General features: G+C 36.6%; 6 protein-coding genes across 11 annotated transcripts; 3 read left to right on the top strand and 3 right to left on the bottom strand.

Moving 5' to 3' along the window:
* Nucleotides 1–1,549: 1,549 nt before the first annotated feature.
* LOC127811681 (UPF0613 protein PB24D3.06c-like) lies at nt 1,550–26,223 on the bottom strand. 4 transcript variants are annotated; one of them, XR_008025775.1, is made up of 11 exons: nt 25,756–26,213; nt 20,782–20,858; nt 16,067–16,172; nt 13,537–13,629; nt 13,340–13,405; nt 11,476–11,621; nt 6,894–7,002; nt 6,283–6,347; nt 6,003–6,154; nt 3,528–3,608; nt 1,550–1,877 (listed from the first exon to the last, which is right to left on the bottom strand). XR_008025775.1 is itself a non-coding variant. In XM_052351773.1 (10 exons), exons 1-9 carry the CDS (start codon nt 25,984–25,986, stop codon nt 6,007–6,009), a joined length of 1,041 nt encoding a protein of 346 aa, XP_052207733.1. In that variant the 5' UTR covers nt 25,987–26,212; the 3' UTR covers nt 1,550–1,877; nt 6,003–6,006. The 4 variants fall into 4 exon arrangements, 2 of the variants coding, with proteins under 2 accessions (XP_052207733.1, XP_052207732.1); XM_052351773.1 differs by lacking the exon at nt 3,528–3,608 and having other exon boundaries at nt 25,756–26,212; XR_008025776.1 differs by lacking the exons at nt 1,550–1,877; nt 3,528–3,608 and adding an exon at nt 6,597–6,773 and having other exon boundaries at nt 6,015–6,154; nt 25,756–26,223.
* An 11,118-nt stretch (nt 26,224–37,341) lies between these two features.
* LOC127810858 (DUF21 domain-containing protein At4g14240-like) lies at nt 37,342–47,100 on the top strand. 2 transcript variants are annotated; one of them, XM_052350430.1, is made up of 13 exons: nt 37,342–37,659; nt 38,851–38,927; nt 39,158–39,241; nt 39,397–39,510; nt 40,639–40,722; nt 40,920–40,991; nt 41,638–41,705; nt 41,853–41,940; nt 42,033–42,106; nt 42,196–42,571; nt 42,662–42,708; nt 42,798–42,882; nt 46,629–47,095. In XM_052350430.1, exons 1-13 carry the CDS (start codon nt 37,428–37,430, stop codon nt 46,743–46,745), a joined length of 1,518 nt encoding a protein of 505 aa, XP_052206390.1. In that variant the 5' UTR covers nt 37,342–37,427; the 3' UTR covers nt 46,746–47,095. The 2 variants fall into 2 exon arrangements, 1 of the variants encoding a protein (XP_052206390.1); XR_008025599.1 differs by lacking the exons at nt 37,342–37,659; nt 38,851–38,927; nt 39,158–39,241; ... (7 more) ...; nt 42,662–42,708; nt 42,798–42,882 and adding an exon at nt 44,892–45,720 and having other exon boundaries at nt 46,629–47,100.
* A 1,502-nt stretch (nt 47,101–48,602) lies between these two features.
* On the bottom strand, nt 48,603–49,399 carry LOC127810859 (small polypeptide DEVIL 10-like). The gene has a single exon (XM_052350431.1). It carries the CDS (start codon nt 49,105–49,107, stop codon nt 48,988–48,990), a length of 120 nt encoding a protein of 39 aa, XP_052206391.1. The 5' UTR covers nt 49,108–49,399; the 3' UTR covers nt 48,603–48,987.
* A 19,124-nt stretch (nt 49,400–68,523) lies between these two features.
* Nucleotides 68,524–77,798, top strand: LOC127812054 (uncharacterized). Of its 2 annotated transcripts, XM_052352339.1 has the most exons (6): nt 68,525–68,800; nt 73,228–73,464; nt 74,643–74,754; nt 74,836–75,010; nt 76,690–76,927; nt 77,246–77,798. In XM_052352339.1, exons 1-6 carry the CDS (start codon nt 68,626–68,628, stop codon nt 77,533–77,535), a joined length of 1,227 nt encoding a protein of 408 aa, XP_052208299.1. In that variant the 5' UTR covers nt 68,525–68,625; the 3' UTR covers nt 77,536–77,798. The 2 variants fall into 2 exon arrangements, with proteins under 2 accessions (XP_052208300.1, XP_052208299.1); XM_052352340.1 differs by lacking the exon at nt 73,228–73,464 and having other exon boundaries at nt 68,524–68,800.
* A 971-nt stretch (nt 77,799–78,769) lies between these two features.
* Nucleotides 78,770–88,774, top strand: LOC127811647 (uncharacterized protein At5g19025). Its single transcript, XM_052351680.1, has 2 exons — nt 78,770–79,680; nt 88,450–88,774. Exons 1-2 carry the CDS (start codon nt 78,989–78,991, stop codon nt 88,484–88,486), a joined length of 729 nt encoding a protein of 242 aa, XP_052207640.1. The 5' UTR covers nt 78,770–78,988; the 3' UTR covers nt 88,487–88,774.
* Nucleotides 88,775–88,908: 134 nt separating this feature from the next.
* LOC127811645 (mediator of RNA polymerase II transcription subunit 33A-like) lies at nt 88,909–95,772 on the bottom strand. The gene is made up of 12 exons (XM_052351679.1): nt 94,857–95,772; nt 94,138–94,248; nt 93,636–93,980; nt 93,267–93,547; nt 93,095–93,186; nt 92,631–92,988; nt 92,304–92,514; nt 91,627–91,741; nt 91,355–91,516; nt 90,537–91,173; nt 90,250–90,456; nt 88,909–90,157 (listed from the first exon to the last, which is right to left on the bottom strand). The coding sequence occupies exons 1-12, from the start codon at nt 95,147–95,149 to the stop codon at nt 89,049–89,051; spliced, it is 3,921 nt and encodes a 1,306-aa protein (XP_052207639.1). The 5' UTR covers nt 95,150–95,772; the 3' UTR covers nt 88,909–89,048.
* Between the last annotated feature and the right edge of the window lie 11,595 nt (nt 95,773–107,367).

Here is a 107,367-nt window from a genome sequence, read left to right as displayed (position 1 = left end):
TTTTGATCATGGCCAAATATAGTTACATTATATAAACTCAATCAAACTTTGTAATGTGTTTGTTAAATTTATTTATATCTTAAAAAAATTACATAATTTTTTATATAATATTTTTTAGATATATTTATCTCTTTCTCTAATAATTATATATTAGAACTGACAGATAAGAAAAAAGGATAAATATGTTTTTTAATATATTTAAAAATTTTAATAAAATTCTTAAAATATTTTTTTACTTTATCTTAATTATCTTATATTTTAATTTAAAAAAAATATTTTAATCTATACAATCTTTATATTCATAACTTTAACAAAAGCTACCTCTATATAATAGGAACTGTTGTAAGACAGACTGACTCTATCCTACCAATGCACAGTGAGATACCGTGGGGGGAAGGATTCCTAGAAAGATTAGAAGGACATAAAAGTCAAACTAAAACAAAAGTGTTCCGAGTTTTTTTTTTCAGAAAAAATTATCAAATGTTATGAAATTGATATTATTGTCATTATGTTTTGATGATTTTTATTTGTAAAAAATAAAGGCATAAAGGTTACATTGTTTTGTTAAAAAATATAATATAAATTATATATTCATCTGCTATTCTAATTATTTACTCACAAACTTTTATTGTTTAAAAATAATTTTAAAAACTTTGGTTAACGTTGTTATTTAAACATTACTTAAATTAAATTATGTTAATTAAAATGTCAAATTTAAATTAAATAAAAATAAAAAATAATCACCACACTCACCTCTAATATGATACGATTGTTGTCGACACTATTAATCGCCACCTCCATTCTTCACCTAACATTAATTGTATAATATTTTATTTAATCTTCATCCCAATATATCTTTTCTCTTCTTTGATTTGCTCTCTTGCTCTTCATTTTTCTTTTTAACCGACGAAAATCTTTCTTGTTAATGCTTACTAGACCATTGTTGATCGTTATTATTGTCATCGTTACTATATATTATTTCTCTCTCTTATCATAATTTTAGAACATGAAATCACGATTCCTAAATAAAAAATTCTAAAATTAATACTTTAAAACCTTCTCATCATAACTGACAAGATCTGCTGTCCCAGTTGACTATCCCATTCTCTGTCCACCTAATGAAAATTAGTTATATTACCCATTATTCAACAGTAATTTTTTTATTTAATTTTATAATTTTTTTAAAATAATTACTATTAAATAATAGATGATGTAGTTAATTTTCATTGAATAAACAGGAAAGGAGACAGTCAACTGGAACAACAAATCTCAACTTCAATGATTCTGATGATTGGACCCTTTGCTAACCGTCGCTCCATTTGTGAGTCGATGACCAATCTTTTATTTTGATTTTTTATTTTCTAATTAGCTAATTTTAATTTAATCATTTTATATTTAATGTAATTAATTTAACTTAATTACGATTTAAATGATAATGTTAGTAATATAAAACGGATGTCTATGTAAAAAAACTAAACCACACTAATATTCAAAATCATTTCTAAATGATAAAGAGTTTCACACAAATGACCCAAAAATACAAACAGTGTTGACCAAAAGATCTGTGCATATTATGCTTGAAAGAAAAGTAGAGATGCATACAAAATTCAGAGGGAAATGAAAATAATTTTTGAAAGTAATAGAATGTGCTACTAATGATAGTAATATATTAGTAAAATAAGAAAAAAAGTGCCCCAAAAGCAACTGAATTGCCGAAACATATTGATAGTAATTTCCTGCAAATTGTACCCTTCTTCACAACCTAATAATTGTTGTTTTTCTTAAAAGGCCAACCCATCATCAAACCTTGTGAGCTGTTCCTTCCATCTCTCTCTCTTCTCTGTCACATTTCCTCAACTTTACCAATGCCCTTTTACCTGTAAAGGAAATTTTGAAGGGTGATTAGCCATCATTATTAAGTGAATTTAAATTTACGCCCTAAAGGTCCCCTCCCTTCCTCAACTTTAGTGAGAATTCCTGTGCATATACAGCCCCTAATAAAGTTCACATTTATGCAGACAAAGAATATGTTCCCAGATTGCAACACTAATGAGCCAACTGCACTCAATGTCTAACCTCTTCCCCTATATTTAAATATCATCTAAAATAATGGTATTACTATTACTAAGCTTTTGTGGCAAATATCCATGTGAAAGACTAATTTCACTAAAAAATGGGTTCATCAAAGTGATAAATGATGTTTCTAAAGAGACTTTCAGGAGGTCACAAGTTCAACTCATTTAATAACACTGTTGCCCTTTGAAGTGCCTAAAGACATCAAGGGAAAATATCTGCTTCATTGTTTCACAGATTTGAGAATGATGATGGGCTGTCTTCCAATTTCCCAGATTTAAAAACATGGGGATCGAAGATTCAATTGTTTATGGCATCACTTTTCAATATCTTACATGGAGTTTAAAGGGAAATGCATCGGGCAATTATTTATCTTCACAAGAACAGCAATGGAGCTCTGTGAGTGTGTGATGGTGATTGACAATGAGATCAAAGAAAGATACTTATGTGGGGAAGCCATTAATAATGCTCTAGGGTCCAACCAATACATGTTGCATTTTTACTGTGCTCACATGACCTCCACAGGCCTCTTTATTACAAGCCGTATATTTTAATGAGTTCATGAAATCCACAAGAAGAACTGCAAATAATGCAGTAACGTTTGACTCTATGGGAAACCTAGTATGGCCCTCTCTCTCTCTCTCTCTCTCTCTCTCTCTCTCTCTCTCTCTGATGTTTTGTGTTGATTCCTTCTGAATTTTGTGGGGCATGTGCACTCACAGAACATATTTGCAATTCAAATCATTTCACTAAAATGTCCAAATTGTACCATAAAGTTACTTGGCACTTTTTGAGGTTATTGGTTGCCCTTCTAGTTTGATCCTACAAATGGTCCTAGAAAGAAAGGTGCAACGCTGTGTGTCTTGAATTTTGTCAGAAGAAAATAAATCAAAAACAAACTAGCTTAAGCATATTATATTTTACATTAGTAACTAAATACCCCCAAAAAATGGCCAATACTAATAATATTCTTCTTATTTTCCCAACTCAAAGATATAAAAGTAAAAAAGGATAAATTACAGTTGGCACCCTTGAAATATAGTATAATTACATGAAAAAATTATCCCTTCTTAGAAACTATACCATCTCTATTATTCAAAAGTTACATCAAATTACCTTTTAAAGTATGAAATATGTTACATGGGGGTACCTATGAAGTTTCATAAAAGTATATGTATTTCTTAACAAATATTTGACTCAGAGATTAACAAAACCTCTTTGGATGTCAAGTATGATTTACTCACATAAAAAAAAAAAAAAAAAAACAAGTATTACTCCTATGTGTAACTAGTTTCAAGCTCAGCTAAATAATGGCGCTAGCTAGGTGACTAACAAGCAGTATAAAAATCGTCAAAAACTTTTCTCATGAATTCTAGATAAATAAAAATAATTAGTGAACTACAACTCAAAGTAACTGCTCAAATAAGATTAAAACTTGCAATGATGATGATGACCTATTGAGCTTTGTCCACTAATTGTTCTTTTCCTATCATTTCTTTCCTTTCTGCTTTTGTCTTTGTGGTCCATGAACAAGTCTGCAAAACCAGAATGTTAAGAGAGAAATGAGGGCTACATATGAAACGCATGCAAGGCTGGATGTTGCTAAAATTGGAAGACTACGAAGCTGGCACTATGAGAAATTGGGAATGACATGCTTTTGTTTTGCATCCCTCCATCCATCAAATATCAACCACTTGCCAAGCTCATCATTCACACTTATATATTGAGAAAACAAAAACTATAATTTCAGAAATGTTAGTTTCGTGTCATTTTACACGATCTTTTTTCAACAGAGATTCGTACGCATCTCATTTTCCCTTCTCATATTTCATCAGTATGAAATGGTTTTGCACAATAAGTGTTCCTTGACATAATTGGTGTAGGGGTTTAAAGGTAGGAAAGTGTTTTGTGGAGACTGAGACAGAGTTTGAAAACGCTGCCATTTTTGAATAGTTTCAGTTTCACACGAGAATGGTTTTCAAAGTTGATGCAAGGAATTAAGACCAATTTCTCTAATTTTTGGAATAAAATGAATTCTTAAACCCATAACCAAAATAACGTGGTCCCGGCCTGACCCTAAAACCCGATGAGCCACCTTTGTAGACCAAACCCTGGCCCTTCCTTTCCCAATCTCCATTATAATTACCATTTTGCTTTACTTCTCTCTCAGTCTCTCTCCACATTAGGGAAAGTTCAAACTTTCCAGTATGGATTGAAGGATCGTTGATGATATGAGCAGTAACAGAGCAAAAAGATCAGACGTTATCTGGACTTAGATACAAGGAATAGAGCATATCAACGACTGGATTCACCACCAAGAAAGGGATCTTATATACTACTAAAAAGAAAATTCAATGATGTTAAATTTCAATGGCACGCCCCAGGAGTAAGATGTTAATTCCTATAATCACCCAAGTAAAACTGCTCAATCACTCAATTGCGCAGATAAAGAGATGATGAAAATTTAAAAGCAAATGATGACTTTATGTCTAAAATCATGGGCATGCATGCATTCAAGTCCTTTCTAATAATTCTAAAACCACCACCACAAACCTTAATCCTACCATGTGGAGTCTCAGTTACATGAGTTGTAGACCTCCATGCATCTCTGTCCTCGGCCATATTCTATGTAAGATCATTATATCCAATATCATACCTAAGGATTTCTAGTAATTCTAGACAATCATTAAAATTCACAGAGCAATCGAATAATCACATCTTCAATACAGTGTATCATGTCTAAACAAATGATAATGCTCAACATTTAGATCAAGTGGATTCGTAAATGAATAGATGATGTGTAATACTCCACACAAAAGAAGAACGTGACAGGAGTCCGAACAAATAAATGTGGTTATTGCAAAATTAAGGTTGTGATTATTTTAATTGTTGGTATCACACCATTCTGAATCAGTTTTCAACTTACAAACGTATTCTTTTAGCATTTTCCTCTGTATATGCTTACATAAGCCTGTTCACGTCCTCCCATGGACAAAGCAATAATGCGCACAGTGGGGACACGTATGATTTATGAACATGTGCAAGCTACATTAACTGCCTTCAATACTTATTGTAGGTAGGTTGGACAGACTTTGATGAAGGTTAGGTCCATATTTAAATGCATCCAAGCAAAGGGGTACTCAAACGGATGACATTTCTGAACCTTGTTATTGAAGTAGTATACGGACAAAATAAAGGGAAACATCACGCAAACCAACTTCTTGCAAATATATTGACAATTTAATCTGGACATTTAGTATAAATTATATAAGTGTAAAAATTAAAAGGAAAAAAAAAAAGAGAAAGGATTTGTTTCAATCTCATGATGGTAGTAACTGATTAAACCAAAGAAAAATCCCATCTGATCAGTTATTAACACCCATTATGTCAGAGATAGAGCTTTGCTAGTCTAGAAAATACAAGTTTGTGCTTCTAAACACACTATAAAGAGATTCCGAAAAATTACTGATGAAGCATATTATATAGCTTTAGCCTAAGGCGTTGTATAGGTTTCTTAAGGACACTGATAGGAATATGATTACTAATACATCAACTTTCACAACTCAATAAACCCCATTCAAAACCAATCAAATTATAACAAGAACGAAAAAAATCAAGGGCAAGTTGCGTCTTACTCCTTTCCCCTGCCCCAAAAATAAATATACAAATAAAATAACATTAGAAGAGCTTTGAAACATTTCTTCAAATTTCTGGTCTGTCAAACAAAACTAAGCAGTAGAAACCAAAACCATCAACCCATTACATATATGTAAGTCAAAACTCATTCAACCCTTTGAATTATCTGAAGTCTAACTTACGAGCAAACGATGGGTAAAATAATATACTGGGAAAGGAAATCTAAAATCAAGAACGAAGGCTGAATCAGAACTAAACAAACAATGAAAGCAAATAATGTCACGAGGAATCACCATGTTAGTTCCAGGGATCATCCCATCCACTTGGTCCCTCTCTTTTAACAAAGTTTATTACGGCCTGGACAGCTTCTTCAGCTCTATTAGACAAGGAATGGTTTCCCCATTGGATTTCAACTTTCTCTGCACCACCCATTGCTCTGCACAATCTGCACCAATTGAGAACGGATAAGACACAATAATTGGTTCAATCACAAGTTCAGTCATATTGGTGAATGAACAAATACTATGCTTTTCCTAAACTAGCAAATATTTATTGAAAAGTTGTAGCCCTTGCCTGTCAACTAGTGCTTTCTTGTCAACATAATCTGGCACATATTCATCAGACATTGAAAAGATAACCTGCATAAAACACACTATTATTAGCATCCCATCACGCGCCATCTACCGCCAACGGAGATGGCATTGTTGTTATGAAATACAATTGAGCACATCAAGTGTGCTAAACTGCAGGTTGGCTAGCTTAGTAGTCTCTCTCCTTCCCTCCCTGTCAACTAGTGCTTTCTTGTCAACATAATCTGGCACATATTCATCAGACATAAAAAAGATAGCCTACATAAAATACACTATTATTAGCATCCTATCACTCACCATCTACCGCCAATGGAGATGGCACTGTTCTTATGAAGTACAATTGAGCATATCAAGTGTGCTAAACTGCAGGTTGGCTAGCTTAGTAGTCTCCCTCTCTCTCTCTCCCACCCACACCCCCACACACCCTTTTCTGACTTTCTCCTCCTGTATTAGACTGATTGAAAATGTAGAGTCCTGTTGTCATAGAAAAAGTTGTCCAACATGTTTAAAAAATTTTCGGCTATTATGTCCCTCGTTTGCATTGATAACACAAACTTCCTTTTACAAAGCCAAGTATGAAAAATATAAGCCCACCTGGCAAGGAGTATTAGACATGTGCCCAAGTCTCATTCTCAGCTGATCATCACTAAGATCGGAACTAAACATGTCGTCATCCCCATTGTATGCACAAAGGGAGTGATATCTGCAAGGAATCAACACAAAAAATAATTGCAATCTTCAGTGTTGTATTCTAGATAAAACTAAAACAAATGAACATTTCCATTTTCTCTTTTCTTTTCCTGGTACAGTATTCCCTAGCACTTCAAGAGCAAAAAGAGTTCCCAGAATAAATGTGGCAAAAAAAAATAAATAAATAAAATCATCTTGCTAGTATGGACCAAGTCTTATGATATACAGAATGCTTGTAAAGAGATGCACCTAAAGCTGAATCTATAACAGTTAAAATTTCTTGATACGTTGTCTAGAACAGATGCTGACTTTATCACATCATACTTTTCATTGTTTGCATCAAGAAACATATCTCAAATAACTGGAGCCAATCATGAAAATGCTTATGTTCCTTTAGTGGTGGTAGAGGTTCGGCACCAGCTAAGTTACAATTACAATACGATTAATGTAGGCAAGTTCAAAATCCTTAATCATTGTACTAATTTTTGTATATAGGAGCCACTACAGTTGTAATACCCGAGAAATTTGGACTAATTAAGAATAAGCAATTTATTAGAAAAATGGGATTTCAGAGAAGATTAGTATCTGAATAACCCGAAAAAATGACCGAATCGACTGCAGGGAGTGCCCTGAAGCCAAGATGTCAAAGAAAAATTACGTGGCATTAACAAGCACCCCGAGATAGGATTTATAGTGCTGAAAGAAATCGGATCAGGAACGATTTTCGGTACAGCTAAAATGCAGCTATTAATTAGGCTGCAATACCGAATTGTTATAAACGACTTTCGAGAAGTCAACGGAAGCTTAAAGAGACTTCGGTTTTTCATAAGGAACAACCCTTTAGTGGTTTCAGGAAGAAATGAAGAGGTTTAAGGCTGAAATAAAGATTCGGGCCAAAGTGCAGTTTTTTGAAATTACCAGAGGGAGGTCAAAACAATAATTTCTTGGAATTTTCAGGGGTCAAATGAATGTTTTAAGACTTGAGGGTCTTAATGGAAATTATGAAAAGTTGAGGGACTTTGTAAAAATTGGTTAAAGTGAGAAAGCCAAGATGCAAGGGGCTAAAATGCAATTTTAAGAAAATCCCAAGCAACCATGGCCGACCAGCCATCCCGTCGCCGAATTCGGCTATGGGAGACACGAGGAAAGGGCTGAGGGACCTCGGGGGCAAGGCCAAGACGAGATTTTTGGCCAACAAGTGGCCAAAATCGCGTCGGAATCGAGTTAACTTTTGGCCGAAAGTTTGCCCACTTTGATCGCGAAAAATAGAGCATTTCGATGGGTTTCTGGATCGACATGGGGGAGGTAGAGGCTCTAGGAGACTGGGGTTGGTCAAAATCGAGCTTTTGAAGGATCGAAATGGCCTATAAATAGGCATTCAAAGTGGCCGAAAGTTGGGAAGATTAAGGCTTCAAATCGGCCACGAAATTAAATGAATTGGCCGTTCAAAATAAGGGACTTTTGAAGCCCATAAGATGTAGTTTCATTCTGGAAACTCTGAGGCATTTTGGAGCAAGTTTCATGGGGTTTCGAAGCTCGCCGGAGTTTAGAGGCGAGCGGTCTGGCCGAGCTTTCGGCCGACAAATCGGAGGCCTTCCGAACCTCCTTTCAAGCTCAAACCCATGCCATGAGGATCGACTAAAGATGGGCTTTCGAGGGGTGGAGAAATCCCAGATCACCGGCACGGCCGTCGCCGGAGAAGACGACTGGCGCGTGCCGATCACACGCTGCACCTCACACGCACCTAGTCGCCCTAGCGCGTGCAGACGCGTGCGGGCGCGTGGAGCATGGAAAAAAATTGGGAAAAATCCCAAAAATTCTAGAAAAATATTTTATGGAGGTTTGTGCAAAAAGTTTTGAAGTTTGGGTTCCCAGTGTCTCGGTTTTAGCATAAAAAAATCTCGTTTTGCGTGAAAACGCAATATCCGGGTAAGTTCAGTATTTTTCCCTTAAATTTTATAGTCTATTATGAATTGTTGTGAAGATAGATTTGAGAAAATAGTCTCGATGTATTTATTGGGATTTTCAGAAGGAAAAATGAAAGAAAATGAAGGAAAATAGGAAATAAATGGAATATTGAGGATATTTAATAATAAATGTCATTTTTATGTTGAGGTAATCGAGATGATGTGATTGGTGCAACTTTTGAGAGTTGGCACGAAAATCGAGGCGATGCATGTTTTTCGAGAAAGTTCGAACTTGTGCTAAAGGTGAGTTTTTCCTATCTTATACGAAATGATTGTTTATTATACATGATGTTTATGAAAGATATGATTGCTTATATATGCATGATATTTACGAAAGATATGATTCATTTTTGTCATATTGCATGGAAAATTATGATATTTGCATGGCATGATATTATTGTCACGTTGATATTTGTGCATGGGAATGGGATGTCGCCCCAGAGTGTAGCCGTAATTCCCCTAGGGCAATGATGGAATACCGTTAGGCTTATCCTGTAGAGGTTCGGGATTTGCCTAGGATTCCGTGCCAAGTTGGGCCTGGGAAGTTACACTAGGGCAATGTATGTTCATGTATTTGCATCTTGCATTCACGTATCATGTTTTTAGACCTTCACTAGAAGTTTCATCTTCTAATGGATTATGCTCCTGGAACATTCCACGTTCCAGTTAGGACTTGCAGATATGGCAAAGAGATGATTGAGACGTAACGGCACGTGATGACGTGGCTGATGAGTTTGACGAGTTGTCCCTGTATTTACTTCTTCATGAGGAGTCATGATATATTATTGTATTGATGATCATGTATAATTGTTATGGTTTAATGTATTTTTGAGGTATCTTTAGATTGTATCAATCGAGGTATTTAGTTGTTATCTCTTGATGATGAATCTCCATGTAATTAAGTATGTAAAGATGTAATGGTACGAATTCTTATTTTATGATTAAAGTGGATTACGATTCTATACCATATCAGGTTTCAATTTTAAGCTTTCGCAATTATGATGTTTACTTGTATTAACTTATTGATTCTTATTTAGTGTGTTGAGAAGGTAAAACGGGATTGTCGAGAAATAGTTTAAAAAAAAAAAAATTATTCCCGAAATTCCTAAGTTATTTAACGCTCGGAAAAGCGGGGCGTTACAACAGTTCCTTTAACAAGTTGAACAGATAAATTATATTCAGCTTGAATCATCTATCGGTTATCATATCAGGCAAAAACAGGTCAAGTCAACAACTTTGGGAAAAATAAATCTGTCAAATTGAAAAATCACGAAGTTCAAGCATCTGATAACAAATGTATGGAACCAAACTAGATACGTCACTTGCTCTCTAAGGAATGAACAACTTGTCCAGGGGATTTTTATACCATACATCGCTAGGAAAAAAAGACTTCACAACTTCTGTTAATTAATCTTCTTCTCCAATCAACAAGTTTTAAGTATAAGAATTCCATCCGTCTATCAACAGTCCTTAGCTTGAGATCTCTCAGGAATTTCTCCCTTTATGTTTTTACCAATCAATTGTATATTGCCATGGATTGAGATGGCTGAAGGTCTAGAAATGTAGACAACCCCACCTAATCAAATTAAAGCTTGTGATTATTGTTGTTATTGTGTGTTTTTGCCAACCAATCATAAACAGAAGGGTGTGTTGTTTGGAAGTCTTCCAAATATGTACAATATCTCAGACCTCTATGTTAAAAGATCTTTTTCCAAATTCCACTTTTTCCTGATAACCTTTTTTTTGCTAATCCTATGGCATTGTAATGAGCAAAATTTAAAGCAAAGTTTTGATATAAGCCTGGACTGCTAAAGAATTTCTTCTAATATATGATAGAAATAACACAATTATTTTTTTTTATGAGATAAAAAGAGAATAGGTCCTAAAAAACAGGAGATGAAGAGAACTTAGTTAGAAAATATAAAGAGATATAAAGAAACAGATAACCAAGAACAACAACACTAATTCTAGTGTTGAAGGTGTTCCTTCTATTAACCGTCCATCCCAAGCTTGGAGAAAGGAGAAAGACTGCATTAGGTAGCCCACAACCAGTATAAAACTCATTAGATCAGACATCATGAATTCTAGACAAATGAGAAATAGAGAAGCCAAGAAATGAAGATAATAAGTGCCTTTTAATGATCTTCAGCTCTCGTTCTACAAAATCTAATTCACTTTTTCTCCTAAGAGGCCATTCTACAAGTAATTACCATATAAAAATATCCCTGCTCTTTAAGCCCCAAGGTTCATCTACGAAACCAAAAAAAAAAACTAAAATATAAAAAATAATATGGTAACAGTTTGATGAAACAATTCTAACATAATTCTTGCAATTCAATGACAATTTTCATTCCAACCTTGCATCCAGTTCCATATGCATGAAACATGAAGATTGATGGAGCAGAGAGGGGCAGGAAAGTTAACTAGGAAAATGTAAGAAGGCAATGGTAGTTCTTGAAAATAGAACAGATCCTTAAGCTCTCAATAATCAATTGTCACATAATAGGGGGAGAGCCTACCTATAAGCAGTGATTGGAGCATCTGGATTTGCTTCCCTTGGCATCAATTCTGACCCCTGGCCTTCACTGATCATTTTTGAAGCCAAGTCAATCATAGCAGCTGTCTCAGGAAGAGTTGCTCTATATTCACGATCACTAACAGGAGCCTACACAATCCAATCAACATTATGAAAAAAGCCATAAATTAGTGCTTAATTAAAATTGAAGAGCCTTTTATAGCTTTCAAAGTTGCTGTTATCTGCATATTTCAATATGCTAGAAATGTGTGTATGAGTGCGTTTCTTAATGCCTAGTAGTTGGGACAGTGGTATGTCAAGTATGTATGTCTTATTGCACGTGTGATCTTTCTAGTGGTCACTGTGTAGTTTATGCTCACATAAAAATTAAACCTATTTCCTTGAAACATGACAAATCATCCCACTGTGCATGTTAATTGACCTTGCGTACTATGTCAAGTTTTTTCTTTTAATGATGAGACACATCTACAGGCTTGTAGACAATCTTAACCTTTATATTTCACAGAAGTAAATCAACTAGACGCAGAAACTTTTCTTTCTGTAGTGGAAATGAAGCAAAGTCGAGCCATATTTCTTCCTATACAAACAACAGCTTTTGTTTGAAAAATAAAAACTGTAATACTATGTAAAAGCTATAATACAATTTATTTTTGTCAAAAGAATCAACTAACTAAAAGAGTATATAGTTAACGTATTGTATTTCAGAAATGTTTTACTTCACCAGCATTCATCTCTTTCAATACTTAACAGTAAAATCAAATAAGAAGCAATGCCAAATTAATGGCCTTCCATACTTTTTTTCTAAAATGAGAAATAACCTTCCTCACTTATTTCTCACTAGCTCACATTTTTTTATATGCCTAATGCTTTAACATCTATCTAGTATCTAGTAATACTATTTAGAAAAATAGCATTACTAAATAAAATATACTTAGAAAAATAAAATATAAAAATTAGCTGGTATACAATTCCTAGGCAATCTGAATCACAACTTTTCTCATGAACAAATTTGATCATAAATTTTATGTCTTAGAATTAACATTAACTAGTGAACATAACAAAATGAATGATACCCATTTTAAGTATTGCTTGAAAATATATAGTTTTTAATGTAAGACAAATTTTTACTAGCTGACAAGCAAGATGTAGATTTTTGTTTTTATTTTTGGTCCAGGGGAGAGGGAGGGGGAATGAATTCGTAGAATATGCAGAGTACAGAAGAAAAGAGAAAGCACATGCTGCAATGGGTTCATGCAAGAATCTGAGTGGCAGAAACACCTTTCAATGAGTTGGAAATTATTCAAGTCAGGCCAACACAGGACTACAAAACATTGGGATTTCCTTGAGCCCAGTGCCCCCCACCTCTCTCTTCCTCCTTTTTCTATCATTAAAGACAGTTGGGAATTTATGACTGCCCCTTCCACTCAAAATGTTAAACACAAGAGGCTGCTAATATCACCCAGCAACCCCCAAGTTCAGAAACCTGGAGATCCTACTCCGCTGAGTGCTTCTTAACCAAAAAATTATCAAGTAATCAACCACTTTTTAACCAAAAAAGACTATCAAGAATAAACCTGATATGATAAGTGGCAGTTACTGAAGGTTCACCATATTCTCAAACTGAGTTGAATTGATTCATACTCCAATAAACTACTACAAAATTTGAAGAAAGATAAATTTAAAAAATATATATATATGGAAGACATTCACTGCATTAGAGTTGCAACAATTAGCTCACTGCATTAGAGTTGCAACAATTAGCCTTTACACTTGACCATACCGCAATGACCAGAACTTTCACATAAATGGGAATACAGTGAAGACCTGGGTTCACATTGGCACAATACCTGCAAGATAGCAGCACGCACTGCTCTGGAGCATGCAGCACTTGTCCGCATGTAATATGCAATATCCTACAAAGAGTATTCAGCTGAGAGCTAGCTAATTATATTTTTCTCACAAAGTGTGAGATCAATCTAACAGTGAGATTTACATGATTGTAAATTCTGAAGCAAAGAGGGGGAAAAGCAACAGAAATACTCACCTGACAGCCAGTACTGTGCCCAAGCAGCACCACACCCTCTGAATCTTCCTTGTTAATCAAATAACTGATCAGCTGGTCAAGCTCCATGGCATCCTGCAACATATATTAAACAGAAAAGTTAAGAAGGAAAGAGAGCAGAGAAAAAGAAAAGAAAAAGAAAGCCAGGAAAACTTGTAGAACACATCTCATGAGTACTAAAATACAAGGATGCAAATGAGCAGCTATAACAGATCTGGTAAAATTGTCCAAAGATAGTATCATTTAAGTAACAGTTTTATGAAACAAACCAGAATCGAGCACAAAATTTTCACTATATGAAACAAGTCCCTCCACAGTTGTTCTTTTTTCTCTGTCAATTCTCTCAGGAATAACCTGGTGACCTTATTATCCAAGCAAAATTGCAAGTAAAGAAGTGACTTGCACAAACTTATCAGGAAATCACCCTAGAAAACAACTGGATCCACCATTTATAAAAGGTAGTCCAAAAACAATCCAAATTTGGCCACATCTTCAATCCAACCATCCTGATAAATGTTTCTCTGTCCGCCCGCTTCTAGACATCATTGAAAACATGCATTTAGTTTGAATATCCAAAGTGACCATTTGGCATACCAAAAAAAGTCCTATTGATCCAATACACTTTTCCAAAGAATCAAAATCTATTTCTCCCTACTAAACATTAACTTTCTTTGATTCCTTTTCTCCATCTCATTAAGGTTAGACATGCAGTTCTGAGTCGAGATTCCACTGTGAATACCATGTGTGCTGATCCAGAGAAGAAAAGAAAACCTATCCTTATGAAATTAAGATTTGCAGAAGGCAAATCTACAGGGATAAATGCAGGTCTTGGGTCCTTGGAAAGGGGAAATAACCAAGGGCTTCCAACATCAAATTGGAAAGTGACACAATATTTTCCCACACAAAATCAATATCTATGGGGAGTGAGCCATTTGATTACATTTATTGAATCCTTTGCAACTAAAGAAATGGAACACAGTTGGTCAATAATAGCATCTCTCTTCTCCAATTTGCATAGGCCACAGACAATTAAGCAAAAGAACAAGATATTCTGAGATGCTTTTTTTATTTTTCCTGGTCTGACACAGATCCAAGTCAAGCCTCATATTTTACCTTAATATGTTATTCATTCACCATTGGGTTCATAACACAATCCAGTGCTATAATGAAGAACCTCCAAGACCATTAATTTGGTCAGAATTCAGAAAGTGTGTTGTTGATCAACAGGATGAAGGTTAGGTTTACCACATATTGCATGATACAACTTTGAACGTACTTGATACCATTAAGAGATGTTACTTGTAGAATTAAAGCACAATGGTTAAAATAGAGATGCTTCCAATGTTTTATGTGAAAGTAACATCACTTTAAAGCTAAAAGAAAAGTACTATCAGATGGCTGTTGTATGGCACAGAGTGCTGGGCGACAAGGAACCTACTTGCACAAAATATGTTATAACTGAGATGATGATGTGATGATGGGTAGCAACCATATAAGAAAGGACAAGATTAAAAATGAGATTATTCATAATAAGATCAAAGTGGCTCTTTACTAAGACAAGGGGTGTAATATGCAATTAAAGTGGCTTGATCATGTGAGAAGGGGACCAACAGATGCTCTTGTGAGGAGAGTAGATGAAATGGAAGAAATTTGTAACAAAAAGGATAGGGGATGCTCTTAAACATGATATAGGTCATAATAACCTTATAGAAGATATGGTCATAGATCACAGAGATGATTGACAAGTTAGAACCCATATATAGCCAACTTGTCTAGTGGGATTTAAGCTTGGTATCTTGTTGTTCCTGCTGTTGGGATGGTGTAATGTATTTGCATTGCAGCTGACCCTTTGGTCAAAGCCAATCAAAAGTGAGATACAGACATTATAGACATATATGCACCCACATAGAGAAGGAGCAGAAGATGCCAAAGAAGCTTGGAATTGGTTGCAAGTTACATAGAAAAAGAGAACACGGTACATAAATTTTTAAAAGTGATGGGATGGCGTGATTCACCCAACTTTGAGGCTGATCTTTTGTTCAAATTAAACCAAATAATACAAGGAACGCCATCTGCTATACAGAAAGAGTAGATCTGATGATGGAATAATGAATTTATGATGATAATGACATATTTACTTTTGGATCCTACTGCCAGAAAGTAATATTCATTAAAGACGGATAAGGAAACTATAAGAATATGAGTTTCCAATTGTCAATAATCTTTTGATTTACAGGTTTGAGTATGAGTAACACATTTGATTACGGTAAGGCGTTAAGTTCTTTTATGAATAGCCACTTAAGTACTATCACAAGCAAAGCTCAGTAAAACCCAACAAAAGAAGAGCTTTGAGATCAATAAAACAACCTAATCACATTGTCTAGAGAGTGTACATAATTATTTTTTCAAGCTAAGAAGTATGCCATAAAGTTGGAAAGAGTGTAACATCCACCCAAAGAACCAAATAGAGTTCACTTGCCATAGAGAAGTTAGACAAGGAAGGAAAAGTTACCTGCTTCAAGCTTGAGATGCCATATCCACTATAAGAAGATGAGAGCAAAAACTGAACCAGAGACCATTTCTCTTTGTCCAAAGCAATTGCCAGAGGTTCTAAGTATCTGCAGAGGGAAATAAGTGTCATTTATAAAATGCAACTACTACTTACAAGTGAATTCCTTCATTATATACCCCAAAGTTTTAGAACCTGTTTGATTAAATTGCAGTTTCCTGTTCTCAAGGTTCAGTTTTCAGTTTTAATTTTTTGCAAATATAAATAAAAAAACTTTTTCATGTTTTCACAAAAACAAAAACTAGGAAAACACTAACACAAGAAAGAGGTGTTTCCACTCCTTCTAAAAACAATGTTACCATTTAAAAAAAAAATGTGTCTTCCCTTAGTAATATTGTTATTAATTTTATAAAATTATTATTATCACATTATTATTATAATACTATGATATAAAGAATTCCAAGTCATTAATAAGATTATGATTATGTTAAAATATTTATAGTTATATTGTCAATCTTATAAGACTAATATTATCAAAATAATATTTGTAATAAAGCTAATATTACGATATTCATCGTAATAATTGATCATTGTTATCATTATTATCATACTAAAAATATTAAGAATTAGTTTGATAACGCTAAAAGATTGATACCACCAGTACAATATACATGATATTACAAATATTATAATACTAATGGTAGTCATCAATGATAATGAATAATAAATTTTAGTTCTTTTTTACAATTTTAGTAAATTTATGGTACAAAAGAAATTTTCATTAATATGATAATGCTAATGACTAGAATATTATTCTTAGTTTTGTAATGTTCATCAAAATAATATTATAATTCATTATTTATATTAGTAGCTTAATAATAATAATTTACTAAAATCCTGATATTAAAATATTAATAATACTACAATAATATCAATATTAAGCATAATATATTAAATTTAGTTATTAACATATTAATCGTGATCTTGCTTAATAGTAATATTTGTAGTTTATTGATATTGATGGTGGAAATTAATATTTAATGCTTTAATGTTCATTAAAAGAATACAATTTTAGCATAAATTATATTAAGATATTATCATTTACATTCTATAATGGCATGAAAAAAACAAGAATTAAAAATAACAAAGTAATATTTTACTAATATGATAGCTATGTCATTTATATTGCTAATATATTATTAGTCAATTTTACGAATCATATTTTACTATTTATATTGATATTAATATGAATACACTCCATAAGAATTTTGGTAATAACAACTTTTATAATGGCAGTATAAATATTATTCATTTACTATTCTAACAGTTTACTTAGTACTATTAATTATGATATAATATTATAATAATTCATTGATTGTGATAAAATAACAGCATTAACACCAATAATACTAATAAAAATTAATATTGGCCAACTATTTCTTTAAACTGTTATTAATAATATATTTATATCATATTAAAGGGGTAGAGGAAGAGTAGAGAAAGCTTGATAAGAAACCCTTAAACATGGCATTAAATATAATAGCCTTATAACTCCTATAATATCTTCTATAAGGCCCTTATAACTCATATCTTACCTAAGAGCCTCCCATCAAAATTTTCTTGAACTTCTTCTACCTCTTTTGCTCAAGATTTGTTCCATTCCATTCACTCTCCTTGGATGAACTTCTATTAGTGTTCTTCTCAAATGAACAAAACATCCTAATCATGTCTCACGCATCTTATTCTCAATAGAACACTTTGACCGAATTGCAAATAAGCTCATTTCTAAGTTTATTTTTCTTGTATGGTTGCACATCCATCGTAACATCCTTATCTTTGTTACACTCGTATTTTGCACACATTGTTTACTACCCAACAGTTTGTGCCATACAACACTAATCTTATAGAAATCTTATAAAATTTCCCTTTTGGCTTTAAGAAAATATGATTTTTAGAGTTTTGTCTAGAGTATTAATGGCAGCGATAGCAGTGTTTTTATATAGGTTATTATGCGATTTTAGAGGGTAGAGATAGGCGGAGGCCCCACATGTAATTAGCTATTAAGTTGGGGGTAAACTGGTAATATTCATACCAGTCTTGTAATAGCCTGAGAATTATCACCCTAATATTCTATAAATAGGGAAGGGGGGTTAGGCATCAGATACACATAATGCTGTTGTTTCTCGAGAAAACTTTGAGAGAGAAAAGGCTGTGATTTTAGAATAGCTTTTGTAATATTGAGAGAAGACTTGTAATCGGGGTGCAATTGGTTTACTGTGATCATTCTTTCTGAATCAAATAAGGCTGCTCTTGGAGGGTTCTTAGGCTGGATATAGGGTTGTCCTAATGAGCAATCTAAACCAGGATAATCTTGGTGTTCTTGTGGATGTTTGGTTTGCGCATTCTTATTATTTCAATTATGTTTCTGTTCTGTTTATTATTTTCTATTTGATTCTTTTAACTTGTTCTATTAATTTGTCCATGAGTGTGTGCAGTTAAAGAGTGGTTGAATTCTTGTCTAAGAAATTTGATTCAGTGACCCTACGAATAACAATTATTACCACATAAAATGACAAAACACACTTTCCATTTTTACCATCCTACCTCAACTTTATGGGTAATATCCTCGTTAACCTCTCCATCTTTTAAATAGTGGATTTGAGATAAACAACAACATATCTAGCCTTCATCCCACTATGCGGGGAAATAGTGGATCTAAGATATCTAAACTAATTTTTCCTTAGGAAGATTTGATCTTCAATTTTTTTGCATCATAAAATTATCCACACTTATGTGTTTACTAAATTTACCTTCCATATATTTTGTTTCCAATCTGCCCAACTTAAAACTTCTAGATTGTGAAGTGTTTCTCCATATCTTGAGCTTAATATTCACTCGTTCTTTTGTCTCATACACCAAAACAATGTCATATGCAAATAACATGCACCAAGGCACCTCTGCTTGGATATGTTTAGGGAGTTCATCCACTACTAAGGCAAAGAGATAAAGCTTGAATGTGGATCCTTGAAGTAATCCAATTGTAATTGCAAAAACTTGAGTATCTTCTCCACATGTTCTCACTTTTTGTTTTGCTCCGTGGTACGTCTTTAATAATTTGTATACAAGCAATTCAAACTCCTTTCTTCTCTAGGCCCTCCATAAAACTTCTCTAGAGACTTTGTCACAACTTTTTTCTAAATCTATAACATGTATAAATTCTTTTATTTATCTCTATATCTTTCCATTAGGCAACTCATAAAGTATATAGCTTTCATTGTTGGCCTATTAGGTATGAAACCAAATTGATTTTCAAGCACCTTGGCTTCTCTTCTTAACATTTGCTCAATCACTCTCTCCCAAAGTTTCATAATGTGGCTCATTAGCTTGACTCCTCTATAATTTACACAACTTTGAAAATCTCCTTTATTCTTATAAATAGGCACTAAAGTGTTGTCCCTCCACTCACCTAGCCTTCTTTTTTTTTTGTTTAATGATCACGTTAAATAATTTCATTAACCAAAAAATGTCCTCTTCTCCAATGCATTTCCTTGCTTCTAATTCTATTGGGACATTATCTGGTCCAACTACTTAGCTATTCATCATCCTTTTCAATGATTGTTTTATTATGTTTGTACATATACATCTATAGAATATGTAATTTCTTTCTTCAAAGTTACATTTATTATGTAAGATTCCCCAACATAACATTTGTTTCTCCACCTTCATTAAATAACTTTGAGGAACACTATTTCCATATCTCCTTAAGAAAAAATGAAAAATGAGCATAGAAAACTAAAACAACCCTTCCCTAATCCTCGCAAAAAGCAAGAGCCTCGTGCACTAGGGACTCCTTGACAAAAAATGAAGGCATGAAAACCTACAACATTGTCAAACTGTAGCAATTTACTAACATTTCCTTGGTTGCTGCTTTGTGTAAATGCACAATACATGTGATAATAGAATGCAAAAGGAATCCACATATGCATTTGTGTTCCAGTAAGTTTCAAAAATATCTTTTAAACACTTTTGTTGGAGACTTGAAGTGTACAGTACAAAGATTTACGACTTCTATAAATGAACAGATACTGGAAGCATACAGCTGCAGAACAAGCTGACAACTTTACAAGTCCATAAAGTATGTAGACAGTAACAGGAAAAAAACCACAGGTCAACTCCCACATTAAAAAGAAAATCCTTCTAAGTTTCAATGTGAATATGGTAGATCAACATTGAAACCTATATATTGCAAAATTCACTTCACTAATCATGATAAAGAAAATCTAATATGTTGTCCATTTTTTTCTCTACAGCATTTTTGAAAGAGATTGGCTCTTAAATCATTTCTGGGATCTCATGCTGTCCCCAAACCACACCAAGAATGGGCCCATATGCATGTTGAAATTAATACTGTTCAATTGCATTAGGTTAAAGGCTGCTCTGACATTAACTTTTCATAGGAAGAAAAATGGGTAGGAAAATAATCTAAAAGAAGTGTAAAGGTATAACAATTAAAAATGATTGATAAAGATTAAACAATTATCCTTTTAATTTCAAGAAATGAATGAATTGTGTTCATTCAAAATTACAGGATATCACTGATTTTTCTTTTTGCACAGTTAACAACAAAGCAGTAGAAGGCAAGAAGAGTCACAATACATTGAACGTCAAATGTAGTTACAGATGATGATGATAATTTGAAACCAAAACAGTGGACATACTCAGTAGCCAAAAATCCATCTGTTAATCCACCAATAAAAATAACTTGCTGTTTATAATCACCTGTTTTAAAAGCAACCTGCACAAAGAACAGACATCAAAATTTGCAAACAAGAGATGGTAGGTAACTCACAAAAAGCTAGAGAAAATTTTGCAAGACAATGTAGCCATGGCCTATGGTAGAGCAAATTTATGCCCGACAAAGTCCAATTTATTTTCCTATGAAAAAAAATCCATTTTATTTCCTTAAAACATTATATAGAAAAACGGTAGGTGATTTCTTGGGGAAGTCTCCATTCAAGCCCTAAATGAGATATTTTCATTTTTAGTTCAAGTATGTGAGCCAAAAAAAAAAAAAAATTAAGGCCTAAATGGAAAGAGAATTTTCACCTGTCTGTCATGACCCTAAGGTTTAGCTAGGGTCTAGGAAGGAATTGGGAAGAATTTGGGAGAGAAACGGATAAGAATTGGGGGGAGATATACAGCAGAAATTAAGAGAAAGGGAGGGAAATAAGGAAGAACTAGAGAGAGAAAGTAAGGAGGGAAATATGAATTCACTAAATCATTCCAACCTCCATTTATCTACATGCTATGGCCTATTTATAGGCTGTTCAAATAATAGAATATTGTAGAACAGCACCCATGTGCACTTTAACAGAATGAATAGCATCTCCTAACCAACAATTGTAACTAATGGCAGAATTGCCCCTCTAATTCCTCTTGGGTCATGACAATTTTCCCTCCTTGAAAGGTTTCTTGTCCCTAAGAAACTTATTACCATTGAACCGTTGTTATTCATCCGATGCCCATCTTCACCAACTAGTTTCTTCTTCGCCTTTTCTTGTTCTCCTCTCGTATTACTTTTTTCTTTTGCTTTCTCTTTCCTTCTTCCTTAACAGAACTACGACTAGCGGCGAACCCAAGTCTAGCCATCCACCTCTTCCTTATTGCCATTGAAAATGGTTCCAATGGAGCTGTCAATCCTGTAACCATCTCATTTCCAGGCATAAGAAGAAATTTAAACTTCTCTTTAAGCAAATAACCTTTTTTGCAGCTGTTGTCCTGTTTTGTGTGCCCGTGCCAAAGACATACGTATGAGATGTTCCAAACAAGGTGCCCGGTGCAATCCTTTCCACCTTCTCCTCAAGTACTTGGTAAAGAGACTTTTCAAGCTCCTTCCTCTGCTGCTTTTGGAGATCAATAAGATCAGCAGGGCTGTCCTCCTTCCTTGCAGCTACCATTCTCGTTCTTAGTACTTCATCAGCCTCATACTCCTCCTTAGTTGTATGAACACCACCTTCCTCTTCCATGGCTACTATATCAGCTCCCTGCACTTCTTGATGAGCATCCTTAGGAACTCCTATGACAATATTAGTTTTGGGCCTTTCTCCAAACCAGGTACACAAGGCATTTACAAACTGTGGCCAGTTCCATTCTACCCTTCCCCAGGTCCAATTCTGAAACCAAACGCTTGGAATTCCACTCAAATTAGCTGCAACCATTTTTACCTTCTCCTTTTCAGCTACTCAGTGTTGGTAGAACACCCGTTCACATTGTCAGATCCACCATTTTGGCCTATCCCTGTCAAACACCGGAATAGCCAATGGAGCAAAAGTGGGCAAATCGGCACTTGGAATTGAGGTCGACAAAGTCCGATTAGCAATCTGAAATTTATGTGAACACAGGATCAAAATATTGTCCAACTGCCTACGGAGGTCCTTGATTTCCTTCATTGCAGCAATTAATCCTTCGGCCATCTCCTCAGTTCAATTCCTTGAAATTGCACCCTGTAACAGCCTTTAAGGATCAGCCTCTAAGGATCCCTTCGGTATCTCCTCCTTGTATTAAAATTCAGCAATCCTTAATCCCCGATGAAGGAGCAACCTCCAAAATTCAGCTATTGCTGAACAACCTCCAGTAATCGCCTGATCCGAATTGCAGCCGTGACAATCACTCGACTCCCTGAGTCTCCTTCAAAATCAGATTGGAATCGCTGTAGATTAGCAATCGCCCGCCTCTGTAATAGCTTCCAAAGACCACAAGCTGCTTCGGGAAAATATCAATTCCCTTCTTACCACTTCCGACCGCAACTTCCTACTTGCCTCAACCTCAATTCAGCTATGTTTGATCTCCAGGTTGCCCAATCGAATTTGCCTAACCGTTTGGTGTTATGACGAATCAATGCGGCAGCCACAGCATGCATCTAAAGCTGGATTTCTCTTTCTGGATCCCGCGTTGCTTGGCCTTGCTGCCTTTTGATCACAAACGGCAACACAACACGCGCACCGGTCTGTTACTTAACCTGACAGAATCAAATCACCTTCAGATCAAGTGAGCAGCAGCCAAAAGTTGATCACAATAGCTAATAGTGACTTCCCCTCTAGCTGGAATCGGTGTCTTTGTCTCTCAATTCAATTAATCCAACCGATCTCAGGCAATAAATTGGAGTAGCTCACTAAGTGATGACTCCGGATTGACAAAGAGGCTTCCGAATCGATTGCTAGCTTTCTTCGGTCAATCAGATTCAATAATCGCCCCAACCCATGCCCAATCACCGTCCAATTTGCTCCAGAATTTCCCAGAGTTTGCTGCTTCTTGAATCTCCTTCCGTAACTTGTTCGATTCCACACCCAATCACCAACCAAGCTCCGTAACCACCGAAATTCCTTGTCACTGTCTTGGCTCAAATCGCAGAACTCCGCTTCCAGATTACAGCTAAGATCAAGGTCGGTTGCGTTAGATTCCTCTCTGAGGAACGTCGCCTCCAATTTCAAGTCAGATTAGATTACGGAACCAGCTCCGCCTACGCAATTCAAATCTAAGACGAAATTTACAACCCAAGACTACCTTACCTCTCGACTAAATCAAGTCAAAGATCACCTGGCCACAATTCACCCTTCCACCTTGAGCAAGCCTTACCGAAATTCGCGGCCGAACGTCCTCCTCTTGCTTCGCCTTCCAAGATTGATCGATAGTTGCTTGCTCGCCTGGTTACAATCGGCCCTTGGTTCCTTCGGAATCAGATCGAAAATGTTGGCTGATTTGATCCGTTGAAGCTCTTCGAGAGTTCGACTGTATTGCTGGAAATTCACGGCTAAGGATTGATCAGCCATCTTCGCCTTCAATTTCGAGCCAACACTCACCTCCTCGTGTGTCGGAATTGCCTAGCCAAGTCGCCTTCAAATCCCGAACTAGAATTACGGCCAATAGTCGATCGGAATTCACCAGCGGATCTTGGGTCAATCCTTGTTTCCTTCCTACTCAGATCTGAAATGCAGACAAAATCGCTACTCGAACTCGCCTGAACTATCTGTTTTCGTAATTGCCTCTGCCTCGTCTTCGAGTCTAGATTGATTGAAATCACAACCGAGAAACGACAGCTCTGATACCAAATGTCATGATCCTAAGGTTTAGCTAGGGTCTAGGAAGGAATTGGGAAAAATTTGGGAGAGAAACGGATAAGAATTGGGGGGAGATATACAGCAGAAATTAAGAGAAAGGGAGGGAAATAAGGAAGAACTAGAGAGAGAAAGTAAGGAGGGAAATATGAATTCATTAAATCATTCCAACCTCCATTTCTCTACATGCTATGGCCTATTTATAGGCTGTTCAAATAATAGAATATTGTAGAACAGGGAAATGAAAGAGATATTTGAGAAATGACACAAAAACAATAGTAGTGTGAAAATAAGGCATGTGTACGAGTGTTTTATACATGGAAATAATATATGTAAGTTTTATACACTCAACTGTATGTATGTTTATAGATTAAAATATGTTATGATTTTTCTGTTTCCCTCTCTCTACCAGTCCTCAAACATGTAGTCCTCAACCATGTGACTTCAGGTTCCAAAGTGAAATCAAAGCCAACAAGCCAAGAGGGGGACTGGTAAATATGTTATGTGTACATAAATAGTAGCAGTTTGGCATGACTTGCTTTGCTTTCAAGTATGGTTGTGATGCTTGTTTATCATCCACAACAAAGGTGGTAAGTTTGGTGGATTTTAGCGCAATGGCCATTGCAATCATTGGGGATATGCTGCTATGGGCGGAGTGGAGCAGCATAGTATGGTATTGATCAGTGAAAATGGATTCATTAGGGAGGTGGCATTTGGTGGTGCAAAGGGTCTTAATAGAACTGGCTGCAACAGGATTCTATTGCTTGCATGTGCAAATACAATGGGGGAAGGTTCACCCCTTTGGTGCTCCTAGCAAGATACTTATTCTTATCCAAAAAAAGATCGATGATATACAAAAATTATTTTGGAGTTGTAATATTTTTAACTACAAACTAGTAATTGCATATATTTTTTTAAACACAAGTTAACTGCCTATCAACTGATATAGAGAGGGAGGTCCCTTTATTACATATTCCTCAAGCAAGGTCAATAAAGTTAAAACTTAACTTTGTGTCTAAACAGCAGTAAAGTATGTACGTGCCATTTGATGACAACAAATATCTTCTTCCAAAAAAATCAACATCTTTTGCAAATACAAATTTGACATTTGCAACATCTTTGGTGGGTTGATATCAAAGCATTCACATATACGTGCAACAAAAAGAATGGTGAATAGGATTTCTCACTGACTTGATGAATTCAACCATTTATGTTCCAATTGTCCAGTCCAGTGCTACAAGCAAAAACGTTAATGCAATTTCAATAATTAAAAAGATTTAATGAGTATAATGTTGTACTCTTGCTCATAGAAAAGCATATTCATTTACTGGAATCACTATTTTATTTTCAAACCTCATTAGCAGCCATGTAGTATTCCAGAATCTCATTTTCTTGGACATGAATAGTCCCCGAATCAACTTGATTCAATCAAACCAACTAACATGCCAGTGCAATTTCATAACTACCTCCTAAAAACATGAAACAGTCATTGAAATTGAATCAACTCAATTCAAATTAATTCTAAAGAAACCACCATACACGCTATGCCTAACAGATCAGAGAGAGAACTGTTGAGACCTGAATGGGCTTGGGGCCGTACTTGAACATCACGCCACGGAACTGCTTCTTCCGATTGATTGGGCAGAGGCCGTCGCCGCCGCCGCCGCCGCCAGCGGAGCTGCTCGCCATTTTCACGCTTCCGGAACGGTCTCCGCGGCCGCGAACGATGCCGGAAAACCACGAGGTCGAGGAAGCCGAGGGTGAAGAGGCCGATGTGAGAGAAGACGAAGTTGCTGCTGAGAGATCCATAGCGAACTTCTCTTTCAAATTCCAATATCGTCCATATGTTCACCGCTGTATGTATTCGAGACAACTCCTCTATGGATTATGCTTACATATATATATATATATAGAGAGAGAGAGAGAGAGAGAGAGAGTAGTGAAGATTGGACTGGTGAATTGAGAGGCAGATCCCTCTGCTGGTGTCTGGTGAGGTTTGCAAAGATGATTAAATTAAAGAAAAAATGGGTTTGATGAACTGCCACACCTCAATCATCTTCCATCTTTCCCATTTTCAAACCTCTACTTGTTCGGAAATTACAACTTTGGGTGTCCTAAAAATACTGTATTTTTCTGTTTAATTCAGACCACATTTTTTATTTTGTTAATAATTCTTCAAACTTTATTATTTAAGCTAAATTTGCCAAATATGCTGGACATTAGTCATTTAATTCTAGTAGTCTATATTTTAAGATTTAACTATATTTTAAAATTAATTATAACACCAAACACATCTTATAAACTTTAATCGAATAATTGTATTGGTTAATAAATCTATTTTAAAAAAAATAAATCCGATAAAGTATCAATTTATGGCTAAAACATATTTATGTCTCTAAATTTTTGTATTTTTTCTTGTACAACCCTAAACTTTTTACAGTTTCAAATATGTCCCTAAATTTTTCATCGTTCTAAATAGATTACTGAATTGTGTAAAATTACTCATTTAACTACCTTACCAACAAATGATATGCATGTGCACTGACATGATAGTTTTCTATTATCTCCTCAATTCTCTTTTTATTTTCTACTGCATCTCCTCTCTTTCCGGCACCATCTCCATCTTATCTGTCTTTTCCAATTGAGTTACATAGGCCGATTAAATTAGACAAGTCATTAATGTACTCAAAGTCAATAATCACCCTCATGTCTTAAGGGGATCGAAGATGATGCTATCCTAAGGGTAGCATGTATTATAAAAGACACATTCAAAGAAGACGCAGTTGGAGAGAGAGATAGAATTGAGGAGATGCTGTAACACCCCGCCCTTTTCAAGGGTGTTAAATAATTTATAAATTTTAATTTATTTTTTTTTTACATAAACTCAATATAAATCATTTTCCGACAATCTCACTTTATCTTCTCAAGATACCAAAATAAGAATCAATAAGCTAAAATAAGTAATCATCATAAATGCGTAAGCTAAAATTGAAACCTGATATGGTACATAACCGAATTCATTTAATCACAACATAACAATTTGTACATCATATCATTAAATACTTGAGCATATGGAGACTTATCATAAAGAGATAACAACTAAGCACTTCAGATACAATCTAATGATACCTTAAAAATATATTAAATCGTAACAATTATACATATTAATTGATATAATATAAACTTCTAAACATGACTAAAAAACATATCCTGAATCCTCATGAAGAAATGAATACCAAGACAACTTGTTAAACCCATCGGCCATGTCATCACGCGCCCTTACATCTTAATCATCTTCTCGCCACAACTATAAATATTATCTGGAATGTTTGAATGTTTCAGGGGTATAACCCAATTAAAAGATGAATCTTCTAGTGATGGTTTAAAAAACATGATACATGAATACATGATGCAATAACATGAACAAATCATATGCCCAGTGTAACTTATTGGCTTACCAGCCCGGCACGAAACTCTAGGTAGAATCCCGACCTGCTTTTAGGATAATCCTAACATTGTTCCATCATATGCCCTTAAGGAATTACGGCTACACTATCAAGGCGACATCCCATCCCATCACAAGTATCAATATGCCAATAACATCATGCCATATGAAAATCATGACTTTTCATGCTTGTATATGAGCAAATGTATTTTCATGAGTATCATGCATAACATAAGCAATCATATCATATACAAGTTTTTGGGGAGAACCACTCACATTTAGTATGAAATCTGGAATACCTCAAAAAATATGCCTCATCTCGATTTGCGTGTTCGATCTCGATTTTCGTTCCAAACCTCAAAAGTTGCACAAATCACTTAATCTTGAGCACAATAATCCTATAAAATCATATTCATTCACATAAAATATCAATACTTCAATTTCTTCATATTTTCTTTCATTTTCTCCCATTTTCCTCTCTAAAATTTTGAATAAATACCTTCTTAACTATTTTTCTCAATCTTTTTCTACAACAATTCATGATATTATAAGAAATTCAAAATAAAACTCCATAACATACCTCAAAACTTCATTTGCACACAAAACAAGGCTGATCGTTGTAGAAATCGATAAACCAAAAAGGCCAACACCAAAACTTTGTGCACAAGCCTCGATATCACATTTTTCTAGGATTTTTGAGATTTTTTTCATAATTTTTCCAAGCTGGGACGCACCCTCATGCGCTGGCGCATGGTCTGTGCGTGTAGGCCATACGCTGGTCATCTTCTCTGATGTAGGTACACTGGCGATGGGAGATTTCAATGCCATCTTCTTCCCCTCCTCTAGTCGATCCAGATGGCCTATCTTAAGGCCTGAAAGAAGCACCAGAAGGCCTCTGTTTTTATCGGCCAAAGCCTCGGCCAGACCGCCTGCCTTGCTTTTCTGGCGACCTTCGAAACTCCATCAAACTTCTTCCAAAATGCCTCAAAATCTCCAGATTTGATCATTACCTCATGAGAAACAAAAACCCCTTAATTTGGTCTCTCAATTCGTTCAAAAACGGTGTCAATTTGAAGTTCCAACTTCTTTAAACTTTCGGCTACTCGAGCTCCATTTTATACTCAAAATCAAACCCCTAAACAACGGATCTCGAGCAACCCAAGGCCGATGATGTCTCTTTTTGCCCTAAATAAGTCCAAAACCCATCGAAAGCAACCCAAAAACTCGATTTAAACGGCCAACTTTTTGGCCACTTTTGGCCGAAAAGTTTGGTCGTTTTCAACCATGTCAAGGCCGATTGTCGACCAAGATCGATCCTAGGGCATTTCCCCAAGGTCCTTTGCCACTTTCTCAGGCCTCCCATAGCCGAATTCGGTGCTGGAATGAAGCTTGGTCGGCCATGACTTCCAAGCTCTTTTAAAAATTACACTATCACCCCATCTCATTTTTGAATTGCATTTTGGCCATTTACACAAGGCCCCTGGGTTTTCCAACATTTCTATTGAGACTCTTACGTTCAAAATTTCTTGTTTGACCCCCGAGGTTCCAGGAAATGTGTCATTTCAACTTCCCTCAGGAAATTTAAAAAATTACACTTTGGCTTGGATTTATACTTGATGTTCTACTCTTGTGTTTAGTTTTGATGATAAAAAACAATATCGTGTTTTATCCCCAAGTCATGAGTCAAGTTTATGGTTTTCAACAAAAATCAATTTCAAATACTTTGTTAAAATGAAAACCAAATTATTTATATTCTTATACATGGAGATGTGAATAAACATGTATTATGATAAAATCTCCTAAAATATTTTTCGAATTAGCTTTGAAGTCGTTGGTCAACATAGAGTTAAAATTGTTCTAAGGCAAAAGACCAACTAGAAATTCAAATGAAAGGTTTTCAATATAAGTTTTTCATATTTTGAAACATACATTAAAGGTTTTGGCTTGAAACTTAATCGTATGAAAAATCCTTTAGTTCATGCATCATGTCTTGAAACTCATTTTGATATCGTTTCAATATTTTTCTAAGTCTGGAAAACTAGCACTTTATAAGGAGACATATATGAAAATGTTTTCTCTTTAGAAAACTAACTCCCGGTAATTCAATAACTAACATTCATTAGTGATAAAATGATTTTTAACGAATTTTTCAAGTAATGAAAAGTGTATATCTTGGAGGTGATAAAATCGCAAAATCCTAAGTTCCTATTAAAATCCAAATTCTACTTTTTTATTCTTATGGATTTTGATTTTTTAGATATTTTTATTGAATCCAAATAGGGGGTACTTTCTTATTTACATTTATGTATTAAAATAAATATAAGGTAAAATATAAATTAAACAAAATAAGGACATGTGGTGATGTTTTATGTGGTGATGTTTTGTATTAATCAAGTGTGCTTCTACATGTTATCTATTAAGTTTCCAGATTTTTCAAGAAGATAGTCGACTATGCTGTTTAGTGCTGTCGACTATGCATAAGGATAGTCGACTATGCTTGTTCAGTCTGTCGACTATATCTTGCATCTATCGACTATTTTTGCATCTGTCGACTATGTTTGTTCATGAATTTCAAAATTTTCTTTGTAAATTTTGATCCGTCGACTATGTAAAAGGATCTGTCGACTATGGGATTTTTTATGTTATAAGATAGTCGACTATGCTTTTCTGTCTGTTGACTATGGCTAGTTTTATTTGATAAAATAGTCGACTAACCTATTTTCTCTGTCGACTATGTGTTTCGCAGAAAGCTTCCAACGACTATTTTTTCAAATCCCAACGGCTCCAAACGGCTATATTTCTCTTCAACTTTGTGGGACACTTATATATACATGTCATGGATGATCAAGAGAAGGCTAATGGATGAGAACGAATTGAATTGAGCTTACATTTTATATTCATTTGTATTTACAGTGTTCTGTACTTTCATTGTTATACTTTTCTCTCCAAGGCTTCGTTCTATTATTGTTAATACATTCATTTAAGCCTTGTTTAATCTTGAGAGACATTGTAACTGAGAGATTCATCTCTTAGATTCTCTCATATTCTATATTTCTAAATTTTTCCTAACTTTGTGCTAGAAGACTTGCTCGTTGAAGCAAGTGGCTGTTTTTCCTAGCTAGGTGCTAGAGGCCTTGCTTGTATGAGCAAGAGGTTGTATTTCCTAGTCTTGGACTAGAGGACCTACTTGGTTTAAGTAGGGGATTTTAGTGGATGGTTTGAAAAATCCTTAGTGAGGAGCTAAGGTAGTGAATTAGGCTTGGTTAAGCCGAACCACTATAAATCCTTGTGTTTTCTTATACTTGTGTTCTTTGATATATTTATCTTTCCAAGCATTCCATTATTCCTCATCGGTTCTCATATTTATCTTTGTTCACTTGTCATTTTTATGGTTTACGCTTTAAAACTCTAAAACCTTAATCTGTATCAAAAAAAATTTTTTATTTTAAGTTCTATCATTTAAGTTTTTAAAATAACCAATTCACCCCCCCTCTTGGTGGGTGCCATAGAACCTACATGTTCTATCAATACTTTGCTTGCAAAAACCCTCTTGTTTCACCCCGAAACTACTTAATGGTTGTTTATCAGGCCCAATTTGACTCTTTTAAGGGTTTCGTTGACTTTTCAAAAGTCTCTTACAACAATTTGGTTTTTTCAGCTTAAATCATAACTGTATTTTAGCTATACCAAAAATCGTTTCTGATCCAATTTTTTTCAATGCCATAAATTATACCTCGAAATGCTCGTTAACACCATCTCATTTTCCTTGGACATCACGGCTCCAGAGCATTCCCTGTAGTCGTTTCGGTCATTCATAATGGTAAGAAATTACCCTTTAATCTCAATTTATCTATAAATTTTATTTTTGCCCCAAGATAATTTACTCTTGAATCATTTAGAAATTCTTGAGTATTACAGATGCCAGATAAATAGATATAGTTGATGAGGTGCTGTCGAAAAGAGAGATAAAGCTAAGGATATGCTAGCAAATTACCACGTTAGTGCGTTTATATATCACTTGCTAATTAGATGTTTAAATAAGTGATTTTGTAAAGTTCACTAGTATATTTAGAACCAAAAAAAGTTCCAGAGTTCCATAAAAAAAATAAAAGATAAAAGTTCAATGTAATAAATATGCTTTTAATCTGAGTTCAGAAACATATTTAGAATCATGACAAATTTAAAATTTCACAAAAAAAAAAAAAACACAAATATTAAGGCTCATAAAATATGTTTTGGCTATCAATCTGTCTTGTTAACTATTTCAGATGTAGAATGCATTAATCCCTTTTAGAAACATGCATTTTTTGATAAAATAGTAATAAATGATTGTATCAAAATAATATTGAAATGCTTTCTAAACTAAGATTCAGAATTATAAAGATAAGATTACAAAATATTTTAAGATTTTTATCAAATTATTTGTTAAATTTTTTGAAATGCATTAGATGACATATGTGTTATTTTTTCTTATGTGTAAGGTTCAAAATATACTTATCTTGAAAAAGTAAGAGATAAGCATATCTGAAAAATATTAAATAAAAAATTATGTGATTTTTTTTTTAAAACGCAAGATAAATTTAACAAATATATTAGAAATGACAAAAGTATGGAATGCTTTTCATATTTTAATTTTTTTGCTCCATATAAAGTGACATGATAATATTAAATTTAAAAAATATTTTTTTATCTAAAATATGTAGTTTATACTTTATATAATACATTTACGGGTTTTTATGTACACATTTATTTAAGCTTCCTTTGTCTAGGTATAAAATATTTTATATCTCCCTCTGTGTGTACATATATAAGTGTGTATACAAAAGTGTATGTATATGTGTGTGCATGTGACTGTATATATGTATATGTATATATTTATGAATAACTTAATATATATGATGATCTCTTAATAATTAAAAAATATAATATTCGATTCTTTAAGTGTAAAATATTAAAATTTGATATCTCAATTATTAAAAATTGTTGTTTTAACTTCTTAACGTAATCGAAAGTAAATAAAACTGTTATTTACATTACATATGATGCGTCACATAAAAAAAAAAATCATGACAGCAAAACACATTAGAGTAAACTTAATACATAAATATAATATTTGATTTCTTAATAATTAAAAATTTTGATATTTCATCCCTAATATGAAAAAAAAAGACTAAATTTGATTTAATAAATACCTACAAATTTCATAAAAAAGACATAATAAAAAAACCTAAAAAAATCTAAATTTCATAAAAAACCTAAAGATATTAAAAAAGCATAAATTTCATAAAAAGATCTAAAAAATTCATAAAAGGCCTACAAATATTTTTTTTAAAAAAAAACCTAAATTTCACAAATAAAAATCTTATAAAAAACCTTAAAATATTCAAAAAAATACATTTTTATAAAAAAATTAGGTCTTTTTTTGAATATTTTTATGTATTTTTTATGAAATTTAGATTTTTTTAAATATTTTTACATATTTTTTGTAAAATTTGTAGGTCTTTTATGAACTTTTGGTCTTTTTTATTATTTGTATGTCTCTTTTATGAAATTTAGATCTTTTTTAATATTTTTAATTTTTTAAATAAAATTTAGATATTTTTATCAATTTTTTTTTTTTCATTTCAAAGACTAAATGTCAAATTTTTAATTGTTAGAGAATCAAATGTCATGTTTATGTATTAAGCCTAATTTAATATGTCTAGCCAATATGACTTTTTTTATTATGACATGGCATCATACATGACGTAGATAGCCGTTATGTTTATTCTCAATCATGGTAAGGTAATAATTTTTAATAGTTAAAATATCAAATATTGATATTTTATATTTTAGGGATCAAATGTCATATTTTTTAATAATTGAAAGGCGGTCGTATCTATTAAGTCATTTATTTATATATATAGATATTTTGATGAAAGAAAAAATAATTTAGTTATTTTGGTATATATAGGAAAATGATTTTTGAATTTTGAATTGATAAATTATTTTATATTATTTAACATAAAATATATTTTTGTCAACAAAATAAAAAAATATATTTTATTAAAAAATATTTAATACCAAAACAAACGAAACCTTCATTTCTCTTTTATTTTGAAATGACTAAATTTTTTACAAACAAGTTTTGTTATTATGCACAGTATAGAAATGTTTTTACAAAACAAAATTATACAAATTAATTTTTGTGTAGCTAAATTTTTTGAATATTAGTTTATATATAAATTTTTATATGAACCGATGATTGAATCTTGAATCCAAGGCAATCTAGATTCAATCCAAGACGAACAAAATGAGGTTTGAAGGGTTAAATTTATCCAAAAACCCAACCCGATGTTATCTAAACAATGAATACCAAAGCCGGCCCTAACCTAGCCTACGCACACACCCATAGTTGGCTCATTTATTGTATAGTTTCTAGGCATGGTGACTAATTTGAGTATTAAATAATTAACCGAGAATTATATCACGTCCTTATTTTACATGAAAAATCAATTTAGATAAATTTTGACTCAAGAATTATTAAGCTTACCTTAAAATTAAGAAGAATTTAAAGAGAATATAACTGTAACACAAATCGGATAGCAATTGACTAAAATATTAGCTAGTTTGATTTTTTATTTTTTTCAATGCTATTCATATACCTAACTCTTAAGCATGTGACATTTTATTAATTGTTGGATTATATAATTTTTGTTTGAACATCTATTACCAAACTATCATTGCTAAATTGAGTTTTATACATTTTTCAACCAGTATTATTTTTTAGTATATCTTAATCCCTTTTTAAGACATTGTCACAAATCATCATTTGCAATATCATCATTAGTAATAGAATGATTGTCACAAATCATCATTAGTAATAGAATGACACCTACCTGTTAATTGGGATATGATGGGCCAATTCAATTTGTTGATTGTTTCACCCTAATTGTCATGAAAATACACACTGGTCCAATTGAATTTGTCCACTCTTGATTAAAAGATTCTTGTTCTTGGGACAAAGGGCAATGATATTTAATTATACTTTGGAACTTAAATTGAGGCCAACTTTAAGGCATAAGCCATGATCTATGCCTAGGCCCCCAAGAAGGAGGCCTAAAAAAAATTTCAAAAGCAAGTCCGCTCAAAAAGGAGGCCTGTTGTCCCAATTTTTATTTTTAAGTGACAATTGAAAAGAGAGAGGGAGAGAAATAATTATAAAAAATAAAAAATAAAATAAAAAAGTGAAGATGACGAAGGCCGTTGAGTGCTAAAAGCTAAACTTATTATAGTTTTCAAAATTCTCGAGTAATGGAAAAAATTAGTGACCGTTGGAGTGAAATTGCGAGTATAAAAAGTTTTTAGCAGTTTGAGTTTTAACCCTTTGTCCACTTCTCTCTTTTTATGATTTTTCTTTACAAATTATATTTTTTTACGAAATATTAGTGATGCTATAATCAATTTTTTTTTATATTTATCTTTCTGTTATTTTGATCTCAATATTAGAATTACTTGATAATGATAATTTGAAGAAAAAATGTTTAAATCTTGAAATTTTTCTTAAACATGGTATACTCTCATATATGGATAGTTTAGATTTATTTTTAGAATTAAAAGTTTTAAAAAAAATTATAACCATAGAAATAAAATCACCACTTGCGATATTAAATTTTATTATTTTTTAAATATATGTATAACTTATAGAATATTATTAACTATTCATGTTACTATAGATTTAGCAAAAAAAAGTTTTTCAAAATTAAAATTAATCAAATCTTATTTAAGTTCAACTATATCATTAGAAAAATTAAGTAATTTTGTTATATTATCAATTGAAAAATATTTACTTTTTAAATTATATTACAAAATTTTAATTAATGATTTTATATATCAAAAAGTAAGAAATTTTTTTTTTATTATTTTTTAAATGACCCTAAATTAGTAATGGCTCGGGCCCTGAACCCCTTGAGCTGGCCTGTCTAAATTGGTAGTCGTACAAGAAAATGTTTAATATGTTATTGCGTTGATTTTAGGACATGTTATTCATGAGATTTATTATAATTATAATAATTATTTTTTATGTTTAAAAAAATATAGTGAGTATTCTTAAATTTTAATATTATGTTATAATTTTTGTCATTAATTAATCCTCAGTTAAATATTTATAAATGACCAAACTAACCTTATATTTAAATATTTTATCCTCATTATTATATTCTTTTCTTCCTCTCATCTTTGAGTTTCTCGTTTGTTTCCTTTTTCTTTTAGTTGACAACGATGGTGTTATCTTTTTATTCTCTACAATATTCAAAAGTATGAGTTTATTGCAGATGAACCCAAATCATACTAATAATTGTTTTCTTTAATTGTATTTTTTAAATTAGATAGGAGATGAGTGAGAAAGAAAAGAAATATGAGAGAGATTGAATGGTAAAATGGTTATTTAATTCTTTTATTTATGTTGTAGCTTAACCTTTGGTGGTGAAAGAAATTCTTTCAAAAAAATACTACTTATTCATCTCGGATAAAAATAATGCTCTTTCTCCCAAACAAAGAAAGTTCTTTGGGAGAAAGTAGTCATTTTTGACAAAAGATGAAGTTCAGGAGAATAATGTTATTCTAAAGGAAATAAGTTCTCTTGCACAATTATTCTTCACAGAATAAACATCACACAATAATTCATTTGTTGAGTAATTTTCCTAGGAAAATAACAAATGAGACTCTTTTCTGGACAAGTCATACCATGTCATTTCCTCGTACAATGATAGCTCGCTTCACAAAGTGCTCATTCTCTTATAAGACTACTCCTATGAGGGATTTTTCACCAAGTGTAATTCGTGCTTAACCTAAGTTAACACTTTGCACCCCCTCAAGCATGCATACCACGTGTCCCATTGATCGATATTTAGAGGAGTATAGATACCCTCAACTGATCATTTTATAGATATTTTTTACAACCTTTCAACTTATCGCACATAATTACCCTACACCTACTTGTTCATCAAAAGGAATAACTTATACTCATTCTGAACAACTTGGCATGCTTGTTTATAGCATTCCTATGATTTTTTTTTACTTAAGCTCAAATGTATTGTGTGGGAGGAATCTTTGCTTGCCTTCTGATTGTGTACTACTTGCAACATCACTTTCTTAGATAATGAAACCACTTTTCCAGACAGTCACCATCATTATCCCGCTTCAATCTTATGCTATTTATTCAAATTCAACAACTGATCTCTTCTCTTAAATAGAGGCACAAATCCTCTCGAATAGTGGCCGAACTCTCCCCAAGCAGCAACCTTGTTGCTACTTTCTCCAAACTTCCAAACCAAGTTCCTTCTCTAACTCTACCTTAGTTTGGATTTCTCACTTTATAAATTTTAATTATTATATTTTAACTAACAATAATTTAACAACAATATTGGTTATTGTTACTTTTTTAAATATTAAGGATAATTTTTATAATTTACCCTTGATTTTAATAATACTACCAATTAAAACTATAAATGTAAAAGCATATTAGACATTTTGCACTAAAATATTTAAAGTGACATTTCTCATTGTAGTTTATATCAAGACATTCTCTAAAGATAAAAAAAATTATTTTAATTTTGTCCATACGCTGAAAAACAAATCTTTATTGCGAGACAAATCTCCCAAAATTATATTATAAAAGCAAGGCTACCCGAAAGTCGTTCACAATCACGTGTGCGCTCTACGTTGTTATGCGCATGCGTTCCAAAGCAAATCCGCCGTAGCCGCCTGATTCCGGGAAAATGCGTGTCTGGGAATAGCAAAACGAAATTGTCGGAGTGAGAGATTCATGGCGGGGATGCATGCGGTGGCGGTGGTGCGAATGATGGCGATGGAGGCGTCGGCTGGGGAAGAGATCGAGTTCGGAACGGCCTGGTGGTTTATGTACGCAGGGATCTCCTGCTTCCTGATCGTCTTCGCCGGAGTCATGTCCGGCCTTACCCTCGGTCTCATGTCCCTCGGCCGCGTCGAGCTCGAGATCCTCCAGCGCAGCGGCACCTCCGCCGAAATGCGCCAAGCAGGTGATACATATTATCACGAGGAATGATTTGCGCAACGGCAAACGATTTTTGATTTTTGGCTAATTAAGTTGCATGTGGATACGTCATTAGGTATAAATGAAAGCAGGGAAAATGAAAATGATGATTGAACCATGTTGTGGCTTAACTAATTGGAATGTAGTAACTATGAAGTATGAGCCGATTTTTGGAACAGAATTGCTTGGCTTGCGGTTAACATTGTTAGGTTAGGCTACGTTGTTGGAGTGATATATTTCCTAACAGAACAACATTACGGTTTGCGGAATGGTTGATAATCTTCTTTGAATTTCTGCAAAGTGTTAAACGCTTGTTCATTAACTGCAGAGTTCATCATTTTTCTTTCTTTTTTTTGGGGCGGGGGAGGGGGGTGGGGGTGTGAAAGAGTGCTAGAACTTAAATTCTTCATTGGATACTTAAATAAACAGTAATTTTGACAATAAACAGTGTCAATATGGTGCTATGATTTTCAATCCTTTGGTAATGTAGTCCAATCTGAGGAAACTTCAATGATCCGAGGCAGCTTACAGTACAAGAAAGCATGTTTTTATGTTTTACATCTATTGTAACGGATCAATCAGACAATTGAAGTGTAATTTTGTTTGAGTATGGGGCTGATACAACGGTAGGGTGAGGGAGTTCCTGTGCTTATACAGAAAAGAGGCAGTGTGAAGGAGGTTTGTGCTTATCTGAATAAAAATAGGCAGTGCGGAGGTGTGTGAAATGGTCCATGATGTCCTGTGCAATGGTTCTCATTTTAAAGTGTCAGTGGAGTGCTTGAATAAATATGGAAACTTCCATACTTAAATTGTTTTCTTTAATGCTGTTTAACTAGGATAACAATATGCTTATTTTGTAATAATGCTCAATCTTTTCTAAAACAACCACTCAAATTTCAGTGTGACATCGTGGAGCACAAATTCTCAAACTATGTGGCAATGTTCATAGTCAAGTATTAGATTTGTACATATATTAAAAAAGACTAGTTAGACACATGAGGTGCAATTTTGCGTGGTAAGAAGTTATAGTGTGAGGAAGGTTAAAAAGGAGATTACCAGAATGTTCTGTAGCATCAGGGTGTGATGTCACTTGAGGTATTGTGAGGGCTATCACTATTAGAATATTTCTTCAGGAATATTTAAGCCTGATGTTTTTATACAATCTTTCTGTATGCAGCTGCTATCCTGCCTGTGGTTCAGAAGCAACACCAGCTTCTAGTGACCTTGCTCCTCTGTAATGCAGGTTCCATGGAGGTAAGTGAATAGATATGTTTCTAGTGTGATAGGAGCACTCAATAGTCTGCAACTAAATGATAATGTGTTATGCCTCTTAGGGTTTCTGAATGAATTAACCTCGATAACATTATCCAGTTTGTTTCTACTGAAATTTCAGTTGATACCAACTTCACTGTTCTTTATATTTCTAATCCTACATTTGGAAGAATATTAATTTCCTTATTTTCCTTTCCCCTTGCAATTTGCAGGCACTTCCTATATATCTGGATAAGCTTTGCAATCAGTATGTTGCTATTCTGTTGTCTGTGACGTTTGTTTTAGCTTTTGGAGAGGTACACATCACAGCTTTTGTGTGCTTGTTTTTTTTCCCCCTTTCAGATATGAGGTACATTGAACTTTAAAAAGATTATTAAGATTATTAAGAGTCATAAATGTGAACTGAAATAGTGGAGAGATTTCAATTGCCCAGTTACCCTTCTGTTGTCAGGTTATTCCACAAGCAATATGCACAAGACATGGACTTGCTGTAGGTGCAAATTTTGTTTGGCTTGTGAAAATTTTGATGACAATTTGCTATCCAATTGCATATCCTATTGGAAAGGTATTTTCTACGATCTATAGACTACTGATCTGTAAGTCTATATTTGCATGTAAATGAGATTTTCCAGAAATTATTGACAAGAAAAAAGTGACAAACCTATTGATGAACTTATTCATAATTTGCCTCGTCAATAAGTTTTACTCTTTTTAGCTGTATATGATTTTTTCACACTTGCACTTCTTAATTGTAATTCATTTTATGGGTTTGAAATGATAGGAATTTGAGAAATTAATTAAATAGTACATCCTATGGCTGAGTCCCCAATGATTATAGAGAAAATAATTCTAGATTTTTCTCTTCATAGTACATTTCTGTTAGACACAAGTAAAATGAAATAAAGAAGGAATAAAATGGAAGCAGAAGAACCAATGGTTTTACCACCTGCTTTCACAGCCTAACTACATCTTCACATGTGTATATGACTATCTTAAGTGAAGTTGTGTCCTCTAGAAGCGACCAAGTACTCTAGTAATACATTTTGTAGAAGTAAAGATTGCCATAATTAAGAAGACCTGTTTACCTGGCTCCACATGGCACAAAGTGCTCAAACAATTTTAAGGGAATGCACGTGACAAGTTCACAGGGAACTGTAAGGTCCTGCCCACATTTTCAGTATTCCCCTCCGACTACCAGTGAGCATTGGTTAAATTCATCTTGAATTTTCCATTTCATTGGATTTTAATGGCATTGGTGAACTGGTGGTATGTAGGTGCCACATGAGGATCTTGACAGTCCCTTAATCAAGTGATGGCACGTGGGCTTTACATAAGAATGTATGGGGAACCACATATACCAACATCAGTGGCAAGGCAAATGGTAGTTGGAGATTTGATTGATTGAAAATGGGAACCACAGTTTGATTGGTGATTTTATGCCTTTTTTTAATGATATCTTTTGGTCCTAAAACCCAAATTTTTCTCCTTGTCTGCTTTTTTTAGTCATTGTTTGATTGTCTAAACCTTTATTTTACATAGTTTTGACTTCCTCATCTGTATGTGTAGTTTTCACTTCTCACGGGGGTCTCTTTATCTTAGTTTCTTACTGTGATAAATCACATGACTTGATCTTCTCCTTTTAAACTATTTAGTGATATTCTCTGGCATATCTGAGCTCTTTACGTCATTCCAGATTCTAGATTGTGTGTTGGGTCATGATGAGGCATTATTTAGACGGGCTCAGTTGAAAGCTCTTGTCTCCATCCACGGCCAGGAGGTAAACTGTATGCAACTATGCATATAAATTTTATACTTAAATGCTTCAATTTTAACATGGTCACTACTATGCAAAGCAGAAAAAAAAAAAAAAAAATACTAAACCTGTCAAATAATGCCACAATTTATCCTTGCTTTTGTTTATTTAATCGCCTTCCTTTCTCTTCTAGCTGAATATCATCCTGTTGTCATTTCTAGGCTGGTAAAGGTGGTGAACTCACGCATGATGAGACAACTATCATTAGTGGTGCACTAGACTTAACTGAAAAGGTATGAAGGACTGTGGAACTTTCATTATGATTTATGAAGTTTATCAATCAATTGGCTATCTATTTTTCTTCTTGCAATAGGAACTAGAGATTGCAGAGTTGAAACTATGACAAATAAGTTGTATTCTTGTTTTTATGTCTTATGCTGCTGTATTTTGCAACTAGAAAAGAATGAAAATAAGAGAGTTTTTTCTATAAAGCATTTGATCCCGACTTCATCTTGGTTCATTTTCTGTCAAATGTAAAGTTGAAAACTTTTGTGCCTTCTGAATAATTCTTCTTGCCTGTCCTTGGTGCTTTCTGAACTGAGTCTGTAGCTAGATTCTCAAAGCTTTACATTGCTACATGTTTCACCACTTGCCCCTTTATTTGCTTTTTTTTTTTTTTTTTCAAGCAATGCATTCAGAAAGTTCTCAAGTCAACCTTTGCTCTTCATTTGTAATTGCATCAACTGACCTTGTATTATTGTAAAATTTAAGAACTGATGATTTTCAAATTTCTTTAATGACTCTGAGTTGATTATGGAGCACATCAAAAGCCAAATTTCCATAATTTTGGCTCTGAAAAATTTGCAGTCCCAGATCTTAAAATGCAAGAAATTATTGAACTGTTATTAACCTCAAATTCTACCTTTTCTTTTTGAACAGACTGCTGAGGCAGCTATGACACCTATTGAGTCAACATTTTCTTTAGATGTGAACTCAAAATTGGACTGGTTAGTATTGCTCCTTCATATTTGTATTCATTTTGTTACTCTGACTTGTCTGTATGCATGTCTTCATTTTTAACAAGTTCCTAAGTTATTAGTGGAAGTAAATCCAGTAGCAGATGCATATTTGATTTTTAATTTTTCTTTTATCAGGGAAGTTATGGAAAATATTCTTGCTCGAGGTCATAGTCGAGTTCCTGTTTATTCTGGCAACCCAAAAAATATCATTGGACTTTTGCTGGTGGGGTTATAAGCTGAAACGATCATAAGCTTTGGATGTCATGCATTCTTTTAAATACTTTTCTCTAATTGTTATGCCTTGGTTGACATTAGGTAAAAAGTCTTCTCACGGTCCTACCAGAAAAAGAGACCCCTGTGAGTGCTGTTTCCATTCGAAGAATTCCGCGGTGTGCTTATTCATCCTTACATGTGCTTATATAAGCTTTTCCTGAAAACAATGAAACTGATGTGTTCATATGTGGAACACTTTCCTCAGAGTTCCTGCTGATATGCCTCTATATGACATATTGAATGAGTTTCAAAAGGGTAGCAGTCATATGGCAGCTGTAGCGAAGGCTAAAAGGAGAAAGAAAAATCCCCTATCACTTACTGAAGGATATACTGAAGAGGTGAGAATTTACAGTGCGGACACGGAGGTTAATATTCCTTTGCTATCAGAGAGAGATGAGAAATCAGAACGCTTTGTTGTTGACATTGATAAAGCTTCTAAGGCATCCACCATTAGTAAGAAAACCTTGTCTCAATATAATGATGCTGCAAGGAATGGCTTGCTTCATATGTCAGAGGATATTGAAGACAGTGAAATAATTGGAATCATCACCTTGGAAGATGTATTTGAAGAACTTCTCCAGGTGATCATCACTGTCAATTGATAATTCACTTACTCTCATGTATAGCTTCTTGAGTAAGTAAATGTATGGCGTTGGTTTTCTCACTGACAGGAGGAGATTCTAGATGAGACAGATGAATTTGTTGATGTACATAAAAGGTACTTGAACCCTTGAAAACTTGATGAGAATCTAGACAGTTGTTAAAAATGAAAGTACAGATATCCAGTTATGTTCTTTAATTTTGCAGGATAAGTGTGGCTGCAGCTGCAGCTGCTTCTTTAGCAGTGGGACGCAGCCCACCAGTCCGGCGGCTAAGTTGCTATAAGGGCACGGTAAGTGGATTTTGTTATGGATTCTTTTGTTTAGTCTCCCCCTGAGCACTTCTTCTTTGTCATAAGAATAGTTATGAAACATTTTGAGCATTGAAAATTAGAACAAGTAAATTTTTTCTTCATATTATAGTATATACCTGGATTTTCAGAATTTTTATCGTGTTAGGTTACTACTAGCTCCAAAATTTAGACTATAGAAAAAGGGGCTTCTCCCTTTATATCAAGTTTTACAACACTCCAGCTCACTGCAACCCAATTCTTTTGCACGTGGACTGGATAATAATCAAATCGAAATAATATGCACTAAGACAAAAAAAAGAGGGCACAACATGCATGAATTAGGGAAATAAACATATATAATGAGACTTGAACCCAACTCCTCTTTGAGTCAAAGTTCTGATATCATAAATCCCCACTAGTCCAAAAGCTTAAGCTGTTTGGAAAGGATCAATTATGTATATCAAAATCTCCAATACTGATGTAATGGAATGAGACTGTGGCACCATTTGGTACAAACAGTAAATAGGACCATGAGAACATTTTCCCTGTTTGCAGACACATAAAACTGTGAAAAATCTATTCACAGCTTTCATGCGCAGCAATTATGTATAACACTATTACAGAGATGCCTACATTATTTAGTTGCCGTAGTCACCTCATGGGCTTTTATCATTGAAAAGGTCTGGCATTTAATTCGGGTGCATTTAGCTCTGTGGAAGCATTCCTCATTGACATTTGAATCTTCAATTCCAGTTTCACTGTGTGCTTCATGGAATAGTTTTGTATTTGGAATTCAATTAAGGCATGAAATAGTTTTGTTTGGAGGGGAAGCGGAACTCAGATATGTCCATCAAATGTTGGATGGAAGTGTTTAATGCCTTTAACCTTGCCCATTTTACAGATTCTATCTCCAATACAAGTTATAATCATGAATATCTTAAAGTTTTTTGTCTTTAGTTAGCACGGACATATATGTATGTAGAAGTACAAACTGTACAAGCATAAATACCTCTCTGTTGAGTACATTAAGACAAGTTTGCTCATATGCTCTGTGGGTAAAAAAGAGAGATGTTATAGCTATGTGGGCAATACCGGGGGCATAAATGATGATAAATGAATTAAATTCTAGGAAAACATTATCATTCCTGTGTCATTATAAGATGCTTGGAAGTAAAATGTTTGATTAAATATATAAGCGTAAAAAAAAGAGTATGAAGTAATTCTGAAAATTCTGATATGCTTTGCTACTAATTTAAATTGTTTAAAATCACTTGCTTATTGACAAGAACATGGAAATTGGGTTTGTTCGGTTTATATCCACAATCAATCACATGTAATAAATCAACCACATTATGTTCGTAGTGTCGGCAAATTCCATTTTTGACAAAACCTACAGATATAATTTATTAAAAAAATTGCATTCATTTTCATTGAGCTGTATTTTTGTTAAATTTTGATCACAAGAAGGAAACCGATGAGGGGTATGATATTTGGAATTCAAGACCCATTGTTCACATAATACTAAGAAATGTTAGGATGAATATTATATTGTCTTTTCAGCTCAACATAGAACTTCAAAAGTTTTTGGTTAAAAATATCTTTTTGTCCTTTAACTCTCTCCGTTCAGTAACTTATGCCCCTTAAGTTGAGGAGAATTTATTGTGCCTCAAGTTATAAAAAAAAGACTTATTACATCTTTTAAATCGCAAAATTTTACGTGTGACGTAGATATATTTGGATAAAATTTTATATTAATATAATATATATTAATAAATTATATATAATTATTTTATTATTAAATATTAATTAATTATATATAATTATTTATCAAAATTTTATATTAATACATACACATACTATATATCTATGTTGGACGGAAATATAGAAGCGGACATTATTCTAAAAAAAAAAAAGATATAAAATAAATAAAATCTAAAATGAGAATAAAAAATATTTTAGAAACGGGAAAGGATGCTATGAGTTGTTTCTATGCAGAATAAATATATATATATAGTGCACAGTGATGGGGGCCGATACTGACGATGGAGGAGGCGGCGAAGAAGAGGATCGGGTTTTAGATAGGGGTTAAACCCGACTGATGAAATTGGGTTTCGTTGGCCAAGGCGAGACCCGTCAATCGGCGGCCGCGAGGAAGGTGAGCGGTCGTCGGCGGCGAGGAAGAAGGAAGGCGAGAGGTCGCCCACGCTGGGAATGAGGAAGGAGAAGAAGATGGGTGCTGTTGGTTCTGCCCGGTCGCCGGCGGTGAGGAAGGAGGAAGGCGGTCAGTGAGGAAGCAATCTGGAAGAAGAAGAAGAAGAAAAAGAAGAAGGCGGCGGCGGCCGCGGCAGTGTAAGGTGGGAAGGTAGAAACCCTAAGTGATGAAGGGGAAAGAAGATGATGGTGCTGCATTAATGCACCGCAACCACGCGTGAATCTCACTCGCGGGACAATAAGGTGCATGATGGGTTCAAAATTTACACTTGAGGGAGTGTAATAGGTCCCAACTTGGAATTTGAGGGGGCAATGCACAATTGCCCCCTCAAATTAAGGGGCATAAGTGGTTAAATAGGGTAAGTTCAGGAACTTATACCTGTTTTTAGCCAAAGCTTTTTGGCTGTGCCTCCCTGAGACAGGTCCCATCTTTCTGGCAGTATATGTTGTTGGTGCTTAATTGGTGTCTTGCAGAAACACACTTGGGTGCTGGCTTTTTGGTTGCTTCTGATAGGAGTGAAATTATGAATCACTGTTCTTTTAGTGAATTTTTTTTGGAAATTTGGGGAGAAGGTAAATACCTGTGCATCTAAGGTTGTCGCAACAATTTGGAGAGAAGATATGATGGTAAAATTTTCATCTAGATCCTCTTGAATGCTCTTAGAAAATGAAAAAGTTAGCTCTCTGAATTTCATTCCATTCAAATGGATTGTCAAAATGGACGTTTCAAACTAGTTTGACATAGCAACAGTGACTGCACTTCCAATTTTACCTGTATAATGTTATAATTTGGAAAACAACATGGATTTGCAACCCTTCAAATACTCTTGTTTCTAGTGAGATGAGAATCAGCTCAGTAAGATATCAACTAAAAGTTATGCCAAAGTGCTGAGAAGTGTATCAAGTTGAATGTTTCTATATTCTTCAATTTCACTCCAATTCCATATGTTTTACTTCGTTTCATGATTTGATCCACTCCTGAATGCTCTAAAAAGATCATTGGATAGCATACTCAATGCCTATGAAGTTGATGAAGCACAATTTAATTTCCTCCTGAGATTGCAACATAGGACAAAATACCAAGAGACTTCAATGCAATTCCAAAATTATGCCAAGCTCCAATAAATCAATTCCGTGGAATTGCAAGGATTAATAAATAAAAGGGGCTTGTTAAGAAAAAATAAAACAAATAAATGAGAGTTTCATGGTTTTGAGTTTATTATACCTTTAAAGAGTGAATGAATAGTAAAACTTATTCAACAGTGTGAGATTCAGATGAATCTGCCGTTGAGTGTCTAACGACTCTAATCTCATCCCCTGTTCAATTTTTCTCTATTTGAGATCCACGATGGCCAAAGTAGTGAAGGCAATGAGATGAGTATAAATGAATATCATAGGAAAGAATTAGTCTGTAAAAGTTTCCTGATAGGTTTTACGTCCATATCTTATTTCTGTACAGACTAAATCTCTCTCTCTCTCTCTCTTTTCTTGGTAACTAATTTCTTTCAAACAAACTAAAACTGTTAATTTCTCAGGGAGGACAAAGTAAGCAAGGACAGGCACAGGCAGTGAAGAAGTCTGCAGAGGAGGATCCATTTGCACCCAAGTTAACAGGAGAAGTTGGTGAGCCACTTCTTGAGAACAAGAGATGAATACAATTTCAGCCTAGACATTTAACTTTTTGGTTCCAATGAACCTGTTAAGACAGAAATCTGTTTATATTGCCAAAGAAAGTAAATTTATAGGTAGAGAAAAATAAAGCTTGCGCTGGGTAAAAATTTGGAATTTTGTTGCGCAAATTATGTATCTGCAGGTGTATTTTGCAATTGGTTGTAAATTTTTTGGAATTTCATTAGCAGATTATCTAAATCCACCACCATTTACACCTGGCCTTGTATATCAGGTGGTAACTCCAGTGCCTCTCAACATTAATCTCAGGTACTCAAAATCTTCTCCCTGCCTAACCAAGAGGTACTAGCTCATGCAGACATATATTGATAAACAACAACACATAATAAATAGAATCTTATATCACTTAGCAGCTTGCCTAATAGACCTCCGGATAATAGAGATTGAAGAGTTGCTAAGATATAAAAACTTCGATGAGTAGAAACAGATTTAGTATTTGACACGATACATAACCAATTTTTGTGCACCTAAACTAGGTTGTGTGGGTGGTAGTATCATATTTACAGTCTTTTTGTGTAACTTGCATCCATTTTACACATTATCTGGCTAATGCTTAATATTTCATTTAGTCTAATAACCATATTTCATGTAAAATGGCTTATCTCAGTTGCCAAGATATGTAAAACCCAGCTATATAAGATCAAATTCAGTTGCTGCATCACTGGCCTTATGCTGAGCAATTCCCCAATACAAAGAACTGAAACTCACCCCATCCCACTCTTAAAAGAAGAGCCATACTCATTCATCCCAAAGTAGTAGAGTCACCACGCACCTCCACATTATATAGAGCCGTGCTCTCTGCTCCTGTAGCAGCCTCGAACACCTCCGCCACCACCGGAACTTTATGATTCGTGTTGACGGCCAGTTTTCCACCATAAGGGTAGAGGGAGGTACTTGAATTCTGGTACTTAAAGATACAGAATCACAGGTCTTATAGAGGAAGAGGGAGGGTTTGTGTACAGACATGTGGGTGGGTGACAGGTGTTGCCCCATGATTGGGAATCCTGGAACAGCACGGCTGGGGCCAAGTGTTTTGGGAAGGTGACTCGGCAGACACGTCGGCTTGTCTGCCTGCTAAAATTCCATTGGAGAGGGACTTCCCGAATCTTGTTTAATATCACAGTATATAAGGCTGCCCTTTGTCTCTTAGAGGGCTCCATTTATTTGTCCCACTGCGTGGGAGATGCTAAACCAGGACATTAATCTCAGGGTGTGCGCATGGATTGTATGGCTAATTTTTCTTGCAAGTGTTAATCAGCTTGGAAAAAAATCAAGCTTGTTTGCCACCACGGCTCACACGCGTTTACACTTTCATTGCCACAAACATGGTGGGTTTGTTTGGAGGATGAGAAAATATGGTGTTGATTTTCTATCCCTTCATACATGTAGTGAAACCATAATTCTTGTTCTCAAAAGGCCACGATTGTTTCCTCCTATCTACACCATGCCTCCACAAAGTATCGATTTTCTTAATTCTTCACTTGTCAATCCCATAATCTCCACAAATTCTATTCATAGGCAAAGAGATCAAAAACCGCAGCTCTCGTGCATTAGGAAAATCCTAATATGTGCAATTGTTATGTGGTTTTTCAAACTCTTCATTTAACGGTTAACCTAAGCACATAATCATAATTCACAGGTGATTACATGACATATGCCCAACCAGATTCAATACATTTCACTTTGCAATTGTGGTTGCTTCTTCTCTTAAATTATTTGTGGTGTAATAGTAAATAATTTCAGCATAGAAGCAAAATTAGAACCCATTAGAAGAATATGATGGAAAAAAATATAATCCCTTACCTTTTTCTGAAGTTTTCTTCGGGGTATATAAAAAGAGTTAAAAAAAGAAAAAAGAAATGAGCAGAGCATATAAACATGCACGCATGAACAGAAGCATTATAAATGCAATCACTTGAAGGATAATTTGGGTATCCTAAGGACAACTTGTGACTGTTGCATCTATATTTATATAGAACCATGGAGAGAGAGAGAGAGAGAGAGAGGCGCAGAGTCAATATTCTTTCATTACAAGTGTTTGATTTAAGATCCCAATAACCTATCTAAAAGCCCAGTAATTTACGAACATGGGAAAACAGCAACCTGCTAAAATAGAACAAGAAAACAACTATGAAAATGAAATACAAAGCAGAATCGCTCGAAGAGCCTTGAGACTACTTAAAACTACAAAAAACGTCATCTTTCTTAGGAGTACTTATGCCAACACAGAAGCATAGAGATGCAGACCCTCATGATATAGAGTCTTGCTCTCTGTTGTTTCACCATTCTCTTCCACTTGCCATACCTCTTCCCCATCCTTGCCATTGGAGTCTCTAATTGCACTCACACTTTCTTGAACCAAGTCCTAAATTTATTGACATGCCTTATGATTCACATCAAGAACTTTTCTTGTGACACTTGGACACCTCAGGTGGCTCCACTTGTACTTCAAAACATGTAGGTTTCGTCTTTAGCGTGCCACTGATCTTTGTGCTGTAAAAAATAATATCCTTGCAATTTTTGTTTTTACAAAAATACCACCAAAATGATGCAATATTGATATTCTTGTGATTATAGATCATTTGATAGGAGACACTTAGACATGATATAAAGTATAAGATATAAAGTATAAGAGGTGTACAAAAGATAATGTGATAGATGAAAATAACTGACAAGATATAATTCTTGTAGTCGACTCCTCGTAATAAGATAAAGGCAAGACATATTGCTCTTGAATAAGTCATTTGATTGGTGTTTTTCTTTTGTTGTATAACTTCTCTTCTCCCATCATTGTCCCTGTGAACTCTCAATATCATGAACCTTATCCTTCTTGTTGCTAACCCCACGCCATCTCCTCCCTTTTCTTTGCATTTTTTTCCTCTCTAGCTGAAATGTTAACTATACACTCAATTAGAACCTCATGATGGTGAGCAATCCTTGCTTTGAGGGCCCAAGAATATGAAATGTGTCTGCTCAAGTCAATCAAAGGCCCATTTCTTTGTGTTCAACCTTGTCCATTTGCCAAGCTAAAGAATGGCAGGAAAAGTGTTCACACATGTATATGCCTTATCTTAAAATCAGATGAATCAAGATAAGATCTTTTATGGCATCTGTGAATCCCTGTGGACCTGTAGAATGAACTACTGATATCCAGCTAACATGGGTTCTAATTGGGTGGTTATGATAAGCTTTGGCCCTTTATCTTGTTGCTGTTCAATAAGATGGGAAATTTGTGGTAGAAAGTTGTAGGAGTGCAAGCGGCATGGAGACAACTTATAAATCAAAGGGTTGGAATGTTGTGATGTATTGAACTTAAAAGATGGAGAAAAGATGGAGAAGGAAACAATCAAGCTGTTGGGGAGTCTTCTTTGTTGCATTATTGCAGCTTCCGGGAGTACAATAATGTGTGCAGTAGTTGATCTGTACTGCTGGATGTGACTAACTGAGACAACACAATCTCTACATTCCTTTCCAAGGAACAACATTTAAAGTGTTTTTTTCTCTCTTTTTTTTTCTTTTTTTGCGTGTGAAGAAAAAGTATTTGAATTTAAATGCAATACTTTTGTACTTGAAGGTGAGTTTTCACTGATGTTATATATATTTCCCGCATCACTCCTTATGAGCTAGACTCAGTCCAGTGGGCTGGCCCAATCACCTGGAGCTCAGAAGGTCCAAGCGACATCATCAAAGAAAGCTCATACACCGCTAATATTCAAGCTCATATCGTAGATCCGTGCGAGCTCCTAACGCCCCCCAAGCAAGACCTCTGACGAGCTCCCTGAGATCTGTTTAACAAGCTTCTGATAAAGCTCCTAGTCCGCTTGCCCGACCAATTAGCTCGTTGGCCTAAATCCTTCAGCTCGCATAAGCAACAAAACTGCTGAACGGCCTGAGGCGGGGACTCACTCGCTTTATCCAAAAGCAAATCATACTCCTCGTAATGAGGAATCCACTCCCAGTTTTATGCAGAAGATAAGGACTGTTTGTCCTCAATTATATCATCTTTTTATTTTATGCAAATTGTAAATGCCCCTCATTATAAATAGGGGTCAGAAATATCATCAAGGGAACAAGAAGAATAATCAGATACCGCCACTTTGGAAGAATAATTAGGGTACGATCGTAGAGTAGACATTGTTTTGGTCGAACCACGTGAAAACCTTTGGTGTTCTTCCTACCTTGTTCTTCCTCCTTGCATCTTGGACTCACTCACTGTGGCCCAAACGAATCATGGTTAGCTAAAATTCAACGTCGACATTTTGACGCTAGAGGAAGGGGTCGCTCTGATCAATAGCCATGGCAAGAGCAAGGAATACTCGAAGTTCCGACGTGGCGGTCGACCCACCAGAAAATCACCGCGATCAACCGCGAGATTTTCCACCAAATGGAAGGCCCATTATTTCGGCAGCAGATATCCCTTTGTCACCACCAACTGGAAACATCACCGACATGCCGCCGCAGGCTACTATCCAACCCACTACTCAACCCGCCGGGATATGGGCGATCTAGGATTGGCAGCAACGGCAGGAGGCGCTAGAGAATACCGTGATGCAGCTCGCTGACGCGGTCAGAATTCTGGCCTAAACTTAATTGCGGGCTGTCCATGATCCACCAGCCTCGCCTCGGAGGGTTCACTAACCGCAGGAAGAGAGACCCCCACTGGCAGAAGAGAATATTGGAGACAATTACCCTTTTTTGGATCACCATTCTCCAAAACGAGAAAAAAGTAGGCGATCGCAAGCCCAACGATCTGTGGACCCGGACTCAACCGTGGAAAAGTTGTACCAAAGAGTCCGGCATTTGGAGGCATAATAAGAGGTCCGCAGCCAGAATAATGACCGTGGGGATAGGACGCCATTCACAAGAGAAGTTGAGCTCGAGCCCCTCCCCCAAGGATTCAAAGTCCCGAGTATGCCTTAGTACAACGGGAGCGATGATCCCTACGATTACCTGGATGCGTATAATGTTTGGATGGATTTGTAGACAACTAGCTCGCTGGTCAAATGTCGCTCTTTCTCAGCGACCTTGGGCGATATCCCCCGAGCTTGGTTTATGAGCCTTCCATCTCGTAGCATCGACAGCTATGAGAAATGCTAGCGGAGATTTCTCAATCAATACAGGGCACTGAGAAGGCAGCTCGCCCCTCCATATCACCTCACTACAGTGTTCCAGAGAGCAAACGAATCTTTGAAGGACTATATCGCCAGGTTCAAGCGCGAGGTGAGCAATGTTGAGGATCCCTCCGATGAGAGCGTATTAACTGCGATCTCCGCAGGCCTCCACAAAGATGGGAAGCTCTATAAGAGCATCTACATGACTCCAATTAGAGACTTGGGGGAATTCTAAGAACGAGCTGCCAAGGAGGATCGATGGGAAGAGACTTTTGGCTCGAAGAAGCCCACCGGACCAAAATAAGAGGCTGGGGGCTCCAACCAGAATAAGAAAAGAAATAATGAAGACACCGGAAGGGAACCTCGGGGAGAACGTTTGAACAATGAGGTCTTCAAGCGAGCTCATAAGGCAGAAAAAGAAGAACGGCATACGTAGTCACGGCGTTTCGACAGCTACTATGTCTTGTCTGATCCCCAAGAGAGGATCTTCGCCATGGAGAAAAATAGAGAAGAGTTTGGGAACCCCAACCCACTGACAACTCCCAACAAATTCAGAAACAACGAAAGGTTCTGTGCATACCATAACGAGGCGAGCTATAACACCTCTGAATGCTAGGCCCTGAGGGACGCCATTGAGGACCTGATTAGAAGAGGTCGACTGAAGGATTATGTGGTGCGACTAACCAATCAGCCCAACCCACAACCAGCACATCAACTGCCTTCCTCCGACTATGAGCACTCGCCAGTAGTACGAATGATCTACACGATTCGCAGCGGACCTTACTGACTGCACTCTCACCCTGCAATTAAAACACAATAAAAACAAATCATAATAAAACTTTTATATTTTTTTTTATTTTAGTGAGAGGTTTATACTCGCCAGTGTACGAGTGCAGTTGTAGTCCAAATTTAAATTTATATTTTCTGGATGAATCCAGGTCGTCCACTGAGAGATTTATTTATGGCAAAAGAAAAAGAATGTCACACACACGCACACGCATTTGGACAAATTGACAACAAGATTTTTTATGGTTTTGTTTTTAAACAACATATACTAGAAAATAAAGTAAGGCAAAAATTGAAATAAACATTAAAAGTAAAAATATGAATTTGGATAGTACTTGAGTTAAGACAATTTCAGTACCAACCCGTTGATTCCCAAATTTTAGCATAAAAGATTAGCAACATTAATTTAATTTCAGATATGAGGGTTTGTTATTAAATGCAATTAGAGATGATGATAGTTCTAGGTTAAGCAATCCCCATACATGATATGCGGGATTCTAATTTAAGCAACCACCATAAATCCAATTGCAATTAATACACAAAACAACTAAATTAATCATCCGGGTTTGAGTATGATAGCGTTTCCAGTTCTAGTAACTCTCATACATGGCATGAAAGCTCTAAGTTAGGCTTACGCTCCAATCCAAACCTAGTGATTTTTCAATAATTAATACACACTCATACTGAAATTTAAATTAATGTTACTTATTTAAAACGCAGTTTTCTTTGGGAATCATTGGCGTTGGACACTGTCCTTGCCTTAACCCAAGATTAGATTTAGCTACTCATCTCCATTAAATTAATTGACAGGAATTTAAATGACATAATTTAAATAACAGAATTTAAATGACAGGAATTAAAATAGAAGAAACTAACCGGCCATTTAGGTGGTAGATAATTAAAATACAAGAATTAAAATTGCAAGAATTTAAAGGCATAAACTAACCGTCCATTTAGGCGGTGAACAATTAAATGATAAGAATTAAAATTACAGAAATTTAAAGGCATAAATTAACCGGCCATTTAGGCGGTGAATAATAAAGTAATAATAAATGACATAAGAATTTAAAAGAAGAAAGGAAGTAAGTAAGATCACAAGAGAGAATACTAAAGAAAAAGGGAAAGAACAAGAACAATTCTCAAAAAGAGAATTATAAGGAAACAACTAAACTTTTATTCAAGAATAATAATCACACTTACAAATGCAATCAAGTGAGCTATTTATAGGCCACAAGATGCAATACAAACCACACAATTTCAATTATTCAATTAGACATAATTATATCTAATGGGCACTCACACACTTAAAGTTAAATGGATTTTAGCTATAATACACACCTAATATTAAATGGATTTTAGCTAAAATACATACCTAATAAAGCACTCATAAAGTTAAATGGATTTTAGCTATAATATCCACCTAATAGTTAAATGGATTTTAGCTAAAAAACACACCTAATAAAGCTCTCACATAAAAAATAAAAATAGATTTCTATAAATTGGTTTTTAATCTTCATTAGGATTAAAAATAATCCTTGGGCCTTCTCCAAATAATATCTTCCATGGGTTGCTCAAATTGGGCCTTAATTCTTCATGGGCTTGAATTCTTCATGGACTTTAATTTTTCATGGGCTTGATTTCTTCATGGACTTGAATTCTTCATGGACTTTATTTTTCCATGGGTTTGATTTCTTCATGGACTTGAATTCTTCATGGACTTTAAGTCTTCATGGGCTTGAATTCTTCATGCCTAAAAAAAATAAAAATAATTTAATGTTATTAATAAATTATATATTATATATATGTATTACACATGGCACATATATATATTAGATTATATTATATTATATATATATTACATGCATGCATATAATGATGTATATGTATTATATATAATTTTATATATTATTATTATTATTATTAAATTTTACTTTAAAATGTCATTTCATTCATTTTTCAATTTAAACTTGCATATAACCATAAAATATATATTAATATCTAATTTAAACTATTTTTAAGATCAAAAGAAGGGTATAATTATAACAAAATTTTTATAAAATTAACCACTAATCACTTACCTCGCTGGAACTTCCCATAAGTCTCACGACAGGTACGTGCGTGTAATACCTAGTATTACATGGAATTGAAAATAAATAATTTTTGACTATTTTGTCAGGATCTCGGGTGGTTCGAGAAGCCCAAGAGTCGGTCTCAGGAAATTAATGAATAAAATTGTCGAATTGGCGGTTGAGAGTACCTCGGGACTTGGATGTCCAAGGAAGAGGGCAAGGGATTGGTGAGCATCTCGAGATGAGGATAATGGCACTAAAAGCAGTCTGATCGGGAATAATTTATGGAATAAATTCTGTATAAGCCTGAGTGGGTGCCAATACTAAATAGTCGGAGGGGACCTCCTGGAAGCTGAGGGGACCCTAGGGGTGGTTCGGTTTTCTGTGTAAGTCAACCCTGAAGCGTTTTTGGGTCGAATAGAGGTCCCGTGCAGGCGTAGGGACAAAGTTGACATTTTCGTGAAATAGTTGATTATTAATTTTTAGAAAATCAAGAAATTGTGAGGCTTGATGGTAATTAATTTAAACCTTGGAGGGCTTAAGTGTAATTAATAGGTGTCCAAGTGAAATTATTAAACCCCTCAAGTGATATAATTGAGAAATTGGGGGATTAAAAGTATGTAATTTATAAGTGTGTATGTATATATATATATGTACGTGTGCACTGGAGGCAATTGTTGTAAGTTTGAAATTAAATTTCAAAATGTGAGGGAGAGGCCGAGAGCGTCTGAGAGGGAGAAGAGAGATTGCAAGAGAGTGAGAGATAGAGAAAGAGAGAGCAGATGAGAGTGAGACATTGTGGAAGAGAGCTAACGGGAGAGGGGGAGCCGGGCCAAGAGATCGCGAGAGAAGGCCAATCGGCCATGGCAGTAGCTGGCATGGTTGCTGTGGCCGAAGGTAGTGCAGGGCGGAGCAACTCGCTGCAATGGCGGCTGACGGTGGTGATGCGGGCAGCAGCGATGGCCGACGAAGGCTGAACCAGCGGCAGCAATGGCGGTTGGCGTGCTGGAGTTGCAGCGCGCAGAGGTGCGAGCGAGGAAGCCAGTTGCAGTGGTCTGGTGGTGCACGGAAGGCTGAGCCAGCGTGGCTCACGGCGGTCGGGGGTGCACGGCCAATGGCCGGAGGCGCACGGAAGAAGCGGCGACCAGGTGGTGGGCGGCACTGGTGCGTGGGTGAGGCAGTGGAAGAGCCAATGAAGAATTTTAATCCGGGCCAAGGGCTAATTTTAGCCCTGGCCAAATTATAAAAATTATAATTATCTATATTAATATACATAAAAAATTCAAAAAATAAAAAAAACCAGCTGGGGCCAAGGCCCCAGCTGGCCAACATGTGGCTCCGCCACTGGGGTGAGGGCTGGTGCGCGGGAAAAGGAAGAAGAAGCCGTGAAGAAGAAGGAGAAAGGAAGGGAAGAATAAAAGAAAAATAGAAAAGAAAAGAAAAAGGGAAATAAGGAAAAATCTGGAAAATAGGAGAAAAATTCCAGAAAATTCCAGAAAAGTTTAAAAATTATTTCGAGACTTGGAGCATACTAGAAGCTCGAGAATGAGATTCCGGACATGAGATAGTAGTCAAGGAGGCAACGCCGGTGTGGGCAATTGGCTGAGTTTCTTTTCCAGATTGACCGAGGTAAATTAATATTTTCTTCCCAAGTTATTTGCATTAAACGAGTTAATGTAAAATAGTTATTTGTTGGATTAAACCTTATGTCAGGGTTGGTTGGAAAATTATTGATGGCTGGTTTATGCCGTGGTTGGTATTATTTTGTTGAGTTGTTAATGGATGGTTCTGATTGTGTGTGTGGTGAAGTTGAGGGCATTGATTTAATGCTAGATGTTAATGGAGTTGGGTTTGTGTGTAATTGTATTTAGATTCAACCGGGGAGGCGGTAACCCTAGAAGAGCTCGGAGCTCGAGCAGGTGTTCTCGTCGAGGCAGAGTTGAAGCTTCGAACCAGGTAAGGGACGACCCCATGTGGAGGTGGCCTTGCAAGTTGGTAAATATGTTTGATAATGTTTTTATGTTGCATTTGCATGTAGTGGTTAGCACTTGCGTGATGCGAGATCTAGTGGACCTATGGCCATATGAAGGACTAGTGTTGTGAGGGATGATAGGTTAATGCCTCAAACCTTGGAGGGTTGTGAGGATAAGTGGGCCTAGCCTCATTTGCATGCATTGGCATACATAAACATGGTTATATTCATATTTACATGCATTGCACCCTTACTGAGTCTTATGACTCATGAGGTTTTACCTTGTGTTGTAGATGATGCAAGACCATATGCAAGCAGTGATGGTGCCAGGAGGCTGTTGTGGCAACTAGTGGTGTTGTCCGAGTTGTGTATTTTATTATCTCTTGTATGTAGCCATGTGGTGTTATATATGTATACCCTTGTGAGTAAATGTATGTGTTGTTGAACGTTAGATGTATCTAATTGTTGTAATCATCATAGTGTGATAGATGATTGTGAGTCTGCATGATGTATAAGTGGCTTTAGTTGTTGAAGCCAAGTTTGGAACGAGTAAAGATCAACGAGGTATGTTCTCATAAATCTCCAATACTCAGCGATGGGGTTGTTATGCTAGCTTTATACCTGGGTCACCTTTGGCTTGCGATGAGGCGAGCTGGAGAGATGTGAAGCTCACTTGGGTTTCGGGTCCCAATCCGCTTAGTTTTCTTGTTTGAGTTGGGACCGATTCCTGAGTGGAGCGAAGGGAAGGACGAAGCCTAGTTCCCACCTAGGGCGTTTCCTGTTGAAACATAGTTCAACCCTTCAGTTGTGGTTCGTCAGGTGAGTAATCCGGCCGATTATTTACCGGTGGAGCCCGTAAGTGGGAGTGGGTCGTTATAGTGCGCGAGGCCAACCATGTCTTGTTGGCAAGGTCAAATGAGCAGTTTGCCCCCTTAAAATGAGCTAGGGGTGATCTGGTCCCAGGAAAAATCGTTTTCTCGGAAGAAGAGGCCAGAAACGTCTATTGGCCGCACAACGATGCATTCGTTATACGGGCTCAGATCGGCAATTTTGAAGTGCGGAGGATAATGGTGGACACAGACAGCTCAGTAAATGTTATGTATAGAGCATGTTTTGATCAAATGGGGCTGGGACCGGAACAGTTGAGCTCATCCCCGGAACCTCTCTATGGATTCACAAGAGATGCAGTGATCCCTGTCGGACGGATTAGTCTTCCCTTTACTGTTGGGGATGCGGATTGTCAGGCCACCACTTTAGTGGAGTTCCTAATTATAGATTGCTCTTCGGCGTACAACGTCGTACTCGGGAGACCGGCTATGAACGATCTGGATCTGGTCACTTCGATCAGGTCGCTGACAGTCAAACTCCTGACCCCTAATGGAGTAGGATGCATATGAGGTGAGCAACACCTTGCGAGGCGTTGCTATGAAGATGCATTAAAAATGAGAGCCAAAGGGAAGAAAGTGAATGTCATTGCAAGGAATGACCCACGACCTGCCAGCCGAAAGGGTGTTAGCTATGATCTGGAACCTCGCGAGGTGGATTGTGACAGGTCCACCAGCCCGGTGGAAGAGCTCAAAGATATCCTAGTCAGCGAGGCGGATGAGGAAGGGTGCCTCAAGCTGGAAAAAAATTTAGCCCTCGAGATCCCACTTACAAGCTAGTATGCCAGAAGATGAGGCCAATGACTTCTGAACGCTATGCCGCTCTTAAGGAAGAAGCGGACAAGCTCTTGGCAAACGAGTTCATTAGAGAGGCTCACTACCCGGTTTGGGTGGTTAATTTGATATTGGTAAAAAAGAAAAATGAGAAGTGGAGGACCTGTGTCGACTTTACCGACCTGAACAAGGCTTGCCCTAAGGACAACCTTCCTCTCCCAAGAATCGATCAGCTCGTGGATACAACAGCTAGTCACCAGCTCCTTAGCTTCATGGATGCCTATTCGGGCTACAATTAGATCCCCATGAACCCCGATAACGAGGAGCACACCTCGTTCATTACCGATCGAGGGCTTTATTGTTATAAGGTCATGCCTTTTGGTTTGAAGAATGCGGGCGCGACCTACCAAAGGCTGGTCAATACGATGTTCGAAGCACTCATCGACAAAACCATGGAAGTATACATTGACGACATGCTAATGAAATCAGAATGAGTAGCGAACCTTGTTTCTGATTTGAGAGAAATGTTTAAAGTCCTCAAGAGTTATCAAATGAAGCTTAATCCGCTCAAGTGTGCCTTTAGGGTAGCCTCTGAAAAATTTCTAGGGTTCATCGTAAATAATAGAGGCATTAAGGCCAATTTGGACAAAATAAGGGCTTTGCTTGGCATAAGGTCGCCTGTAAGAAAAAAAGAGGTGCAAAGCTTCAACGACCAGGTCGCAGCCCTGAGCCAGTTCATTTCTAAGGCAACTGACAAATGTGCCTTGTTTTTTGAGCTTCTATAAAAGGCGCAAGACTTCAAGTGGACAGAAGAATGCGAGTCTGCATTCTAGCAAATAAAGGAATACATGAGATGAGCCCCACTGCTCGCTAAGCCCAAAGATGGAGAAAAGTTGACCCTATATTTGGGAGTATCCCAACATGCTCTTAGTGCGACCTTCATTTAGGGGGATGAAGGGGTGCAACACCTCGTGTATTACGTCTCTAAGAGGTTGATCGATGCAGATACAAGGTACACACCAATTGAAAAACTGGCTTACTATTTGATAATGACATCTAGAAAGCTGCAACCTTATTTACAAGCTCATGAGATTGAAGTCTTGACTAAGTACCCGTTGAGGCAAATCTTGCAAAAGCCAGACACCTCAGGTCGTTTACTAAAGTGGTCTATCGAGCTCGCTCAATTCAATATAAAATACAAATCGAGGACGACAATAAAGGGATAAGCATTGGCAGATTTCGTTGCTGAGTTCATTGGGCCAATTGACGAGGTATTGGAGAACTCGAAGGGGTCATCCTGGGAATTATACGTGGACGAATCATCAAGTAAGCAAGGAGCAGGCGCTAGGGTTACGTTGATAAGCCCTGAGGGTCACAAAATCCTCTACGCCCCGAGATTCAGATTTTTGGCCACTAATAATAAAGCTGAGTATGAGGCCCTATTAGCAGGGCTCCGTCTGGAAAAAGAAGTACGAGCAGAAGCCCGGCAATCTTCAGTAACTCTCAGCTGGTTGTCAATCAGGTACAGGGAGAATACCAGGCCAAAGATACGAAGATGATGGCATACTTGCAAAAGGTACGCGAACTCTTAGCCATTTTCGAAAAATATGAAATGCGCCAGATTCCCCGCTCACAGAACTCTCATGCTGACGCATTAGTTCTCTTAGCAACTGCCCGGGATGTGGAGTTCTTAGGGGCCATACCTGTGGAGTTCTTAGCTACCCTAAGCACAGAACAACGAGCTGAAACGATGGCGATCATGGTGTCCCAAAGCTCGTGGATGATTCCTATTTTGGATTATCTACAAGACGGGAAATTGCTGGAAGACCAATTGGAAGCACGTCGGCTGCGAGCTTGAGCAGCTCAATATTACATTTATGATAATAAACTGTACATGAGGGGGTTCTCAGCCCCACTTCTGAGGTGCATCGATGGCATCGACTGTCAGATCGTGTTGGAGGAGGTTCACACAAGCCACTGCGGTAATCATGCCTAGGCACTTTCACTGGCACAAAAGGCGCTCCGGCAAGGGTTTTATTGGCTCACCATAAAGCATGATGTCGTAGAGATAGTCAAGAAATGCGAGAGATGCCAAAGATTTGCTAAAATTTCGTGAGCTTTGCCAGCTTACCTACAGTAGATGAGCAATCCATGGCCTTTTGCTATTTGGGGCATGGATCTGATCGGACCGCTTCCAACAGCCCGTAGAAGGTGCAAATATGCCATAGTCGTAGTCAACTACTTCACCAAATGGGCAGAAGCCAAAGAGCTCGTGCAGATCACCAGTTCAAAGGTACAGATATTTGCATGGGATAATATCATTTGCAGGTTTGGAGTTCCACAACAAATAATAACAGACAATGGGACCCAGTTCACCAGCGAGCAATTCATCCAATTTTGCTAATCGATGGAGATTCAGAAAATTTTCACCATCGTGGACCACCCCTAAGCCAATGGACAGGTCGAGGCTGTCAACAAAATAATCAAGCAGATCTTGAAAACAAAACTTGAAGCTAGAAATGGGGCTTGGGTAGATGAACTGCAAACATTGCTCTAGGCTTATCGAACAACAACTCGGAGCAGCACAGGAGAAACCCCATTCTCGATGGTGTATGGATCCGAGGCCACGATCCCAACAGAGAACGAGGTGACTAGCCACCGAAGGACCACCTTCAATTCAAATGACAATGATAAGTTGTTGGCGACAAACCTCGACTTGCTTGAGGAAGCGAGGGGTGTAGCTCGTATGAGGATCGTCGTCTATCAACAAAGGTGGCACGGTACTACAACCGAAAGGTTTGAATTCGACATTACGATGTTGGAGATCTGGTATTGCGCTTGATACTTCCAGGAGCTCGCACGACAAGTGATGGCATATTAGGCCCGAACTGGGAAGGTCCATTTATTGTTAAGGAGAATCTGAGCAACATGGCATATCACCTCACGAATATGGATAGGACCACTCTCCATCGAGCTTGGAATGCGAAGCACCTTCGTCCCTACTTCTAATCAATGTAATTGTTTTGACCTATTCCTATTGCAATTTACGTGCATATTGTTGATTGAAATCTTTGGATCTTTATGTATCACGCTTTATTGGAAAGAATGTCACAAAAATAAAGGGTCGGTAAAACCATGGTTTGCGAGCTGGGGCCCGTGCAACTTAGCCACCGTGCTATGGTTTGCGGCTTGACCGAGCATTCATCTTGGTACCCCCCCAGGTCGTGGTTTGCGAGTTGAGAACCATTCCTCCTGACTTGAAGTCATGGTTTGGGATCTACCGAGCAATCACTTCCATTAAATAATCTCGAGTCAAAGGTTCACTAACTGGGATCTTTTCATCTTGATGAATGTCATGGTCTGTGAGCTACCTGAGTGTTTCCTCCTCGACTAAATTATTTTTATTGATGTTCGATTGAATATCTTTTAAGTTGCGAGCTGAGAACTATTTCCTCTAAACTTAAATTCATGGTTTGGTATCTACTAAGAAACCACTTCCATTATTTAATCTGAGGGTTCATTAGTTAGGGTCCTTTCATCTTGACTCAAGTCACGCTTCGTGACCTTCCTGGATGTTCCCTATTTCTTTCTTAAACTTATAACAAGTCCTGATGTGTCAGCTGAGGTCGCAGGATAACCTACCTGGACATATATCTTGGCAAGCCCTTCATTATGACTTATATGATCTTGTTAAGGATGTGTTATCTAAGAATCGTCGTGATTTTTCCTAAAAAATGGAAGATCGCACCTTACTAGACACGCATTGATACGTCTGTTTGATCAATGACCTATATTTAAGCTCGCTAATATGCGAGCTGGGAATTCTTTGATCTGGACTTGTCATCTTGAAGTAATGTTCCTGAAGGCTTTTTCCAAAGTTATATTTTCAAGCTTATTCTGATATGCAGAAGCTTTCAAAGACTCGTATCAAGTTATATTATGGAGACGAGTTTAGGAATCATCTAAGAATTCGACAAGTTTCAAGTTTGACTGAATTGGGTTCGCGAAGAAATCTTATAAGCAAAAAGGCATATGCACAGAAAAACGCTGAATCTCATTAAAACAGGTACTTCTATTACAAAATGTGAAAAAGGTACATGTGTTACAAAGCGAAAAATGAAGAAAAAAAGTTAAAGAAGCCTAGCTAGGAGGGGCAGTTGCTTCGATAGGCTGGGCCCCTACAGGCTGGACTAAGTAGCTTGGGTTGGCTGGACCTCAGCAACTTTGGCAGGATGGGCCTCGGCAGCCTCCGCAGGTTAGGCCTTGACAGCTTTTGCAGGCTCAACCTCGACAACCCCGGATGGCTTGACCTCATTAAGAGTAGCTGGCGTCGCGACCTCTGATGAATCAAGCGGGGTGGTAGCTTCGGCCTCCTCAGCAGCCTCGGCCGCTACCGTTTCACCTCCTTGACACCCTGCACATCGAAGAAAGAGAAATCCATCTCGGGATGGTTCAACCAAAGGGTGTACAAGAACGACGAGTAGATGTCGGACCTTGTTTCCTTGCGTACAAGGTCCATCCGAGCTCCCACCTCCGCTTTGATATCATCAATGGTCCTTTTCGTGAGCTTCTCACACCGGTCGGCTCGATCATCGGCCTACTTCTGCTCATCCTTAGCCGTCTTCAACTCTGCCTCGATCGATTTCAATCGGTCTTGGACCCTCCGTAGCTCCTTCTTAGCTTTATTTAGCTGAACGGTATGCTTGGAGTTGGCGGACTCCCACATGTCTTTCGACTGACAAAGCTCCCTTTCGAGGTCTTTATATTTCTAGCTCACCCCTTCAGCCTCATTTCGAGCCAAAAGGAGCTCGACCTCTTGTGCTTTCTTCTCCTCCTCGAGCTTCCCCATCTTGTCCTAGAAAGATGTATTCATCGCATCAAGATGTGCATCGAAATCCAGGTGTTGTTTGAGCTTCATGGAGGCAAGGGGAAGTTGTAAAAAGAAAAAAAAAACTCAAGAACAGGCGAACTAAGGAATTAAGATACAAAAAAGCAAAACTTACCATGAAGCTATGACGAGCCATGAAGTCATAGAGGGGGACCCCCTTCATCCCCGTGTCATCCAGGTGCTTGGCACTCGTGTCTAAAAGTGTGGGCATGCAGTCCAAGAGAGTACCAACGCAGGTGCCTCCCGGCATGTCCTCAAAGGCCACTTCCTTTTCAGGGACTTTAGCTTTCTTGCCCCTATCATCCTCCCGAGGTTGTTCGGACCTTCTTTTCGAGCCCACAACAGGATCATTCTGAGCCTCCCTCCTTACCTTTTTCCCGCGAGCTCTACTTGAACCGCGGTCGTGAGAGTTAGAAGCTTGCTGCCCTGGTTGCAATTGAGGGCACCGTTGTTGTTGTGTTGGCTGAGGTTGGACTGGTAGTCATTTTTCCTGCTGCTGTTGGTGTGATCTTTGCTGTTGAGGACGCGATCATGGTTGCGATTACTCTAACCTCCCGTCCTGTGAGCTTGAGCTCGGAGTTGTGAACGAAGTAGCACCCGATCTGGCCTTAGATCTCTTTGGTTCGACAAGGTCAAGATCCACTATATATTTAGCTTGACTTTCTTCATCTCTTTTGCTACTTGATTCAGCGACCTGGAAGGCAGACTAGAGGACCTTTGCACCTAGGACACCGATGCGATCCCCCTTGATAATCTGGGCGTTAAGAGGAGGCGTGAGCTCGTGATCCTTGAGTAGCTCGTCAGTGACTTCAAATTCTTCCAAACCCGACCCCACAACAACAAGCTTGTCAAGAATCTCGATCTCTTCGGCCGATAAGCTCGGTTTTCCACCTCCGAGGTCTGCGTGTCCAAAAGAAAATGTTAAAAGCATACGGCAAAATAAAACGACCTACGCCAACGAGCATGCCTTTACCTGGAATGAGCGCAAAGTTGGAGTTCTTGAGTGACGAAAGCGAGGGACAGGAGACAAAGAACCAACTTGACTTGTAATCGCCCACGTTGGACTTCCCCTTTGCCCTGCCCTGCCCTGAGGAATGGCGACTTTGTATTGTGAAGGACAAACTGCCAAGTAGTACAGCCCATTCTTAGCATTCTTAAAGGAAAAGAGAAATCTAATCAATTTTGGTGAAGGAGGGGGGAGTTTATTCCTAATGAGTAAGATGGTTAGGGAAGTAAGTTGGGTATACGAGTTTGGTGTAAATTGAAAAGGTGCGAGTTTGACATCGTTCAAAAGGTTGAGAAGATATGGAGCTACAGGGAACCTAAAACCAGACTCGAGGTGCTGGGGGCTAATGGCTATATAATAGGATGGCGAATAGACCGCGTGAGAGCTCGGGGCGGGGATGTACCCTCGACAGTTTGACGGTAAACTAAACTCCCGAGTACAAGTCCCCACCCTGTGGGACTTGGCTTTGGAGGGAAATCTTTTAAAAACCTCGCACCTTGCCCTTCCTTCAGCGGCCTGATCTTGGATCTCTAGGTCAGTTTCGAAAAAAGTCACATTAAAGACCTTCTTAGATTGCGAGCTGGTCCCTTCAAAGTTTTGCCCCTCCATCACAAGGCAATCTTCGGAGTTTGAGGTATCGTTTTCTCCTACGATATGGTTGCAGCGCTTTTGACCTGAATTCTCTCGGATAGAGTCAGACATCTACAAAGAGAAATAAAGAACAGTCAAGTCGCAGGTCACAAACTAGACCTCAAAGAACTAGAAAAGCCCTAAAAATACCTCATATTTTCATAGGCCATGTGCTTTGCAACAGGGTGCCACCTAAGGCGGAGGGGCTGCAACTACGAGCCCGGTATTCCATGGAAGGATAACCCTAAGGTCATTGAGCCTGAAGGCTCGGCAAAACACCTAACCAACCGATTGAAGTCAATCCCCCAGAAAACGGAAGCGACACCAACAGAATCGGGAAGACCAGAAGAACCATCGATGGCTAACCAACGATGGAAGGTCTACACAAAATAAAAGATGAAAGTCGCAAAGAGCTTACCAATCATTGAGCCTATCGTCGGTACGAGAGCTTGAAGCAAGCCCCGAACAAAGATGGTCGGCGTCTGAACGATCGCAGACGAGAGAGCCTAGTAACAATGGAAGTCTCAAGAGAAGAAAGCAAAAGTAAGAAAAGATTTCAAAATAGCGTGAAAAGGGGAAAAAGGTAAGACCCTCTACTATTTATGCCTTCAGCCCGTTCAATCCTAGCCATCGGATCAAAATGGCTTATGGCATGCTCCACATCCGTTAGCCGCACGATAGCTTATGGGTTCCACAAGCATAATCATGCGTAGTAATGGGGAACGTGCACACTAAATGCATCGTAGACAAGACGTGCTGCGTGAAGTGACGAGATTTGAAGCAATTGGACAGAAGTCTGAAATGTGGGCTAACAGCTGGCGCATGTCAACTCCCAGTCCGAAGATCGCACTGCGAGCTGAGGGACTTGTGTTATATGTATTTCCCGCACCACTTCTTATGGTTTAGACTCAATCCAATTGGCCGGCCCAATCGCCTGGAGCTTAGAAGGTCCAAACGACCTCGTCAAAGAAAACTCATACACCGCTAAAATCCGAACTCATAGCACGGATCCGTGCGAACTCCTAACGCGCCCCAGGCAAGACCTCTGGCAAGCTCCCTGAGATCTGTTCAACGAGCTTCCGATAAAGCTCATAGTTTGCTCGCCCAACCAATCAGCTTGCTGGCCTAAATCCTTTAGCTCGCATAGGCAACAAAACTGTTGAACGGCCTGAGACGAGGACCCACTCGTTTTATCCAAAAGTAAATCATACTCCTCGTAATGAGGACTCCACTCCTGATTTTATACAAAAGATAAGGACTGTTTGTCCCCTATTATATTATCTTTTTATTTTATGCAAATTGTAAATGCCCCTCATTATAAATATGGGTCAGAAATATCATCAAGGGAACAAGAAGAATAATCAAATACCGCTACTCTGGAAGAATAATCAGGGTACGGTCGTGGAGTAGACATCGTTCTGGCCGAACCACGTGAAAATCTTTGGTATTCTTCCCACCTTGTTCTTCCTCCTTGCGTCTTGGACTCACTCATTGTAGTCTAAACGAATCACGATCGGCTAAAATTGAACGTCGACAAGTAACAACAGTGAGATTGTTTCTTTGTACTTGAAAAATTAGGACTCCAGTTGTGAAAATAGCCTTTTTATAAATAAAAAAAAGAAAAATATATAAATATATAACACTCACAAAATAGAGTCTCGTGCATTTAATTACTATTTTACTTGCTATCAAATATGTGCAAGAATAGAACAATTGTTTCTAGAATTTGGTAGATGTGATAGATCCTATAATTGGGCCAATGTTGTTGGAGAATGATCTTGTAATTGTGACGATGATTACATTGTGAGATCATGATCATGAAACTAAAGTTGTGGCTCATATCCATACCTTGGGCTTTTGTGTCATGGGCTAAAGACTTGTTATTCAACCTAAAAGTACAAATTGTTTTGCATTGTCTATTCTTTTTATATGTTATTGTTAATCATGGTCCATAACAAAATATAATAAAAAAGTAATATTAAAATGATCTAATTCTTATATAATTTAACGTGTTGAGAGAGAGTAAAATAAGATCTTCTAATTTATCTATTATATAAATAAGTACTTACTCAAATAAATATAATCAAGATAAATTTTTTAATGGGATGGGTATGAACAGAAGAAACAAAAAGTTTGACTCTAGCATCGATATCGGATCTTCAAAATATAAGTTTTAAAGATAAATTATTTTTATTTTCATATAAATTAATCAAATAATAAATACCATAAGACCAATAAATTAAAAAATGAAGACCTGTAAAATAGGATAAATGATGAAAGGTAATAGAATTATAGAAAATATCTCTATCCAAATTGGATCAATTATTATTCTTAATCTTAGCCCATTTGAAGAGTAAACTGTGGGCCTGTGGCAGCGAGTCAACCTCTGCCCCAAAAAACTCTCATCCAATGAACCAGTTAGAGTTTATGGGAATAAAGAAATAAGGTAGCTTTCTCTCGAGACTTAGAACATGATAAGTTAGGATTCATACCAATAAATTATGAGTTTGATTCTTTGGTCTGAGCAATAAGACAAGGTCTCCTATTGTGATTTACTTCCTTTGTCAAAATCGAAGGTACGAGTGATAGGACACCGCTCAAAGACGATAATCCTAAAAAATAAGGTAGCTTTAGTAATTTTAAGGTTACTTAACAATGAGGCAAGGATTCGTTTGATTTTGTGATCAATTTTTTTTTAAGGTAGTGTTTGTTAAAATGAATAAAATAAAGTTATATTAATATAAAATTAAAATATTTTCTAAATCAATATATGAAATAATCAAAAATAAGGTTGAAAAATATTTTAAGATTTTTATCAAATTATTTTTTAAATTTTTTGAAATATATTATAGAACATATACGTTATTTTTTTTTATACTAAGATAAATTTATTTAGAGGGAAAAAATTAATTTATTTGAAAAAACACAGATAAGAAGTCACATGACTTCTTTCTAAGAATCACAAGATAAATTTAATAAATATAATAAAAAATATTTTTATTTAAAATACTTTATATATCATATTTTTTTTATCTATATTTTAGTTAATGAACATTACCTTAAATGAAAATATAACTCAAAAAATGGCAAAGCATCCATAACATTTTTACTATGATATAAATATTATAATTATATTAAAATACTAATATTATGTTAAAATAATACAATTATTAATTATCGTTGACATATTATATAAAAAAAATCAAATTATACTTTTTTTTTTGTTTACAGGATTTTTAATAATTGATAGCAAAAATCAAACTACGAGTTCTTTTTTCTAACTAAAAATGGAAATCAATCACAAAAAATAGAAATTAACACCAAAGACCAACAGATAACAAACTAAAAAAAAAAATAATAATAAAATCAGTCCGAACTTACTTGATTTTGAATAAAGAGCAGCAAAAATTTGTATAAAAATAATTAAATTTATTATAGAAATAATCCAATCTTACACTTGCTCGAAAGAATTTGAGAAACCATAATGTTAGATTGATACTCAATTTTATATTTATAAAATAATAACATTATATTAAAACTAAAGAGTCAAGAAGAGAAGAACCAAAGAAATACGAAACCAAAATTATATTTTTCTTTATTATATCCTTATCGTATTCTAAAGTCTAACGTTTGATCCTTTCTTCTTCCCCTGAAATCAAACCAACTGCCACATTGCTCCAGAATTCGGCGTCGCCTCGGCCACTGAGAGAGAGAGAGATAGAGATGTCGTGCTTGGCGTCGTGCTGTGCGTCGATGACATGCGGTCTCTGCACATCGGTGGCATCTGGCATCTCCAAGCGCTCAGCTCGAATTGCATACTGCGGCCTCTTCGGCGTCTCCTTGATCGTTTCTTGGGTCCTTAGAGAAGTCGGTGCCCCTCTCCTCCGCAAAATCCCATGTCAGTTTTCCCTTATTCCGCCCATCTTCTCTGTTGGGGTTTCAGTTGATTGCTTGCATAATAAATACATGTGTAATCGCAGTGCCCAATTATAAGTTCCCACACCAGTGAATTTGTAATTGGGGTTCTTGTCTTTTAACTTAGTTTTGAGTTCGGAGCTCAGCTTAGTATATTGATTTGGTGTGCAATTCGCGTGCCATAAACGAAAAGAAAACGAAATAGACGAAGGAAAATGAGAAGAAAGCTGCGAGATTTAATACGAAACAATCGGTAGAGGTCTCTATTGTTTTATCTATGCAGATTCTTAGGTGTCTAGCATATAGCTGGTTCAACAACAGCTGGAACTGGTTTACGAATTTGCGATTCCTATTCTTCCTTTCTAAATTCTGAAGGGACATTTTTGGTAAAAGAAAGTGAAGCAACTTCAGTAACGGGGTGATGCAAACTCCTGCTCTCCCCTTATAGTATAGTATTGATATTGGGGAATTCCTCATTGGAGTTGATATTCTGCATTTCATCTCTTTGGCGTCACTATTGATTTCTGGACTTTGTCTTTGGGTTTGTTACACATGTGATGGTGTATTTTTATTTATATTCACATTTCAGTGCGAATTAAAGTTTAAATATTGGGGAATTCCTGATTAGAGTTGAATTTGCTTTGGGTCGACTCAAGAACCGAACCGGACTAAGGTAATTGGGTTAGTTTGGTTCGAGCTCTTTTTTCTGTTTTTCCAACTTAATTCAATTCTCGTTCTATTCTATTTTTAATTTTTTTTGGACTCGATTGGCATCAGGTTGAATCTGAGCTAGACTATCAAGTCTATGGATTCAACCCAAGCCAACTAATGTGAAGTCCATTTTCCTAAAATTGTCATTCTTTTCTAACTTTTATTCAATCTAATCTATTTGTTTTGCCTAGGTGGTTGCTTGTTCCTTTTTTTTTTTCTTCCCAGAATTTATGTTAAAATAAGTTTTATAAATCTTAATACTTTTGGTATACTACAAGTTTTGGGTTTTAAAATTTTGGTATAATTTTATAGGCTTTGGGATTGAGGCCCAACCTGATCCAACCCAAATTGAATTAGGTTGGGTTGGTTCTATTTTTCCTTGTGATTGGGTTGGTTCTTGGTCTAAAATTCCAGATTTGATCATGATTGGTTTAGGTCCCTATCCAACTTGACCCCCCTAGTTTTTAATCTACTTAAACTTAAAAACTTTGAATTCTAAGGTGATTCTTCCTGATTCGAGTTTATTATTATGCCTTCTTTTGTCTCATCTCCCAATAATTTTATGTTTTTCTTTTTTATTTTGACATTTTGGTGCACTCAATTTTTTTTTTTTTTTATCAAACCCATGCCGTACATCTTCAGCAAATTTCTCAAGCCAAGTATTTAGTTGTTTATGTGCCAATATTTGTTAGTTAAAGTGTTAGCATAGCATGGGATTAAATCCCATGATGTGTGAGTCCCCTCTCAAACAAAAGCGTGTCACGTCTCAATTCCATGTTGTGGTAGCTGCTATGCTTTGTGTGTGTGTGTGTTGGGGGGGGGGGGGGGGGGGGGGGTTATATTTTGTTCTGGTTTTTTAAAGGAACTGAGTGGTCTCTCTGTTTTGGTTGAATAAAAACTTCCCTCTTCTCTCTCTTTGTGTTTTGGCCAAACCAAATAAAATTCCTCTGTGTATTGCACTATTGCTTTGATTATTTCCAACAGTTATTGAAGTTCACTTCAGATATACAACTTCTAAAGTTATAAGCATAAACAACTTCAATGAGCCACATGAGTTTATTTGGGAAATAAGTCAAGAAGTATCTCTTATCTCCCGCCAAAAAAAAAAAAAAAAAAAAAAAGCGAGAAGTGTGTAGAGGGCAAAAGTTTCCAAATCACCTAGGTTAGGTTAAAAAAGCCTGCAAATTCCTGCTTCTCATTTGAGTGCTTAGAGTTTGAAATTATGCATCAATGCTATAATTGCTTGTCCTTCTTGTTTATGTTTGCTTGAGGGCTTTACCTGTTTGAATGTCATGGAGGTCAGTAAGTCCTGCAGATACAGTATCCAATGATAGTGTTGTATGAGTGAATTGATTATGTATAACTAGTTTTGTATCAAGTCAATAATTTGGCAAAATTCTATGATCATTTTTTTTATTAGTCAAATCTTGGAGGTAAGAGGGAGAAATGCTTTGCTCATCCCTATAAAACTTACCCCCTTGTTTTGGTAGGTTTTCCTCATGCTGGATGCTTATCAAGCTGGGCCAGCAACAGAACAATTAACTATGGAATTCTTTTTTTTTTTTTTTCCTATACCCCTTTTAAGTGATTAAATATGAAATTGGGGATTGCTATTTGTTATGCAATCATACTTTCTTGTCAAGATGATGAAAGTAACCAATATCTCTGTCATGAATGAACCAAAATAAGACTTACTCCATTGATAACTTGTAACTTGTTGCTCTTGAATTTTCAAGGACAAATATTTGTTTTCTTGCATGCATTGTTTTCTATGATAACACCTTTTTTTAACCCATTTGCAGTGGGATCTCTATTAATTGTTAATCCAAGAAAGCAAGTGTCGCGTACATAGGGTTTACCTAGGGTTTGGATGGGAAATTGGAAGAATCCGAGGGAGAAATAGACGGAAATGGAGAGAGAAAACAGAACAGAATGAGAGAGAGAGAGACAGAGGAGATCGATAGAGAGAATTCTAGGGAGAAATGACTGAATTCAATTATCAATTCCAATATGACAATTCTCTAACTACTATATCTGTCTATGCTTTCAGTTAGTAGAACAACTGAAAGGTACAATAGGTAAAATAGCAAGTACAACCATGACTAATACAACATGTGGCATACTATGACTAATCTACCCTCGGGGTTGTGACAACAAGCAATTGATTTATAGAGGTCAGTTCCTTAAGGGCTATTTACCTTCCAAAGGGCCATGTTATTTTCTGCTTTTTGTAAATAATAACTCCCCCCCCCCTCCCCAAACACACATACACACACAAACTTTATTTTATGTATTTGGGAAGCTTTATGGCAGAACCTGGAATTATGCTTCAAAAGACAATTACATCAATTCTTACGAAAAAAGATAAGAGTGGGGAGTTTCCATCTTTTGCAAGCCTATATTACTTACATTGACTCCTATATCTTGTGATGACTGCATCACCTCTTGGGGCTAAGATACAACTGTGTTTACTTGCCTAATTGGGGATGCAATCAACAAAAATATTTTTGCTATGAATGAGCACTTGTGGTCTACCACTTCAGAGCTAGCCTTGGTAGCAATAGTAAAGTTGCTTCTTTATGAATGGAAGGTCACAGTTTTGAGTTGGCTAAACAGCTCTTTGTGAGCAAAGTGAGGGGAAGGTTGCATACAAATATGACCTTCCCCCAGCCCTCGTGAAGAAGGGAGCTCGTTACTAGATGCCCTTTAAGAACATGCAAAATACTCTTGTTGTATGCATGAATATATCTAATGTTTTTTAGTAAATTTTATCCCAGATAAATCAAAGAAATACGTAGTAAATATCAATTTGTTCACATCCTGATGCTTTTGAGCATTATAATTAGATTAATCTGACACTTGATACATTTTAGCACATGAGTCAATGTATTGTAGCTTATAGTGGAGGACGTGGTTTGTTTTTTGCACCCAGCATTTAGGCTTATGTCACATCTATTGTTATTTCTTGGAATTGTAGTTCTTTATATGGTGTTGAAAATCAAGTGTGCATTTGTTGACTAGAGCTCCCTTCATTTTTATAAAAATCTGTTCCGAATTCTGTCTTTTTTGTTCTTCTAAGATCATTTTAGATGCCTGTTAACTTGTGATGACAATTATCTAACATGTCTTTACATTTTTTGTCTACATTGGCTCCTTCTTTTATGTTTTTTTCTTATTGATCTGAAAAGGAACATGCTTAAAAACTATGTAATTTTGTTGTAAATATATGTGTACATGTAATAAATGTGGAATGAGCTCTGCATCTCCTACCCAAACATAAAACACACACAACTAATAATATTGCTTCTGTTAGTAACTCCTCTTCTGTGTCACTTCACTAGTTTATACTATTGATTTGGATTTTTCTTTGGTCTCTTATATGTGTATGTATTTTCTTTTCTCCCTGATGAGTAGAGTCATGTGTCAAAGAAACCAAAGGTTGCAGACCTGTGCAAGCAACACATGAACCAATAGAAGAGAAAAAGAGAAGGATGAAAAGAAGGGAAAAAAAAAAAAATCCTGTCTCCGATTTTTAGTACGTGGTTTAGTATACTTAATTCTGAAAAGGAAACAATCACATATCAACATATCAAGCCTTTATCTCGCTATTTAGGGTTGGCTTTATTTAGAAAAGGGAATACAAGAGAGAGTGAGAGAGAGAAAGGTTGGTGATAAAGGTTTCTTTTACTTTGATTACAGGGATAAACACTTCTGAAACTTACTCGAAGGAATGGTATCAAATAGAAGCAGTTCTTCGTGTTAGCTTGGGGAATTTCTTGTTTTTTGCAATACTTGCTCTTTTGATGATAGGCGTGAAGGATCAAAATGACAGGCGTGATTCTTGGCACCATGGTGGATGGACAGCTAAAATTGTGATTTGGGTTCTGCTCATCATCCTTATGTTTTTCATGCCAAACATAGTCATAACAATTTACGGTCAGCTTCTACTTGAAAACTGTTGCCTTGCTTGGAGCATTTAGTTTGTATGCTTTTGGTTTCCTGTCCTATCTGATTAGTTGAGCATATTTTTTACACTTTTTGTTGATGTATGTGCACGTCCCATCAGCACAAAATATTAATAAGTTAACAAAAACTTCACTCAGTTTCCATATTGTAATTCGTAACATGTATTTGGGAAGATTGGTGAAATATATCAAATATTGTAACTTTCATTATTCATCGGATGAACTTATTACTAGAACAGAATTGCATCTCATATTGGCTTGCACAACTTTTTTGAAGCATATTTATTATATATCTTGAATCCTACCTTTTCCCAAGCCACCATGTGATTTTTCTGAAGTCAAGCCCACTAAGATAACAAAGTTTTGAACTCATCAACCTGTTGAAGGCAGCATAATTTTTTATCTTATTTTACTTTTAGTCTCCTCTTCATAACAAGTCCTGAGTTAGCCCTATTAAATGTTGTTTGTTGAAATTATTAGACATTATGATATGGTTTCAACTACAAGAACGTTGTTGCTATGATCCAGTGAATTGCAGACTTCGATGGTGACGTGTAGCATGAGTACAGTTTGGGATCTAGTCATTGATATTATACCATGTTTGCTGGTATAAAGCATAAAAAGAAAAAAACATATTGTATCTCCTGACTTATACTGGTTTCTACCATTTCTGGTGCTCCAATGTTTTTTCCCCTTTTTCTCGTTCTAGTTTAGGATAGACTAATACCATATTAATTAACACAATGTTTCTTCTAAGTTGTAAATAATGTTTTATGCCCCCCTCCCCTCACATATATGTTGTAAAACTTTGGCATGCAATTAACTGATAAATTTTATGACTTGCATTCGTTTCCCCTCCTTTTTGATGATGAGAAACATGAAAATTCTCCATGATTTTTTGAGGGGTACTGTCACTCCCCCACCGGGGGGCAATAAATCTATATGCTTCCGAACATAATAGTTAGATTAATAAATCTGAAATAATAAGATACAATGTTCATGCCAATTCATACTGTACCAATGGGGAAATCCCTGATCTGAAATGTATGTACCAGTTCCTATTGTCAATTAATTTGAAATCACAAACTATGTGCTTGTTTTGGAGGTAAGAAATTCATAATTGATTTTACAAGACCACCTTATTTGCAGGCTTTGTATCAAAGTTTGGGGCAGGTTTATTTTTATTGGTCCAAGTGGTCATATTGTTAGATGCCACACACTCGTGGAACGACTCATGGGTTGCTAAAGATGAGCACAAGTGGTTAGTTCAAGTTGTTATATTTTATCAAAGTCCCCATCTTAAGTTTTGTTTGGCTTATAACCATTGTCTGTATGTTTTCAGGTATTATGCTTTACTTGGTGTATCAGTTGCATGCTATATTGCAGCATTTACAATTTCAGGGGTGCTGTTTATTTGGTTCAATCCTTCTGGTCATGATTGTGGTCTCAACATCTTCTTTCTTGTCATGACCATGATTCTGGCGTTTGCATTTGCTGTTATTGCTTTACATCCATCGGTAATGGAAATGTCTACTTTATTGGAAGTTCAATGCTTTCATTACTTGGGAACATTATTGCAACCATTATGTTGCAGTTGTGTTTGTTTTTGAATTCTCCATTATCCTGTTGCCTTGTTGTTGCCAATGAAAGAACCTGCCATTCAGATCTGAAGGGTTAAATGTCCATAAGGTCATTAAATGGTCTTTCTCCCACCAATACTGAGGAGCACATAATATTGGCTGCACATAGATCCCATAAAAATGTTGGTGTCGTAGTACCAATTTGTGATGCATAACCATAGCTAGGGGTCTTTCAACATGTTTACCTCGTGAAGTGAACAGGAGGATGTTAAGCTGATCTGACTGAGTTTGATCAACTTTAAAATTTGTAACATTCAAGCACAAAGGAATCACCATAATTAATAAGAAATATTAACTGCACAAGCTGTTAAACTTGAGGCAACGAGTTATAATAATACTTTCAATTTTGTGGTGCCAGCTTTTCTTTGACTAATGTCTCATGCAGCTTAGTGTCTCAGTGTATTTTGTACGGTGGGAAATTTGAATAAATAAATATATTTTTTGAATGGATGCACGGAAGGCATAGTGCTGAAATTGTTTGGTAGATAAGGAATAGCTTCTTTGAAAACTATTTAATTGTTCTTCTGGTCCCTCAATTACAAACCTCTTCTAAAGTAGACCCGATGGTCTGACAAGTTTGAAATAAATTGGCAAAGAAATTTAGTTATGAAAGAGAAAATCATTCACCAAAGAATTCATAGGGAAATCTACATTCTTGACTAATGGTTCTGTTATTTGATTGATAGCCATATTCTGAAGCTGGTCAGTCTGATCAATGGAGATGGATTATCAATTTATCATCAGTTGTCATACTCTGAGATAGGTTTTAGGTTACTTACTCCTACCCTGGCCTTTTCCATTTCGTTAGGAAACCGAGGCTTTGGATTTGCTGAACTTTCAAGGAAATTAGTAAACTCTTGGAATTTAAAGTTGATAAGAGTCTAACTTCCATCAACTGCACTCTTTAGAGGCTTTATTTTTTAAGTGTTTGTGATTGATTAGGAAGAAGGTAGAGAAATTCAAGAATGGGCCCTGATGGTGTCAATGCTTGCATTGGTGTGGATTTCTCTAAAAGATTTTTTAATTGGCTAGCATGGTTCATTGGCTATTTCAATATTTATAGCTATTATTGGATTAGTTATTTGCTGTAAAACACCTATTGTGTGCTGTAACGGCACATTTTCAGCATTTTTTTGTATTGAGACTCACTGTACTAGTTTGTGATGTAGCGATTAAATTCAGGAAATCTTTAAGATGCTATTCTATTGATTCATAATTCCCATTTAGGAATGTCTTGCATGCTTATTATTTATAATCTGTTTGCTTGTGCCGGTTAAGTGGATGGTTATTCTCTTCTTGAATCACCACTCTCGTGACACAATGTGGCACCAACTCTTTTTAATCATAAAATAAAAAATCTGTCATTTCTTTACTACTATCATGGAAAAGATTAAATTGTGATTGATGCCATGCATTGTGATTTAATGCGAATTAATTTATCGTTTTTACAAATTTAAGATGCTCATTTCATAGATGGCGCAGCCCTTGCTTGATTTTTTGAGAAGTAGAACTTGATTTCCAAATTGGAGGGGGGTTCTGATAATGATCATAAACAGGTGAATGGAAGCCTCTTGCCTGCTTCTGTGATATCCGTTTATTGTGCCTACATATGCTACACGGCTCTCTCATCGGAACCTCGAGATTACGTGTGCAATGGCCTTCACAACAAATCAGCAGTGTCTACAGGCACCCTTGTCGTTGGGATGCTGATGACGGTTCTCTCTGTTCTTTACTCTGCCCTTCGTGCAGGATCTTCAACAACCTTTTTATCTCCACCCTCTTCACCCAAGTTAGGTATTCAGGCATCTAGAAACCTTCTCTCGACACTTTTTAAGCCACTTAAAAATTTTGAAATTTTTTGAAGTCGAAATATCCTTTCAAAAGCAGGTTAAGTTTATTTTCTTTTGTGTTCATGGAGATTCAGTAAGGAAAACTTTCTGCCCCTATTGCAGCTTCAATCTGTCGCTGTTTGGAAGATCTTACTTCTTTAGACCACCTCAGAGATTCTTTGAATTTGTCAAAATTTTATGGGAAACTGCTTTAGTGGTTATGTATTCTTAAGATGGCCTAGTTATTGCATATTAAGTTTCTGAAATTTGTCGTGTGTTTCAGCTGACAAGAAACCCCTTCTTGACGCGGAGTTGGAAGAAGGAAAGGAAAAGAAGGATAAAGAGTCCCGACCAGTCAGTTACTCCTATACGTTCTTCCATTTGATATTTGCTCTGGCTAGCATGTACTCGGGCATGCTTCTTTCGGGATGGACCAGCTCCTCTGAGAGCTCGGATCTGATTGATGTTGGCTGGACATCAGTCTGGGTTCGGATCTGCAGTGAGTGGGTCACTGCTGCGCTGTATGTCTGGACCCTCCTTGCTCCTATCTTCTTTCCCGATCGCGAGTTCTAGTGAATCTTCTTTGTCATCAACGTTTGAACACTCAGGGTCCTAGAGCTGTTAAGTTGAGCTGTGTTACATAGCTTCCCATCCTTCCTTGCTTCTGTGAATATGTTCAATGTTTCTATGGCATGAGAAGCAAAATTCTATTGGCTTGTACTGCATAACTAATCATAGCTGTCTCTTCTTGTTCTTTTCCCTTTTCTTCTTGTATTTCTTTGAGGATGAGTCCTAATGGTAATAATAATAATAAAGTTACGTCTTTATAACTTGAATATCATTAGATCAGCTATTGCCAATCCGAGGGATTATCATTTGGTGCTTACACGAAGTGTACTTTGGCGCAAATCACAATTGATTTGGTTAAATAGCACCACTATTGGGATCAAGCTGGAGTCATAATCTAATCATCCTAGTCTTTACTGATGAGAGGAGTAAATCATGAAATAATTACTAATTAAGAAAATGGGGGAAATGAGTAATTTAAAATTTTTTCCCCCATTTTTTGGGTTTCTCTTATTATTATTTATGGACAACAAGGTAAGTTCTCACATCAAACAACTACCATATATATATATATTTATGTAAAAAAATTTAGCTAAACTTATATTTTTGTTAATGTACTTTCACATTTTTTTAGTATAATCATACAAATTTTTATTTGCTTCGATTGTATTATTTTTGTGTTAATTTAATTTTTATATTTTAATTTTTTTATATGATAATTTAAACTTTTTATTATTTCGATTACATCATTGAATTTGTATTTTTGAGTCAACTTAATTTCTATACTTTGATGTAAAGAGAGTCATGTGTATTTTGTCATTTTATTTTATTTTTTTTACATAAGTATATGTGATAATTTGACTCAAAAATAAAAATTAAGGGATGTAATTAAAATAATAAAAAAATTAAATAATTACATAAAAAAATATTAAAGTAGAAGGAAAAAAATATAGATTTGGTAAAAAAAAATGAATTATTTTATGTATTTAATTTTTGTATTGCTTTATATGAATATAAACTAAAAAGTCCATAAACAAAACAAATAGACATAAGTTTTTTCTAAAATAAGTTAAATAAAAAACACAATTTTAGTGAATAAATTGGTAATTAACAATTAGTTACTTAAAATTTAAAATAAAATTGATCACCACTAATATTATGTATTTAAAAATTAAATAAACAATAAATTATATTATTAAAATATGAAACCTCGCCAATCCGCATTATAATATTTTTTTTCCCTCTCCGGGGAAGGAAGAGAAGACTGGAAAACAAATGTGCCTGCTAGCAAGCGCCGGCACCAATCTACGGACGGCTAGCCTGCGCACCACCAGGCCAACGCCCTCCTCCCAGTCCCTGCCCACGCCCAGATGGCAACATAGCCAAACCCCTAGAAGCATTTTTAACCTCTGAATTTTCCTGCCATTTTCTTTCCTCCCCAAACAAAAAGACCACTAACATGCGCCATCACCTCCTCTCCTCCACCATCGCCATGGCCCCCTCCTCAATTTCTCTCTACAAACAACCCCACCACCACCACCACCACCACCACCACCACAAAAAACCCTCAAACCCTAACCCTAGCTCTACCGCCACCGCCGCCCATTCCTCTATCCCCTGTAAACACTCCCCATCGGCCACACTCGACATCCTCATCCTCGTTCTCGTCCTTTTCTCAGGCGCGTTCCTCATCACCTCCTACTTCTCCTACATCTTCCAGTCCCTCTCTCTCCTTCTCCCCCCTCTCTCTCACTCCACCGCCCTCCTCCGCCGCGACTCCGCCATGCTTTACTTCATTGGCTTCGTGCTGTTCTTCGTCCTCACCCTCGTTTTGGTCGAGATCTGTTACGGTTACCGGTCGAAGAAGTGCGATAACCCTAGGTGCAAGGGGCTGAAGAAGGCGATGGAGTTCGATTTGCAGCTCCAGACGGAGGAGTGCCTGAGATCGGCCGCCGCGGCGGTGAGAGAGATCGATGAACTTCCCTGGAAGGGCGGCAGTGAGGGAAACCCCGACTACGAGTGCTTGAGAATGGAGCTGAGGAAGATGGCGCCGCCAAATGGGCGGGCGGTGCTGCTCTTCCGGGCCAAGTGCGGCTGCCCCGTGGCGAAGCTTGAGGGTTGGGGAGCAAAGCGCGGTCGCCGGCACAAGAAGTGAGTTCCATTGATTTGATTCATTTGAATTGGATGTTCAGTGCTTTGGAAAAAAATCTGCCTTTTTGCTTGTCCATATGGAATTGATTGTGTCAAATATGTGGCACGTGTTGGTGCTCTCTCATATGAGAATTTGTTTGAATTTAACTTGGGTTTGGGATCATTTTTTGGTTTTCCTGCTCATTTTAACCATAATATTAACCCATTAAGGATGACAACTGGAAAAGTGTAATTTGAATCTGTGCTTGCATTTGTTTGGATGATTTGAGTCTGGATTTTAGTTATACTGAAATGGCGTGAGTTTTTTTTTGTAGTTAGGGGTTTAATATCAATGGGTTTGTCACAGTTTGAGTGATGGAACAATATGGCTTTTTTCGTGCTTAGTTGTTTTCAGTTTTTTTGATTGGTTGTTAGAATTATTGGAAACATGATCAATTCCTAATTTGATTTGAGTACAATTTTTTGACAAGTACACAATATTGAATCACCTAAGAAACCTATGACTGATGCTTGCCTCCACTTTGGCAACCAATGGATGACTAGATAGGCTTTGCATATAGCAGAAACTAATCCACAAGGGTGACTGGGTAGGCTAATTTCTAAAAGTGTAGCAAAAACGTTCTAAGCTGGGTAGATCTTCTGCTATTTGCTGCAGAAGCTGTTTCACTGTTACTGAAAAGTTCCTTTAGGGGCTCCCTAGTTAACTTTATCCCTTTCTACAGTATTGCCCTCTGTGCTGGAGCAAGTTCAAAAATTGCAGAGGCGTTTTATTGGTGGGTATTGAGAATGAGTTCAAGTGTCATTTACTAGTTGGTGTAGGTTTATACTCCTTTTGGATGGCGAGTTGTTATAAGTTAAGAGTTTTTTAAACAAAGTTCTCATGCATAAGCGTTTATGGATGTTTCCTGCAGACAGTGAAGAGTTAGGTAAATATCACCACCATTGAGGTGGGTGTTCCAATATTTTTATATTCCCTTATGAGGTCTGGTTTATGGAGGGGCAATGATACAAGGGTTTGGGTATTTTTTATTCGTTTCATTTTATGAGGGATTTTGAGTTTGAGAATAAGTTCTCTCTTGATAATTGGTATCTTAGATCCTTGTTGTTTTGTAGATAGACAGAATAAAGAAGGTCGTGATGGGGTGTTCTCTTCTTTCTTGGACAGCATTGAGTTCTTAAATAATATTCTGTGGTTTTGTTAAAGATCAGGGGAGATCAAGTGGATTCATTGCCCATTGGGAGGATTTTTTTTTTTTTTTTTTCAATTTTCTTTTTGTATGCTTTGCTTCTCGTGTCTCCTTTTTGATAATCACTAACTGTTTCATCACCCAGTGGCTAGCTACACATGGAGTGTTCTTATGCTTGTTCTTGGAGTGCTATTGCTGATACCTTTTATGTTTGACTTCATGATGTTTGAGGTTGGAGTTATCCAAGACATAGCAATGGGAGAGGATGGGAGACCACTCCTTTTGTTTGTTTTTTTTTTTTTTTCTTTTTGATGTCACTCCTTTCGTTTGGCGTGGTCTATTTGGATGAACAGTTTGCTGGGTTTTTAAATAATAGGACATTGTTTTTTATATTTGTATAGTTTTAGACGATATAATATATACTGTTATTTTGATTATAAAGAACTGTTCCTTTGTTATTCTAATCACATACAAATTTATGAAAATAATTTTCACATTTTGCATCTTACAAAAGAAATGTGAAAAAAAACTTTGATTTTTGAAAACAGTATTCATAAACCAATTGAAAATTCAGGTCTTTAAATTACTAAAACTAGAAAGTTTATTTAAGATGTATTGGTGGATATAAAATCACATAGTTCTCATTTTATCAATAGATTACAATTCATTTTGGTCTTTCCTAACTTACCATATGCTTTGTGTTTACTCCTTAACAAAACTAGACTGAAGCCTAGACGGAGAAAAGGTTGTATTAGGTGGATAGCCAGCATAAAAATAATGCAAACAACAACCCAAAACCACTACAAATTATAAAAAAGTACTAATATCATATGGAGACAGCATTTAATCTATAATAATATTAATATATAAAATATTAATTAATATAAACATAAATCAACATACAAGAAAAGGTTACTACTCTTGTTGGAGTTGTGAGTAGGCTTAATTTTGTGGTTTTTAAGTCAGGTCAATTTTTGTTCTAAAAACTCTATTAAAAGCACTAAACGTTCCCATTTGTGTCCAACTCATAGACCACCATGTACTTCCCATGTTCACAGTTTGGATAGGTAGGTATCATTTGAAAAATGAAAATAGTAGTAAAAGTTTAAGGTTCTCTTTGTGGCGTGCTTGAGCATACTAGCATATTGGCCGAGTATTTGTATTCAATGTGTAAACAATGGCACAACATGTCAAAAATGAAATTAATAATAAAAAAACTCTATTTAGTGTGTTTAACCCATTTCCTGGTGTAGTTGGTGAGTATATTCATGTTTGATATGTGTTGAATGCTAGTGCCACACCCAAAATAAAGTGTTTGTACTTATTAGATTACTACTGTGGGAAATTACCTTTTGAGGCATCCCACTGCCTTGCCCCACACCTGCAGGATAGAAGAATGGGAACCAACGGTCCAGGGTTAGGCCTTTACCCTCCAACCATTGCTTTATTTGAGGAAGATGGAATGGAAATGGATGGAAGAGGGTTCTCCCTATTTGGGAGAGACAACAGTAATGGGAATGGAATGGAATGGAATTAAAAAAATTGCCTCCTTGTTTGGGAGAGTTGGGGGATGGAAAATAATGAAAAATGTTTCTTCTTGTTGGGAGAGCAATCAAAATGGGTGGAATGGAACAATATTAAACAATAAATGACCATTAATACCTTTTTAGTGGAAAGATGGTGTCATAAAGCCAATGGAAAACTATGTTCTCTCTCTATATTGTGCAACTCTCCTTGCTCTCCCGCATCACCTCACCTTCTTGTGATCTAGCCGCTTAATATTTTTGAGGAACCTATCAATTCTCATCTTAGCCTTACCACAAACCTGATAATTATTGTAAGATCATTTATGGGGTTGGGTTATGGAAGGGAAGGGGGGTGTGGATTCTTATAGATGCATTTCCTTAGGTTGGTAATGGAAAATAATGGTGAGTTTTTGGCTTTATAGTTGGGGTCACAATCTGCCATTGTGAGATGTTTCCCCTGTTTTTTTTTCAATTTGATAGGAATAAAAACATCACGATGCGGGGATTATTTACCTCTTGCTCTTGAAGGTGTGATATGGTCCTCCCTAATTTAATTTTCCAAGACTTGAAAATTGATTTATGATGGCCTTCTTTGGTTTCATACACGATCACCTTTTGATTGGGCAAGAGGAAGATAGGTGGTTTTGTTGTTAGTCTAGACTATGAGGTGTGGTATGGTCTTCAGAATTTAGACACAATATCCAAATTGGGAAACTAATTCTATGATTTCCTTCTTTGGTTTGTTCCTATGATCATTCTTTGATTGGACATGATCAGACTGGGGGATTAGAGATGGATTTCTCATCTATGGAGGAGCAGTCTCTATTTGTTTGTTCTATAAGACCCTTTTTGATAAAGGGAGAATGGGTTATCCTTGAATATTGGTGGAGATTGAAAGCCCCTCATAGGGTGGGACTTTTTTGTTTGGACAACTTCCTGCAGTTTTATCCCTGCTTTTATTAATTTGAGAATGAGGGAGCATGTCATGTTGGATTTGTGCCTTTCATGCAAAAAGGATATGAAAATTTTGGAACCTTCTCCTTTGCATTGTATGGTGACTTGGGATTTTTGGAGCTTACCCCCCCCCTCTTCTTTCTCCCCCCTTTCTCTCTTCTTCTCTATTTTGATGTTTTGAAGGTTTTAGAAAATCATGTACAAGAAAATAGAGACTGTTAGGTAGTTAGGCAAACTATAGGGATAATTTTTTATACAATTATTTATTTTTGAAGTGGAAGTTTTTTCTGTGTGTAATTGCCACCATTTGAGTAGTTACCATTTGTGTATAAATTTGTCCGATCTAAATAATAAAGAGAGAGAGAAGTTATTTTTGTCCAAATAACTACATGGTATTAGAGCAGTGAGATGGAGAGTTTAGAGGGAGGGAGAGTGGTGAAGATGGTAATCATCAGCCACTGCGCATCTCCTTTAACTTTGTCTGCCATAGCTGCAACTCCAGCCACAACCATCACCATCGCTGTCGCCTGTCACACTTAACCGCAATCACAACTGTCACCATTGAATGGATAACCGGCCACAGTCATGAAACTGCGTCGGAGGAAGTGAAGGGCTGCAGAACAGAGATTGATGAGGAAAACAATAGGGTTTGCAGCACAAAACTTGAACAACCATTGCAATTATTGGAGGAGATGAAAAGACGCAGCACAGAGCAGCACTCCGGCATCAAATATGGTAGATGTTGGTTGCAGGTGGAGTCATGGAGAAGGCAGACAGTCACACAAGAGAAGGCTGATTCGTTGATCTTCATCATGTGGTCATTCGATGACCGCACTCACGACTGCCCCTACTGTCACTGTCTCGCCAAATATCCTAAGAAGGGGATTTGCATGGACTTAGTCAAGAAAACCTCAACGTTTTTAAAAAATCTGCCTGCCACAGATGAGTTAAACAATGGGTATGGCAAATTGGCTTTATTTTTCTAGAGGTTGCTGCTTTAGCCTTTATGGTGGCTTTATCTTATTTATTTATTTTTTTTGGGTAACGCCCCATCACGAGTGCCCTCACCTACTGGCCTCAGAGTATAGTGAATGAGTTAAATCAGGGAACCTGGTGGCCCTTGGTGGCTTTATCTTATTTTAGTTGTAAGGGATATTGCTTTAGCCCAAGCATTAAAAAAAAAAAAGAAGCATTGTAAGGGTTATTGTTGCAGCCCATGTGTAAAAAAACATTGTAAGGGTTATTGCTTCAGCCCAAGTGTAAAAAAGTATTGTATGGGTTATTGCTTAAGCCCTAGTGTAAAAAAGTATTGTAAGGGTTATTGCTTGATCCCGTGAAAAAGCATAGTGTGGTTATAGCTGAATCATCAAAAGCTACCATTGTAAAAGAGGATAGTGCTCACCTCTCATAAAAGGCACTTGATAGGAAATTTCATCCTCTTTAAGATGGCATAAGAGAATGCCACAAAAGAGATGTATTCCAATCCTGAAGACACATCAAGTCGGAGTAAATTTCATCCTCCACAAAACTGCACAAGAAATCTGGAATGCTGCAAAGGAGACATGTTTTCGACACTAAAGACACAACAGAGGCATTGTTAAGGAGACCTCTTAGTTACCAAATATCTTAGTTATTTAAACTAGATACTGACATTAACTCAACATGTTTAAAGTGACCTAAATAGAAAGACATTTCATAAAAAAAAATTGAATGTGGACAAGGATCTACTGAAGACCTAGCTTGAGGGGGCATGTAGAAAACCATGTATAAGAAATAGAGACTGTTAGATAGTTAAACAAACTATAGGGACAATTTTTTATGCAGTTATAGTTATTCATTTTCTAAGTGGCAGTTTTTTTTGTGTAACTGCCACCATATGAGTAGTTACCATTTGTGTATAAATTTGTCCAATTTGAATAATAAAGAGAGAGAAGTTATTTCTGTCCAAATAACTACAAGGGTAGTGTTGGGTACTGCCTTAAAATCCTATGTGCCTAGCTCAGGCCTGCTCTTATTATAGTATGTATGAGATGTGCATGGATGCCTTTTTATTTTTGCGCTACGTGGTTGACCTAGAGTCAGCCTGACTATGGAGCCTTTGTGGGTTTAGAGAGAGAGAGCCATAGTATCAAGGAAACCAGTCCTGTTTCCCTCTTTCTTTTTTTGTTGAGAGAGGATGCTCCCTTATTCTTTCAATTCACTTTTGTTTTTTGTAAATAATATTTCCATATAAGTAGCTGTTAGGATCCTAGGGTTCGCCTAGGGTTTCAGCAGAGAATTAGGGCAGATTTTAGGAAGAATTAGAGCAGAATTAGAGAAAGAGAAAAATCAGGAGGAGGCAGAAGAAGCAGGGAGATCGAGAGGGAGAATAGAGGAGAGAATCAGAGAGAATTGGGAGGGAGAAAGAGAGGAAGAGAAGCTGAGGGAAAGAAAGAGACGGATCCGAGAGGGAGAGGGAGTTTGGAGAGATGAGATCAGAAGATTCAATTGATATTTCTGAACAATCCCGCTACAACAGCCCTGGTAGCTTTATATAGCCACTTCTCCTATACTAAGATTCTATTATAAAGACAAAACAGAAAATACAAGTAAAATAACTAACTAGTCCTGAGCAATAATGTGCTACACCCAACCCTACTGTAAGCTATACACCCTAGGGTCCTGACAGTAGCCTTTTAGGTTTTCCTGGCTCCTTTTAGAGGTTTTGCCTCCTTGATGGCTTTGTTTTTCTATGCGGTGTTATTTATTTAAAAAAAAAAAAAAAGAGGTTGCTTACATTGATTGTGTTCCACTGATTGATGTGCTGGTTCTAAGCATGAGCTCAGACTCCTTCCTTGTTTCGCCAATTGCATATTATTAAGTTTTATTACATTTGCAATGAGACTTGTCATTGATTTGTTTGAGAGGATGGATTAGAGGAAAAGTTGAGAGGGTGGTTCAAGTTCTGTAGTTTTGAAATTAAATTCTCAACTGAACCATTGGATCAATAAAAGTCTTCTTTCTGCAACTCTAGGGGTCTGAGGGCTGGTTGACATGCTTTCTATGCTTCTCTGTCATTGTTGTGGAGATCTTGGGGGGTGCTCACTGCTGGTCTACTACGTGGTGCCTAATTTGCTAAAAGAAAATGCAAGATGGTGCAGGTCCCATTTTTTCTTTCAGATATCATGTTGATTCTCTCTAGTGATGGGAGGAGCTGGGGGAATGTGCAGTGTGTTCTCATATTCAATAAGGTAGTGTCTGGTGTAAGGATAAATCTGACTGAGTTGAGATTATTGCATTGATGTCAGTGAGGATGTGGCATCTTGGCTACTACGTTGAGGGTGATTCTTATGGAAGTCAGAGTCATGTAACATTGGGGGTCTGATAGAAGATTGGCTTCATTAAGTACAAAATCTGTTGGAAGGAGGAGGAAAGAGTTACCCCTATCAAGAGCAGTCTTTTGACCTTACCGTTATACTTTTTGCCTACCATCGTTATTCATATTTTTATTGCTGAAGGGCTTCAAAAACTCACGATAATTTTCTGCATGGGGGTTCAGTGATGAGTTCAGCATCACTTGGTTGAGGAAATATGGTATTCTTGCCTAAAGTAGCAGGTAGAGGTGCTTTACTCAGAATCAGAATTGTTAACAATGAAGTGGATGTGCGAGTTGTCATTGGAAATAGACATGGAGAAGGTGATCATGTCATTAATGCATGTTAAGTTGGGGGCAACTGGTGCTCAAAGTAAGAGATGGTTAAATCCATATGGAGTGGGTTTATGGAAAGCATCATTAGGTTTAAGGAAGATTTTTACAGGTTTCCCATCATTTTATTTTTTGTCTTCCTCTTTCTTTTTTACTACAAGTTTCTTCCATTTCATCCGGTCATCTCATCAGGTGGGTCTATTGATCTTCTTCTCATAAAATAAATGAAATTTAGATCAAACATCATATTTACTTTTATTTTCAAAATTAAAATTAAAAAAACAGAATTACCAAACATGTTCAGGTTTAAAAAAAAAATGAAAGCTGAACTGAAGAAATAAAACTAAACTAATAATTGAAAATTGACAGTTTTATCAAATGACTGCTTAATATACAAAAACTATCAATTGAAAAATGAAATGATACATAAAGGAGCTTTACCTTTTATACATACTTGTATATTTATATTTATATATATATATATATATATATGGAGAGAGAGAGAGAGAGAGAGAGAGAGAAGGGGGGGGGGGGGGGGGAGGGTGTTTAACTTTAAGAAATAGGGGGACCACTTTTTAGCTCACACCAAATAGTTTAAAAAATGCTTACTCGAGTTAAGTTGGGGCTTCCTTCCATTTAGATTTGCCTGAGTTTGATTTTGATTACTGAAATTATTTTAGGCATCATGTTGATTTATCAAAGGCCAACATTGGTTGAATTTGTTGGGGAAGTACAGTTGAGCCCTCTGCTTCCTGTACATCATTCTTCCTGGTGAATCTTTTTTTTACCAATTTTTAATTATTTTTACCCAATCCCATTTACCAGTGAGAGTTGGAATTCTAAACAGTAATACTGATTTCACATCCCCTCAAAGAAAATAGGGGGAAAGGAAAGACAAATGAAAAAACAACTTCACACTTTTTGCTTTGATATCTGTTGAAACAAATGCTTGTCTGAACATAATTCATATGAATTTTGTTGTTCAGTCAAAGTTATGCCCATGAATAGTTTTCTGTGTAATTGATTACCAAATCTACTGTTGTCACTTGAACTGTGAATGAATGCCAGCAGGGGCCTATTTGGTCTAATATTTATACCTCTCCTAAGATATTGTGTTGGTGGAATCCAACAGAAATATCTTATTGCAATCATACGCTGGATGTGTGCTGTGACTAAGCCAGCTCTGTATGGATTTTTTTTTTTTTTTCTTGTTGAATGACTCAGACTTTAAGCTTAAGTTTGCTGCCTTGGAGACATGCTGTTTAGGTTTTAAGAACTGTCAATTGCATACTCACAATTAAATGCTCCTTATGATGGAAACTCTGTCCTATTTTTGCTAGTGACATTAATATTACTTAATCCGTTTTCCCTTTATTGACATGATTTGTGACTTTTCATGTGTGATCTTATGCACTAGGGGTTTGGTGCCGCATGGGGGAGGAGATCATCGCTGATTGGTCTTGGTTACCCCATTGTCAAGAGATACATATATTTCCCCTTTACTTGTCCTATTTACCTTTCTGGACGTTGTTTCTCCTGGGAAAATTATATTATGAATAAGAACAGTGCTTTCGATCTTCATCAATGACAGAATATCTTGTTTTTAACTTTTTTTTTTTTTTTTTTAAAGATAGTCATCCATGTATGCACACTATCATTGGACGTTATTTTTTCTTTGTACGTGGCACTAATAAATATGTGAACTAGAAAATGTAATTATACGAGAATTTGTGCAAGTTTAACAGGTTGGTGGGCAAAGTGATCAGTGCGGTTGACATGGTGCATTTAGGGAGATGCAAGCTTTGATTTTGTATTGCATAGCAGATTGGCAGTTAGGTTAGAATTCATGTGAATAAAATAAAAGGCTTGAGATGATGTTGTCTATCTTCCAATTCACTAAACAGAAATTCTAGCCTTCACCTTTTGCAAAGGATATTATCTGAAATCCAATGTAGATGAGTTACATTCGTTACAATCCCCAGTCTAGAGATTTTTGGACAGGAAGAATGAAAGATGCTATATTTCGCTCTCAATTATCAATTGTACTGCTGCTCCCACAGTCCCTACACCACCAACCCTTAGCAAACCCAGTGCAAGTTCCTCCTCATTCCATTGCCTTAACCCTTTACTCAGCCTCCCCAACAGCACCACATCCAACTCGGGCACCCAACTAGGCGAGCCAGCTATCACCAGGCTCAGAAACCCCAACACGTAAGCACGCCAAGTAGCCCAACGACAACCAACTGAGATCTTCCCGGTTATGGCATCTGCCATGAACTCCATATGGGGTCTGAGCACCTTGGACCGCCGCTTTGATGCTGGTGAGGATGAATCCACACCCCAAGCTAAAGCCCCACAAAGCGCCGCAAAGTATGCCAAGGCAAACCCCCCAAGCATTGCAACCACCCCATCTGACCCTTGTTCTTGCTCAGATATGAACCAAGAAGGCAGTGTTTCTATAATCATAGACTGGACCAGTGCTGAGCCACCGGATAACCATACCAGAGAAGCCCCAAGTGAGGCAGCCACTTTCACCTTAGCCATGGCTGCAGCAAGTGAAAACTTTCTATATCTCATTCCACTTCTGGCTTTCTTCAGCTCGTCTAGTCTGTCCTCTGGAAGGCCATTGTGGGCTATGTCTCTCACAGATTGCATCAAGAGTGAAATAATCTCTTCCTTCAAGAACATGATATCTCTGATAGATCGATACACCCGGAGGTATAAAATCCCGGGGGCAGCCGGAGACATCCCGCCGGAGAAATGGGATCCAAATCCATGGCCGAGAAGAGCCCCAACACCTCCATTGCTCGAGATAAGGGTTGCCTTCAGGCCAAGTGTTGTAGTAAAGCAGCTCTTGAGAAGCTGGACCAAAGCTTTGTTATTGTGAAGGAACACGGTTTGAGATGCAGAAAAAACAAAGAAATCGCTCCATCTCTTTGCCTTTTGGGTCCATAAGGAGGTCACAACTGGCATGCATGGCCACGGGCAGCCTGCTGCAAGGGACTCCAACGCCGGCCCGGCCAGATTCAGAAAACGCTGCGAGGCTTTGTCGAGTTTATACGTGATCGTCACGCTCACAAAGGCAGCCAAGGGCAGCGGGAGCGTGGCTGCTGTAAAGCTTCCCCCTGCAAGAAAGGCGTATTTTTGTTGTTACAGCAACAATATATGAAACCTTAAATCTTATAATGTCAAGTCGGCTATATGAATGGAGAGGAACCTGCAGCAACGCTGGGGACAGCAACTCCAGTGGCAGCTAGGATCCTTTTAATCTGCTGCTCGACATTCAACAGATTTGCAGCAGGACTCGGCCAATCTGTCCCGTTCATACACACCGGTTTCCACACACCCCGAGTTGCTTCGGCAGAGAAGTAGCTCACAATTGTTGCCAAAGATGCAGGAAGGAAGTCAGCCAAATCTTTGAGTCCTGAAACAAATGAAAACACCACAACATCAAGACAGATGCTGGTGATACCGTTATAATCAGATCAACAAACCAAACCAAACCTGTGCAGAGTTCGCGAGGCGACAGTCTTCCGTGCGCGCAGGCTGTCAGAGCGGCATCAACGACGAAAGGGAGAGCTTCAAGGACATCCCAAGCAGGCAATTTAAGCCTTAGGGAGGCATTTTCAATCGCCGGTCCAGATGAACTACTAGTCCCAGATGTTACAGAAGTCGACTGGCCTGCTCGACTAATCTTCCTAAACAACATGTCGAGAAGGTCATCGACAATGTCATGGACCAGGGTCCCGGGTACAAGACCCGAAAGGGTTGAAGCTAAGCAAGCTTGATTTTGCTGGTACCATAGTTTTAGCTTGGGGAATGAATCCAGAAATATGGGTTTTGGAGATGACGAAGCTGTAGAAACTGAGAGTTTGCTTCTATATCGAGCCATCAGTTGGGAGTTCCTAATCAATAATAGGTATTCAGGAGTGAGTTGTGAACCTACTGGGGGCACATCGCCTACTCTGTACTCAAGAGGTGGATGGTTAAACCGCCATAGCTTGAGGAGAAGAGCAAATGCATTTGAAAACACTGCATACACAGAGATCTCTTCTCCGGTTGGGAGAGGCCACGAGACATCCGGCACACACGACCCGAACACCTCGCAGATAGGCATCAAGGCGCCAGCGAGCTGTGGGACCTGACAAAGATGACAGAAAAGAGAGAATGTTTAAGACTCTTGATTGTTGTCGTTGATCAAGTTCCCGAGTTGAAGAGAAAAGCAAGCTTCTTCTATACTTTAGAAGAATTGAGGGTTCGAGGTACCACAACAACAACGGCAAAATGTTTCAGATACTAAGATGCAAAGCCAATTTTGATACCATGCCATGGAGGGAGAAGATCTGAACACAGTCAACAGGTGCAATTCCGACGAGGAGGACATTCAGCATTGGACCATAGCCTATTAAATGGCTTCCACTCCCAGAATGATCCACAGGAACTGGAGGAGAGAGTAATCTAATTATAAAATGGACAGTGTGTTCCTGCAAAGATCACGAGCTTAATAAGTTTTAATCCTATTATACGAATTCTATCGCCTTATCTTCTACTAGAAATTTGTGTCAACGGTCTTAGAAGACATGTTTCTTTTTACCTGTATATTCCAACCCCGAATTAAAGAGGCTCCACAGAGAATACTGGCAGCAGCAATCCTCTCATCATCTGATCCTCCAACTGCAATCTCAAAGACTCTCTCGAGCTCCGCTAAGCTTGCATCAAATCCATGAGCTCAATTAAATTCAGTTGCTTTACTCTTTGGCTAAATCTGAAAAAAAGAGCATCTGACATACCATCATCCTCACATTTGCAAAAATGTGAGGCCACCAACAACAAATAGAATGGATTTGAAGCGAACATACAAAGCACAATTATCCCCAAAATATTTGTTGCCACTGATAATCTACATTAATTAAGCATCCAACTTACATTTTGATTTCAACAAGGCATACCAACATGTTACCTTAATGTTTCGCACAACGCCAAATTAAGTCTTCATCTCATTATACGAGGTCAGTTACATGAATTTGAAATCATCAATTATCTTTATTTATGACTTATCTTTTATAAGTTCCTTATAACATATGTTAGTCTCGTTTCACATAATATTTTTGTAGCTCAAAAGATAAATTAGTGTGGCAATTCAGGCCTCAAAACCAACAAAGAGGCATTAAACTTGACAAGACAGGCTCAATGGAACTATAAATTCCAAGTAATTTCTATAAAAAGATAATAAAAAATAACATGGGGTTAATCAAAGTTATGAACATGTACCTTGAAGCAGGAACTGAAACTAAAACATCTATTAGAACTGGAGTAAGTGAAGCCCCTTCCATAAGTGCCGACCAACCTGGAACCTGTAAAAGAAAATTATGAGGTATTTGATTGATTCTTCCATTCATATAGCCAGGCCAGAAATATGCAGATGTGTCCAATAGATCTCTGGCAATACAAGCCTCCACAATCAAATGGTGCATGTTTCCATCTGCAAACCAAAATCAGGTCTTTTAGAAGAAGAAGAAGAAGAAGAAGAAGAAGAAGAGGAGGAAAGATTCAATTGCCAGAGCCCAAAGGGTAGGTCTGTGCCAAAATGCTACATACAACAGTCCATTTGAATGTCATTCGTGTCGACGCGCTCAAAGTATGCAGCGACGTCGATGCCAGAAGTACACATCAGAGCTTTTGCAGCAGCCTGGTTGGCTATGGAAATAACTGATTGAGGTGGAGTCAGCAAGCTCGGATAATCTCCGAGGCTCTGCAAACTGGAAGCCAAGTCCCTGCGACGCGTGCCAGGAACCGGTTTCTCTGTACAAAGAGCACTGTCGTTGTAACTTGTTTCATCAATCGGCGCACTTTCCTCTTCCTCAACTAGATCAGCAGCCACGAGAGTTACGATAGTCAGCAGCATGCACAAACGAGTGTCGAGGCAAGGTACAGGACCCTCGATCGGCTTCCTCTCCTAAAAGCACAACAACAACATATCAAGCCTTTATTCTACTTTATGAGGCCAGTCATGAATTCTAGATTTCCATACACAGGCAAGAAGTTAAGAATCAAATACTGACCCTTTGGACAAGGCGTAAAGCCGCCATCCAGAGACATAAGAAACTCTGGTGCCAAGTGGTGTTGTTAATTGCTTGAAGGGCCTTGAACACGCCTGTCACAGGGGGAGAAGAAAGAACTCTTCATTCTACCAGAGAGTTTAAGGTAACAACACCAAATTTAATGAGTTTTTACCAATAATGATCTCAATGGCACTTGTTGTATTAACTTGTGAACCATCCATTGTGTCTTCTAGCACCAGGTCAAGAGGGAGCCAAAGCGCAGAACAACTAGCTCCAGAAGCGCTGATCGCATGTAGCTCTTGCAGAGAACCTGCTTTGCATTTTCGGGATGGGATTTCGCTAGCATTTGAACCCGGCTGCAGAGAGGCTGTAACTCGTGCATTCCTCAGTGCTGATGAACTCGCTGCGAGCAGCTCTGTTCGCTGGACAAAGGCTCGCCAACGCGCAGCGGGCCTATAGCAAACTCGAATCAGGTACTGGAAGAACACATGAATCATGAACTTATTGAAAAGCAATAGTGTTCAAGGAATGAAGCTCTGACATGTTGTGGCCAGCCAATTTAAGAATCCTGGAAGTTACTTTGTTCTGTAGGAACTGCCTAATTAATTCTATGGCCATCATAGTGTTTGTGTCGTGCAATTTCTCTTGATGTGCAATCCTCTGCTCATTATAATCATCATCGTCGCCGTCTACCTCCATATCTTGTGGCCTAGTTAACCATATTGTTTCTGGGGTCCGATCCAGCAACCCTTTATCGTCTAATGTGGCGTCAAGCAACTGAAAGACAATTGCAAAGATGAATTCCACCAGAAAAATGCCCGGTTCACTTGCTCGGAGACCAAATGTCCGGGAGAGATGAAGGACGCCGTCTATCAGATCTATGATTCTGCGCGAAGAAAATAAGGACAAAATCATCATTTCTCCCCGTAAAATCGGGCAGCATATCATTATCCTCTTGGTAACCTAAAGAACAGCTTTAAACAGCAAGGAATGAAAATGTTGGAGAAAGGGTGTTTCCTCGTAGGATGACGGAGAGAGCTCACTTGTGAAGATTTGGCCAATCTGTATGAGATTTGAGTGTCAAAGCATGTCTCCTGAGGAGTTCGATATAAAGCCTATATGCTGCTGGCCTTGAATGTCGACTGGGAATAACCCTGTAAAAACAGAGAGGTACAATGAATTTCGTGGAAAATAAGGTAACATATTAGGATGCCATTGCAACTCTTTCTAGAGAAAAGTACACATTGCTGCTGAGAAACTGTCAACCATTTGAAATCATGTTTTGGTAATGGACTAGAAGAAAGTAGAGCATAGCATCATTCATGATAAAGTATTAAGGAAAGTAGAACGGTTTAACTTCCAAGTTCATTTGTCTAGAATTTCATCATGTTTAAGTTTTGAGTCGAGCTCAGTTCAGAGTTTAAATGAGCTGAGTGCCTTCAAACTCGAACTCGGCTAGTTTATTAATTGCGCATAAAAACCAAACTAACTCGAATAAGCCTAAATGAAGCCAGGTTTTTGAGGTGGTTGTAAACAACTCTATTCATTTGCATCCCTAACCCCATGAAACGAAAATGGAAAAAAAACTGACACAGGCAGAAATTAAGCAACCAAAAAGTGAGGAAAAAGAAACAAAAAGGAGAAATTATTTTATGCTTTAGAAGCACCAAAGATTGATGCCACAAACCAATTGGATACTACCGCCTGCTCGTGAAAATGTTAACCAGTAAGTATATTCAACACAGAGAGAGAGAGAGAGCACCTGACGGAAAGCAGAGCGAGGACGAGGAAAGGAGGGACGATGTTGAAGGCCATGGCCCTGTCCAGAAACTTCCACGCCACGGGCTCGTTGTTGCCCCAGCAAATGTGCGACACCAGAAGCTTCGCCAGCTCTGCAGAAGGCAGCGACACGCCCCAAGATTTCAAACTCCATGAAAGCTCCGTTACCCACAACACTGGATCGCTGCCCTTGTCCTGCGCCGCCTTCGTCTTCTCCAAAACACGCTCCCACACCACAGAATGCTCCCTATGATCTACTCCCTCCGCTGCCGCCATTCATGAATGAAACTTACACAGAGAGAGAGAGAGAGAGAGAGAGAGAGAGAGAGATGAAGGTGGTTTGGGTTGTTGGAGCCAAATGCAGTTGCAAATCGGATTGTGATGTGTATATATTATTATATATATTATAGTACGAGTATGTAATTTTTTTTTTTCTTATGCAATCAAAAGCTAAAACAAAATTTTCAGAGATATTAATGTGTTCTTCTTCTTCTTCTCAATTTCCATTTGCAGATTTAAAAAAGTTAAGACAAATCTAGCATTATCGTGATCTTTGAATCAAATTCTCAACTTGGTGGGAGAATAGCAGCTAGTTAGCTCCTTCATGAACTGATGATGATGATGATGATGAGACACCACTATTCATTCCATTCACGTCCCATTGCCATTGGGAAGGCTTTAGTAGAGAGTAACAAGTGGAGGTGTAGCATTACTTCTTTCCCCTTCCATCATCTCAAAACATAAAACCTAAATTCAAACATCAATGAAAGCCCACTTGGAATTTATAATATAATATCATCCACTTCTCCATATACATATACATATATATAGATCATTCTATCGTGACAATATTGATCAATTGAACTAAGGAATATATATAATGAAATGAAGAACAAGAAAAAGAATATTGCGATGAAAATGAAGGAAAAATCTGTTTATATAAATGTTGGCAAGATGGAAGTGCATTGCATTTTGGGCCCATTTTTCTCACCCATTTTGTGATAAATTTCACACCCAGTTATTATTCTTTTTGAGTTATTTTCATGCAAATAGAGTGAGAAATAGAAAGTTAGGTTAAGGGTAGGTGGAGATGATGACAGGGTACTAGTGAAGATATTGCTTTAGGTTTGAAAAACGATGGTTTCATTAATGTGAAATTACTCGATACTAAATTTGGATTAATTTTGATGTTACGCATAATAATATTACGAATCCTGGCTTAAATCTTAAATTTTAACTAATTAGGGTAAGGTCACATCTCACAAGGGGGCTGAGCAAGGCTGCCCCATGTTTTCTTATTCAACATATTCGAACTAATCGAATCAAATCAACTTTAATTCAATTTTTTTTCTTACATAAGTTTGATTCGCTTAATTTTTTTCAAAAGTTCAGTTTTCAATTTTTGAGTTTAAAGAATTGAATTAACTGAACCGACCAAATTTTAAAATGATGTTGTTTTGATGTTTATAAAAAACGTTGTTTTCTTTGATTTTGTGTATTTTTTATTGGTTACTTTAGTTTTTTGTATTTCCTCAGTTTAATCGTTTCAGTTCGATTTATATGGTTTGAGTTCAGTTTTTTCAATTATCGATTAATTCAACTTTTTGGGTTAATCGATCTGTACGATTTGATTTCGTTTCAGTTCGATTTATATGGTTTGAGTTCAGTTTTTTCAATTATCGATTAATTCAACTTTTTGGGTTAATCGATCTGTATGATTTGATTTTATTCCTTGATTCGATTTAAATTAGCATATTTTGGTTGGTTCGGTAATCGAATCGATCATTTGCATACCCTTATTCCTATGGACGACTAGCTTGGTTATTTACTTGAAAGGGTGGGATTGAAAATAAAAAAAAAGTTAAAAATCTAAATACAAAATAAAAAAATAAATGCAAAATTGTCAACCATGTCCATTTTCATTTTCTTAAATAAAAACAAAATCTGAATGCAAAAAAAAAAAAAAAAAAAAATTAAATAGCTCTATAGGATGCCTCAAGCAATGAACAATATGACGGATGCCTTTGCATGGAGTCCACGATGTTTACGATAAATAATATTTCATTAGCTCTTAGTGTATAAATCATGGATTATAATAAGTTAAAATTTATATTAGTAGATCATGATTCGATTTTTTATTCTACGCAATAAGATAAAGTCTTCATATTCGATTTATTTCCTTTACTGAAATCGAGAGCATGGGTGATGAGGGATCGGGCAAAGATGATAATTTTAATAATATTTTACTATTTATGTTAGATAAAGAGCTTAACATGAGCTCATTTGCTAAACACAATCTAATAGAATAGTAAAAAAAAAAAAAGCCTCTAAATAATACTTTGTTGATTTGATTTCATTATGATGTTGGTTGTTGGTCATAATTATGTCATTCTTAATTGAGTGGTATAACATAACTAACATCTTTAAAATGTGAGTCAATGATAACATTTTTGAACGTATATAACTTAGATATAATGGTTAAACGCACCAAAAGCTATTGCAAATAATTTATCAAAAAAAAAAAAAAAAAACACCCAAATTTTAAAGTGGTGTTGCTTACATACAATAATTAAATTTATTTATATTAGAGAACATGTTAGATAGAGTCCAGACAAGAGAACAAGGCTCTTAATGGGTGCTGGGCTCGATCCGTTGTCTAAGAGAACATAAAGGATGTAAAAGGTCTTTGGATGACTTTGGCGAGTCTTTGGGAGCCTCGCTCCTAATAGGTATTAGTCTTCGATGGACTAGTCCTTCAATGGGTCCAGAGAGTCTTTGGATGTGTAGGCATTGGATGGGTTTGCAACATAGGAGCAGCCAGAAAACATGCGGGGAGTTTTTCCGCGCAAGCCCTCTGATGTCTAAGTTTGATGATGATGCCATAGAATAGAAGTATGTATGTATGTATGTATGTATGTTGTGATGTTCTGAATGAGTGTCTTCGAATGAGAGTCTCTCGATGGGTTCAGGGTATGATAGGGTAAGAGTATTTAAGTCTTGGATCTAAGTCTTCTCTGTCATGAGTCCTTTTTGGACTGTAACGGGAGATAATTATAAGCATTGGTGGTGTAACGGCCCGCCTCCCGAAGCCCCCGCTAGCATAGAGGATCCGTGAGAAGGTCATTACTAAAATGATATCGAACAATAATACAACTACACCTCACACACAACCCTTATTAAATCACAATCTTTCTTTATTATAACATCTCATATTCATCTTTACAAAACCATTCATCACTTGGGCCCACTTGGGCTTACATAACGTACGTCAATCTCAAAAACGTAAATATTACACAATGACATCCAGGACCTAGGTTCGGGAGAGCTCTGCACTTGCTATCACGACTCAACGATTTGGACCCGATTCTGTTGAACGCATCTGCGGTTTCAGGATACTCTTATCTAGAATGATGGAAAGCAAACGTGAGTTGCGAGACTCAGCAAGCTTTAGAAAGAAAGGTTGGAGGGTGCAGACAAGACTCTTCCCATTACACCCCATGCAATTTATGCCAATGCAACGTCATATCATGCCATGCCCAATACCTGTCTTATTTCTCGATGCACAAACATATAACAAACTTCACATAGACGGTCCTTGGGGCCCACATCAAACACACATTGTCACCCAAGTTCCACATACAAACCTGTTGGTAGCCTTTTATAGGCTACCATTCCATTTCCCTTACACGTCCATTTCCCTATCACTTTTGTCTTGCCCTGCTGTTGCCGTGGGACTCTAACCCCCTGGTCTTGTTGTTGCCGTGGGACTCTAACCCCAGGTCTTATCGTGGACCACGTCGCCGTGGGTCTTACTCCAAGGTCTTACCGTGACCACGTCGTGGACCATGCCGCCGTGGGTCTCACCTCAAGGTTTTATCGTGGCCACGTCCACCACCCATACTCAACACTTAAAATCGCACATTCTCACCATACAGTGCAACAAATAGGAAATGCAATGACTTATGTAGCATAAACGTGATGACAAGGTCCCCATAAACCAAGCATCAGGCCATACTACGCCCACATAGGAATAGACACATGCGGAATGCTCTAAATACACCGGCTTACCTAAAGAACCCAGGTTAGCTCTAGACCAACCGGGTCATGCAGATGCTCACATATCCCATCACACACAAAGCATGTCCCAGCAGTGAATGCAACCCAAGCCCAATGTAGCACACACATCATGATATGCATAAGCCAATGCGGGAATCTGGCAGTCCTAGCTCTTTTGGCCCGTCTAGCGCTTATTGTAATAGCCGATGATTGGTGCTCATACATCTAGCCATCCACTGCCACGGCCAACGATCGACAGTCAATGATTTTGTACCCCATACCCTTAAGACACACATAGACAACATTAAACTTAGTCACTTAAACTCATCATTTCGCTTACTTTATCCATAACAACATAGACATCATTATGTCATTCATGTTCTCGTCTCTTCTCATACACAGAAAACTATCTCCACATTCATAACAAATTATTAACATAACCCTATTAAACCATAATCAACTCTTCTAAGAACTTAACCCCAATGGGTTCGGCATCATTCCCAAAGGGAGCGGGGTGATACAAGACCCCGTGACAGACGTAAGAAATGACAGCAATGAATCATTTACTTAGCTTATTTAATCACCAAGAGATCCATTATTAGCATATAAGACATAAGATAGTGGCCACGCAGATTTGTATTATTAATGCGTGGAATCGAGTCATGATAAGAGAGGGTTTAAAATATGAAAAATAACGAAGACTCTCACAGGAAATGAAGAACATGAGGAGAGCGTTAGGAGCTTGCCTGAAAATGATTGATTCCTGTCTCTTTTGTGCTCCCGATACGAAATAAAATGTTTTGCTGCGTTTAATAGGACCATAGCTTAAATTAATTAAATTTGACCGCATAAAATTTATAATTTAAACATATCACGCTTCTACAAATTTTTACCCACGTACCTGATCACTTTTCCTGCCGAAAAATTCCAAAATTCCTTTATTTTTTCCTTATTTTCCTTATTTTTCTTTTATTTTCTTTTCTTTCGTTTCTTTTCTTTCTTCTTCTTCCTCCTTGCAACGTCCGCGCCTGCAACTCCCTCTTCTCTTTTCTTCTTCATTCTTTTCTTTCTTTCTTCTTCTTCTTCCTCTCCTCTGCTCTTCTTCTAGCGGCCGAACCAGCACCGCCGCGGCCACCCGCGCCCTAGCTCGGTGAGCTCGCAGCCATGGCTGCCATGGCCGCGGTTTTGCCACTTTCGGCAGCCTCTCAGGCTTCCATCCCCTTTGCCGGTCGCTGCTCCTCGTCGCCTCCCCCACTACTGCTACCTCGCTCGGCTGCCATGGCCGAGTGAAGCTCGACCAGCTTCCATGGCTGCTCCAGCTCTCTTTGTTGCAACAGCCGCGACCGACGCCGCTGCCTCTCGCTGCTCGCGCCTCCGGCGCTGCTCCCAGCCACTGATCAGCCCTCAGCCAATCATTCTCTTGATCCCTCGCATTGCTCTCTCGGCCCCTCCCTTATGCACACACACTCTCTGTTTTCATTTTGAAGAAATGGCCACTGTAGATAGCTTGGCCTCCAAGCACGCGCACACAGCCACACAATTTAATATTTTAATTAATTTAATTTGATTTATTCTTTTATTATTATGATTATATTATTATCTCTATCATTATTATTATTATTATCTTGATACCTTAAATCCTCAACTACCGAAATTGATATAATTATTATTGTCTCCAAAATTTCAGGATATTACAAGTGGTAGGGGTCATGTGACACGTGACATATTGATGTGTGCCTCGACTCTTTGAGAAGAAATGCATCGAATGAGGTCAGAGGGTCTCGAGGTACCTTCGAGGATGGAATACCCCAATGAGTATCCACTGGATGGGTCTTTCCAAAGACCTTGAGTTATCGGGAGGCTTGAGCTGAGATGAGTCTTCGAATGAGCAATGGGCTTAAATGAGCTCAAGAACTAGGCTAGTCCAGAGACTTTTTAGAGTCTCCAAAAGACTTTTGCCCAGAAGATTTTTCAAGGTCATTCGAATCTTGACTTTTTTAGGATACTTTTAAGATGTTTAGATTTTTGACTTTGAATTTCCTAAAATACCCCACAACACAAAGAGATAGAAAGACTTAGGATTATGTAATTGTTTTCGCATATAAAACAAATAATATTAGCCAAACACATTTTTATTCTTGAACTTTTACAATTTTTTTTCTTGTAAAATCCTAAACTTATTGTTATTTCAAATATGCCATTGAATTGTGTAAAATCACTTCATTTAAATAATTGACCATCAAGTAATTGGCATCTTCAATGCACCCATACTTGTGTGGTAAATAAGCAAAATAATAATAATAATAATTAAATATGGTCTCTAGTATGATTAGCTGCTCCAAATAAGTAGGCTCGCTCTTCCTGTGCAACGCGTTAGGGATAATTACTATTACGGCTATATTATGTCATAGTATTAATGGAATATTATAAATTAATAATATATAATTATGTATTCATGATTCGAATTCACAATAATTGTTAGTTTTTTAATTAATTTAAAATTTAAAATAAAATTTATGATTCCTTACCCTCGTCAATTCGATGATGTAATATTAAAGTAAATATTTTCTTATTCTTTTATCCATAGAAATATAAATATCTCTTGTATTCTAAAATTAAATTGATTATTCTTATTGTTCAAAAGTTATGTCATACTGATCCTAATTATTTATGCCATTCCAAAAAAATTGGAAGTAATTCTTAATCAACATAATATCACAGTCAAAATTGTACAAAAATAAGAATATAAAAATGAATACGATACAAAAAAGAAATGAAAAAATGACATTTTTAAAAAAAAAAAGTAAGAAACGAAAATGGAAGAAAACTTGTAAATAAAAAAATATAAGAGTTTTTTTTGTAAATATAATTTTTAATATAAGAAAATTATATATTAAAAATTAATATATAAAATATAAATTTTATATTATATATTATAATATAAAAAATTTTCCTATATTTTTATATTATATAATATAAGAGAATTTTTTTCGTCTCTAACATCTATGTGAATGGAAATACATTTTCTAATATTACAAATAAGTCTTGAAATATTTTTGAAATTATAGAGATGGCCTAAAAATAATTTTTTTTTTTATATTTCTCGATGTTTTAATACATGAAACGTTTTGAAAATGCCAAAATAACATCCCGAGGCAATAATAATATAAATTGTTGCACAATACATAAGCAACTAGCTCTTAGTAAAGGATGGAGAGACTAACCATTCAATTGATGTCATCAACTTTGTTTATATTTTTTCATTCATAAAAGGATGGAAAATAAGACAAGCAATCAAGCAGGGGAGATGACTAAATTAGAGGGGGAGGGGAAAGGGGGTGGCAATTGCTCTTACACTCTTCACCTATAGTATAGCACTTTTGATCATCTGCGTGATCAACACAACACCAGCAATCCTTGCCTATGGGTACAACCTATACCTATCAGTATACCTTTACGCATTCTCACACTCTTACAAGAAGTTTTGTAGCACTCTCCAATGGCAACATTGCTTTCGAGATATCCATCATCGTCTCTATTATTCTCATAACTTGCAAATGAGGAGGAGGAGGAGTCATGAAAGAGCAAACTGCAAATGGCAATGAAATGCACCAAACGTATGGTGGTTGCCATTGATATCGAGGCTTAATTTGGTATGACTTTCTCATTTTGGAAATAGGGTTTTTATAGGTGGAAGTAAAGCCTAATGGATTTCTTCTTGGAGTGTGTAAATTTGGCAGCAGTTAAGTGTGGTTAGTTGCAAGAACATTTCATTTTTTTCAAAGTGGTAAATACCTAAATACCATTCAACGCTCACCCAACAAATAATTTTCTTCCGAATAAGTTTTTTTATAGGCCCGACGCACTTACTAAATATCATTTAACACTCTCCTAATAATTTTCTTAAGGATAAATTATCACAAAAAAACTTCAATCTTGTTTTTAAATTTACACTTTTCAATGTTCAATTAATACCATACAGACAAGATTAATGTTTTGATCATTCAACATTCACCTAACAACTATTTATAGTTTGAGTAACCAAAATACCCAAATTAATTAAAATTCATAATTTTAACTTGCTAAATATGTTGTTTGAAATTCTTAAAGAATTTGAAAATTGAAATTCTAATTCCATAAGCATCCATTTAGAATCCTAAGAAATTTTTTTTTTATATGAAATAGAATTCTCATCGAATTTCAAGAGAAAAAATGCTACTTTTCGTTCGAATTGAAATTCCTATTTTCACGATTACCAAAAAAAGAGGAGTCAAAGTAGAAATATTTTTCAATGTTAAACAACAACTTATGTCATTTTAAGTTATCATTCTTTAATTGAATTCAACCTAGAACTTGGTAACCCTTCGTTAAATCAACCTATGCTGCAATAAGATTTTTTAAGATTCAACTTCTAACTTATAAAAGATTTTCTTAGAATTTTTCTCCAGTAAATTTATTATTGAACACACTTAATTTGTATGATTTATGCTTTGCTTCAATTGATGATATTTTTAAAATGTTGTTGAATGTTTAAAAATTGCACAATTAAGCACAAGGGGCCAAAAGCATTGAATTGATACCATAAACTTCTACTTTTTCATTGATAAAACAATTGAAAATAACACAAGCAAGCAAGTTAGAGATGACTAAGTAGTCATGGCATGACAATTGCTTTGACATTCTTCAAGAGATGAATAATACTGTATAGGTCCGTCTCTTACACAACACCAACACTCTTTACTTTCACAATAAGCTTTGGTGCAATATACAGGAGCATTGGTGTCCCCACCACCATTATCATCATCCCTGCTGCCATTTTCATGGCTAATAGATGAAGAAGAAGACGAGCCAAGCAAGAGCAAATGGTTAACAGATGAAGAAGACGAGCCAAGCAAGAGCAAGAGCAAACTGAAGATGACAATGAAATGCGCAGAGCCCATACTGGTTGTCTAGGCTTTGGTATGGATTCTTTCTTTCTTTCAACCACAAGGCCTTTATAAGAAAAAGTAAATTTAGTAACGGTCTAAATGCCAGCACTCAATGGGTAATTAACGTTAATCACACCTCAAATGTGGAAATTAACATTTTCACTGTTCAACCACCACCTAACGAATACTTTTATTTCAAGTTTAAAAAATGTTCAAATTAACTAATACTATTTTATACATCATAATTTTAAGAGTTGATTTCATTTTATCACTCTAAAAATTTACTTAAATTACATCGACCTCCTCCACAATGAACATACCTAGCAAATTAACTCTTTTACCCCCTTTAAAGACCATGTCCTTTGTTTCTCTTATTGGGACTCCTTTTTCTTTTTCCTTGTGTTGGAGGCGAATTTGTTAGGTCAAATACAAATAGTGTTTAACTCAAATTCTCTAAAATTGAACTAAGTTGAGACATTCAAAATTATCTTGAAGTTTGATTATATCAAATTATCAGCGTTAAAATCTATCTAACCATTAGTTATCTTAGCCTAACAACGAATTCGGCACGTCGAAATTCTTTCAAGATCTTTCGATTTTGATTATTTTATGTTGTGTTAATAGAGATTGGGTTTTTTAAAATTAAAATTTAAGAGTTAGATTTTAATATTTATACTATAAATTTAAACTTTTTTGATATCAACGTGAATAATTATTATAGTATTATTGTGATTAATAATTGTGTGAAAAGTTATATAATAATTAGATTATTTTTAAAGGACATTTGGGTGTTCATTTGCCCCAAGTCCAAAGTACTTAAAAAGACAAATCACATTATTAGGGATCGTGTTAATTTGTATTAGCTCGAGTTTATTGTTGTTTTGTTTAAGAGACACGTGGCCCATTTCTCTTTGTTGGACGGAGCTTCAGCCATCATTCATTTCATTGCTCTTTTGGACCCTCAAATACTATTACTACTACTACTACTACTTTAAATATATAATTTATTAAAATAATTACGATTTAAATTTCTCTAATGCTAAGATACTACTAAAACATCCACATCTTACTTAAAAAAAAAGTTAAAAATAACTAAACGATATTTAATCAAACCAATTATCTCCTAATGAACTGCTAATTAAGCTAATTCAACAATATTTAATTATTTTCACTAAATACTAAAGTATAATCAGCACGTGGTTGAATTGGAGATATTTCACGTCATCCAAACACCAAAAATTTTAAAATTTTCGTCGAAAGTATAATTAAAACAATTGTTTATTCCATAATATCTATGAAAATATGCTTCAATATGGCACCTCTCTGTCTTTTTGTCGTAGTCTTGATTATGTTCTTCAAATATATATATTTTAGAGATACGAATTAAATAATAATAATAAATATATTTTATTTTTAAATAATATTTATTTATTATAAATATGATATGTTTATTATTAATTAATATAATTATTAAATAAAAAATAAAATAAAATAATTTGTATTTTTCCTGCTACGACACCTATGGTAGTATATATTAAAGTGAATAAAAAATAAAGGAAGGTGCCATCAGCAAGCCTAAGACTGAAGTTCGATATGAAAAATTCTTGAGAGTCAGAAGAGGTTATCGTGGGGCTTGATGGGGTCGAAAAGACCCAAATGCCCTTGCTCAGCCTTCGCCTCTCTCATTTCCCATGGCCACAAAACGACCGTCGATCGCTGCTGCCTTCGCCCCATCGTCGATCGCTGCTGTCGTTGCCTCGCTGCAATCACCTCGCCCATTGTCGGAGGATGCAGCAACGATCGATGAGGTGATGGCACTAGCGGTCAGCGATCACGACCATGGGAAGGGAGAGAGGTGACGACAGTGGCATCCTCTGCAAATTTGTATTGTGGGCAAGAGCAATTTGATCTTTTTGACTCCATTCGGTAAGTCCCTTTGTCAATGTGTCTAGCCCTGTAAAAGAACCCGTGTGATGCTGTCATAATCATGCGCATGGTAGAGAGAGAGATAGAATATATACTGTACTTGGTGGCTAAAACTGTCATGAATGAATAAAACTTCAATGAATTCAAGGTAAGTGATGAAGAAGAAGAAGAAGAAGAAGAAGTAGTAGGAAAACCTCCAAATAATACTATGTTGATTTGATTTCATTATGATTTTGGTTGTTGATCATAAAAATGTCACTTTTAATTGAGTGGTAGAACTCCATAACTAACATCTTTAAAATGAGTCACTGATAATTTTTTTAATCAGATATAATAGTTAAGCGCACCAAAAGTTATTGCAATTATTTATCAAAAAAATGTTATGTATGACATGGTTACAACAAAAAAAGTGTTAAAAGAAAAAATACTCAAATTTTAAAGTATTATTGCTTGAATATAACAATTAAATTTATTTATCTTAGAGAACAGTTTAGGTAGAGTTCAAGCGAGAGAACAAGGTCCTTAACAAGTATTGGGCTCAATCAGTTGTGTGAGATAACTAGGAGGATGCAAGCGGTCTTTGGATGGCTTTGGGGAGTCTTTGGGAGCCTTGCTCCCTGATGGGTCTTAGTCTCTCGCGGACTAGTCCTTTGATGGGTCTGGAAAGTCTTTGAATAAGTAGGCACCGGATGGGTTTGTAACACATGAGCAGTTGGAAGACACACAAAGAGCTGCCCCATGTGGGCCTTTCGATACTTAAGTCAAATAATGATGCCAAAAAATAGAAGTATGTATGTATATATGCTGTGATGTTCTGGATGGGCGTCTTCGGATGGGTGTCTCCCAATGGGTTCAGGGTATGATTGGGTAAGTGTATTTAGATCCTAGATCTGGGTCTTCTCTGTCATGAGTCATTTTTAGACTATAGTAAGGGGTATTAATAGGCATTGGTGGTTGGGGACGCATGACACGTGGTATGTTGATGTGTGCCTTGACAATTCGGAGAGAAATGCATTGAGTGAGGCCGAAAGGTTTGGAGATATTTTCGGGGATCAAATACCTCGATGAGTATCCTCCGAATGGGTCTCTCTATGAACCTTGAGTTATTGAGAGACTTGAGCCCAAAAAACTCTTCGGATAAGTCCTGAGCTTAAAGACTGGGCTAGCTTGTAAACTCTTCGGAGTCTCAAAATGACTCTTGCCCATAAGACTCTTCGAGGATATCCAAGTCTTCGACCTTCTTGGAATACTTTTAGGATTTTCAAATTTTGGAAAATTTTGGTTTTGATTTTCCTTAGGCACCTTATAACACAAAGAGATAGAGAGACTTAGGATTATGTAATTGTTTTCACATATAAAACAAACAATATTGGCCAAACACATTTTTGTTCCTAAACTTTCATATTTTTTTTTCTGTGGAACCATAAATTTATTGTTTTTCTAAATGTATTTCTGAATTGTGCAAAATCACCCTATTTAAACACCTGATCAGCAAGTGATTCTCCTCCTCAACGCACACACCCTAACGTGGTAAATAGATGGAAAAACAATAACAATAATTGAATATGGGCTCCAATATGATTA

The sequence above is a fragment of the Diospyros lotus genome, chromosome 10 (assembly GCF_014633365.1).
Source record: "Diospyros lotus cultivar Yz01 chromosome 10, ASM1463336v1, whole genome shotgun sequence".
Lineage (NCBI taxonomy): Eukaryota > Viridiplantae > Streptophyta > Magnoliopsida > Ericales > Ebenaceae > Diospyros > Diospyros lotus.
Note: the sequence above shows the minus strand (reverse complement) of the source record. Positions and strands in the feature narration are given on the sequence as shown.

Coding starts and splice junctions, on each gene's coding strand:
- LOC127811681 (XM_052351773.1), bottom strand. CDS start 25,986: ATGGATCTCTCAGCAGCAACTTCGTCTTCTCTCACATCGGCCTCTTCA. Junction 7,003..11,475: donor GCTCCAATCACTGCTTATAG/GTAGGCTCTCCC, acceptor GATTCCTTGCAG/ATATCACTCCCTTTGTGCAT. Junction 6,348..6,893: donor TGTCTAATACTCCTTGCCAG/GTGGGCTTATAT, acceptor TGTTTTATGCAG/GTTATCTTTTCAATGTCTGA.
- LOC127810858 (XM_052350430.1), top strand. CDS start 37,428: ATGGCGGGGATGCATGCGGTGGCGGTGGTGCGAATGATGGCGATGGAG. Junction 38,928..39,157: donor GTAATGCAGGTTCCATGGAG/GTAAGTGAATAG, acceptor TGCAATTTGCAG/GCACTTCCTATATATCTGGA. Junction 42,107..42,195: donor TCCATTCGAAGAATTCCGCG/GTGTGCTTATTC, acceptor CACTTTCCTCAG/AGTTCCTGCTGATATGCCTC.
- LOC127810859 (XM_052350431.1), bottom strand. CDS start 49,107: ATGGCAAGGATGGGGAAGAGGTATGGCAAGTGGAAGAGAATGGTGAAA.
- LOC127812054 (XM_052352339.1), top strand. CDS start 68,626: ATGTCGTGCTTGGCGTCGTGCTGTGCGTCGATGACATGCGGTCTCTGC. Junction 68,801..73,227: donor TCTCCTCCGCAAAATCCCAT/GTCAGTTTTCCC, acceptor CTTTGATTACAG/GGATAAACACTTCTGAAACT. Junction 76,928..77,245: donor ACCCTCTTCACCCAAGTTAG/GTATTCAGGCAT, acceptor CGTGTGTTTCAG/CTGACAAGAAACCCCTTCTT.
- LOC127811647 (XM_052351680.1), top strand. CDS start 78,989: ATGCGCCATCACCTCCTCTCCTCCACCATCGCCATGGCCCCCTCCTCA. Junction 79,681..88,449: donor CGCGGTCGCCGGCACAAGAA/GTGAGTTCCATT, acceptor CTTATGCACTAG/GGGTTTGGTGCCGCATGGGG.
- LOC127811645 (XM_052351679.1), bottom strand. CDS start 95,149: ATGGCGGCAGCGGAGGGAGTAGATCATAGGGAGCATTCTGTGGTGTGG. Junction 94,249..94,856: donor CTCGCTCTGCTTTCCGTCAG/GTGCTCTCTCTC, acceptor CTGTTTTTACAG/GGTTATTCCCAGTCGACATT. Junction 93,187..93,266: donor TGCCATTGAGATCATTATTG/GTAAAAACTCAT, acceptor CCCCTGTGACAG/GCGTGTTCAAGGCCCTTCAA.